This window comes from Trachypithecus francoisi, unplaced genomic scaffold (assembly GCF_009764315.1).
Source record: "Trachypithecus francoisi isolate TF-2019V2 unplaced genomic scaffold, Tfra_2.0 Lachesis_group5, whole genome shotgun sequence".
In the NCBI taxonomy this organism is placed as follows: Eukaryota; Metazoa; Chordata; class Mammalia; order Primates; family Cercopithecidae; genus Trachypithecus; species Trachypithecus francoisi.
This window is the reverse complement of record NW_022681470.1, coordinates 89,118,421-89,243,373: the sequence shown is the minus strand read 5'-3', so window position 1 is coordinate 89,243,373 and position 124,953 is coordinate 89,118,421. Positions and strand designations below refer to the sequence as shown.

The following is a 124,953-nucleotide window of genomic DNA, read 5'->3' as shown; positions in this document are numbered from 1 at the left end:
ACTTTGGGAGGTCGAGGTGGGCAGATCACAAGGTCAGGAGATCGGGACCATCCTGCCTAACACAGTGAAACCCCATCTCTACTAAAAATACAAAAACTTAGCCGGGCGTGGTGGCATGCACCTGTAGTCCCAGCTACTCAGGAGGCTGAGGCAGGAGAATGGCATAAACCCAGGAGACAGAGCTTGCAGTGATCGAGATCGCACCACTGCACTCCAGCCTGGGAGACAGAGCAAGACTCCGTCTTAAAAAAAAAAAAAAGAAAGAAAGAATCCCTATCCCTAGGGAGCCTACAGTCTAGACGGCACAGCCATACACATGGGAAATTACAGTACAATGTGATCTGCACTATACAATAGAGGTACTGTATCACAGAATGTTTCACAAAGGTCATCCTTAACTGAACTTAGCTGGTAAGGAAAGACAAGAGGAGAAGGATATATTAGCCAAAGGAACAGCAGGCGCAAAGGCATGAAGAGGGGGTATAATTTGGTATGATTGGAGGGTGGGGCGAGGTACAAGATGAAGCTGGAGATGTAGGCAAGAGTTAGATCATAAAAGGTCTTATGAGCTAAAATAAGGATTATCAAAGGTATGATTAATCACTGACTGATTTTAAGCAGGGAAGTTTCAAAGAAAGCCCCCAGTAGTTACCAATGTTAAAGAAAAACAGGTAGGCTAGGCGCGGTGGCTCACACCTGTAATTCCAGCACTTTGAGAGGCTGAGGCGGGCGGATCACGAGGTCAGGAGACTGACATCATCCTGGCTAACGTGGTGAAACCTCATCTCTACCAAAAATACAAAAAATTAGCTGGGCGTGGTGGCGGGCGCCTGTAGTCCCAGCTACTCAGGAGGCTGAGGCAGGAGAATGGCCTGAATCCGGCAGGCGGAGCTTGCAGTGAGCCAGGATCGCACCACTGCACTCCAGCCTGGGCGACAGAGCAAGACTCCATCTCAAAAAAGAAAGAAAGAAAAAAAAAAAAAAAAAACAGGTAACATAACAAACATCTCAGTACCTAGTATATATCAGGTTCTGCACTAGTTTTGTCCAATTAATGTATTAGTAAACTACTTTAGGTGTATTTTACTCTCTAGCCTATAACTGAGTTATAATCCTCTTTCCACATGTCTCCTCCATCAGGCACTATGAGTTCCTTAAAGGCAGGACTCTAGTCTTAACCATCCTTATACCCCCAGGCTAGCTGAGTGCCTGGCACAAAGTAGGCTCCTAAGTATTTACTAGATGAATGAATCATTGGTTGGACAACGTTTTTCCTGAACTCCCTGCTTTCTAGAATCCAGTGAGTCATCTTCTGTTCACCATAGCTAAATGATAAGGGTAGTACAGAGAAATGAGTAGTATATTTAGCTCCAGAAGATCTAGGGTCTAGTCCTGCCTCACTTACTAACTCTGACCTTGGGCAAAGTGCATATACTCTGAGCTTTACGGGTCTCATCTGTGAAAATGGAATTTAAAAAAATTCCCATGTCACAAAATGTGTGAAAGTATTTTGTATCATTACTAAAATATAAGTTGTTTACATATATGTTTCATCTTCTTTACATATTAACGTGCTCAGAAGTCAGGGGAAAAAAATAGGTTGGGCTTAAAGTTATTGCATTATAAGCCAGTAAAAATGCTAATGTTAATTGTATTTTTCAACTAGCATTCATGTCGTTCTGCTGAATAATGTGAATTAGATTACGGTTGCTCCTTGCTCACTCCAGTCAGTAATACTTGCCTTACTGTTCTTTAAACCTGCCAAGCTCATTGCTACCTCAGGACCTCCGCACTGCTTTCACTCAGCAAGGAGGGATGCTGAGTGAAATGCTCTTCCCTTACCTCCCCGCACCATGGTTGCATGAAGGTCATGCCTTCACTTTCCAGGTCTCTGTTCAAGTGCCCTCTCACCACAATACCTTCCTAACCAGTTCATCTAAAGTAGCACCTACTCCACTCTCCGCACTGCCATCACCCTCTACTTCCTTAATTTGCCTTATTTTTATGATATATCATCATCACAATCCTGTACTTGCTTATTCTTTGCCTCCCCATGAAAATGTAAGGTCCATAAAGATAGGGTCTTTGCCTCCCTCTCTCACTCACTGCATCTATGATGCCTAGAACAATGCCTGGCACAGAGAAGATACTCAAGGCATTTTGCTAAGTAGTTTGCTAAGTGAATGACATGTGCTAAATAAGTGAAGTTTTCCACTGTAATCACCTGTCATCGGATAGCATTAAAAAGGAATTGCCAAAAAAGAAAAAAAGGTAAGAATCGGAACACCTGGGGTCCAGCCCCGATCCTGCCATTAACTAGCTATTTGGCCTTAGAAAGTTACTTGTTTCTGAGTTGTTTTCTTATCTGTAAAATACAAATAAAAATATCCTCTTCCTTGCCCTATTGCCCCTCCATTTCACAAATCACATCATTGTGGAACTGAATGGGGTGTTATATAACACTTTATCAGCGGGGTATATTTCTGTTTTTACTGTTAACTCTTCAAGAGCATAGACTGTCTATTCATCTATTACAGAACTTGACACAGGGCCTGGATCTATAAATAATTGCCAAAAAAAATGAAGAGCAAAGGTTATACATTTCCTTTGTAAAATAAACTGAGCTTCAAATATTCATGCTCCAAATTATTTTTAAATAGTCACTATAAGTGTCATTTCATTTTATCTAGCAGACATAGCAATTAGCAGAGTGCCTGAGCAGCTAGAAATGTTCTCATTTAGTCTGGTTTTGTTCAGGATAATGAATATAAATGCTTGTTTTGACTAAATGAATGGTTCTCCTAGGCCAGTGCTGAATAAATGCTTGTGCTATTGTGATGCTTCTGACCCAGGCAGGAGGCATGTGCTTCCATCTCCAGAACAGCAACCCCTGAATGACCCCTCAATACAATGGAGAAAAGAAGTGCTGCGTAATTTAGGGGCATAAACCAAACCTCCACTGCTTAGAGTCAGCTTAATGTCTGACAGAAATACACAAAACTGTTAAGCCTCAACCAGACATCTGAATAATCTGTCCATACATTTTTCACATATCAGTATTTATTATCTTTTCAAAGGACCATATCAAGATGAGAATAAAGTTTATGATAAAAGGTAGTCAAATATTTATTTTATATAAATACAAGTTCCTTGCCTATATTCATTAGATTTGGGGAAAAAAAGGTTCAAGTTTACAGTGCCAGAACAGCTCCTTCTTTATAAAGACTTGTAATCAGTGGCTTGTTCTATGCCAGCATGCACACTTTGAGCATATCAACTCACTTAATCCTTACCAACAATTCTATGCAGATTATACTATCATTCCCATTTCACAGATAAAAACTAATATATCTAGATATGATAATCTTGCTCAGGATCATGCACTGGGATTTGAACCTAAGTGATCTGAGTCTATTCTCTGATGCCATACTATCAGTGCAGGACAATTTTTAACTGCATGAATGCACACTGCAGAACAAGAGAAATTTAACAATGATCATGTGCCTTTTGGAAATTATGGCCACATATTTTGTGTAGCTTGATTTACAAATAGCTTGGCTAAAAAGTGGTTCAGCAAATCAACTTCTTAAAACAGGCTATGAAGGAAAAGTGCATGATGAAGCCAGCAGTAAACAAAGAAATTACACAATTTGGTGAGAGAGGGTTTCGATGTGGAAGGGAGTTGTTAAAGGTCTGGAATCATTGAAGTTTGGGGATGACAGTGACTTGGTACAGCTGAGAGAACTGCCCCTCAAACACCTAAAATATTAGAAGGACAAACTGATTGGCAAGACACTTGTCAGAGCCAGTGTTGAGTTCCATTTGTTTTGCAGCGGTATGCATCTGCTGGGTTTGGGTACTCTGGAAAAATCCAAAACATAATATAATGGAAAAAGCATGGGTAAAAATCCCTTATTAGCAAGTTATTTAATCTTTGAGCCTCTTTGTTCATCTATAAATTTAGAATATGAATATCAACTTTGAAGTATTGTTGTGAAAATTAAATAAAAACATATATGGTGGAATAGGTGCCCAAAATTGGTTAATCATGAAAAACTTACCATTATCAAGATGTAAAATAATTAGCTGTTGTTGTTGGGGCAGGGCTTGGAGTTGGGGGTTGGATATTAATATTCCAAACATATATAAGCTTAAGCTTTTATCTGAAAAACCTACCAGATAAAACAAAGAGATTACCACCCCCATGTTTTTAGGGAGACAGGCAGAAAGTATGACACATAAAAGAATTAATTTGTTCAACTTTGATAGAAGGTAAACCCCTTTAGTTCTCACTTTGTTTTTAAGACTAGGAAAAGATCCAAACTTCTTAATTATGGATTATCCATCATGTTCTTTCCTTCCTCGGAAACTTTGAGATTCAAGAATGTCTGTTCTTTAAGATATAACAAAAAACACCTGAAGAAATTTGAAAACGACAGAATGTTAAATTATAATAATAGATAACAGAATTATGGTTTTGTAAGAAAATACCTTATTTTTAGGAGATGCATGCTGATATATTTAGTGGTGAAGTTCAATGATGTTTGCAACTTCACATGGTTCAAAATATTACATATATATAATTATACCTATACATAAAGCAAATATGGCAAACTGTTGTTGAATTTAGATGATGGCGATATAAGTAATGTTTAAAATAGTTAAGTCAGGCTGGGTGCAGTGGCTCACGCCTGTAATCCCAACTTTGGGAAGCCAATGAGGGAAGATCACTTAAGCGATCTCCCTCTTGCAACATAGCAAGACCTCATCTCTACAAAAAATAAAAGGATTAGCCAGGCATGGTGGCACATACCTGTGGTCCCAGCTACTTGGGAGGCTGAGGAGGAAGGATCACTTGAGCCTGGGAGTTCAAGGCTGCAGTGAGCCATGATTATACTACTGCACTCCAGCCTGGGAGACAAAGCGAAATTTTGTCTCAGAAAAGTAAAAAAAAAAACAAAACAGCTGGAGTTTTTCATTTTAGAGGCAGGGTGTTGCTCTGTCACCCAGGCTGGAGTGCAGTGGCACAATCATAGCTCACTATAACCTCCTCGAATCCTGGGCTCAAGTGGTCCTCCCACCTCAGCTTCCTGAGTAGCACTTTTTTTTTTTTTTTTTTTGTACAGATGGGGGTCTCACTGTGTTGCCCAGGCTGGTCTCAAACTCCTGTCCTCAAGTGATCCTCCTGCCTCAGCCTCCCAAAGCATTGGGATTATAGGCATGAACCACCACACCCAGTCCTTAAAATAGTTTATAATAAAACATGAAGGGTGGGGGGAACCAAGAGGTTGCATTTAGGGACAATCCTAGGTATAATTTTCCATCTTTTTCCTTTCCTGTTCATAGTACAGATGGTTAGGGGAGAGGGTGGTAATGCAGAAAACAACTGATATTAGAGAAGTAACAATAAATTCAGTCACAAGTCAACTAACTGAAAGACAAGTTCTACATAACTTCTGAAACATCTTGTGAGAGTCCAGACGGTGAGAAGTCAGTAACTAAAATCAGTGGTTTTAAGAATTCTTGGCCGGGCGCGGTGGCTCAAGCCTGTAATCCCAGCACTTTGGGAGGCCGAGACGGGCGGATCATGAGGTCAGGAGATCGAGACCATCCTGGCTAACACGGTGAAACCCCGTCTCTACTAAAAAAAATACAAAAAATTAGCCGGGCGAGATGGCGGGCGCCTGTAGTCCCAGCTACTCGGGAGGCTGAGGCGAGAGAATGGCGTAAACCCAGGAGGCGGAGCTTGCAGTGAGCTGAGATCTGGCCACTGCACTCCAGCCTGGGCGACAGAGCGAGACTCCGTCTAAAAAAAAAAAAAAAAAAAAAAAGAATTCTTTTGCCAGGGAGGAACAAAGCAGTCTGGTGGGAGTATTAGCCTTTCCAATGGGCCTATCAGGAGAATTTATCTAGGAATATTTAGGAACCACATTCTAAAGACGTTACAAAGGCAATTACAGAAGAAAATGTTATGTAGTTCCCTCTGTTCAGAACACACACAATCTTGAGAACCATCCTTCTTTATCTAATAATTAATGCTTATCTGTAAATGAATATATCAATCTTAAGGGGTGGTATAAGAAAAAAAAGAATTATGTAGGAAATAAGTAAAAGTCTTATAAAATTTGAAGGTGTTATTAAAGGACTAAAAAGGAAACAAAAGGATTGTGATAAGAAGCAAAAAAAAAAAGATTTTAGATAACCAGAAAACAAATTAAAAAATTAAAATCCCCCAAGAAACCAAATTAACCCAATTTTTTAGTTAACTTACTAACTAAACGTTTTGCTGCATACAAACTGCAAAATATCCTTTGCATTCCTTTAAGAAACACCTGCCTTTCTTTGGTATTTCTTGCAGGAAAGTATCTAAAGTTTGAAGTTCCCTCCAAAGATCCCAGCAGAAATGTTTCTAACTTCTAAGAATGTCCTAAGAGAATGAGTTAAAACCAGAAAATGTTGAAAGTCTTATTTAGAATATTAAAAACTGGAAGCAATCTGCAGGTCTAACAGTGGAAGAATGATGTATTTATAATGTGAATATACATGTGATGTCCAACAATTTCAATTATAAGTATGAAGAGTAAGCCACAATAAAGAATGTTAAAAAATAATAATTAGTAAGTAAATATAATTACAAAACAAAGTCACAAATACAAAAAAGGGACAATTATATTAGAATGATGAAATTCGATTTCTGTTTCCTGCCTCCTCCCCTGCTGGCTCTATAATTTTTTTTTTAATTCTTGCAGTAGAATAGGAAAAAAAGGTAAGAATGCTATGGCTGGAAGGCCACTAGTAAACAAGCACATATAAACGGTCCTCAAGACAAGACCCCATATGGGTATGAGACTAAATGTTATCAGGAAGGTCACTGTCCTCAGCAACTGACTCTGCTACTTTTACCCCAAACAGGAGCCCATACAAAACCACCCCATTCTTACCCTCTTTCTAATGAAAGGTCCCAAAAGGTATCCATCCAAGAAGTGCTGCCAATAATAACATTGCTAATTGTGACCAGCCTATAGACATCTTATTTGCAAAGGCTTTTAGGCCTGAACTGACATGAAATATAATACTGTGGAACTCTTTTTGTCTTATTTGTGAGTGTTTTTGACTGCAAAAGAACAGTTTATCAAATTACTTATCTTTTAAAAAACACAATCACAAAATCACATTCATATACTGCTACCATAGTGTTAGGGATTCCCAAGCCTAGACAGGCTGTTAATTAAAAAAAAAAAAAAAAAAAAAAAAGTAAGGATGCTTGTTTAAACAACTCAGAAAGCATTTTCCCCCCAGAAATATTATAATGATAAGGGAAACGATCTGCCCACCTAAGCCTCATTTCCACAATCTCCCTCTAAATTTCCTGGTCTAGAAAACCCATGGCTCTTTGGGATGCTTCATATGCTTTTCAGGAGTTTCCCTCACAGGTCTGCATTTCTATCATGGAATTTTTGATTTTTTTTTTTTTAAGCTAGGAAATGTCTTACTAACAAGTTGTTTTATCGCCTAAAATCTACCATTATCCATTTTTACAGCAAAGATAACACTTGATTGACTTAAATTCTAGAAGAAAAAAAATCTTGCTTTAGTAATCAAAAACTTAAAAACAAAGGGGTAAGAGGATACTGAAATGTACTAATAGTTTGTGTGTTTAAGGACCTCAAACATTAAAGGCAAGATGATAGTTTTAAAAATGTAATACCTCCAGTCTAAACATGAATGGATTTAAATTTAATCCTTTTTGTATGAAACCAAATGCCAGTCTAATACCACTGGGACTAAGTGCTAAAAAACTAAGTAATAAAACAAATATATGAAGCATGATTACAATTTAAATTATTTGGATTATCTTCCCCCCTCCCCCCGCCAGATGGAGTCTCGCTCTGTCACCCAGGCTGGAGTGCAGTGGCACCATCTCAGCTCACTGCAAGCTCTGCCTCCGGGTTCACACCATTCTCCTGCCTCACCCTCCTGAGGAGCAGCTGGGACTACAGGCACCTGCCACCAGGCCTGGCTAATTTTCTGTATTTTTAGTAGAGACGGGGTTTCGCCGTGTTAGCCAGGATGGTCTCAATCTCCTGACCTTGTGATCTGCCCACCTCAGCCTCCCAAAGTCTTTGGATTATCTTCTAAGCCCCCACATTTAATATAGAAGTTAAAACTCTTTGAAACAATACTAAGCACCCTAGTATTATTTAATACTTTTATATCTAAAAAGTTGTCCTTTCCTTTTTTTTTTTTTTTTTTTTTTTGAGACAGGGTCTTGCTCTGGGCTCAAGCATTCTCCCACCTCAGCCTCCCATGCAGCTGTGACTACAGGGGTGCATCACCACACCTGGCTAAGTTTTTTTATTTTTTGTGGAGACTAGGTCTCACCATCTTGCCCCAGGTGGGTCTAGAACTCCTGGACTCAAGCGACCCTCCCACCTCAGCTTCCCCAAGTGCTGGGATTACAGGCAAGGGCCACCATACCCAGCCTAAGAATATTTTTGGATTTTCACAGCTGTCAGGAAAGTTTTAGAAAGAAAAGATAGGGGTTAAAAGTTGAGACACAGCTTAAGACAGAAGCATTGTAAAACAGGAACAAATACTGGCTTAAACCTGATGTCTCTAACTATATTCCTCTATTTTAAGAATCTTTTAGTATCTGATAGTTTCATAAGCCTTTCCACTTTCCAATATGTAACCTTTAAAGGGAAAAGACCACCCCTCATATTGTCTTATGCCCAATTTCTGCCTCCAAAGAAAGGAAAAGTAAAAACTAAAAGGCAGAAATGAAATCCACAAGCAGACAGCCCGGCACCACACCCTGGGCCTGGTAGTTAAAGATGGACCCCTGACCTAATCGGTTCTGTTATCTACAGATTACAGACATTGTATAGAAAAGCACTGTGAAAATCCCTATCCTGTTTTATTCCTATCTAATTACCGGTGCATGCAGCCCCCAGTCACGTACCCCCTGCTTGCTCAATCGATCACGACCCTCTCACGTGGACCTCCTTAGAGTTGTGAGCCCTTAAAAGGGACAGGAATTGCTCACTCTGGGAGCTCGGCTCTCGAGACAGGAGTCTTGCCCATGCCCCCGGCCGAATAAACCCCTTCCTTCTTTAACTTGGTGTCTCAGGAGTTTTGTCTGCGGCTTGTCCTCCTACGCTTTATTCCCACCATGTCCCAAATAAATGAGTCCTAGGATTTCCTAGAAGGTGGACCTCAAATTATTTTGTCCCTTTTATATACAAGACAAACAGTCTGTTGGAACACGGAAACTTTCACTAGAATCCTTACAATGTTCAGAAAAAATGTCCCAAAGCTCTCTTCTGGTCCATACAAGACAATCAGAATGTAACACAGTAGCAGAAGGTGTGGAACATACACTAGTCATATTTGATTCTCTCTGTCAGGGGTTCTTCTTTGTAATGGGAAATAATTTGAATCAGGATGGAGGAGTTGATAAGAAGGAAGAACAAACCAGCTAACCAGATAAACAGAAAGGTGTTCTTTCCTTGAAACTCAAGAACATAGGCAGGAGCCAGCCATAGGGCCTGCCCTATAAACCATAACATTAGGAGAACTACAGCTCTTTTCCAAGTCATTCTTACTAGTGGCATCACAAGAGGCAGTAAGCAGAGGTACCAAAGAAAGTACTGGGAGGTGCAGACTTTGTTAAAAGTCACAAAAATGGATGTATGAAGAAAACAACAAAAGACGAGGTCTCTGTAATAGGCGAAAGACACAACTGAAAGCAAGATGAACTGTGGCAGGAATGCAGCAATTCCCAGGGAAAAACTCCACTTGCTCTCTGCAGTCAAATACAGCATGTAGAAGTATGGAGAAAAGTTGTGACGGATATCCCGCCTAGTCAGGTGATAAAAATAGGTGTGCTCCAAAAATTCCCAGCCGTACTCATAGTAAAAACCAAAGCTCAGGGCAAAAAACGTGAGTCCAGCAACTGCTACGAACAGCAGCACAGCCCAATCACACAGCCTCTTCAGGAGCTCGTACAAACGAGCCTGGAAAGTATACCGGGATTGACGGAGGCTTTTGTCATTGTCGCCATCTGGAAGCAGGTGGAGAATTATGGGAAGGATATAAGTCACCGGATATATCTTCATATGCACCGCGAAACCATAGAACACAGCTGCACACGCGACGACTCTTTTCCTTATCAAGTACAGGACCATCAGGACCAGGGAGGCGACAATCGAGTCCGCATTACCTCGACTGGATACTGCCATAGGCAGGGGGTTAAGAAGCCAAAAGACACAGTAGCCACAAGCCTGGCGGCGCCCCAGCCCCTTCAGCAGCAGCAGGCGGTATAAGAGGAAAGCGGTGAGGAGGTCGCAGCTGATGAAGAGAAACTTTCCAAAGAGCTCGCTGAGGTAGATGTTGGGAGTGAGGAGCCAACCCAGCAGCGGGGTGTAACGGTACGTGGCTCTCAGGTAAGGCGAGCGCCCCTCCGTGACAAAGCGCGCGGCATCGGTGAAGACCTGGTAGTCAATGTCCGTATACCTCACGTGCAGGGTCCGGTCCTGGAAGACCCCATAGAAAACCAAGGCGACTCTGGCTAGAAAGGCCACACCAAACATGCCGGCGGGGTCCAGCTTCAAGTTAAGGAGCCATTCACCCCAGTGCTTGGTCGAGCTCATGATCTGACTGTGCGACAGCTGCTCAGCCCCAGCTCCAAACTGCCTTCGTACCTCTAACCTTCCCTTTGGTTCCTCGCAGCAGGTGGCCGCCGCATCTCCCACCCGCTAAGAGGCCAACCGAAACAACTGCGGACTACCACTTCCGGCATGAAGCCCCGCCCCCGTACTGCTACCCGTCTCCAGCCCCGCGCGGGATTCTCAGCCGCCGGAGCCAAACACTTGCCTTCCTCTGGATAGGCGGTCTCGCTTCCGCTTCTTCTTCCGGCGGAGGCGGGATTTCCGGTCCCTGGGCGGAGAGACGTCCGCTTGCCGGGAAATCCGGCACTGGATTCGGGATTTTATGGAGCGGAGTGAGATTTCTTCGTAAGTGACAACCCCCAGCTCCACCGCCCTTTTCCCGCACCCCGTTTCCAGTCCTCAGAGGAAAAGCCTCCGACGCGTAGCGAGCTGCGGGCTGCGCGCTACATCCCTCAGTCCTGGGCTGGAGACCCGAGAGTGAAAAATGTAGGAGTGAAAGGAAGATAAGCCTTCTCATGCTTTACTCCACGTGCTCGCCGGTATTCACCGGGGATTTGTGGGGCCCCGGACAGGACAGGATTAGTTGAAGGGGGCTGAGTGTGTGTGTCCCATGCAATATTGGAGGCATACTTATATTTTAAAATTGTTAGTTGGTAATCAGAGATTCAGATTTAAGTGTGCAGTTTGTATTTTATCCGGCAACCCTAAGTGAAGGTGATGGGAAAGAAGACAGGAAAGCGTCACAAAATTCCTAAACTTGTCAACTCCTTATGCCTCAGTACCTTTGTGTTTGGTATTTCTTCTGTCAAAGTTGCCATCCCCTCCCCAATCACTCTGGCAAACACCTACTCAACCCTTCAGGCCTCAGTGCAAGTGTTAGCTCCCAGCTCCCACTCACTTCCTCATCACTCAGAATGAATGACTTAGATGCCAGTCCCCTCCCCTGTCCGAGGATTGGTGGACTGGGGCGGACAGGATCTAAGCTCCAGAAAATCACTCACATGGAAGACCCTTCCATGCTACTGAAAGTTCTCCCATTGCTCCAGAACTCCCTGGTCATTCCTTTGTTACAGCATTTGTCACACAGCTTTGTAATAACTGTTTTTGTTTGTTTTGCTCTCCTAGTTTTCCATCAGGACACTTTGAATTCCTCGATATCAGAGATTATCTTGTTCTTTTCTCTACCTCAACATTTAACACAGTACTAGTAGCCATTCAGTAAAGTTGAATTGATTTTAGAGGTTCCTCCTACCAGAATATTTCTAGAGGGGAATCTTTGGATTGCTCCCAACTCCCAGTTATTTTCCCTTTTAAATATCCTTTATGTATGTCAAGGTCCCCTGCTCCTGCCACCCCACTCCAACCCAGCTTCCATGAATTTCTCACCAAGGACTGTAACCCATTAGCTCTTCCCTTTTTGTGGTCACTTAGTGTACTTACATAGTCCACATTGTAGAATTTGATACTTTATTTTAGATTGTATTCATAGCCCTCACAAGAGATTGTAGGGTTCTTGGGGGCCGAAATTATATCTTATCCTTAATTTTTTCAATTATTTGTAATTTATTGTAGTCTTAGGCACATGGTAAATGTTTGGTAAATACTGACTAGTTAGATTTTACAGAATGAGCCTGTTTCCTAGGGGAAGTCTTCTAGACTAGAATAAGAAAAGGAGGTGACTTCATCCAGTCTGAACATGCAGCTACCAGGACTACCTGCTGCTCATCCATCCTACATTTCACATTTATCCTTTGGAGATGAACTGTGTTAATCTTATATATTCCATATTCATCTTGTGATATCTCTATGTCCTTTTATATGCCTTGGCATAATTACATGCCTTAGATTGATAATTCTAACCATTTTTTTGCAGTATATTAGCCATGTATAAAATGACAGCACATCACTACTCATAAAATGATGATGATGATTATTATTATTATTTGTAAATAGCTGGATTTGTTGAGGACTCATTTGCAATGTACCAGGCATTATGCTAAATACTTTTTCTGTAAGGTAGATAGTCCCACTTTTACAAATGAAGAAAACCAAGGCTTATGGAGATTAAGTAATTTTCCTAAGTCACATAGCTAACTAGTGGCAGAGCTAGAACTCAAAACCCAGTCTGTCTGACCTAGAATATCTTAATCATTATGTGGCTGACTTGCCAATAAAATGTTGATCACAAATTCTAATTTTCCTGTGTTTTCTTTTACTGATCTCTTATCTGGATATTCTGGATATTCTTTCTCACTGTGACTCTTTCTACCTCTGATTTATTCTTTTCTTCTACAAATAATGGATAAGTGAGGCTTAGTTCCCTAAGATAGAAAATATAGGAGGTAGGTGTCTGAGGATTAACTAAGTAAGGGTTCTTGTGGCTGGATTGGTTTCAGTAGTATGGCAAAAAAGGTCTCAGTCAATCTGTCCCTACATGGCTGTCCTAGTAGAGAGATGGGAGGTGCCAAATTTAGACAGATAAGAAAACAACTAATAAAAAATAAAAAAATAAAAAATAAAAAAAACTAAGCATGTCACTGAAGCCAAAGGATTGAGATGTAGATAGTAGTTGTGGGAACAAAGAAGAGACTGGAGTCTGTAAAACAAATTGGACAGAGAGGTCCAACTTTAGTTACTATTTGTGGGTGGAAGAGATACATCACAGGGTCTGAGGACTCCGTATTGAACTTTTTGCATTGGGTTTAGGGATATATCTTCTCACCTCTTTCTGAAAGAGTTACATTTTTTCAAATGCTCAACTGTTCATTACCTCTTGGACTGTTACTTACAGTCCTTCTTAATTCCCCCTTTCACTATCTGCTCCTAGATTTCTATCCTTTTAGAGCCAGTGACTAAGGAAAGCACAAACATGGATCGCTCAACTTTAGTTTCCCTAGCAGGAACCTTGCCCTTGTTCACTATGCTGTATAGACTCTCATTACCCTTCCATATCCTCTATTCATCTTTTTTGCCCTGTTCTGTGTTCCAAGAGGTTAGGCTGTATGGGTAGCATTACTCAATCTCCCTTATTCTCTGGCTTCCCGTTAGAATAGACCAGTGGAACGCACTAGCAGATCTTTGACAGTGTCTGGAGTTCCTCACCTAAAGCCATGGCTCCCGTTGAAGCTATAGCTCTTTCCTTTGGGTAAAGTCTCATGGTTCCAGTAACTGTCCCTTTAGGTTTAAGGCTGGTAAAGTCTTCCTGCTTTGCGAGTGCCTGGGTACATCACCATATCTTGTTGATTTATTAAACTTGCCCATACCTTTGCAAATAATTTCTTCATTAAAACATGTCCACTAGCCCTTTGAGTGTACCATCTGTTTCCTGCTAGAACCTTGACTACTTTAATCACTTTCTTTTTCACTAGATTTTGTTCATATGTCTTGCTTTGTCATTTCTTTGGAATATATTTCTAATTCTTTCCATGCCCAGCATCCTGCACCTTAGTTCAGACCTTCAACAACTCAAATAATATGTAGCGAACACCTATACTATACTATACTATACCAGGATCTGTGGCAATCGTCTTTCCCTCAAGCTTTAAAAATCTCTTAACTGATTTAATGTCTTATGTCTCAGTTCTACTGCCAGATTGATATTAATTAATAGTACTTCACTTAGATTCTTTCCTCCATCAACCATCTTCAGTGGTTCCTGACTGCCTAAAGAAAAAAAAATAATGAACCTTTAGCCTGACATTCAGTCCCCCCACTTTTTGACTTTACCTTACCTTTCCATCCTATTCGCCTGTAAAACCTCTGTTTTAGGTTTACTGTTCCCAAAATATGCCTCATGCTTTCTTCTCATGATACTTAGTTCATGCTGTACTTCCTACAAAGAGACCTGTTTCTCTTTACTTACTTAAACGCTATTTGGTTTTTAAATGTTGAACCCAAGCCTCAACTCCTCTGTAAGCTCTTCCCAGACCTTAACAGGTGAAATAGTCTCTCCCTTCTCAAAACAGTGATGTTTATTTTCTGTTCTATTTTTAACAGTAATTATGTCATGCTTATTATCTAACTCTTTTATAGTAATTAACAAGATATACAAGCTCCACTGCATACTTTAGACTAGTTCTTTCCCTCTTCTCTTTCTTTCCCTCCTGCTCATTTATCAAACATCATACATGTCAGGCACTATATGAGGTGCTGGGCTGTACTCGTGACCAAACACTTGACATGAATCCCATTCACATGACACTTGAAGTTAAGTAAGCTACACAGACATTAGTCAAATAAATTGACAAGTAATATACAAATGCAGCTGTGGTAAGTGCTCTAGCTTTTAAGGGGATTTATTTGATCTCAGATGGGCATAGTGTAAGAGTTAAGAAAGTTGGCCAGGCACAGTGGCTCATGCCTGCAATTCCAGCACTTTGGGAGGCCGAGGTAGGTGAATCACCTGAGGTCAGGAGCTGGAGACCAGCCTTACCAATATGGTGAAACCCTGTCTCTACTAAAATTACAAAAATTAGCCATGCGTGTTGGCATGTGCCTGGAATCGCAGCTACTCAGGAGGCTGAGGCAGGAGAGTCACTTGAACCCGAGGGTGGAGGTTGCAGTAAGCTGAGATCGCGCCACTGCACTCACTCCAGCCTGGGCGACAGAGCAAGACTCCGTCTCAAAAAAAAAAAAAAAGAAAGAAAGTTGGAAGTTGGCAGGCAGTGGGGAGAGTTCCACAGAAGGAATAGCAGGTGGAAAGCACCATGATTGTATATCCCTTGATTCATGCATCATGTCTTGTATTTCTTTGTTAGCTGAATGATACCTTCCACATAACAGGGACTCAGCATTTGCTGATTTTTCTTGAATCTTAATGTACTCTAACCAAACCTGTTCGATTGATACCTTCCCTTGCCTAGTTCCTGTTCCTGTGAAATATTTCCCACAGAGATCTCACTCTTTTTGGAACATTCTGCTAATGTCATATCTGACATTAGTACATGGTACCTGCTATATTGCCTTTTGTTATATTTGTATGCTACTTGTTTTATTTCTGTTTCCTTACAAGTCTGTAGGTTTCTTCAACCTTTTAGGCCTTTTAGGAACTATACATGTCCTATATCTTAAATATCTCATATGTCTTAGGATTCATTCCTAGTATTTCCTAAATGTTGTACTTAAGTATTTATTGATCATGATAAGAGACCCAATTTTCTCCTTCCTCCTCTCTCTCTCCTTCCACTTCTGGGGAACAAGAGTCGGTGACTGTAGGGTCTTTTGCCTCTCATCAGAGAAAATTCAGGGCTGGATGTTAACAACCAGATCTTTCTCAGGCTACTGACAGACAAGGATAGAAGAGAAATCCATTTCTTTGAGATTTGGGGGAAGAAATGCCTAGTGATTGAAGGAATAAGCTTACAAAGAACCTTGAGGATATATAAGGAAAACTGGCAACAAGACTACATGGTAGCATGGAAGGGAAATTGGGCTTGTGATCACTGGCCAAAAGGGACAATGCCCAGGATCCAAAGCAACTTGACTTTTATGGATTAAGCTGAGCCAATTTTCATACTCTTGGGTCTTAATGCGTTTTCAGTATTGTCCCATGAAAACCGAATGTGAAAGGAACTCGCTAAAGCATGAGAGAAAAATTAAACAGAAGGGGCTTGGCCATGAAGTCAGAAGTTCTTCCAGCACAGCCTAATTCAACCCTCCATGCTCATGGGTAGGCCTATGAGTTCAGACCTTGACAGTATTGGTTTAGATTTCTAAAAGAAGCTAGAGTGACAACCAAAGAGTCATCCATTTTATTTAGTAGCTTATTCTTAACAGACAAAAACAAAACAAATCTTACACACCTTTTTTTCCTAGGTAAATTTGACCTGGTTTAGTCTTTAGTGCAATGAATAGAAGAACCATGCCTAAATACTTCTGCGTCAGTAGAGTTGGCCATTACTGAGCCTGGAGGCCCATGCTAACTTTCCAGCAAAGGTAGTGTGTTACTGTACAAGTGAACTAGGTTAGCTAGCAAGAGTAAAGGACCAGGAGAGCAGCCGTGGGGAGGGCACAGTGTCCCGGACTTGTAGCAATAGTATAACTGGCTTCCTTTATCTGCTCAGACCTTATAGGGAAACTCCTGGATGATTTTATTAGGCTGACAGGGGTTGGGGGAATAATGGGGTGAAGCACATTGCAGAGGTTTTGGAAGCTTCTCATGGGAACTTCACCATCCCTTAGAGCCGCTGGTAACCCTACTTGTTTTCATTCAGAAGCATCAAAACCAAAGCATCACCCTCCACACCCAAATTCCAAGATTGGAACTCTTCTGGAATCCATAGCTTTCTCTTTGGGCTGCTTGCAGCCACACAAAAGGCTGGGCCTCGACCTTGGGAGATCTTGGGCCCAACAGCTATTAGTCCTGACATTTGGATTCGAGGGTTGAGGCTTCCCGTTAGTGCCTCCCATACACCAAGGTGTTCAGCTCCTGAGTTGAATTTCAGGGGCTAGAACAATAAATAGCAGCCCCCCACCCCCCGTGGAAGACAGGGAAATACAGTGTACTTCATCAAAGGGAAACAAAAGGGTGCTTCATTTTATTTTATTTATTTTAAAAAGGCTCTACAGTGGCAGGACGCTGCTGCGGATGGGGGCACAACAGTGTTTAAGTGGTAGATTTTCCAAGATTTTCCCTCCCTATTGTCCTCCGAGTTCCTCTCTTCCTGGTCCTGTCAGTAGCAGAGGATTCAACAAAAGCCTTCATGAATGCCTCTTTATTTCTGAAAAGGAACTTCTACACCTCCCTTTCCCATTTCCAGACTTGAAATCCTTCATCAGCTATCTCACTTCCATGTTGAAACCTGGACCACTGATTGTAAGTCTAAAAATCTGGGTGTCCTACCCCATAACCAGGCCAAGATATCTGCCCCCAATGCTAAAGTCTCTGAATATTTCCCTTCTGTACATTCAATATATTTGGGCATATATACATCTATATACATCTTTCTATATATATATTATCTCTGTTTCTTTCTTCTTAGATAAACCTTTCGTATGTGTCATACCCTAATTTCCCAAGCCTCCCCACTTCTTATTTGTGAGCCTAAGCAAGACTCAAGAGTTTCATTGATTTCACTAGGTCCCTCAGCATCATTTTTTTCTCATCTTCACACCCCAGATATCTTCCCCCATCAGTTGTTTTGCCCGTCTTCTGAAATCTCCCCTTTTTACAGCTGTGCCTACTACTGTCCTGATATTCCAAGTCCACGGTTGGTATGGGGGCCCATTTCTCACCAGACCTGGCTGCTTCTGAAACTCAGCCTATTGCCTAAAAGAGGATTTCAGGTCAGAGGAGACAGACTATAGTCTAAAGAATGATTTAGAGTTAAGGTTGGGGGTAGTTGTTCCCTGTGGGGGGCTTATGGGAGAAGATGCCAGATTGCATTAATAGGATGGTGTGATTTAAAGTGCAACTTAAAGCAAAGCCTGGGATAATAACGGAGGAGATTCCAAAAGGGTAAGTCAGAAAATGTTTTCTTCTCAGTTTGTCATCCAAGAGTCTAGAGGCTTGAGTCTGGGGGCTTAGGATAGCAGGGGAATGGGAAGAATGTAATACCTTCAGGAAGGAAGCATAGCATGGCAAAATAAACCAGATGGAGGTTAACTTGCCAATGGATAAGAAGGTACAGATACACACACACACACACACACACACACTCACACTCACACTCACACAGCAGTACATCTTGTCCCTACACACAGAAGAAATCAGGTAAGTCTAATGTTGAATAAAGTTGAGAATGCAGGCCGGGCGCGGTGGCTCAAGCCTGTAATCCCAGCACTTTGGGAGGCCGAGACGGGCGGATCACGAGGTCAGGAGATCGAGACCATCCTGGCTAACATGGTGAAACCCTGTCTCTACTAAAAATACAAAAAACTAGCCGGGCGACGTGGCGGGCACCTGTAGTCCCAGCTACTCGGGAGGCTGAGGCAGGAGAATGGCGTGAACCCGGGAGGCGGAGCTTGCAGTGAGCTGAGATCCGGCCACTGCACTCCAGCCTGGGTGACAGAGCGAAACTCTGTCTCAAAAAAAAAAAAAAAAAAAGAGAATGCAGAAGCTGACTCTTGGCCTTCTGTTCTCTGTTTCAGATTTTTCAAGTTTTTGTGGTTCTTGTTTTTATGCCAACTAGAAGGTAATGGTGGGGTTTACAGTAGATGGACACTGAAGGGTCTTCATTTTCAAGATATAGTTAGTTGAGTTCAAGGAGAGATTAATATAACAAGACCTTGTGCAATTATAGTAGGTGGCGATCATGGGTCTAGCCTCAAAATTTTGTGTTTCTCTGCAAGGCTCTGTACATAGATGCATGTATATATTCTGTAGCTTGTAATAATTGGCTGAGACCACCTTAAATAAACTGCCACTTGATTCATAGTGGGACTATGCAGTACAACTATGTGGGGCTTCCTTGGTACCAAAGTGAGACCAGAAAGCACTCCAGGGATTTGGGGCTTTGGATAAAGCTCTGGTGCTTATATGCCCTTCCCTGACCCTTACCACAGACCCCACCAGGGAACAAGGAATAGGCTGTGTCTGATCTCTTAAAGTCTGCTTTTTAACTTGCCTGAAAATGGCCTCATGGTAGAGGAGAGCAGAGATGACACTGATTTTCTTCATTTTATACCAAGTCTCAGGAATGGCTGAGGGAAGCCATGGATATTTGATCAGTGGGTATAATTTCCTCTCCTTCCAACACTGCCTAATGAAATAGCTGGCACTTTTCAGAAGGGCACTGGGAGGTGTAACTGAGAATAGTGGCTGCCAGCCACAGAGTTCTGCTTCTGCCCAAACCTTAACAAAGCATCACCAATTCTCAGAGGCACTGTACAGCAGTTTGGAAACCTGAGAATTTACCCATCCCTCATGGTGAGATTGGGTTAACTTTCTGGGGAATCTGTGTCCTGTGAATCTAGTTTTACTTGAGCATCTGTGTTAAGAGAGGAAGGCCCTTGCATTTTCCCTCCCTTCTCCCAAAGAGTTGGGGTTAAGGAAGAAGGATCTAGGCTGGGCAGGAAAGGAAGAAGAGAAGCCAGGTACAATGTAATCTGGAATATTATTTTCAGGCCTTTCCATGGGGCCTTGGTACTGGACTCTTTTCAAAGGAACATATTGGCTTGTGTCCTTCCATTCACAGGACACAGGGAAACAGATCTTCTCTGGGCTGCCTGGAAGATAGGTTTAAAGGTTTAGACAACAACTTGTGTTAGTCACTCCAAATTAAAGAGTTCAGAATCCAGGACAGATATGGGTGGTTATATGTTTATGTTTCTTGGGCCAACTCCAATTCTCTGAGAACAGGCTATGAAGGAACTGGGTATCCTGAGAGTGTTCACTTGACAAACTATAGAGTAAAAATAGTGGTGACCATGATTCTAGGTTATGGTCAGAAGTCACCAGCAGAAATCAGCTTCATGGTGGCAAACCCTGGCTTCTTTCAACAGAGGTTGGTAGAAACCCTAGGATACATTGATATCAGATACCTGTATTTCTGAAAGCACAGACCACAAAATGACCATCAGAGAGAGTCTTGCCTTTGGGAACTTGCTAGATGGAAAGGTAACAGAGGGAGCTCCAGCCTCAAGTCACCAAACTTCATGGTGTTGGCAGGAGGTGGGGGGAGTCTGTCCATCCAACCACATGATCCTCCTAATGTGAGTATCCAAGCATGGCTGAGGCCTTCTAAGCCACTTCAGCCTAATCCCTCTCTTTCCCCCATCCTGGCTTAAGGGAGGTATATGTATTGGGGCAGAAGCAGGAGGAGTGGAAAGGGGACAGTGGGAGGGGAACCTGGACTCCAGTTGGCCTAAGCTACCAACAGGCCACTGGGTTAAAGAAGAGGGGGTGGAGGATGGGTGCTTCGGAGGATCTCCAGTAAACCCGGATAGTATTCCTTACCAGGGCATTGAAAGAGAGGAAAAGAGACCAGAGGAATGGGGGAGTGGGAACAGGTCATCAGACGTTGCTGATGCGCACACTAAGGGCACTGCCCTCCTTCTCAGCTTGCTCCCTTAATGACTCCTCCAGCTTGAGCTTTTCAGGATCTCCGTAGCGTACAGTGCTGTCACGGAGGCCACTAGGAGGGGCCACTTTCACAACTTGGTCAAAAAGACTGAAGTCAGCTATGTATTTACCACTGGCTGACAGTGAGATGGCAGGTGTGAACTCGTAGCCCCAAAGGATCTCCTCTGGCAGGTAGGAAGTGCGCACCTGACAGGTGGCACTGGTGGACTCCACTGTCCCACTTAGGATCAGCACCAGCTCGAAGTCACCCTCACCACTGCGAAGAGGGAGATCTTTCAAGGGACTGGTCTCATCTACCACATGATAGAAGGTAAGGGGTAGAATAAGGAAGGGGCTGTCAGAGGCCGTGTCTACTTGGAAAGTCACATTGACCTGGTTGAGCCGGATGTTCTCCCCCTCCTTGGTTTGGTGGGTCTGAAGCAGTTTTCCTGTCACCTGGCAACCAATGAGGAGGCTCTTGCGCATGTTGGCAACTCGGATCATGAGGCAGGGCTTCCCATTGTGGGAGGCCACAACTGCATGCTGGCTGAAACGAATGGTCTCAGCCCGCTTCTTGGGCCGGGCAATCTTCGCCAGGAAGGTACCTGTGATGAAGATTTCCAGGATGGTGGTGAGCACCAGCTGGGCAATAAGAAGCACAATGGCCAGTGGACATTCCTCACTGATGTAGCGGAAGCCATAGCCAATGGTGGTTTGGGATTCAAGGGAAAAGAGGAAGGCTCCAGTGAGTGTGTGCACCTGTACCACACAGGGGGTGTGGTTGGCCGGGGGGTCCAGCTCCAGCAGGTCCCCATGTGCCACAGCTACCAAATACCACACCACGCCAAAGAGGAACCATGTGCCTGCAAAGGTCGCAGAGAAGAGCAGAAGCTTGTAGCGCCACTGCATGTCAATGAAGGTTGTCCACAGGTCCTTGAGGTAGAGGAAGCGCTTGTCGGCAATGTGCTCCATTCTCACATTGCTGCGACCATCTTTTGTCAGGACTCTCCGCCGTCGTATCCCTGGGCCCATTAGGGGCCGGCTTTCTGTCTGAGTGGTCTGACTGTAATACACCTTGGCAACTGACGTCATCTGGAGGGAGCAAGAGAGCATAATGGAGGTTATCGTAGAAATCCAGCTGACTCCTAACCCCCACCCCATGAGAGGGAGGAATTAACATTCATTTGGGTGTCACTTATGTGTTCTTGTATTACCAAATATTTTTTGAGCACTTGCTATGTGCCAGGCACTGTGCAGGGGCCGAGGCGGGCAGATCACTGGAGGTCACGAGTTCAAGACCAGCCTGGCCAACATGGTAAAACCCTGTCTCTACTAAAAATACAAAAATTAGCTGGGCATGGTGGCATGAGCCTGTAGTCCCAGCTACTTGGGAGGCCGAGGCAGGAGAATCGCTTGAACCCAGGAGACAAAGGTTACAGTGAGCTGACATCGTGCCACTGCACTCCAGCCTGGGTGACAGAGCGAGACTCCGTCTCAAAAAAATAAAAAAATAAAATAAAATAAAATGATATCATTCTGCTCTCCAAGAACTCACAGCCTAGTGAGAAAGATGCCTATTTAGTAAGCAAATAAGTGCAATACAGTCTGATATTTGTAATTCTTAGAGGAAGAGAGGCAGAAAGGAAAGAGTAGTAGCTTCACAGTTCCTTGAAGGTGAGGCTGAGACTAACGAGAGCCTTCACCACAAAACCAGTCCTCCGAAGATCTCTAATTTTGAAATAGGATCCCTCCCCACCCTCATGAATGGCTATGAAGCAAGACAAGCTATCCTGTTGAAATCCTTTTGGACCAATCCCCCTTAACACACACACACGCGCACACACACACACACACACACACACACCCTTAATTTCTTCATTCTCTGCTCTACCCCCAAGCCAATACCCACTGGTGATACTAAGATATTCATCTGGTTCAGAGAATAGCAGAAACTACCCATTCTTTTACCCTTCAAGATGCTCTCTAAGCACCTAGACCATTATATTTTTTATCGTCATCATCATCTGTTTGCATTATCTGGGGAAATTTGGTCTGAGTTAGAGTCTAGGGCAGTGTTAGGAAGAGTACAGATGGGATTTGAACAAAAAGAAATAAGCAGTGGTGGAGGAGAAACAACATGTTGAAACTTCCTGGCAGCACTGGGACATTTTCTCAAGGACTGGCAGAAATGCCAGATTGTGGGTGGCAAAATTGTTTTGACGGAGTGAAGTAGAAGAGCTAGGGGTGTACATTAACTAGCAGCTATGTCTGCACAGGCTCAAATTCAGGATTGCTATTTGTTCTGATAGCAGAAAGTGGGGCAAGCCACTGAAATAGGAGACCATTCACTTAATACAAGGTGCCTGGCACCCTTGTTCAAACAGTAACTTGTACTTTTCCAGCACAGAAAGAATTTTAATCACTTGAGCCCTTGGACCCTGGATCTGATAGCCAGATATTCTGTGGAGCAGGGTGATCTCTGGGGAGTTTGGCCCTTCTTGGAGAGGCTCATTACATTCTCCATTCAAAAACGTCCGAACCATTGCATTTTATGATTCTTCACACTGCCTACCCTACCTCCCACCTCTGTTTTCCCCATGACCTTACCCATGGAAAACTTCAAATTATTTGGCCTGACCATATGCCCAACCAGGTAGGCACTGAATTGGAGATCACCAATGGATGAGAACCCCAAGAATGATCAGAGGCAACAAGGATGCCCAATTTACCAGCCCACAGGTCATTTGGAACTTCTGTTCATATGAGACTATTCAACCGGATCTGGATGTCGTTCACTCCCTATATCCTTGGCTGCTTTGGAACAAAAAGGAAGCTCTGCAATTCTGAAGTTTGAAGAATTTGTATTTCAAGCCTAAACAAAGCCGTATTTAGTACTCAGTAGTAGTAATAATAACATAACAACCATACTGCCTGTATCTATGTACCATTTTAGAATTCACACATTAGAATACCTTCTCATTTGATCCTCAAACCCTTGAAAAAAAGATGTAAACTCTTATAAGAGATTTTGAGGAATATTAGGGAACAGAGAACATGCTGTAAAATTGGAGATGAATGAACATAGTTTTAATTTTCAAAAAGAAAAATGAAGTACCTTTCACAAACTACAAACAAACAGGTAAGATATTGCTCCTAGGCAAGATTCTAGAATGGAATATTAAGATTATGAGTACTTGGGCAGGATGGGGGAAAGGAAGTTATCAATAGGACCCAGTGTGGATTTACTAAGAACAAGTCACATCAAAATAGCCTAATTTTGGCTGAGTGTGGTGGCTCATGCCTGTAATCCCAGCACTCTGAGAGGCTGAGGCAGGAGAATCGCTTGAGGTCAGAAGTTCAAAACCATCCTGGGAAACAGCAAGACCCCATATCAGCAAAAATTTTTAAAAATTAGCTGGGTATGGTAGCACACACCTATACTCCCAGCTACTTAGAGGCTGAGGCAGGAGGATCACTTGAGCCCTGGAGTTGGAGGCTGCAGTGAGTTATCACCATGCCACTACACTGTAGCCTGGGCAACAGAGTGAGACTCTGTCTCAAGAATAATAATAACCTAATTTTCTTTCATGATAAGGCTACTAAATTGACAAATCAAAGAAGCGCAACAGAGAACGTGTACCTAAACTTCAGATTTTTGACAAGATTTCTCATTATGACCTAGGGATAAGATAAAGAAAAATGAAGAGAATGCTAATCTAATTCGGTGACTTTAAAAATCAGTGGTACTGGTGAGTGGACCATGATAGCCTGGAATTCATTTTCTATTGATACACCAGAGAGCTTCATCTTTGGCCTTGCCCTATTCAATATTCTTAACATGAACTTCATTCAAAACTATAGAATGCTATGGCCATCAATTATATGCCTGACAGAAAGCTGGGACAGATAGCAAATGCAAGAGCTCGGGCAGAATTAGGATCCAAAAGGAGTCAAATAAGTAGGCCAAGTCTAACAAAAATGTTAAGTGCTGGATAATGTACTTGGGTCCAAAAATTACCTGAGCAAGTTCCGGGTTGAGAAGATGTGATTTAGCAAAGCAGTACAATATAAAAAAGTTAAACATATTAGCAGAAAATAATCCAATATGAGTTATTCATGTGTTTTGATTGCCAAAAAAGCAAACTAATCTTAAGCTACTTTAGTTGAACTGAAGTCTCTAGAATAAAAAAGTAGTTGATTCTACTCTACTCTGTTCATCCCACACCGGCAGTATCCCGCATCAAGGAACACTCAGGATATGAGAGGATTCAGAACCAGATCACATACGAAATAGTTGAAGGAAATAGGGAAGTTCATTCAGAAGAAGAGACCATCAGAAGGATATAATGGATGTGTGCAAATATTTGGTTTGAAGGGCTGTCATGTGATCAAAGGTTTGGACTTGTCCTTTGAGCTCCAAGAGGAACAGTCAGTGAGTTCATACTGCAGGGAGAAAGATTGCAAACTGACATTATAAAGAGCATTGTAACAATCAGGAAGGCACTTTGGACAAGCACTTTGCATAGATCCTATGGTGGAGATAAAAGCTTTGGAGGGGAGATTGAAAGACTGTCTTCAAGCTTCTGTCTGTACTCATGGTGGGTCAGGATGCCTGCCTTCTCTGCCCCACTTCTACCCCTGCACTTTCTGTGGTGACATTCAGGGATCCTTAACTGGAGTCCTGGCTTTGTTTATGTTGAGGAGAGATTGTACATATCTTGGAGAATGGAAGCTCTTAGGGCCCAAGAAAAGCCTTGCTTATCATTCCCAAAATATTAGTCTATAATTCCTTCTCACTTTAAAGTTTGTAAAATGTACAGTTTGATCCTTACACCATGAGGTAGGTAGGAAAGGCACCATAGAAACTAAGGCTCAGAGAGCTTTGCCCCAAGTAGGTTAGTGGTAAAGTTGGAAAAAGAATCCAGGTCTCCCAGCTCCTGGTCCAGAACTTTTTAATTGTAGCAACTGCTTTTGTGTGCCCCAGGTTCATTCTCATGGACCTCATGCTCTCAGCAGATGCCACTACGGTACCCTGTATGTAAGACCACACAACCCAGGGTTAAGGCTCTAGACTCATGGGCACTGTAGATTTCGGCCACTGCTAGCCTCTTTGTTGCCTCTGGCTGTTGTGATTGCCACCTCCAGCTGTTGTGCCTGTGGTTGCCAGCCTTTATATCTGCCACCTCCAGCTGTTATCTGCTGCTCCCAGCTGTTGTGCCACCTCCCACAGCCAGGCAGCTTTGTTCTCTGCGGTGGCCAGAGTCAGAAGCGGATAAACAATCAGCTACACTCCACCCTCAAGCTGCCCGGGCCCCTGGGGAAGGAAGCAAGCCAAAGCTCTGGAAATCATTTGTTGTGCAGCCCACCACCCCCGGCACCCCCGGCACCCCCGCAAAATAAAACATACTGTTTCCTCTAGAGGGTGCTATTTCCCAAAACAATCCCAGCCAGCCAAATACCAGAGACAGAATTCTGAAGACCAGCCTCTGAGTGGCGAAAGAGACAGATACAGAGACATTCACCTTCTTTCTCCTCTAAGAACTGGCGATCCTTTCCCTAAAACAAAGGCCAGTCATAGCTACAGTGATGATCAGCAGGTTCCCTCAACAAGTACCACTCCCACTTACTGCTACCCCTGGAAGTTCTTCCTGGAGCTGTCTTTTTTTGCCTGAGCACTCATTTATTTTACTTGAGAGTCATTTATTCTCCGGGATAATACATGGATTTATCAGGGCCTTTCTTGAGTAAGGACACTGTTGTTCTTGTGACTCTCAAGAACTTGATCTGTGGCTCCCCTTTGCTTTTTGCTACTTTGCTCCTGGGTTTCTCTTCCTCAAATACACCTCTGACTAGAAAGGATGCTTCAACCCCTCCCGGGGGCAGCAGGTGCAGGGGAAAGAGAAAAGCTGCGCCCACAGGGAAAGTGCTTTATCTTTTTTCTCTGTAGCCTCTCAGCACAGCATTCATGATTTGGTCTCTGCCTGCTTCTGACTTTACCCCTGACAATCTTTCACAGGCCCCCTGAAGTGAAGAGCCTCACTACCTAATCCTTTCTACCTTTCGACCTGCTTCTGCACTGCCCTGCTCCGTGCCTACCTGATGATCGATGTCCTTTTCTTTCAAAACTCGACTCAAGTGTTAATTACCCCCTTTGATGCCTTCCCTGACTCTCAAAAAAAAAAAATTCATCTTCTCTGTACCTCCCATCCCTGCCCCAGAATGGGTTTACTTTACTATGCTTGCTCTTGTACATATTCTTTTTTTTTTTTTTTTCTTTTTTCCGGATGGGATCTCACTCTGTCACCCAGCCTGAAGTGCAGGAGTGCAGTGGTACAATCTCGCCTCGCTGCAACCTCTGCCTCCTGGACTCAAGCAGTCCTCCCACCTCATCCTCCTGAGTAGCTGGGACTATAGGCATGTGCCACCATGCCCAGCTAATTTTTGTACTTTTAGTAGAGACGGGGTTTTGCCATGTTGCCCAGGCTGGTCTCGAACTCCTGGACTTAAGTGATCTGCCCACCTTGGCCTCCCAAAGTGCTGGGATTACAGGTGTGAGCCACCGCGCCTGGCCCTCTTGCACATATTCCTATTTTGAAACATTATAGTGCTTTGAGATGGTTTATTTATCATTGTTTACCATCTGTGTGCTTCTAATTTAATACCACTGACTCTGCCTTTCATCTCTTTCCCCAGTGCCTAGTATAGTTTGTTAAGAAATAGTAAGAGAATGACTGAAAGCCTGATCTGGACAGGCCAAGGCCCCCCTGAGGGCTGCAGTTTTATCTGCCTCACAGGAGACACCTCGTTCACACAGACCTTCAGGAGGAGCCACTTTAGAGTGCGAGGGGACCCAAGTTTACACAGGCTTTGCTAATGCTGCAGATGCTTACAATCCTGTTTTCAGAAGGTAAGAAAATAAAAGCCCAAGATATCAGTCCCTCCTCTCTTCTGGGTCAACTGCTCCATTTGCAGGGGGTTGGGGAGAGAATGAGCTTTGTAAATTGCTACAGAGCTTTGGAGTTGATTATGCTAAATTAGGTGACTAGAAAAGATGCTTCAACCCCCTCCCAGGGGCAGCAGGTGCAGGAGGAGGGGAAAAGCTGCACCCGCAGGGAAAGTGCTTTGTCTGGTTTCTCTGTTGCAAGAGCAAGTTGAGTGGAAGGAGCTTTGGGATATGAATACTAAATGCATTCACTTCCAAATGTAAACAAATCCTTTCTTCTCCTACTTGCTGCTCTATTTTGGTTCCTAAAATAGTTAAAGGGACCATCATCCTACCCATTACCCACACTCAAAGCCAGGATCATCTCAAACTGTCTTCTTGCCTCAACTCAACATTTATCTAATGCCATGTGCTGTGGATTTATTATTTGTGCCTCCTCCCCTTCATTCCATTGTCTTCAAGTCCTAATGCCTTGTGGCTGAATCACTGCATCAGCATCCTCCTCATCTTGTGTCTCCGTTCTTTCTTTCCTCAAATCCATCCTACATTGCTCCTGGGTTTCTCTTCCTCAAATACACTTCTGATCAGGAATCAATGAACATTTATCCAGTACTTTCGAAAGCACTTTCACATTTTATTCTCGTGGCATTCCTATAAGATATTAAGATTATAATTCTTGTTTTATGAATGAGGAAACTGAGGCTCAGAGAGATGGTGTGACTCAGTAAACTGTGGAATTAGATTCATACTCAGGTCCCATCTCCCAAATCCATCCACTTTTCATTTTACTGTAATTGTCTTAGTTCTTTCTCTGGCTCAAAACATTTTGATGTCTTCCTATTATCTATCAAAGACAGGCCAAACCCAGGCTGGCATGTAAGGCCTTCCACAGTCTGCTTCTGAACCTGCTTTCCAGCCTTATGTCTGACCACTTCTCTGCTATGGCACACTTCTTGCTGCAAGCAAACCAACCACTCCCTGCTCCCTGCTGTGCACACTCATGCTTTCCTGCCTTCCATGATCCTGCACTTTCTTCCTGAGCTCCCCTTCCTCCTTGTCTTTACCTATCCAAGTCTTATCTTTCAGAGTCCAGTTCAAATAACACCTCTTCCATGAAGCCTTCTCTGATTCCTATAACCTTAAGTAATGCCTCCCTTTTCTGAGTTTCCATATATGTATATCTATATCCATCTATACCTGTAATGGCACCTCTCTTAGTACATGATGTATCATTTGCATTCTACTACAAATAAGGTCATTGAAAGAAGGATCCAGCATTTTATGTATATATATACACACACACACATATATACATATATACACACACATATATATATATCCTAAAGATTGTGTTATCCTAAAGATTAGTACAATGTATGACACATAGTAAGTGCTCAAGAAGTATTTTATGATTGAATTAAGAGTAGGGGGGACCCCAACCCACTCCAGCCATAGTGGCCAATCTAACTAACTCCATCATCACAGGGCCAAGGAGATGTGGAAGTTCTTGTCTTAGGTAGAATGGATGGAACTTCACTCTGGTCCAGAACCTCTCACTCTGAGGACTTCTCATTCCCCCTTCTCATTTGTATCTTCTCTTGATTTTTTAATAATGTTTTTCTTTTTTCCTTGTGCACATGGAAACCCCAGATAACTAATTATCAACACTAATAAGTACGCAAAGAAACCAAATGTTTTTATCTGTATTATTGTTGCCCACCACATTCAGTTTGAGTTGTGTTTTTGTTCATTTATACAATAAACACTTTGTTGTTGTTGTTGTTGTTGTTAAAACTTGGTCTCACTCTGTCACCCAGGCTGGAATGCAGTGGCATGATCATGGCTCACTGCAGCCTCCACCTCCTGGGCTCAAGTGATTCTACTACCTCATCCTCCTGAGTAGCTGGGACTACAGGTGCACACCACCATGCCCCAGCTAATTTTTTTTTTTTTTGGTAGAGATGGGATCCCACTATGTTGCCCAGGCTTGTCTCAAACTCCTGGGCTCAAGCCATCCTCCCATCTTGGCCTCCCTAAATGCTGAGATTACAAGCATGAGTCATCATGCCCAACCTCAGTAAACATTTTTTTTTCCAGCAATTACTGGGTGCCAAATTCTAAACAAGGCAATGGAATTATGGAGATGGATCAGATGTAGATTCTTTCTGTGAAGACCTTGCAATCTAATAAAGGAGACAACTGTAAAACAGGCAGGAAGTGATAAGTGCCATAAAAAAGGTGTCAGTGAAGTGCAAGAAGAGCTTGTGAAGGGAAAACTGACATCTAGTGCAAAGGAACAGGGTTGGGGAAAATGAGGAAATCCAGGGCTACCCAGGAAATAAGGATCCATTCATTTTGGTTGAAGCGTTGGGAGCACATGAAAGATCTTAATAGGACACACTGGGAAAACAGTGATGTGCTCTGACCCCTCAACACCCTCCTGCTTTGTGGCCAGCCCCTGTGGGTTCCTTCATGGCCAGCTGCAGGGCCAGGGTCAGGTGCAGAACCTTGGCTTCCTCCATGGTACTCTAGCCTGCTGGTCTTGTCTTTTCTCTTTTCTTTTTTTTTTTTTTCTTCTTTTTTTATGGAGTCTCACTCTGTCTCCAGGCTGGAGTGCAGTGACGCAATCTCAGCTCACTGCAACCTCCACCTCCCGGGTTCAAGCGATTCTTCTGCCTCAGCCTCCCGAATAGCTGGAATTACAGGCATGAGCCACCATGCCCAGCCGGCCAGCTGGCCACCATGTTGGCCAGGATGGTCTCGATTTCTTGACATCGTGATCCACCTGCCTCGGCCTCCCAAAGTGCTGGGATTACAGGCGTGAGCTACAGCGCCCGGCCTAGCCTGCTGGTCATTCTTCCTTAGAGTCACTAGATGATTTCTGTTTTTTGACTGTGGAGTATTTCTTCTTGCAAATGTTCGGTTCAGGGAAATGGAAGGAGAGATGGAGGGGAACTATCATGTATTGAATGCCTTCTCTAGAGCAGCACTTCATATTTCATCTTTGCAACTCTGTAAAACAAATCTTATTATCTTTGTAGTTACTGCTGAGGAAATTAAGGTTCAGAGAGCTCAGGTGACAGAAATTATCAGCAGCAGAGCTGAACTTTGTGCCTCTTTCTGGCTGGATTCCAAAGTCCTTTCCAGCATAACTTAATATTAATACTATAGTTTATTTGCCTTCAATGCGCAAACTCAACACTCAACAAGCAGACATGACACCTTAAGCATAGTAAAGGTTAGCAGGAGCCAGACAGGTATGAAAAATTCACCAGCAGTGATGCCCAGGATGTATCCAAGGGTTGGAGGTGACACCCTTCCTTCATGGCTGCTTGATCCCATTGATTCTCTCCTAGTTTTGCATGACTTGTCTTTATTCTCCCCACTTCCTTCATGTGGACTCGCCTCCCAGCAATCTTCTCATCTCTATCAATTGTGCTTCTTTGCTTGTCCTGTCTTGTACTTCATCCTTCCTGTCACTAAAATGTCTCCCCAATCCCTGTCCTCCTTTTCACCTCCCTCTTTGCCTTTGTATTGCCTACACATCTCTCTGGCTTTCCCTTCTTTTCCTTATGGTTTCTCCAGCTTCCTGTATCTCATTCTGGGAATAGTATGCTATCCATCTAATCATAACTCTTGCCTTCAAATTCTTTACCACACTTTATCCTTCTATTCTCCTTCTGTATCCCACAGCCTATTTGTCCATATTAATAGAGGCATTCTAAGCCCCAAAGCCTCCTATTCTTCTCCCTATTTCTTCCCTGTAGAAAAGAGTCTTTTGATTGAAGGATCTGGAAATGAGATCAGAAAGGGAGGCAGATTCCAGGAAGATAGGAACAGTGCCTACTATAGCTATTAACTAATCCATTTATCTTAGGTTTGAAGGTCTTACCAATCACTGTTTGGTAAAGACAAATGAATAGGTGGACAGGGACTCAGCTTGCTCTCTGTCCTACTATCTGTCCATCATGCTTAAGAACCCCAGATCCAGCTCTGTTCTTATTCCAACTTTGAGGGCTTACATAATCCTTGCAGTACTTTTCTTCCTTCCCTTCCTCTCCTATCCTTCTCCTTCCTCTTCCACGTTGGGAGAGCCCTGTATGCAGTGGAGGGGTTTTGAGCACTATGTCTCAGCACCTGAGATTAGGCTGGTCTCCACACACATACTTATCTTAGACACTTGAGCTAGGTATCTGTCCATGCCCAGCATTCTGAAGACAGAGTGAGAGATTTAGGCTCAAGGATGTGTAAAAGCTGCTCAGAACTAAGAGACAGCACTGCCTGGTGGAACATGCGCTGGACTGGGAAGCAAGAAACTTGGGTGCCCATCTCAACTCTGCCACTGACTAGCTGTTACCTCAGTCAAACCGCTCAGCCTCTCGGGTCTGTATTTCCTTCATTGTGGAATGGGAGTTGGTATTAGTTCCACACGTCTCAAACTAGGGCATGCACTAGTGTGCCAGGAGGCACTCAAAGCCACAGGACTAAATTTAGTATATTTCCTGAAGTTATCAATTTTGCTCAGATTTTGAGGGAAAATGCTATTTTAATATTATGCCAACAATATACAATGAAGTAGAATAAAAATTTTGAACGGCTTAAGACAAAAAGAGATTTCAAGGATGTCCAGTGTGTGGCCGCTTATGGCTCATCCCTGTAGCTTCTAGGGCACAAATTCCCTCTCCTCTGCTTTTCAGGACACGTTGGCGAGGTCAGTCTGGGAGGTGCTATGTTAGAGGATGATTAGGTCACTTCCTGCTGTAAATCTCTATGTCCAGCCCGAGTTGCTCCCACAGCAGTCTGGTCCCACTCCTCCCCCCGGCCTCGGTGGAAAGAGCAAACAGCTACTCAGCCTCCTCTCACCAACCATATTATCTCTTTTTTGGATACCAGTTCCAACTTGAAGAGCTACCTTAGAGTCCTCCAGAAAGAGATCAGTTACTTTGGGATGAAAAAGAAGCACTTCGGGCCTTCCAAGTGTTCTTAATGAGGGTGGGGGAAGAGAAAAGGAAGGAGAAGGGTAAGAGAGGAAGGGCAGGAAGAAAAGCACTACAGGGTTATGTAAGCCCTCAAGGTTGGAAGAAGAATGGAGCTGGATTTGGGGTTCTTTTCAAACTTGATGTCTTTATTCATTAATCCCCCTCCTTGCCCCAAGGAAAATAAACAAATAGAAATGGAGCCAGATGCACACAAATCTTGAGGTGGGGAAAAAGAGGATAGTGTGTGTGTGTGTGTCCCAGGGCCTGACTCTCCAGCTGAATCACTGTTGCCTCTGTCTCCCACTCCCTGGTCTCCTTCCCCCTTTCCCTCCCATCCTCTAGCCCCAGCCTGACACTGAGGCCCTGGCCCATGGAAGAATAGGCCTTTCTTCTCTTGTGTCAACGTTTGGAAAGTTCTCATAGTCTGATCAAAAGAAAGGATAAAAGCCTTCAAAGCACTTCCTGGGAGTCTGTGACCTCTGCAGGGCCCTTCTGACCTGCCTGTGTGTTTTCCAGTCAAGAGAGGGAGGGACAAAAGATGGGGCCACATCAGATGTTCTCTGTTTAGACACCACCCCTGCCTGTCAGTGTGAGCTGACCAGGACCACTGCCCCTTCCTCCACCTCAGTCCCCAAGCAGTGCCTTCTGTCCCCTGCAAGAAAGGCACAGTGTTCTGCAAAGAACTGCCCACAGGGTGGCATCTTGGGGACCCCCTGTTTCCCCGGCTGGAGAAGGAGGACTTCCTGGTTCTTGTGGCAAGTGGGTGCTGCCTCTTTGATGCACCTGCCCTCTCAACCTTTCACACTACCCCTATTGCACGCCCTCCTGAGTCATCACCCCTTCCCAGTATCTGCTGCTAATCATTGTCTGGGCCAGCAAGGCTCAACAGGAGCTGGTCCTTTGTGAGGAGCTTGGCACTAGGCAGGGTTCAACTGAGGACAGAGGCTGTACCACTGTCTCCTCAGCCCCAGCTCCAGCAATCCCGGTAGCCTCCCAGCCTGGCCCCATCTGGGTCCTCACCTCAGAAGAACATCTACTAGGAGACATTAACCCATCCCTCCTCATCTCGACTGAACAGCCAGAAGAATTAGCATCAGTGCTAAGAGTCAACTGGAAGCAATGGCATCTATAGAAATAACTCTTGTTGCTATTGTTATTCCTATTGTTACCACTAAGACATGAAATGCTGAAAAGTTTCCCAAGGACACTAGGGAAAATCTCAAGAGGGTCCAAGCTAGGTTAGGGAGAGTCAGGGTGATAAACAAGAAGTCTGTTCAGGACCCTCCTTCCTGTGTCAAGTCTGCCTGGATCTCCAATCAGTCATCACTTGGCCTAGGCCCTGAGATTCCCTATAGGGAGAATCCATACCCAACTTATCTCCAAAGATACTGGTTGAGGGGATCAACCTAGTTGAGGTATCAGAAGTATTTTTTCAGGCAGAGCACCTCAAGAGAGTATACCCCCACCCCTAGTCTCTGCAAAGGGGGCTGGTCAGGTTGCAGATGGGGAGTGTGGAAGTGGTGGAGGTGAAAGGGAACTCCTGCTAATTTCGAGCTTCACCAGCAATTTGCCACCCCATGCGGAAGACTAACCTCCCCACCATCAGGGGATGGGGCTCCCCAGTACCTTGGGGCCACCCTTGCCTTTGCAGTTGCCTGTCTCATAACCTCACAGCCCCTACCCCCACTCCAGCTCACTCCTTTTACTATTAGGTTGAATTCTATGAAATCGTCCATTTAATACATGGGTTCCCTATTGGCAATATCAAAGGGTTCAATTTAATAACACCTAATAACAATAAAAATAACAGTAACAATCACCTCTGTAATATGGGGTTTTGAAATCTACAAAACACTTGCACAAATTCAGAATTACTCCATTTGCTCCCACAGCCACTCTGGGGGGCAATTAAAGCAACAGGAAGCAAGAAGCTCTTGCCAGTGTCACAGCTGAACTTCCCATTATTAAATCCAAGGGCGTCTTCTCAGCCCTTGACCCCAGCAGTCTCTGCCGCACTTGAGACTGATGACTGACTGGTCTGTTCTTAACACTCTCTTTTGGCTTTTATTGAGGTGTGGTGGGAATCCACTGATTTTATCCACCTTGATTAGCCGTTAAGTAGCTCTGCTATTTCTAGGCTTTGTGATTTGGGGCAAATCACTTAAACGTATGGGTTTCTATTTCCCTTATCTGCAAAAAGGCCTAATAATACAGAGGTGACGGGAGAGTTCCATGTGATCATATGTGTCAGAATGCTGCATGGGTTGTGAACACTACACGTGTGCACAGTCTCACCATTACTCTCGGACACTATGTTCTCGGGGTTCTCTCTCTACTGCTCTGTTTATTTTGGATCATCTCTCTTGCTGTAATCTCTCCTCTGCACCTTAAGTGTTGGTGTTTCTCAGGAATCCATCCACCCTTGGCTCTCATCCCTGACCACTGTCCTCCATCTTCCTCAACTGTTTCCCTGCTCCGTGGATTCCACATCGCCTCTGCCCTGTGTATCCAAGTACTTACAGGCTCCCCCTATCTGGAGCATTCCAATTTTAACATGTTCAGACTCAGCGTCCTGTCTCCTCAAAAGAGTCTCTTTTGTGTTTTACTTCTTGTTCACAGAATTACTCTCCACTAGGTGCACAAGCCTTAGAATTACCCCTGCTTTCTCTCTTCCCCCTCATCTGATTGGTAACTAGGTCCATCAATTCTGTCTTCATGACTTCTCTTCAGGTCCATTGAGGCTGCCCTAGTTCATTCACCTGAGGTGTTGCAATGGTCTCCTGGTCCTCCTGCAGCCAAACTCACTGTGCTCACCTCAGTCCTTGGCTGCCTCAGTACACACATTCTGACCCCATCGCTTGGCTTTAAATTCTTCAATGAGTTCCAACAGCTTTCGTGATGAAATTCAAACTTTTTGGCAAAATCCTTCAATGTCTGACTCCTTACTCTTCACAGCCTCCCTGGAATATTTTCCCTATGCAGCCCATATTCTAGCCACGTGGAACATAGCCTGTGCTCCACTTGTCTGTCTCCATGTCTTTGCTCAGGCAGCTCACTCTACCTAGAACACCCTCTCCCTGCTCCCAGACTCCCCTCAAGACTGCTCTCTTCCCTTTCAAATCCTCTTCCTCCTTCAAGGCCCTGCCCCAATGCCCTCTCCACTGTGCAGCCTTTCCCACCTCCCAGATAGAAAGAGTTACTCTTCCTCTATGTTCCCGGGACATTTGCCACATCATCCTTTGTTCTTCTCTAGAGATTGTGAGCTCTTTAAAGGCACAGACTGTATCTTAGTCACCTTTGTAAGCTGTTACCTTTAAATTTAACCTAATTGGTTGGTATAGAGGAAGGAATTAGAATCTCTGGGTGATTCTGGGCTAGGAATGTCAACTATACAACATGTAAGCCATCACTCATCACCCCACCACCCCTTAGCAGATAACACTAATTCATCGCAGTGCTTTTCTTCTAACAACCTCAGAATCATCCTCAATATGGTGATATAGAGAGCCATTTTCAATCAAATGGAGTTAGCCCAACAAATGAAACCTATTTCTTATCCTGGCATGTCTGAGTCACAAAGTTCCCTATGTATTCTTCTTTCTTGCTACTTGCCATCCTGTCTGTGTCACTTACTAGCTATGGGAACTTCAGTCAATCTCTTAATCTCTCTAAGGCTCAGCTTCCTCATCTAAGGAGGCAATAAAACCTTCCATTATGTGGTCAGGATTACATGATTTAAAGTATATGAAATCTGTAAGGCCCTTATGCAAATAAAGATATTACTATTATCCTACTTTGCAGATGAATGAAAAATATTACTGAATTAGGAAAACTAAGGTTCAGAGACATAAAGTCACTTGCTGACATTTGTTTAATGGCAAAACCAGACCCCGTGTCTCCATATCCTGTGGGCTTTTCCCTCACATTACCCCTCCACACCCCAGTGGCCTTGATGATGCTCAAGTTACACCATCCCTTCTATCTCCTTTCTCCAGGTGAGTTGTGGAGTAAGATTTACTCTAGCCCCAGAATTGAAGGGGACTTCCAACCCACTATTCTTTATCCCACCTCTCTATAATTCCTCCAAAACCCTCTCAGCCTGCCAAGAGGTGGGCAGGTGTGTGCTGAGGATGCTGAGTAGAGCCAAGTTCCTTAATTACTATCCTTCAGCCTCTCACCCTCTTGTCTGCCCCCAGCCTCAGGAGTATCAGGCAGCTGGCAGCCTTCTCAAGGCCCAGGATGACCAGGGCCCTGGAGATAAGGTTCTTGGGGTGAAGACTACTGAGTTGTCACCTGATCTACCAGAAGAGTTTGAGAAACTAGGGAGGGAATGATAAGACCTATTCCTTGGAGTCCCAGGGCCACGACAGGGTTCTCCACCTGAGAGAAGAGGGGGAGACTGACCAGATCCCAGCTGAATTGCCCTTCTCTGTACACTTTCCTGTCTTTGAACTTGAAGTGGTGTTGGCTGGAAATGAGGGGTGGCTTGGACCTAGTTGGTGGAGGGCCCAAGAGGTAGTGGCAGGTAGGGGAGGCAGAAGAGCTACTCCCCATTGTGAGAGCACCCCCAGAGCCGGCTCCTGTAGAGGTTTTTTCATCAGCTCCATGCCTTCCAGGAAGGACCATCCCCATCTTCCCAAACAGAGAACCTTTTCTGGACTGCTTCTTAATCTGTATTTTGTTCATCTTTTATCCTTCTCAGTGCCTGCTATTTCTTAACTTAAAAGAGCCTGTAGGATTGATGTTCTACATAACTTTTCCTCCTTCAGGCCCCCTTTTCCATGTGCCACCCACTTCATCCTTTGGAAGTCCTTCCTCTGAGCTTCCCATTGAAGTTTCAACGTTTGGACACTTGGGGGCACTGAGTCAGCCTCCTTGGCAGTCTTCTCTCTAGTTTCCCTAGCTCTTCTCTGCCGGCTGCACCCTGTCAACACTCTCCCTACTCTCTACAATGAGAGGGGCAGATGGGGAAACTGAGGCCCACAGTGGGAGTGCTTAGTAGGAGTGCCTCAGTGATAGAAATCTAGAGTCTTTTGTGGAAGGTACATCTCTCTCTAGTGGTGGGAAAGGACAGAGGCAGAAAACTTCAGGCCTAAGCCAAAACTTGTCCAGAGGCAGACAACTCTGAACTTAAAGCTTCTCCCTGCACTGGCCAGGTCGTCCTAGGGAAGCCCAATGCTTCCTTGTGCTTGTGTGACCAAGGACAAGAGAAATTAGTCTTGGGAGAAAGGATGAACGAAAAGTAGTAAAAAGAGGAGAGGAAGTGGAGGGACCCTATCTCTGAAGCCCTTAGAATTACAGGGGGAACAGAGTCCTATATGACCTCCCTAGCATCAGTGTTATCTATCTATACGCCCCCACTTCACGCATGCACCATGTCCCCAGCCATACGAAACCTCTCAGTTCTTGAACAGACCAAGCTTTATTTTTAGCAAATAATGGGGCCTCTTTCATGGAACACTGTTCCTCTCCCACTTTGCTTAATTTCTCCTCCCCTTTAGGCCTCAGCTTAGATGTCACTTTCTCTGGAAAGCCTTTCTGGATGCCCCCACCCGCAACGTGGGCTGCCATCCCCTGTGTTCCCACAGTACCATGAACTTCCTACCTCAAGCTTTACAGTGCACCAGGCATCGTGCTGGGTGCTCCATGCCGTGCTTCATCCTAGCCTCCCTAGGAGGGCAATAGCATTGCCCTCAGATGAACGGGTGGAAACTAGACTTACACGGGTTAACTAACTTGCCCAGGAGGACTGCTCATAAGGAGTGCACTGCAAGTCGAACCCAGGCCTGCTTAAACCTGCTTAAAGTCTGGGCTTCTCAACTTGCCACTGGACTGTGTCACAGAGTGTTCATGCTGGGAAGCCCTCTGTGGTCATCACATATAATCCCCACATTTTACTAAAGAGGAAGGCAAGGCCTAGAAAAGCTGGGTAACTTTCCCAAGATCACACTGCTAGCTGGTAGCTCATGTTATTTTACATCAGAATCACAGCAACAACCCTGGCCTTCTTCTTCATCTCAACTTCTGTTTTCCTACAAGATCCTTTTCCTCACCCTGGGGTCCCAAAGTGCCAGCTTCTGTGGAGCCAGCCTTGGATCACTATCCACAGAAGCTCTTCCCCAGCCAAACCAGCCACACCCCATTATCTTCAATCTGGCCCTCCCACCTAGTAGGTCTCAGGGTCTCCCTCATCCCTGCAGTAGCTGGCCCAACAAGAAGAGTTGGAATAAGCCGCAAATAGTGAGGTCCACAAGGAGGAGGCATTCAGTGATGCTCTTACTGGGCTCTGTGGAAATGATCAAGGGATTCCTTTGAGGCCCCTGGAAACCCCATGGGGGCTCTGAGAGTCATTGGAACTATCTTCCAGGCCACGCAAGCTTTGTTCAGTAGGTGACTAAAGGGGGACTTTTCCTTCTCATCAGGGCAATGAGTTATCCACCTCTTTCTATCCCTCCCCTTATGCCCAGGGAATTCTTCCAATTAAGTCAAAATTTACCTGTTGGTATCTGAGCAATTTCTTCTTATTTGTACCCTTGATGGAGCTGGAGACCCAGAGGTACTCTGTATCTGTCATTCATATTCAGAGAATTGAGCCTCTTTCCCTGACAGGTGTCCTCTCAGCTCCCTTTCCTTCTTGGGGCTCCTGTTTCCTGCATGAAGAGCAGCCTCTGACCCTCACTCAGAGAAGTCTAGGGAGCTCACCACCACTCTGGGAGGCAATCTTTCAACTTTTTACTTATTCCTTATTCACATTCCTCCCTTAAGAAGGAGGATGGGGTAGGGATGGCATGAGGACGCTGACTAGATACAGAACTAGATTCAGAGATGAGTGTCTCACTGTTCTCTGTCTCGTGTAGTAACTAACTGCCCAAGCACAGCAGGGAAAGCTGAAGTTATACATTGGGAAGTTCTCTTTCTCCAGCAGGAAATATTTGGAGGCAAAAGAATCATGCCAGAGTATAAGGGCTGGGAGAGGTGTGTTCCTGCGCAAAGGAAGGCAGATGGATGAGGCAGCTTAAGGAGAATCCAGTAGCCAGAGGGGAAGCATTCTAGATGAGGGGAAGGGAGAAGGATAGAAGGGCCCTGAGGTTCTCCCATACAATTGTGATGTGAGGAAACATCATAGAGATTAGCACTCAATAATATTTGCTGATGACCAAACCAATATCAGTTTACTTCTCTATCTAACAGAGTTTCTGCAACCATGACCCCATCCACCCTCCCAGGCCCCAGCACACCACTGTGCAGTCAGCCCTCAAGTCTCTGGGATCCCAATGGGCCTTCCTGTCTTCCCTTTTTAGGGCATCTGCCCCCGACTGCTAGAAGATGCTCTGGACCAGAATAGCAGGCGAGCCATAGATACAGCCTACAGATTCTCGTGCAGACATAGGATAACAACTGGGAAGGCCAGTGCTAGGCAGCATGAAGGACTTATAATTGATAGAAATTACCAACTCCAAACCCTAGCTAAGAAGGCTGTGGGGTTACTTTCCAGTGATCCAGAGTTCGTAGCAGAAGTGGGGCCGGTAGGAGGATGGGAAGTGAAAGGAGGTAGGCTCACTCTGCCTAGGGGTAGTGCAAGGGTCAAGGTGACTTTCGGAGGTTCTTTCTAGACCCAGAAGCCCACTTAAGGCTCCTAGACCCGTTCTCACCACCCCTTCCCCTCACCATGCCCCCACTCCTTCCCAAAAAAAGGTGGCTAAAAGAAAGCTCTGTTGGAATTGTAGATAGGGTTGGGGGTGGGGTCATCTGAGCAAAACCAAGAGACAAATACTTGGGGGAAAAAAACACAAAAAAGCTAGAGGCGAGAGACCTCCATTCTACTCCCAGCCTTGCCACCAGCTGCCTGGACACCATCATCTCACCTCTCAGAGCCTTTCTGGGAAAATGATAACTGTTCCATCTACCTCCCAGGGCCAGGAAGGGCTAGGAAATACCTATGTGCCCTGGGCAAAGGCAAAGACAGACACACTGGACCTGTGCCAGCGAGGCCAGGTGGGGCTTTCGTTATTCACACAGAGCTCAGTCCAGGATACTTGACTCTGCTCTGGGGTAGGGGGCCTGCCCACCTGACTGTCTCCATGGTTGGAGCAGGAATGGGAGCCATGCTTAGAGTGCAGCAGAGGCTGTGTCCATGGTTAACGTATAAGCAGGTGCGGTCTGGGGCAGCAGGACATTTTCAGCCCCAGGGCCACATTCTTAAGGTCACAACAAGTGCAAACTTGTTATAACCTGTGTCAGAGCAGCAGAGGGCAGCAAGGGCATGGGGGGAAGGGACAGGGTGCTGAGATGCCTGCGGCCGTGGAGGGGTGCAAAAGGGAAGAGGGTGGGTGTGCAGGTGCCTATGCCAGGGGGTGGTGGTGTGGACGTGCGGTCTGTGTGCTGGGCTCAGTGTGTTTTGTCTGGGCACATCCGTTTGGGTGTGTGTTGGGAGCCATGTGTGGGGCCGCATACACTCATCTGAGTGTATGCCTGTGTGTCTCTGCATATATGAGCCTCGGGGAGTCCTGTGGTGGGAGGAGGAGAAGTGGCAGCCACAGGCCCAGGCTGGGCATATGGAACCGAGGAGTGGGCAGGCTCTGAGCGCCCCTTCCCCTTCTCAGGCCTCACAGAACCTGCATTCCAACTCCCCCACAGACTGCCCCTGCCCCTGTGAGCCTAGGGCCTCTCCCCTCTGTGTGCCCTCTGCAGCCTGCCCTGTCAAATGCCCATCTCCCCAGCCTGCCCAGAGAGTGGGGGGGTTGCCTCCTGCCCATCCCCCCTGGCCCAGGGCCCACTCCCCCGTGCTCTCTGGGCCCTCCGGACACTGAAGCAAAGAGGGGGGTGGTGGGGAAGGCTCTGAAAGCAGGTGACTGTTTGGGGGAACTAGGGGACAGAGCCCCCATTGTGCCCGCCCCGGAGCCGCCTCAATGGAGCTCCCTGGCACAAAGGGGCTTTGACAATGGGCAGGACATTAGTATGCAGAGCCAGCCCCTCAGCCCTCTCCCTGTCCCACAGCCCAGGGGCGGGAGCTGGGGGACTGCTGGTAGAGGGTGAGGGGGGCCCAGGACTGAGACTGAGGAGATCTTGGCCCACAGGGGCTCCCCTGGGGGCACTGCCCAGGAGACAGGGGAGGAGACTAGACTAGGGCCTCCAAACCTGCCACTCGCCCGAAAGGACTTTCCAAATGGAAAAAGCCACAGGGACTGGTAGGAGTGGAGGGGGAGGGGCTGCGGGACGCCAGGCCCCTTGGTCCCAGGCTGGGCTCTAGAAAGAAGTGGGTGGGCAGTCTGAGTCCTCCCACGTTTTACCTCAGTTTTACCATCTATGCAAAGGAATTGTGTGGGCAGGAGAAGAAAAACGGAGTAATACATAGCAAGTTCTCCAACCCCAGCAGAAAGGGCATGTGCTCAGGGTTTGGGATCTTTGGGGTTCTACTTACTTGGGGTGCCACCTTCTTTGAGATCTCCATCTGCTGTGGTTCTGGAGGCTGAAGAAGCTACTACAGGGGAAGCAGGGGTTAGGGACAAGAGTCGCCTCCCACCTGTGCTCTTCCAGGGAATTCAGCCTGAACTAATGAAGGTGGAGCTGGAAGCCCAGCTCGGGGGAATTTGGCTGAAGGACCAATGAGCCAAGACTAGCTCTTCCCAGTATGTATCTATCTCCCCATCTGCCTCCTCCTGTTCCATAGTCTGTGGGGAGAGGCTTCCCTTCTCCTGCCCAGGGAACCCCAGCAGGCACCCCTATCCTCATTAATGCCCTTAGCACCACCAACTGCCTTTTTCTTTTTTTTTTTTTTTGAGACAGAGTCTCGCTGTGTCGCCCAGGCTGGAGTGCAGTGGCCGGATCTCAGCTCACTGCAAGCTCCGCCTCCCGGGTTCCCGCCATTCTCCTGCCTCAGCCTCCCGAGTAGCTGGGACCACAGGCGCCCGCCACCTCGCCCAGCTAGTTTTTTGTATTTTTTAGTAGAGACGGGGTTTCACCGGGTTAGCCAGGATGGTCTCGATCTCCTGACCTCGTGATCCGCCCGTCTCGGCCTCCCAAAGTGCTGGGATTATAGGCTTGAGCCACCGCGCCTGGCCCCAACTGCCTTTTTCAAGGCACCATGTTGTGCCTTGTGGGGCTTCAGCACAAAGGGCAGGGCCAGAAGGCGCCATCTGGGGAGAGACTCCTGGGCCTTGGGTGGTGGGACAGCTGAGAGGAGGGCAGTGAGCGGAACTGAGCACCTCATGAAAAGCAGGGTCGCCCAATCACAGACTTCCTATGAGCCCCAGGAAGAGTAGGCCGGGGGCACTTTGCAGAACTGCTCCCCACAAGGAAAGACAAAACAATCTCTGGGCTTGAGAATGTCTTCCTGGCTTTCTTTCTCCTCTTTTCAGTTGCTGTCAGTGTCGGAAGTTCTCCCTGCTATCTGCCCTCAAGGCTTCCCACTGTACTGCCCTGGTCCTGGGCTCACCTGAGATTGCTGGGAAAAGAAAGGTAAGGTCTGCTTCCTTCCCCGTCTCAGGACCCTACTCCTCCACTCTCCACAAAAAAATTCTGGCGGGGAGAGCAGAGATAGAGCTAGGCCTTAGAACTCCTGGGTTCAGGGCCCAGCAACCCTGTCGACCCCCTCTGGGAACTTGCACAAGTCGCTCTCTGGGCTGAGCTCATATGTGTAGCATTGGATGGATCTCCTCTGCAGCTCCCTGTCTTCAGGACAATGCGCAGTGGATTCAGGGGCAAGACTCTGGAATGTAATGACATCTCACATCATTGAGCACTACACTGAGCCCTTTCCTATTAGGTCATTTAATTCTCAACAACTCTAAAAGTGGGTGCTTTTTAAAGCCCCATTTTACAGATGAGAAAACTGAAGCATAGAGATATTAATAATTTGCCCAAGGCCACGTAACTGGTGAGTAGTAGAACAGAGGTAGAACTTACATGATGAACCACTACCCCATACTATCTCCCTAGTGAGAACATTCAAAAGACCATGGCAGCTGAAGGAAATTAGCCAGGACATTCCAACTGGCCCAGGTTTTTGAAACTGTCTTCTGAGGTTCCTCTAGACTAGCAGTTCTCAAAGTATGCTCCCTGGACCCTTTCGGAGGGTTCCTGAGGGTTCCTGAGACCCTCCTGGAGGCTCTACAAAGTCAAACCTGTCTTCATAATAATGCTAACAATACAGTATTTGCCCTTTTCACTTTCATTATTTCATAGTGTTCAGCAGAGTTTTCCAGAAGCTACATGACATATGATATTGCAACATACTAAATGCAGAAGCAGATGAGAAACCAACTGTCTTTGATTAAGCCAAACATTTAAAAAGATTCGTGAAAATATAAGACAATGTCACTCTTCTTATTAATTTTTTGTGTGTTTACTTTGGAAAATACAGCTGTTTTTCATTAAAAATACATCATTTTGTTAACATGCAATAGTTAATAATTATTTCATGTGTCCCAGTGTTCATTTCTAACAGTACATATTCATAAATAGAACCCACACAAACCAAAGCTCTTTGGAGTCTTCAGTAATTTTTTAGAATGTAAAGTGGTCCTGAAGTCAAAAAGTTTAAGAACCAGTGCTCTAGACTCTAACACACTCACCCTCCCCTCTTACCAGTTGCCCATATCTTTTTTATCACAGCGTCAACCGGGAAGTTTAGACATGTGAAGAAGGAGTGTGCCTGGCTCTACCAGTTGGAACTGGGATCAGAGGTGGAGCTGAGGAGGCTGGTCCAGGGAGAATGCCACACTAAGAGGTCAGACCTATACCCCACTTGGGAGGTGACCCCACATGTCTCCCACCTTGCAAGCCCCTGCTCAGAGGCATGCTCAGGACAATGGGGTTGCCTCAGACTAGACTCTGAACCTTTATCCCCCTTTTTCACTCCAGACGCTGCTGCTGACAAGCCCAGCATCGGGCTGGAGTCAGAGCGCCCTGGCAAGGGGAGAAAGGCTCTCTGGGGCCTACATACCTGCATTTGTGTGGGGGGGTGGGTGGAACAACAATGCTTAGAAGACTATAAATTGGGTGTTCTAAGGCTTGTAATCTTAGGGTGAAGCCTTGTCTACAGGATGGGGTTGTTGGTAGGAGAGGGGTTTCTCTTGAGGTCTCCTATAGAATTAGACAGTAGGATCCTATACACAACCTGCTGCAGGATGCTCACATAACCCTCCAAAGTCAGGCTCCTCCCCCAAGAATAAGCAATCAGAAATGTGTCCTACCTAGAGTCAAACTGGACAGTAGCTACTTTGTGTCTTAGGAGCCAGGCCCTTTGGTGGGTGCCAGAGGGTCCAGAGAGAGAAGAGATGCTTTTGCCAATCTGACAGAGACACAGACCCTACCCTAGAGGAAACCCCGGCTAATGAGGGAGACAAGATGTCTCCTCCAACATCGCCATGCATGGGGAACCCTGGGCCGAGTCGCAGATGCAAGTGACAAGCAAGATGGCAGAGCAGAGAGGGAAACAGGAGAATAGAGGTCTGCAGGAGGGGTGAGACTTGGAATGGCCTTTGTGAGGGCCCAGAGTGCGGGGAGGAGCATGGCTCAGAGACTGCCTGGGATATGCTCCCCAGGAACAGGGTCTGAAGAGTGCAGTTCACAAGATGTGGGGCTGGAGGGGATGGGAGAAAGGCATAAAGTCTCTTGAAGACTGTGATTGGGAAATTTTTATCCAATGCCAATGGATGTGTCTGGGTAGGGAAAAGACAAGATAAAACTGATGCTTCATGATGACAATTCCAATGATAATTTCATTATAGGGTACAGGGAAGGAATCGAGGAGAGAGAGGACTGGAGTCAGAGAGGTCATTAAGGAGGCTGCTGTGGGCATCCAGGCTGATGAGATGAACAGGCCAATCAGGAGATACAAGAAGAGGAGGGCACATAAATCTGAGATAAGTTGTGGGGGCAAACCTGGGCTGGGAGAGGGAGAGGCAGGAAGAAGAAGAAAAGAGTGATAGGCAGGGCCATGGGAGTAAGAATGAGATGTGGGGGTTGTCTTTGACCAATGGAAGTCTTTGACTGAAAGAGAAGTTGCTGAGAATGGGAAAAGAGACTATTTGGTGAAAACGCAACAGCTCAGTTCTCATTTATTAAATCTGAAGACAGGACATCTGCTTGGCAAAAACTTGTGGAAAACAGGGGCTGTCGGTGTGGAGACCCCACCTCAAGCAAGGCCCAGCCTATTGGAATCAAGGGAGGAACTTCATCTTAAACTACTTGATACTTCTTCTACCTTCCCAAACTTCAGAAGGGTGGGACGAAAAAACCTAGTACAGAATCTCAAAACAAAACCAAACCCACAATGAAGGGCTGGGACAAAGCCTAGGAACCAGGAAAGATGACCGAGTAGAAAACGTTAGAGTGGTGGGAGAAACGTAATGGCCCACAACTCCACTTTTTACAGACTAAGGACCATTCCAAGCCCTTTATAATAGTCACTGTGCGTCCTCACAGCAGTTATGAGCCCTGTTGTGAGGATGAGACTTCTTTAGCTACTAAGTGGTAAACTAGGACTGAATCCCACAAAGTCAGACTCCAAGGCCGTGCTCTTAACCATAGTGCCTGCTGTCTCTCAGAGCGGAAAGTAACCCTGGAACAGCAAGAGAGAGGTGCAACAGTCACCCAGGAGAGGCCTCTGACAGTTGTCACAATAATCCCTGTGCTCTGAGCTCCATCACTCCTCTCGAAAGCTTTAAGGATGGCTTCTTTGTTTGGGGATTTAGTTGGTGGTTTTTGTTTTGTTTTGGTTTAATTTTTTGGTCCAGAAAGTGGTCTCTCTTTCTTTCCCAGTCTCCATTTCAAATGTCTTTCCTTTTCTGGGATGTGCTTCCTGAGATCTAACCTAAGTCCTTCCAGCTACAGCCACAATCCTTTCCCCAAGTCTTCTGCATTCGGAAAAGTTGCACAATGGCCACGTATACTCTTTCTGTGCTGCACCTTGTTGGAGGCTGGAGGTCTGATTCAGTCCTCTCTAGCTCCTGCTTCTCCAACCTCCTTCTCCATGCCACAAAGTTCTGTTCCTACTTCTCTCTCACATTCCAGAGCCAGTCCCTCCCTTCCCCCACTACCTCAAATCCAGGCTTCAAGCTGGCAGACACCCACGGGAGGGCATTTCCCACAATCCCTTTCTCTTTGCCCTTTCAAGGTTCTGATGGGGGAGGGGAGGAAGAGGGGCCACCAGATGCACTCTCTCCATAAAGAATGGTGGCAAACATGTAGGCTAAACTCAGATGAGGGAAGAAAAGCATTGAACTCAGCCTGCCAGAGAGTCTGAGGTGACATGGCAAACTCTCATTCCCAGGAGCTGCCCAGCCAACCACCCATCACTGGGTGCTAGAACACTTAGATTTTAAATCTCCCTTTCCTCTCCAATCTTTCTGTAGTTTCTTCTCAATGATGTGCCTTGGCTGATTCCTTCTCTGCCCCCTTCCAGGGCCCCACTGCTATCCTGGACAGTTTGGCCTCAGCCTGGACAGTAGCACTGACCAGTCAGGCAAGAGAAGAATCTAGGCCGAGGAAGGGAGGGAGAGTGGAGGTTTTTTTCTTCCACCCTAAATAACCTGTGGCAGGAAAGTTTAGGGACTCCATTGCCCAGTGTCTCTTTTCCTCCTGACCAATGGCAGGAGGCTCAGCCTATCTTTCCATCTTGTGTGCAGAAACCAAGCATTTTACTAGGAGGCTCAGGAGTATCCTTTGAGGAAACAGATCTTTCTGCATGACCCACCCGCTAGAGCTTTAAACGCCCATCCCACCAATCACAGAATGATTCCAGAGGACTTCATCTGAGCCCACTGTGATCCAAGTGTCCCAGCCTCTCTGGTCCCTAGGAAGGTCAAGGGAAGGAAGGTCCCTGGGTCCTCTGCCAGTCACTTCCTTGTAGCTCACGACAACCAAGCTGGAGCTGTAAATGAGCTTACGCACAGTGATGCAGGTGGGAGGGAGCTAGAATGTGGTTCAATGGGGCACATGGAGGAGGTGGGGGATACCAACGTGCAGATCACTAATCCCCTAACACAAACATATGCACCCATAGACTGGATGTGGGTCAGATTTTTTTTTCCTCAGGGTAAGGGATAGCAGAGGGTTCTGCATTAGAGCCACAGAGGGACTGGAACCATAACCCTGCTACCCCTGCCACTCCCACTCCCCACCCACCCTCCATCAGTGGAGTCATTGCCATTTGATATCCGCTGAGACAACTTGGCTGCTCAGGCTCTGGGTGGGGGGTGGGGGGATGGCTCAGAAAACAGCAGCTCCTTTCAGGACCCAGGTTGGCAAGGGCTTTGGAAGGCTGGACTGGCCCAGATCACCCCCCAACGCACTCTCCCTCCCTTCCTTCCTTGCCACCACCACCAAAGGACTTGGGGGAGGCAGTGGGGAAAGGAGTTGGCACTGCCTGGGCCGTGCCTATTGCCTCCGCAATCCAGCCCTGGACCCTCTCCCTGGCATGATGCCTTCCATCCCCCTCCTCCCTCATTTCTTCCTCCCTGAAGAACCAGTTATGAGTCAGGATGCCTGGTTCCTTACAAACTTGGTCCCCAATACCCAGTCTACCCCCAGAGAAATGTACAAGCCCTACCACTTGGCACAGGATGGTACCCACCATCATGCCAGGAATATGTTCAAAAATCCTTGGAGATTAGGGAGAGAGTTTCAGGATGAAACTAAATTGAACTCAGTGGTGGCTGCTCACCCCTCCTGGGGCTGATTTCATGACAACCACTCCAGGCCCTCCTCAGCACCCTTAAACAAGGCCATCTCTCACACGGGGGCCCTAAATCTCCTGTCATTATCTCCCTCCCACCCAGACAGCCTAAAGCAATCCCAGTGGGGAGAAAAAAAATTCAAACACCACAGCAAGAGCAGACTGGCCAAACATCTTTAGTCAGAATTTGTATTGGTAAGCAACAGAAGCAGGCTTTAAGCACTGACCTATTTGGGGTCCAAATCTACACCAGCTTCTTCACCATCTCCACTTCCCCATCTGCCTCACCCTGCCTGGGGCACTCACTGGAATTAAACCTCAAGACACCAGAACCCACCCCCACTTTTTCCCAGTGTTGTCCTTCTACCCATTCCTGGGTTCAGCTCTCCTCCCCCAAATCAGGAAGTTCCATCCTTCATGTCTTCCGTAACACAGGTGCCCTGGGTTAGTTCTGGTGAGAGGAGGAATGGAATGGGAAGGGGCATCTCCGTCTGGAGGGTGAGTTTATAGAACCCAATCTGCCCTTCTCACTCTAGCAGAAGTGGCCTTGCTCCTTTCCTTCTGGAAATCTCAGTCTGAAACAGCTGGGGTGAGGGTGAGGGGCAATGAGGAGGGATGTCTTAAAATGGGAGCCACTCAGAATGGAAGGAAGAGATTGGGTGGGCAGGGGTCTGGGGCACACCAGGCTTTGGTGTCTCCCCGGTCTAAGCTGCCAGTATCTGTTTCTCTCCCCATGTGGGAACTAGAGATCGTGGGTGTCACTATGTGATTGTCACTGTATGGGGAGTGGGGGAGGGGCTGGGGATAGGAGTAACCTGTCCATATGGGGAGGAGGGCGCACTGTCTGCTGTGCCTGTGTATGGGGTGCCAGGTGATGTGTGGTTGTCACTGTATTAACTAGCGGAGCGGGGATGCAACTGGTGGTCTGCCCAGTGGGAAGGGGCATCGGGAAAGCCCCTTCCTTAGATGAAAGGGCTGAGGTGACCAGCCTGGCTAGTTTCCTCGTGGGGAGCCCTTCCCAGGAGGCTCAGTTTGGGACTGCCCAAGGCGGGAGGCAGGGGAACAAGACGGTACCGCTGAGGCCAGGCAGAGTAGGGACTGAGGAGCTGGGACCCCGATGTCTCTGGAGAGTTAGGGGGACAGGACCCGGCCGGGGCGGCAGAACTCCTTCATCAGGGCCAGGGTCTTACCTTGGGTCCAAGGTGGAGTGGCCCCTTGGATGGGCCCGCGGGGCAGCGGGACAGATGGACTGACGGGGCGGACAGGAGTAAGGAGCAGAGCTGTGCGACGGTCCGGGCCAGGACTCTTAAACCCGGAGCTGGGATCAGATAAGGGCTTGTCCGGGGGCCGGGGCCGGGGTCGGGCCGGCCGGGGGCAGAGCTGGGCCGGGCCGGGCCGCCCCCTGCCTCCGCAGCGCCGGAGCCAAACTTTGTGTGAATGGAGGGGCCCGGAGGGGGGCCGGGCAGGCGGGGGCGGGGGGCTCCGGATGGACCAATGGGAGAGTGGAGCGCCAGGCTCGAGCCGCCGGGATTGGAGGGGCTTGGGCAGGGGGCGGGGCGTGCGGGGCAAGGAAGCGGAGACCCAGACAGCTGCAGGCGCAGAGAGAAATACCCAAAGACAGAGACCCAGACAGACCCGGGGAGAAAGAGAGATGAAGAGACGATACGCGAAGCGATAGGAGCTGAGCTGGCAGGGTGACAGGGGAAGGGAGAAGGAAGAAAAGGGAGGCGGTCGTGTCAGAGATGGGTTACGAGAGCTGTAGCCGGGGGGCGGGACTGGGGCCGAGTTAATGAAGTGGAAATGAATTCAGTACCGGCCCAGTGGCCCTGCAGGCAGCGCCGAAGGCGGCGCCTGGAAGTGAGATTGGGGCGGAGTAGGCCTGGGCTCCCTGGGCCACAGGACGTATCTTTGGGCACAATTCCCGTGTTGTTCACCGTTTCCTAAGTCCCAGGTGCGGTGCTGGGTGCGAGATGCACAGCACACCGTGCCCACCTGCAGCGGCTTTCTCTGCAAGGAAAGATAAGGCCGGAACCCGCAGCGAAGTGCGGGAGGTACTGAAGACTGCGAAAGGGAGAGGTCATTCTACTCAGAGGGCTCCTAGCAGATGTGGGAGGAAAGAGGTAACATCTGATTAAGGTCCCAAAGGAAGCAGAAGATTCAGGTGCTGAGAGATGGTCCCCAGGACTCTGTTCCATTTAAGGCGGAGGGAACGTCCTGGAGAGACGTGAAAATACAAGTTCACTTGGGAAACAGCATCAAACTGTGCCATTTACTAGATTAGAGTGCAGGGTGATGGTTCTCAACCCTTTCATCACCAAAGACTTCTTTAATTTCCTGAATTTAGGTTTTGAGAGGTTTTAATTCACCCCTACCCCCAGCATTTATTAAAGAAGTATATAATTATTTCCTCATTCCTGATCATCATAAACATTTAACTGCTAATCAATAACCAGTGTTACCATACTGAGTTGCTATAAATTCAGGTAAAAAAGGAAAGAAACTAGGAATGTAGCTTAGTTTAACCGCTAAAAGCCATAAGATAAGTAAATATCCATTCAAGTAGCCTCATTGGAGAAGCTGGAAGGACTGGACTAAAGGTAAGGCACCATAAGCAGTGTTTGTGTTAGGGGAGCACCCGGAAAAAACACAGAGTTGTGCTAATTTGTGGTCAGGCCAGAGTTTCTGTAGGCAATGGAGAGCCATTGAAGGTTCTTGGGAAGGATGGGGTAGGAGAAAGCTATGGAATTTTAGGAAAATTAATCTGGAGGTGACAAAATAGTTTGAACCAAGGGGTTATAGTAGGCAAGTAGACTAGATAGAAAACAATTGCAATAATATAAGCATGAAGAGATGAGAGCCCAAGTCGGCATGGCAGTGGTGAAAAGTGGAACACAGAAAATGAATTGGAGTACAGAAAAACCAGAAAAAAAGAAAATGAAAAAACTTTGAAGCCAACTTGACATGATGAGCAAAAGAAGGAAGCTGCAGAGATCATACTAGAGTCTCAAGTCAAGTGATCAGAACTGCGAGGTCATTCACGGGCATAGGGGAACCTGCGGGGTGGATCACACCTGGTGAGGAGACTGATGTGGGGAAGGAGGAAGTGACGAGTTCAGAGCTGGAAGCTGTGGAGCGGGGTCAGAACCAGAGAGAGAAAGGAGGTCACTGCTGCCAGGGCAGGGTGATTCGAAGCCATGAGAACAGGGTAGCTCCCAACAAATACTACACAGAGAAATGAGAGCCTGGCACAGAGAGTGAGGAATACCTATGTTTAGGGGATGGGAAGACGAAGGACCCCCAAAGAGTGAAAGAGAATCCACTAGACAGGCAGGAAGGAGACAAAGAAAGTGAGATGTCATGGATCCAAGGAAGGAGAAACTGTTAAGGAGGAGGTTCTAACAGTGCCAACAGGTACAGAGAGGAGAGGCACTGGGCTTGGCAGTGACAAAGTCTCTAGTGACATTTGAGAGCAATTTCAGAAGAGTGAGCAAGGTGGGAACCAGATTACAAGTTACCACTAGAAAGTGAGAAACTGTCAGCAAGTATAGGTTACACTTTTGAGAACTCTACTCACAGAGAGGAGAAAAATAGAAACCAGACAATGTACTAGAAACAGGTCAGGCACAGTGGCTCATGCCTGTAATCCCAGCACTTTGGGAGGCCGAGACGGGTGGATCACCTGAGGTCAGGAGTTTGAGACCCGCCTGGCCAACATGGCAAAACCCCATCTCTAGTAAAAATACAAAAATTAGCCAGGCATGGTGGTGCGCGCCTATAATCCCAGCTACTTGGGAGACTGAGGCATGTGAATCGCTTGAACCTGGGAGGCAGAGGTTGCAGCGAGCCAAGAACATACCACTGCACTCCAGCCTGGGGGACAGAGCAAGACTCTATCTCCAAAAACAAAACAAAAAAGAAAAAGAAAAAAGAAACAGTCTTCCAGTTTTTCTTTTTCACACTCCCAATGCCCTCTCTTCCTAAGTCAATATGGATGAGGGGCTGTGGTGAGATGGTCTGAGGGCCAGCTTGCAAGGCTGATATAAGAACTTTAAGTTACCAAAAATAGGACATCCAAAAGATCCTTAAGGGGGCCACAGTCTTGACTTTCACAGACAGAGAGGACTTAGGCAGGGGTGTCCAATCTTTTGGCTTCTCTGGGCCACCCTGGAAGAAGAATTGTCTTGGGCCACACATAAAATACACTAATACTAACAGTAGCTGATGAGCTTTAAAAAAAAAAATCACCAAAAAAACCCTCACAATGTTTTAAGAAAGTTTACAAATTTGTGTTGGGCCTCATTCAAAGCCATCCTGGGCTGCATGCACCCCACAGGCCGAGGGTCGGACAAGCTTGGCTTGGAGGCTCTGGTGGAACTCCAAAATAAACATGAAGAACACCAGAGAAGAGAAAGTAAAGGGACCGTAATGATTTATGGAATCATTAACAGACATTTATTGTGCACTTATTATTTTTCCAAAAATGTTATCCATGCATTTAGCTTCAACTACCACCCACGTGTCAATATGTCCAGCCCACCAGGATATCCATTTCAAACTCCACATATTTAAAGTAGAACATGTCACCTTGCTCACAAGAGTGATCCTCTTCATTTATTCTCTACCGTGGTAGATGCACTATCATCACCCAACCAGAAACATGGCAGCCATCCTAGATTCTTCAGTCTTCCTCACCTCATCTCCCTTATTGAATCAATGCATCTGTGTTCTAAATAGCCTCAATATTGTCCCCTTCCTCTCTATTGCACTACCATTGCTGTAGTCTAAGACACCATTACCTCTCACCAGGTAATAAGTTTGCATCTTTGATCCTGCTCAAATTTCATGCTGGATTGTAATCCCCAATGCTGGACATGGGCCTGGTGGGAGCTATTTTGATCTTGGGGGCAGGTCCCTCAACAGCTTGGTGCTATCTTTATGATAGTGAGTTCTCGTGAGATCTGGTCGTTTAAAAGTATGTGGCAGGCCGGGTGCGGTGGCTCAAGCCTGTAATCCCAGCACTTTGGGAGGCCGAGACGGGCGGATCACGAGGTCAGGAGATCGAGACCATCCTGGCTAACACGGTGAAACCCCATCTCTACTAAAAAATACAAACAACTAGCCGGGCGAGGTGGCGGGCACCTGTAGTCCCAGCTACTCGGGAGGCTGAGGCAGGAGAATGGCATAAACCCGGGAGGCAGAGCTTGCAGTGAGCTGAGATCCGGCCACTGCACTCCAGCCTGGGTGACAGAGCGAGACTCCGTCTCAAAAAAAAAAATGTATGTGGCAACACCCCTCATCATCAACTCTCTCTTGCTCCTGCTCTTGCCATGTGATGTGCCTGCTCCTGCTTTGCCTTCCACCATAAGTAAAAGCTTCCTGAGGTCTCCCGAGAAGCTGAGCAGATGTCAGCACCATGCTTCCCGTAAAGCCTGCAGAACTGTGAGCCAATTAAACCTATTTTCTTTATAAGTTACCCAGTGTCTGTTTTTGTTGTTGTTGTTGTTGTTGTTGTTGTTTTAATTTTTAATCTTTTTTTTTTTTTTTTGAGACAGGGTTTCACTCTGTGCCCCAGGCTGGAGTGCAGTGGTGTGATCACAGCTCACTGCAACCCTGAACTCCTGTGCTCAAGCAGCCTTCCTGCCTCAACCTCAAACATAGCTGGAACTACAGGTGTTCACCATTACACACAGCTATTTTTTATTTTTTTTTAGTTTTTAGTAGAGATGAAAAATCGCTATGTTGACGAGGATGGTCTTGAACTTGTGAGCTCAAGCAATCCTCCCACCTCAGCCTCCCAAAATGCTGGGATTACAGGCTTGAGCCACCATGTGCTGTCTCGGGTATTTCTTTATAGCAACTCAAGAACGGCCTTAATACACCAGGGCTACTGCAGCGGCCTTCTAACTAGTTTTCCTATCTCCAGTCTTCCTCCATCCTAATAATTCTTTGGATTATGAATTTCTTTATTTAAAAGTAATTAAGCACCAGTAAAGTACATCTCTCTGAAACACACATCTGACCATATCACTTCCAAGTTTTAAAACCTTCAGCAACTGCCAACTATCTATAAGTAAAGTCCAAGTTCCTTACCCTGGAAGAGAAGGCCTATTATAACCTGGACCTGGTGCCATTCCAGCCTCATCTTCTTCCACTGCCCCTACACACCCAAAGCTACAGCGACTTCTTTCAATACTCAAGGTTCAGCCTTATGTTCTCTTTCTGTGTCTTGCCCCTTGATCCTTTGTCATTTACATAGCTCCAACTATTGTCCCTGAGTGAAGCCCAAATCTCTATCTTCAATCCTACACTCTCTTTGGAGCTTCATATTTCTAGTTGCTTGCAGGGAATTTCCATCCTGACTTGACAGGCCCCAAACTGAACTCAGTAACTTCCTCCCCAAAGGTGGAAGTGCTCGGTGACTTCCTTAGTTCTGTGTTACTCCTGGTCGATTAGAATAAGTGACCTTTACTCTTCACCCTTGCCTTGGGCCCATTCCTGGACATGTCAATTAAGCCAGCAAATGCTGTCAAGTCTCCCTTTCTTTCATCTGTTTGCAATGTCCTTTTTCATTCATATGACCACTACCAGGATCAGAAAGATCAGTACAGCCCAGGACCTGACCCATCCTTCACCTTTCTCTCCAGTCTCAAAGGAAGAGGCAACATGTTTTCATCACGTCCGTCCCTGTGCCCTTGTTTTAAAACCCCAAACAGGTGCCTCTTGCTTACAGGTCACAGTGAAGGAGGTCTTCACCACAGAAGACCTAGAAAAAAAAAAAAAAAAGATAAAAAACGTGGCAGGTCCCCAAACTGAACTCGGCATCTTCCTCTCCAAGGCTGGAAGTGCTCATGACTTCCTTAATTCTGTGTTACTTCTGGTCAATCAGACTAAAAACTGCAAGTGATCTGCAGAAGTGTCATCTACTAACAATCACAGTGAGGATAGAGTGGGGTGGGACTGGGCAGTTAGAAAGACTTTATAAGTCCTTGAACAGCAGGGGTGGGAGCTTGTGGCAAAGGACACAGGTAGCTTCAACAGCACTGTAATGTTCTGACTTTAAAAGAGTGATTTAAATTGAGTTTTTGTTCTTAAATTATGCTTTATAACATATAGACATATATCCACCATCTATATTCTTTTGTACATATCAAATGTCAGGTTTTCATTTTTAAATTTGTTTGCAAAAGAGAAGTCCTAGAACAGTCTCTAGGAGCCCAGTAGGGAATCGGTAATAAGGGGCATAGGACATTAATATTTGTGAGTGTTCACTATGTCAGATAGATCAGGAGATGAGGAAACAAATTCTGAGGAGTTAAGTGGTTTGCCTCTGGTAACATAGCTGGAAAGTGTTCGTTTTGGCATTTGAATCCACATATATTTGATCCCAAAGCTTGTTTCAGAATAATGCCAGAGGGAATTTGCATGGTTTAAACACAATCTTGCCAACCAGAGGCTATGACCCCTGAGTACATGTTGGTATGAAAAATTCCCCAGAGTTACAATGTCCAGTGTCCACCGTGAAACATGACAGAGGAACCTTCTCTCTTTGAGGAACCCTCTCTCTTCTTTCCGTTTCCCAGCTTGCATCTTCCTTATTCTCCTCCACTTCTCCTTTCAGACTCACTGCTTCCAGCTTTGGCCTCATCTCTACTTTTACTTCATTTACAACGGGGCAGAGGCTACCTCAGAGCAGAGGAGGAGGAGAGTTGGAGTGTGTCACCTGTTTTGGAAAGAGAATCCACAAGTGGGCAGCAGTCTGAGGGGCTTGTGCTTGGCCAAGCAGATGTGGACAGAGGGAATCAGGAAAGCTTTGGGTTGGGAGGCATGATAGAGACTCAGAATAGTCAGTATTTAACAAGTCTGGAAAGAACAGAGACTGACATGGCTCACCACAGGATTCAGGATTCCAAGTGGCATTTTGGCGCTCACATCCCACAGTGCTGAACAAATTCCATTAGTAGTGGAGCAACTCGTAGCTGAATGACTCAGGCTGCAGAGGAGAAATCCAAGAGAAGGACTGAGCTATATTCCCCTAGTCACTAATGAATCATTGCGTCAGTAGATCACCCCCTTTAAATAAATGCAATATATACAAACCCACATTTATAAGACATAAGTTGGGGAATATTTAGTTACCTACTAAAGAATTCTTTCTTTTAAAAAAGAAAAAAATGGCCAGGCACCGTGGCTCATACCTGTAATCCCAGCACTTTGGGAGGCCAAGGCGGGTGGATCACCTAAGGTCAGGAGTTCAAGATCAGCCTGGCTAACATGGTGAAACCCCATCTCTACTGAAAATACAAAAAACAAAAAAATTAGCCAGGCATGGGGGTGTGTGCCTGTAATCTCAGCTACTCAGGAGGGTGAGGCAAGAGAATCACTTGAATCCAGGCAGTGGAGGTTACAGTGAGCTGAGATTGCGCCACTGCACTCCAGCCTGGTGACAGAGTGGAACTCTGTCTCAAAAAGAAAAAAAAAAAAGGAAAAAAGAAAAAAAGCAATTTATTTAACTAGGGACTTCTAGTACCTTTTCAGTTGGGTCCAATTGATAGAAATTCCATTAACATCCAATGTACTGTGATAGGAGGGAGGCAACTGGGAATAAAGAAATACGAGGAACCTCGAGTCGGGTGGCCTGAGTCTTAGTCCTGACTGTTTTCTTGGGACCTATTCCTACCTGTAAAGTAAGGGCGAATCCTGTACCACCTCTAACTGTCATATAACTTTTAAATCTTAGCCTGTCTCTACCCAGTCCTATAAAGCAAGATAGAACTCTATGTGAGAAGGCTTCTGATCCTCCTGCTCTGCTGAAAGTAGCCAGAAAGGCAGCAGGCGGCCGGGCGCGGTGGCTCAAGCCTGTAATCCCAGCACTTTGGGAGGCCGAGACGGGCGGATCACGAGGTCAGGAGATCGAGACCATCCTGGCTAACACAGTGAAACCCCATCTCTACTAAAAAATACAAAAAACTAGCCGGGCGTGGTGGCGGGCGCCTGCAGTCCCAGCTACTCGGGAGGCTGAGGCAGGAGAATGGCGTGAACCCGGGAGGCGGAGCTTGCAGTGAGCTGAGATCTGGCCACTGCACTCCAGCCTGGGCGACAGAGCGAGACTCCGTCTCAAAAAAAAAAAAAAAAAAAAAAAGGCAGCAGGCTCCTCAGCCTCAAGAACCCAGCCGGGGTTCCGTCTGACCTGCAGCTGTGCTCTGCTTCTCCCCATTTCACTCTAATCTCCAGCTTCAGTCATTTGCCACATCTCCTCCTTCAACCATATCTTTGCTCTGAGTTTTCTAGAACCTCATTCCCCTTGAATTTATACAAATTTTTATAATCAACAAGATTGGCCTCCCTGATCCACTATACTCATATCCTCAATTGTCTCCTGTCTTCCCCATCATGCTTCCTCTTCCACTTGCCTCATTTTGCACAAGATGTGTCATGATCTTGCCCAGGGAAGCCTCCCCAGATTGGCTGATCTCAGGGCTGCCATAAAGGCACCTGCTGATGGGGCAAGTTGAGAACTGAACTGCATTCAGCTTGCCAATTCCTGCACCCGGCTCAGAGCTGTGTCTGCTGGAGGAAGTGAACCTTTTATTTTCTCCCAAAAGTATCACCTGTTCCCTGTTCTCCAAGCGACATGCCACAGTAAGCTCTTTCTAAGCTCTTTTTCTATTTTGCACCACAGTTCCTTTTTTTTTTTGAGAAACGGTCTCACTCTGTTGTCCAGGCTGGAGTGCAGTGGCACAATCATGGCTCACTGCAGCCTTGAGCTCCCAGGCTCAGGTGATCCTCCTGCCTTAACCTCCAGGGTGGCTAGGACCACATGCACATACCACTACACCCATCTAATTTTGTATTTTTTGTAGAGACAGCGTTTCGCCATGTTGCCCAGACTGATCTCCATCTCCTGGGTTCAAGCGATCCGCATGTCTCAGCCTCCCAGAATGCTGGGATTACAGGTGTGAGCCACCGTGCCAGGCCAAAAGCTAGAATCTTACCTATGGTTTTGTGTCCTGGTGCCTAGGAAAACTTTTTTTCTCCTGCCTCAGTTCGAGCTCAGTGATAAATAAGGAACTGAGGTTAGATAACAGGCAAAGTCTAGGACATGCAGGATGAGTGAATCAGGTGAGGGAGTGGTGGTCTTCTTCCTTGTCAGCAAGGCTAGGTTCAGGGGCACCTGGACTGACATGAGAGGCTGGCTGAAATTGCCTCGTGGAGGGCCCTGCCAGTGATGCCCCCTCCAGCAAATGGGGCCAGCTCTATGCAAATGTGTTCTTGCCCAGGAGTTTGGTTTCTTCTTTCTGAGCTCCTGGCACAGTGGAACCAACGTGAGCAGCTGCTTGGCAGGACAGAGAAGGGCAGGCTAGCAGTCCCAAAGCTAGGGTGACAGGACCAGGCCCAGGAGACAGGGATGTTGACTGGGGCTTTAACAGCACTCTTGATGCCAATCGCAGGCTGAAAACTCGATATTTCCACTTGGAACAACAAGAATCACCAGCAAGAGAGCTGAGGAGAGGGCAGTATACCAGGGGTGCCCCCTGCAGGCCTCACAGGGTGGTGCCAGAACAGAGGAAGGTGGCACAGGCAGGGTGAGGCTTTCAGGACATCCCTGAGATGATGGTGATGATGGTGACCATGATCATGACCATGAAGAAGACAAGAGAAGGAGGAGGAAGAGGAAGATAGTAGCTAGCATTTACTGAGTACTAACAATGTGTCAGGCATTGCCTTATGTAGTCTTCATGACAACCCCCTAAGAGATGAATAATATGGTTGTTCTTTTTCTAGATGAAAAATCTGAGTTTTAATGAGGTTAAGTAATTGGTTCACCCAGCTAGTAGTGGACAAAGGTGGATTTGAACCCAAGTCATTGCCTCTCGAGCTTATATTATTTAGTACAGAATTTCCCACCTTACCAGGTCATTCCAGGAGCTTCTAGCCCTCCGTGTCCATCTCTATGTCTTCCTGCTCCTCTAGCTCATATTTTCTTGATCCCAATTTATAGGATCTGGATAAGAATAGATCCACATCTGGGATATAATAACACTGATAACAATAACAACAACACTTTGCATTTGTAAACCACTTTCTTCTCTTCATTATTTCCCTGGGGAAAAATAAACAATAAGATATTTCTATTTCTCCAAATTTTGTTCTGAGTTTTATCAGTGTTGCTGAGGCTATTTCAATATAGTTGTGATCAATTTATAAGAATAATTTTAGGTTCTGCTTTTTTATGTAACTGTGTTATATACACATTCACATATTTAAACACAGCAATTATTATGGCTTTACAGTAACCCATGATGTTAATATGCCACAGATATTACATTACTGAGGCAGTGTAACTTTGTGAAGAGAACACTAGGCTGAAGCTGACAACACCAAATGCCAGCAGGAATATGGAGCATCAGGAACAGGAATTTGTGGCTGATGGGAATGCAAAATGGTACAGCCACTTTGGAAGGAAGTGTGGCAGTTTCTTAAAAACCTAACATACTCTTACCATATGATCCAGGAATCATGCTCCTTGGTATCTACCCAAAGGAGATGAACTTACGTCCACATGAAAATCCGCTGATGGATGTTTATAGCAGCTTTATTCATCATGGCCAAATCTTGAAAGCAACCAATTTGTCCTTCAGTAGGTAAATGGAAAAATAAACCATGGCCATCCTGAAATGAAATATTATTCAGTGCCAAAAAGAACTACAAAGCCCTGAAAAGACATGGAGGAACCTTAAATTTACATTACTAAGTGAAAGAAGCCAATTTGAAATGGCTACGTATTGTACAATTCCAACTATATGGCATTCCAGAGAAGGAAAATTATGGAAACAGGAAAAAAAGCAGTGGTTGCCAGGGGTTAGGGAAGGGGGATTGACTAGGCAGAGTGTAGAGAATTTTTACAGCAATGAGACTATAATGGTGGATACACATCATTGTACATTTGTCCAAACCCACAGAATGTACAACACCAAGAGTGAACCCTAATGTTGACTATGGACTTTGGGTGATTATGATGTCAATGTAGTTTCATCACATGTAAGCAATATGCCACTCTGGTGGAGGATGTTGATGGTGGGAGAGGCTGTGCATGTGTGGCGACAGGGGCATACGGAGAATCTCTATAACTTTCCTGTCAGTTTTGCTCTGAATCTTGCCTTGTCGCCCAGGCTGGAGTGCAGTGGCGCGATCTCGGCTCACTGCAAGCTCCACCTCCTGGGTTCCTGCCATTCTCCTGCCTCAGCCTCCCGAGTAGCTGGGACTACAGGCACACGCCACCACATCCGGCTAATTTTTGTATTTTTAGTAGAGACGGGTTTCACCATGTTAGCCAGGATGGTCTTGATCTCCTGACCTCATGATCTGCCCGCCTCGGCCTCCCAAAGTGCTGGGATTACAGGCGTGAGCCACCGTGCCCAGCCTAAGAAGTCTTCTAAAAAAAAAAAAAAAAATTTTAAAAGCATGAGGTGATACAGATGTAGGAGTTTGACTCCTATCTCTGTCCAACTCTGTGACATTCGATAAATCACTTAACATGTCTCAGTTTTAGTTTCGTCATCTATAACTGGGAACAATAATACCTATCTGATAGAGTTGTCATGGGTATGAAATGAGGCATGTGTCTTGTTCATATCCGATGTTCAATGAATTAGTGGCATTGTGTGTCTTTCTCCCTCATGGGTTAATGAGCTCCTTGTGGGCAGGGACTTACTCATTCTGTAACCACCCATCTAATACACTGCCTGGCATTTGGGCTCCATAGGAGTTTGCTGAGTGAATACTTAGTAAGCTCTAACCTAGGCTTTTCTCTCTGGTGGACATTTGGGTTGTTTCCAGGGTTTTTGCTATGAACAAAATACATTTCAAAGCCTTCGTGTTTTTTTTGTTGTTGTTGTTGTTTTGGGTGTTTTTTGTTTGTTTGTTTGTTTTTCATTTGATCTGCACACCCTGTGAAGCAGGCAGAAAGGGGATATTTGCACTTGTCCACACCCTGGTATAGACGGAATAACTGTGGCTCAGGGAAGTGAAGTGACTCCTATGGTCACAGTGCAAATCAGTGACAATAATTAGAACCCCTGACCCTGCCTTCCTTCCTTTAGTAGATCTATTTTCCTTCTAGCTACCGCCTTCTGGATCCATGGCCTCTCCAGAACTAGAGACTGTGATGGTCAGCCTGAGCTGAGAGCAGCACCTGCACATAGAGACCCATGTTGAAGGTGGTGAGCTGCCAGTTCCCAGATGGCCCTCTGAAACCCCAGGGAACCTAACACCTTATTCTCAAATACATGAAGGCTTGTATTTTCCCTGAGCAAGGAGCTTCTTAGGAAAGAGCCAGTGTGCCAGCTTTGTTTTTCTTTCTTCTTCTTCTTCTTTTTTTTTTTTTTTTTCTATGAGGGGGTGAGGAGCCAAGCTCTGAGTTGTCCAGAAGGAGGGACTTAGGCTAAAAATAGCTATGGCGTGTGGTTTGGATCAACCCCTAGTGGTACCCAGGACTGGGGAGGGGAGGGGGATGCTCTGGAGCTGTCGCCAGACCGGTTGCCGTGGAAACGAGAGGAGCAGGGGAGCCTGGGAAGTAGGGATGACACAGATAGCAAGTCCTAGTCAGAGCCGCCGCTACATTTAGGAGAAACAGCGGTGTCTGCGGCTCCCACCCTTCAGGGGGCCCGTTAGGGGGGCGGTGTCAGGGGCATGGACGCCACCCCCCAGGGGTCTCTGCTGCCGGCTACTCTCCTCTCCACGTGCTGTGAGTTGAGTTGTGGGGGACTTGGGGTTTGGGCCCCTATTTCCAAGGCAAGTGGGGGTTTGGGAGGAGCTGGTTCTTGGGGGAGTTTACACCAGGTCTCTCCTTCCAAAAAATGAGCCCCCTTACTCCCCAGATCTCTAGAGGGAGGAAGAGGGGCCCAGGAAAAGTGGTACTGCGATCATCTGCAAAGGGGTCATAGCATGCACAAGAAATGAGGAGTAGGTTGGAGGAACTGAAATTCTTGGAGGGAAGATGGAGAAATCAAGTCCTTGATCTTGGGATAGAGGTAACAATTTCACACTTTCCCTTCCCCTGAGAAAAATGCAGTGCCCCACTCAGGAAGACAGGATTTGGGACACATTCAAAATAAGGTTTGCCTAGATCCCTGGAGCAATGGAGAGTGAGAGAGTTCTGGGGGTGATCAGACATTGGGGTTCCTTCCCCATCCCTGGGCAAACAGATCTGTCTAAGCAGGCCGACTGGGGGTCAGATTACTTATGACCCTGAGAGAACATCCGGAAGCCTACCTGGAACTAAAGCTAGGATAATGAGAGCAGGGTTGTTTTCTGCATGACCTGGGGTCTCTGAGTCAGTCAATGCTTACTCTTCCTGAGGACATCTGAGCTTCAGGGAAAGAAAAGGAAGCTCATTGTCGGGGGCAGGGGAGACCCTAATCTTCCATTGCCATGGGGCTCTTGGACTCTGTGTCCCCTGACTCCATGGACAATAAATGCAGGGGGGGCCCCTAAGCTCAAAGCCATTTCATTTTGATTTCTCTTCCTGCCCTCTCTACCCCAACACACACACACACACACACACACACACACACACACCCTCTCCAGAGTGCTGACTGCACAGCACCTCACCCCAGAACATAAAATGCTGGAGTGCTAGGTTTAGAGTCACATACCCAGGCAGTTTCTCCCCAGGACCTGGTCAACCATCCAGGCCATCTGTGGTTCCCATGGCACACTCTTCCATCCCCCACCCACTAGCCAGCCCACATTTCCGTGGAGTGGGAGGAGAGGATCATTCCCAGGAAAGAGAAGGGAAGGTGGAAGAGTCCCAAATCCTTATTCTAAACCTTTTCCTGTATGTTCTGTATCTCCCAGAGGACCCTGGGTGCTTTGGGGAAGGGCTTTGGACCTCTCTCAGAGCAGACTGCAGCTCAGAGAACTCCTCAGAGGGAAGCATGTGAAGCAAAAGCAAGTGCGCTTCACTTGGAATGTGGGCTTTGGGGCATATGGCAGGTGGGGGCGGGGCTGGTGTTAGGATAGTCCATGGGAAGTAAGAGGCTGGGGGAAAATATAACTAGAGGGAGTGGGAAAATAAATGTGGGTGCTTGGTGCTTCACTTGATCTGATTCCATGTCTCTCATGAAGAATAGGATCCCAGAGGGATATGAGCCTAACTCTTGATAACTCTGGGCTTCCTTTCCCGGCCTCTGTGTTGGGATCTTCCAGTTCCCCTCCTCATTTGCAAGCTGTCTCCACTAGGAGAAAAAACCCAAGGGAAATGGGGCTGGCCCAAGAGCAGCAGTGATGGGGGTAGGTCTCAGGGAGGATTGCTAGTGGGAATTTCCTAATGTTCCACCCTTGTGCACTGGAGGGTTTCCACTGACTTTCCGCGGCTTTCATTTTTTTCTCCTTTGTAAGCGTGTTGAGGGGAGGGAGTGGAGTGGAGTGAGTGAGGTCCAAGGAGGGAAGAATGAGAAAGACTGTGTGTCAGTCTTGGGGTGAACTTCAAAACAGCCTGCGAGGGGAGCCATTGGTGGTTGCACTGGCTACAGCTGGGGAAGAGATGGTGGAAGTCCTTAGGGCAGGGAGGGCTCCATTACCCGCCTGCCCCCCTCCCCAAAAAGCCCCCACTCTAGTGATTTCAGGAAATCACTAGGGGGATCTGGGCCTGGGTCTTTGGCCCCGGGGCTGCCCCAGAGGTGCTGCACACCCCAGCTGGAGGTGATGGCACCAAGATCCCTGGTACCTCCTTCCCCTGAAAATCATCGTGGAACTTCTACAGTTCTATCCAGTTCAGGTACATTATTCCATTTGACCCTCACCACTTTCTGAGCCTGGGGGGTAGTTAGGGCTGAATGTGTTATTCCCAGAAACAGAGGCTGGGAAACACGAAGGGACTCGCCCAGGGCACTCAGGGCTCGGTGCTGGCCCTGATGTCCCGTGTCTCCCCATTTCCCGAGGGGCCACTCATTCGGCAAACCTTTATTAAGCCCCTCCAGGACCCCCGACGCCGCCGAGGCGCCCAGCGACGCGCGGCGGGTGGCGGCAGCTCGGGCTCCCGCCGCACTCTGGGCCCCCGCCGCACTCCAGGCGCCCGCAGCGCTCGCCCTGACGCGGCCGCCATGGCGCAGGAGAACGCTGCCTTCTCGCCCGGGCCGGAGGAGCCGCCGCGGCGCCGCGGCCGCCAGCGCTACGTGGAGAAGGATGGCAGGTGCAACGTGCAGCAGGGCAACGTGCGCGAGACATACCGCTACCTGACCGACCTGTTCACCACGCTGGTGGACCTGCAGTGGCGCCTCAGCCTGTTGTTCTTCGTGCTGGCCTACGCGCTCACCTGGCTCTTCTTCGGCGCCATCTGGTGGCTGATCGCCTACGGCCGCGGCGACCTGGAGCACCTGGAGGACACCGCGTGGACGCCGTGCGTCAACAACCTCAACGGCTTTGTGGCTGCCTTCCTCTTCTCCATTGAGACCGAGACCACCATCGGCTACGGGCACCGCGTCATCACCGACCAGTGCCCCGAGGGCATCGTGCTGCTGCTGCTGCAGGCCATCCTGGGCTCCATGGTGAACGCCTTCATGGTGGGCTGCATGTTTGTCAAGATCTCTCAGCCCAACAAGCGCGCCGCCACGCTCGTCTTCTCCTCGCACGCCGTGGTGTCGCTACGCGACGGGCGCCTCTGCCTCATGTTCCGCGTGGGCGACTTGCGCTCCTCACACATAGTGGAGGCCTCCATCCGCGCCAAGCTCATCCGCTCGCGCCAGACGCTGGAGGGCGAGTTTATCCCGCTGCACCAGACCGACCTCAGCGTGGGCTTCGACACGGGAGACGACCGCCTCTTCCTCGTCTCGCCGCTGGTTATCAGCCACGAGATCGACGCTGCCAGCCCCTTCTGGGAGGCGTCGCGCCGTGCCCTCGAGAGGGACGACTTCGAGATCGTTGTCATCCTCGAGGGCATGGTGGAAGCCACGGGTGCGAGCGGGCCTGGGGAGGGGAGTGGGGCTGGCAGAGGGTGGGCAGGGCCGAGGAAGGCAGGGGCAAGACGAGGGGCCAGGGGAGGTGGGGAGGATGGGTGGGGGGGGGCTGGTGGAGGATGGCAGAGTGAGGTGAGACAGAGGTCGGGGCGGAGGTGGAACCGAGCAGAAGGCCAAGAGAAAGCTTGGAGGAATTCTTCGAAATGGCACTGGCGTGGGGCCCTGGGCCCAGAGGAATGTGTCACTTGGAATAGGGAGAGTAATAATAGCTAGTGCTCACCCAGTACTCACCCTGTGTCATGCACAGTTCCAAAGCACTTTCCACCTGTGAGTCGATTTAATCCTAACAAGATTAAAGGTAACTTCTTGTTGAAGTTACTTCTGAAGGTAACTTCTTGTTATTGTGCTCAATTTTCAGAGACGAGATTGCTCCAATGAGAAGTTAAGGAAATTGTCCACTTTCCTAAGCCAATAAGTAGCCATGCCTGGACTGGACACAGGCAATGTGGCTTCAGTGTTTAGTGGTCCCGAGTTGGAAGGAGGGGTTAGGTTCAGGGGTTTTCTCACTGCAGCCAGGTTCAGGCCCCTGGAATTTGACGGTGAAGGTTTTCTATTGCCTGAGTTATTTCTAGGCTGGATCTTGAGGGGAGCTTAATACCTAGTCTCACTTCTGCCTCGGTTTCCCAATTCATCCATTTCCACTGACAAGGGATATAGATGATGTTACCATTTCTAGCCCTTTTCCAAAAGGAACTGGCAACTCATCTGTGATGTCAATAAGTCCAACCCAGACATACACAGTGAAGGCTTTGGAAGCAGGTGGGAAAAGACCAGTGTTACAGGAGTCGCAAAGGAGGTTACTTGGGACTTGAGATCTAGAGGATGGATGAGGATGAGGAAACTGCGGGTGGAGGACCAAAGGCCACTAGGGGGCGCCGCAGTCCCTGCCTCTGACGCCAGAGTTGCTGATGCTCCCTGCCGGCTTCGCTGACAAGCTGGTGCCTTCAGATCCTTTCCCTGGCCCCCTTACGCTGAGCCTCCGCTTCACACCCCAACCCCACCTCCCCATCACTGTTCCCATTCCTGCTTAACCCCACTCTTTCCCCTTCCCCCACTCACCCCGTTTCCTTTCTTCTCTCTCTCTCTCTCCAGCTGTCACTCCTGTTTTGCCAGTATCTCAGGCAGGCCCCTCACCCTCCAGTGAAGTTCCTGCCCGGCCCTCTTTTCTCTTTGTACCCTCAGCCCTGCCCTCTCCTCCTCGAAGCCCTTCTCTGCCCAGTGTCCCTTATGCCTCTTTCTTCTCTCTCCCACTGGATATTTTCTATCCCAGCTTCACTGAGAAATACCAATGTCTCAGGGCCAGGCTTTCCGAGTTGACAGCCACTCTCCAGTTAGCTAATGTTCACTCTTTGTTTCCCCTTGTTCCAAGATGGATACGGGTTGGGGGCAAGACCCTGTGACAGAAAGGAGAATGACCTGCCCTGAGGGGTGCACCAGTCCAACAGGAAGATAAGACACAGGCTCCGGGCAGGGAGGACCAGGACAGAGGAGATAAAGATAGGAATCTGTCTGTTTTTCTAGAGAGATAAAGCTGGAAAGGATGGTAATATTTTGGGTGAGACAGTCAGGATTCAAAACGCTTTTGAAAAGCAAGAATAATGAGCCAAAACCCAGCAAGATGACATTTAAAAGGAATAAATATAAAATTCTACATTTAGGCTTTAAAAAAATCACTTATGTAAGCACAGCATGGAAGAGCACTGGTGAAAAAAGAACTGGGAGTTTTAGTTGGCTACAGGCTTGATGTCGTAGCAATGTGATGCAGCCTCCAAAATGATTATGTAATGTTATCCTGGGCCCTATTAGTGAAAGCGTCATGGCCAGAAGAGAGAGATGGTGCACCTTCTCTTATGCGCGGAGCAGGCCACAGTTGGAAAATTTACTATACTCAAAATGCTTAAAGGGCCCTCCTTGGCCATTCTGGCTTGTAATCAAACAAGTAGAATTTTGGAAAACCAGGTCAAATGAGGAATCGTGGAGGAAGCCAGGGATGTTAAGTCAAGAAGAGAAAACATGAGGGAATCTGAGACTCCTGTTTTCAGATACTCAAAGAACTGTGAAGTGGGAGAGGAATGACGTCAAGGGTTGGAAATCCCAGGGGACAGGTTTTAGCTCTGTATAAAGAACAACCCACCTATTAGAGCTATCATACAAAGGAGTGGGTCCTTTATGAAGTGGTGAGCTATCAATCCTGGGAGGTAATCAAGCACAAGCCAGATGCCCATTGTTAGAAATGCTCCTTTGGGGAGCCCTATATGGAGTGAGAAGTTGGACTAGATGATCCCCAAGGTTAGTTTCAAGGTTAAGCTTTTTTTGGCTGGCATCACCAAATGACAGGAGGGGAAAAAAGAGCTGGAGATGAAGAGGAGTTGGGGCAAATGGAGAAGAGGTGAGGGGGCTGGGTAAGAACAGGAGCTAGGGCAGGGGAGAAAATGGACTGGACCAAAGGGAGGTGGGAGCCCTTAGGAAGGAATAGAAGGGAGCATGCTGGGAGTAGGGTTGTGGAATGAGAAGAGGAGAGGGAAGCCTGGAGCTGAGATACCCCCTGACCCATGCCCCTCCTCTCAGGAATGACATGCCAAGCTCGGAGCTCCTACCTGGTAGACGAGGTGCTGTGGGGCCACCGCTTCACGTCAGTGCTGACTCTGGAGGACGGCTTCTACGAGGTGGACTATGCCAGCTTTCACGAGACTTTTGAGGTGCCCACACCTTCGTGCAGTGCTCGAGAGCTGGCAGAGGCTGCGGCCCGCCTTGATGCTCATCTCTACTGGTCCATCCCCAGCCGGCTGGATGAGAAGGTGGAGGAGGAGGGGGCAGGGGAGGGGGCGGGTGGGGAAGCTGGGGCCGACAAGGAGCAGAATGGCTGCCTGCCACCCCCAGAGAGTGAGTCCAAGGTGTGACCAGCTTCCTCCGGACCCCTATGGCAGACCGGGGGCCAGACACAGGTACATGGGGAACTGCATATCAGAGGTGGAGGAGGAGGAGGAGGAGAAGGTAGGCAAAGTCCCTGGAAATGTGCTAATGTTGGAAAGTCCCCATCCCCCAGAATCTCAAGTCTAGAATCCAGTATGGAAGGGAGGGGTCCTGATTTCAGGGAAGTGGAGGGTGGGGCCAGGTGAACATGCCAGTCTGTGTTTGACCTTCACATTTGGTAATGAGTGGATGCATGGACAAAAGGATGGACTTTTGGGGGTTGGATGGGAAGATGGTGGCAGATAAAGACAGCTGACAGATACATAAATGGACCAATAGACAATTGGTTTACTCAGGGCTGCCACTAACCTGTAGAATACCTCTGTGCAAATTCTAAAAAGGAACCCTTTTCCTCCAGACAGATACAGCCCCAAACCAGGGTGCATGGCTTGGGGAGCAGAGTGTAGGATGGATTGCAGTCCCCACTGACCTCTTCTACCAGCCTCCCCACATATGGCACAACTGTCTAATGACACCGTAGGCCAAGCTGAAGCAAAGGAGAAAGGAACCGCACCAAGATGGACATATGAGGAGGGTGCCCTCCTAGCTCCACCCTCACCAGGATGAAGGGGTGCAAGCGGGTTCAGCAAGGTGTAAATGACCTTAGTCTGCAAGTTCAGGGAAGCAGGCAGAGCAGGGAGGTGCCTGAGCTGGGGCCTGGAGAAGGGCCTGGGAAAGGAAAACCAGCAATGGCTATTTTCTTACAGTGCAGTGAAATCTTACAGGTATCAGGCACAGGCAGGAAGAGGGAGAGAGCTTCTGAGGAGGAAGGGACAGAGAGAGATCTAGAAAGTGGGTTCACTAGAGCTGGGACACAGGGAGCCCCTAGGAAAGCAGTGTGTCCTTGGGGCACAGTCATTCACATCACTGATTGGGTGCCATGTGGAGTGGACATTCAAAAACTTGGTTCCTGTCCTCAAAATAAGGGCCACCTGGGAAAACAGAGGAGTCTACCTGTGGCGACCGAACAAGGGGTGATTCAAACTGACAGCCTGTGCAGTCCCGCAGAGGGTGGGGGAGTGAGGGTGATCAGAAGGCTGGGGCCGGTGTAAGCCATAAGGAATATGTAAGTCAGGAGTTAGAAATCTTCAGTGTGCATTGGAATCACGTGGAGGGCTTGTTAAAACACAAATTTTTGGGCTCCACTCCAAGGGTTTCTGACCCAAGAGGTGGGTCAGAAAAAAATGTGCATTCCTAAGAAGTCCCCAGGTCATGCTGTTGCTGCTGGACTGGGTACCACACTTTGAGAACCTGTGCTCTAAGCAAAGACTTGGAAGTCATTATCAGGACATGGGGTATAGAAACTGAGGAGTAGCTGAGAGGAAGATGAGAGAAGCTAAGAAGAAGCTGAGGATCCTCACAGGAGCAGACAGAGAAATGTGAAGGGCAGGGTTTTGTGTGTGGGAAAGTGACCCGGAGCCCAGGCTGAAGAGTTTAACTTTGGGCCCAGGAACTCAACCATCAGTAGAAACAGGGCAGTGACAAGTGGAGGGGGTGTCTGGAAGCTGAGCAGGCCCGACAGAGAGATGAAGCCATCAGAAGGACTTGAGGGGGTTCCTGAGGAGGCCAGGGGGAGGTGGAACAGGAAGGGTTTTAGGGGCAAAGGACAGAACCCCTTGTAGGACTGGAGGCAGGATTGAATGTAGGAGAAAATCTGAGAGCAGTGATAGGAGTCAGAACATCTGGGTGTGTCTGCAGCCTGCTGTCAGCCCAACTGGGCCAGGGGGTCCCAAAGACACATATTCTCACCCCACCTCCACCTGCTTCCTGATCACATCCCAGTCACCAGCGGCAGCTTCCTGGATGGTGGGGAAGAACAATGGCAAGTTGAGAGGGGCAGAGGGGTGCAAGGGACCTGAAGCTGGCCTGGAGAAAAGCGTAGGCCCAGGAGAGCCTGACTTGGGACAATGTCTGTCTCCCACACAGCAGCACTGGCCCAGCAAGGACCTTCTCCCTTGGCCCTGGCCACATCCCACTCCTACCCTTTCATAAGCCCCCTGGGGAAAGCACTCCAGTCTTCTCTGTTCCAGGCTGGACAGCTAGGGTCCTATGGGCACAGCCAGGGCCCTATGGGCACAGTCAGGGTCCTATGGGCACAGCCAGGGTCCTATGGGCACAGCCAGGGCCCTATGGGTCCTCTGGAAGCAAGAAAGGGAGCCATGGAAAGAGCCCAGACAGTTTGGGTTCACTCAGAGAGGACCCAAGTCCCAGTCCCTTCCTTTCAGTCAAAGCACGGATATCTTTGCCTCAAGTCACAGGGCCACCAGGGGGTCCTGTCATCAAAGATGAGATTCCTGAATGCTGGTATTGGCTGGTCCCCTAAGAATAGATGTTGGGGTGGGGAATGGGGATTCATTTGGGTTTCAGTAAAACAGGGGAGTCTGGACAAGAGGGGATGGGCTACTTGGTATCCACACACACGCACTCACATAGGAGCCAACCCTTTGCAACTGAACAAGCAGAGAAACTGAGGCTGGAAAGGCCCCTCCTGCCTGCTAAAGTCACTGGGACCCTGCCACACCTCTCCTCGCCACTGTCACCACTCAGGGCACCACTGTACAGTGCAACAAGTCAGGAGACCTAGGTCCTACTCCTGACACTTGCTCATTAGCTCTATGACTCTGGGCAAATCGCATATCTGGGCCTCAGTTTCCTCATCTGTAAAAATGCCACTTAGCAAACTCGTAATGCTCAATAAATGTTTAAATAACAACTGAAGGAGGCCTACTGAATGCCTCTTAAGGTGCCGTGCAGGTAAGAATTTCGTGCTGTGCAGGTAAGAATTTTGTGTCATGCAGGTAAGAATTTTAGGATCAGAGAATCCTTAGGCAAGAAAATTCATGAAACTCCTGGGGCACTGGAGGAGGGGTGAAGCTGAAGGATGGGAAGGAGGAGATCCCAGGGTGGGTATAGGCAGGTGAAGCAGGTATATGCAGGTGTAGTGGGTATATGCGGGTAGTGGGTATATGCAGGTACAGCAAGTACATGCAGGTGCAATGGCTCTGTGGACACAGGCCCTCCCCTGACTGCCTGTTGTCCCAGCCTGAGTATCAGTTGTGTTCTGAGGCTTCTATTCTGCTGCTATCAGTCAGAAGGAACAAGAATTGCAGCCCCAGGGCCCAGTGGGAGGAGTCAGGTCCAAGACTAGCCTGACCAGGAGAATGAGAAGAGTGGGGCAAAGTCTAGGGAGCTCAGAAAAGGCACTGCCCCTGGAGGCCCATGCCCTTTAACATGGGAGAAGCTGGGGAGGGGGGACCACATGCAGCTGGAACCTACCCTCCTTTTCTATGCTTCCCTCCCCAAGTAGGAGTCCAATCAGGAGTTGTCTCAGCCCTGACAGTTCAGGCAGCAGATGGAACCCAGGTGTCCCCTCCTGGGGTAGGTGGCATGGCCCGCGGAGGCCAGATGGTGTTTGTGGTGGGAAGAGAGGCCTGGGTCGTCCAGAATAGGTTGTCAACCCCCAACCACCTCCCTACTATGCACCCTGAGCCTTTTACAGTCTCATGGTAGGGAAGACACAGCCAAGCCTGCTTTTTATAAAACCAGTTTATTCACATTTTAGAAAAACTAATTCCAGGACAGGGAATGGCCTCCCTACAGGATCCCTATGAGACCAAGAACAGAAGGCCAGAGGGAGGGGCTTGAGAGGGAAGGAATGGGGAAGGGGAGGCATGTCTCCCATTCTGGGTAGTGGGAAGTCAAATAAATTAAAGGAAGAGTGGACAGAGGGAGAGGGTGTCCAGGCAACCAGAGGAGGGCTTGGAGCTGGGCCGGAAGACCGTCGACACCTGCAAGACCTGAAAAGGGCGCCCAGCGTGGGCTAAGGACAGAGGGCCCTGCGTGGGGCTCCCTCGTGGCCTCCACCCCTTAACGGGGCCCTGTGGATCTGAGCTGCCTACTCCTCCTCCAGGTGGAGCCTGGGAGGGAGCAGCTTGGTTCAGGACTTGGTGGTGGGAAGCCCAGTGAAAACAAGGTTGGGGGATTCTTTTCCCTCACCTGGGGAGTAAGAGATCACCGTTTTCGAAGCCTCTTCATGAAGCAGCAAGTGATGGTACCAAGGACAGTGGCACCAGTGACTAGGGCCACCCCTGTACCCACCAGCAGAGGCACAAACAGGGTGTCCAGGGCTGGGGGAGAGAGTATGACTGTTCAGAGAGGATGCCATCATCCTCCACCATCACACTTGCCTCTACACTTTCCCCATCAAGTTCTCTGAACCCACCTTCACCATTCACAGGCACCCCTATCCCTGCCCACAGCCTGCCCCCTCAGCATGCAAGTCAGCATCAACCACAGAGGACCCCATGCAGGTGGGCACTGCAGGGCTGGAAGTTGGATTTTTTGAGACTTCATGTGACAGGAGGTGGAGAGAAATAGTAGCAGGAGGGTGAGAAGATGGGAAGGGAAGGCCAGCAGCAGGGGCCGGGAGGAAGGCAGAGTGAAGAGGGTGGAGGGGGTGTCACTTACCATGCATGTAGGGGTAGACTGTAACAGGCCCTGAGCGGGCACTGCCCGCCTGGTACCAGCTGTAGTCGGCATGCTGCACCCAGGCGCTGGGGGCACAGTGGTACACGCCTTCATCCTCGGGCCCCAAGCTGTGCAGTCTCAGCCGATGGCTTCGGGGCGCCACCAGCTCTACGCTGACAGGGCCTCCTCCGGGCCGGACTCCCAGCTCTGCCACACCATCCTGGCCCACGCCACCCACCAGCTGGGCAGGGAGAGAGCTGAGCTCTCCGTCCTCTGGTCGCTCCACCCACCAGCTGGCGGCCAGCCGCAGTCCTGGGGGGCCACCCCGCACAGAGATGTTGCACAGCAGGGAGGCAGTCTCCCCCCGGTACACTGTGCCTCCTGCTAGCCACGCCACAGCCTCCAGCACCACGCCTGCAGAACAAAGGACGTGGGGTCAGAGGGTGCAGGGCCAGGGAGCACGGGGTTAGAGCTGCTGCCAAGCACTGCTGCAGGAAACTCAGGGTATTCCCGCAATATTGGTAGAAGAGGAGCGTGAGGCTGTGGCATGCAAGCAGCTGATGGAGAGGGAGGGGGACGTGGAAACAGAAGGAAAAGGGGTGGACAATTAATTCTCAAACCCTGTCCAGGGCCCAGCCCCCTCTCACCTTCCTCCCGCACGTGCACAGGGAGAGGCCGGGAACGGGCACTGGCTGCTTCACGAAGCCGGGTCCCAGACCCCCGAACATAGGCTTTGGCGAGGCAGCGGTAGGTGCCCGCATCACCAGGCCTGGCAGCCTCTAGCCGTAGCCGGTATGTTCTGGATGCCACCTTCTCCATGGCAATGTGTCGGCCCTCATAGCCAGGGCCCAGGCTGCCCACACCCTCTGTGTCCAGCTGGGCTACCAGGCGGCCAGGCCCAGGTGCCCCCGCAGGTGCCATCTCCCAACCTACAGAATATGCAGCATGACGGCCTGCTGGGGGAAGTGCCCCTGACACATTGCACAGCAGTTCCAAGGGCTCCCCTGGGCCGATCCGACGTTCACCAGGCCCCACTGTTACTGCCAGCTGGCTGGCTGAAACACAGGAAGGGGGGAGAGGTGTCATGGAGGCAGGAGGGGACACAGAGGCACCTGATTCCCAACTTTCTGTTTCCTCCTTGACAGCAGCAACTTCAAAACCTCCTGTCTGCCCCTCACTGGGTATGATCATCTTTCTACTTGGGGGCTTGAATCTCACCCCTCAGCCATGGGCCTCCTATCTCTATACCCAATTTCTGAGCAGAGAAAACCCATCAAGGGCAGAGGGGGAAGAAATGCTAACAAGGCTGCTCACTCTGTGGAAGATGAGTTCCTTGGCATCAGATGATAGCTATCTGGTACCCCCTGTGGCCACAGTGCCCACCAGGATACTGTCCCTCCCAGCTCCCACAGTGGGATGTATAAGTGGTACTTACACAGTGTCTGCACGTCCACGTGGGCCAGGACAGCCCTTTTCTCTGCGATCTGGGCCCAGCTGCCATCAGGATCCTGAATCCACTCAGCGGCAGTGCAGTGGTAGGTGCCTGCGTCCGCTGCCTGGGCACCCCCTACTACCATGCGGTACCGATCGGTCCCTTCCTTGCCCAGACGAAGCTCTCCTGCAGCCAGTCGCTCAGCATAGGGAGCTCCAGCCTCCACGGCCAAGTCTGACCGGATTCCCACGACTTCCTGCAGAGTTGCTCGCCCAACTGGTGCCTCAGGCACAGATCGCCCAAAGGACACAGCCAGGTGTGTGTGCTTCTGTGTGCTTGTCCTCGCCAGGCAGCCCAGTGCCAGCTCCTGCCCCTCATGCACCATCAGGCGTGGGGGTGAGGTTGGGGCCTGGCGGCCTCGGGGCCCTGGGGGGGCAGCAGACACCTGGAGGGCATCTGGAAGAACTGGAGAGAACAGCTGGAGTGAGGGAGGGCTGGGAGCTGGCAGCCTTTGTTACTGTTTCCTGTGTACAGCCTATCTCCCTAAATAGACTGTGAGCTCTCAGAGGGCAAAGATCCCATGTTGTATTATTTCTTCTGTAACTCAGTGGTGCCAAGTGCAGTACTGGGCACAGCACAGGCGCTCAATAAATACTTGTTGAATTTCATAGAACCAGCCCATCACCTACTCACCTTTATGTTTGAGACTGAATACTGAGAAAAGTGGTTCTGTCTTCCTTCTCAGAACACAAAGAAACTTAGTGAGAATGTCACATAGTCTCATTCCTTCCCTAACTCTCCTCTCTTTGCCAGATCTGGGTCCTGTACTGTCCAGGAGTAGAATCTATTCAACCCAGCAGTCTTCCTTGTTCTTGGGAATGGAAAGGGGAATGGACAACTTAAGGACCCTTCTTCTCCCAGGAGGGGTCTAGATATGATCAGAGGAGCACTGGCTTGGGTGAGGAAATCTGGGTTTGAGTCCCACATCAGTCACTGAGTCACTGGGTGACTTTGTGCAAGTCACTTAACCTCTTTGGGCCTCAAGTTCCTTGGCTACAAAACCTAAGGGGCAGTTAGATAGGTCACTTGTGGCCTTGACTTTCTGCCTTGAGAGGGTGTGTGGCCCCATCCCATCCCAGGGTCCAGTACCTCTCAGCTCCACCTTGCCGCTGTAGCTGCCCAGGTAGCGGGTATCAGTGGAGGGGGTGTGGCACTCATAAATGCCAGCATCCTGGGCCTGCAGGCGGGCAATCTTGAGCACCACGGCATCACCTTGTAGGCGCTGCACCTGCACCTCACCCGCCACCACTCGGGACTTGAAGATAGCATAGGAGAACTGGGTATCCTTGGTACTGACAATGCCCAGTGCAGTATCTGGGGCCTCAGGCCTATACAGGAACCACTCGAAGTTCTGCTGGGCAGGGCCCTCGTAGCCAGTCACATTGCAGGAGATGGAGACAGCTGTTCCAGTCACGCGGTACAAGGGCCCCTCGGGGACCAGCACCTCCCGGGCCCAGCATCCCATTCCTGTAGGGAAAGGCAGAAGGAGTTGGAGATGCCTGGTTCCCCTTTCCATGCCCTCTGCCACCACAAGCACCATTCTTGATCTCTGCCTACAAAAGGAAAGGACGCCTGGGGAAGATGGTCCACAGCTTGGACCCTGTTCTGAGAATAGGAAAGGGATGCTGTGATATAAGACATCTGGATCTCAAGAAGGTGGCACGGGCCCAGGATTGCCTTGGCACCTAGATGCATCCCATTTCTGGTGGACTAGAAGCAGAGCACCTGAAGGCAGAAAGGAGTACATCTGATTCCTGACCTAACCAGGCTTTGGTTCCAGCTAAACCTTGATCTGTCCCTGCCACTCACCCACCTCCATGTCTGCCATTCCTTCCTCAGTGCCTGGCCAGGGGAGCCTTCTGGCTGGGGAATTCTGAGACTACATGTCCCTCTCCTTTGCTTGAGGGGAGCTGGGAATCTTGCTCAGAAGTGCTAGTTGGCTCAGCTGTGTCACCTGGACCAGACAATGGAGCCAGTGACCCTAGCTGGAAAGGGCACAGGCCCAGTCAGTTCTCACCACACAATGCCCTCCCCCCTCCAGCTGCGCCATGAGCTCACTGCTTCTCTCACCCCACAGGGCTGCCCAGGCAGCTGGGGCTTCTGGGGCAAGATCCAGGCTCTGCCCTCGCCATTGGGGGTAGAAGGTCCCCTCCTCCAGTGCCTGCCAACCTTCCTGGCTAGCCCAGCAGACACACAAGGCGCCTGCCCCAGTTCCTTAACAAAGCCTTCATTTGCATATGGTATGCATTCATTTACATATATGGCTCTCTTTCTGTAGGGAGGCATTAAATCCCCAGCTGCCCCTTCTCATCTCTCTCCCTTCAGAAAGGCCAAACCTCTCTTCTTCACCCTACTCCACCCCTATGCCCAACTCTACCCCAGCAGGTACTCCTGGCAGACTTAGAGGGCTTAGCTCCTCCCTTCTCTCCTTCCATAGCTCCCACTAGATAAAATCACAGAACCTCAGAATGTAAAGAGGGCTAGGCTACCCCTCCCCCCCTCCCCATTTTACAGATGAGAAAGGTAAGGCAGGAAAAGTATAATATCTTAGCCAAGATCATGCTGTCCCTAGATGGCTTCCATATACTCCTCCAGAGGGGCAAAACCAGGGAGGAAAATGGGGAAACTCCAAGGCCAGGCCTGAAGGGACTGACCTCACCAACCAGAGTGTCACTTTTAGGCCTCCCAGGGGGATACCATGGACTTTCCGCAGAAGCTAGAGGAAAATGCCCAGGAGTCTGTGGTCAAACTCTAGCCTCCAGCTTCTCTAGAACGGCTCCTCTGAACTTCCCCACCCCTGCTGCTGGGCTCCTAGCCCCTTCCTTTATCCTCTGGCTGAGTCACAGGGAGAACTCATGGTCTGTTGTTAAGGGCACAGGCTGTCAGTCAGGAAGTGGGATTCCAGCACCATCCCCATGCCCAGCTGTGTGGCCTGGGATCCAGTCTCTTTCTGTCCTAGGCCTCGGTTTCCACACTGGAGGAGAACTAAGAGCTCCAGCTCTGACCGTGCATGAGTGCGTATGTGACTCAGGAGAGCCCTGCCCCAGGCCAGGCAAGTTTCATAATCAGGGTGATGGTGGAGACGGCCAGGCTGACACCTTCCCTGACTGCCTCGGGGCAGACTGCTCAGAAGGCCCCCTCCCATCTTCCTGGCTCCACAACTGCTGATGCTTGGAGATCCCTATGGGAAAGTCACCTCCACAGCCTTAGGAAATCAGTTGCCACACAGCTCTCTCTCCCCTCCTCTGTATTAGTTGCAGCGAGGAAAGGGAGAGCAAAGAGGCCTGCTTTGGGATCAGATCTGTGTTCAAATCCTAGCCCCAATACTCACTAAATGTGCTCTCTGGGGCAAGTTACTTCAATTTCCTCATTTGTGAAATGAATGTAAGTGCCCACAGGCAGTGGGTGCTCAGATGTCTAAGTGCTCCTTTTTCAACCACAGGCCAGCACTTCCCCACCTCCCTGGGCTCCTCCCTGCTCCATGCTGCCCACCGGGGAAAACACACCAAGTGCTAGGCAACCCAGGTCCCACAGAGCCTTCCTCTCTGTACATCCTCCTGCCACGTGCCCAGGGACCAAGGAGAGGACTCATCCTAGCCCTGCAGGGCCCAGGGACCCGCAGCAGGGGAAGGCTTTGCTTGGTGCCACTGTGGAGCCCTGGTCTAGAAACAGGCAGCTGGGGCTACCTTCAGCCTCTGCCTTGACGACGACAGCAGCTCTGAAGTCACCATCCCCACCTCCACGCTTCACTCTCATTTCAAGGGCTTCAGCCTCATCAACATCTGTACTGGCAGTTTCACTTCTCCACGCCATACTCTTCCCCAGACCACCTCCTACAGGCAGCCTTCCAGTTCAGGCCAAAAACAGTTCCACTGTCATTACCCCCATGTATCCATGCAAGATTAGCCCAGAACAACCCACCACGAACACCCACCACAGCAGGTACAAGGTGCTTTGAGATCCCAGGATCAGTCTCCATGCAACCTGGTTTCTCCTGAGGCAAGGAAGCTGGAACTAAGCGGGTGTGAAAACTGATGGGTGGCTGCAGAGCCAAGTGCCATTTGGGAGAGAGGAAGAAAGGCAAAGAGGGACCCAACCTGGGGTGGAGATGGGGGTGAGAGAGAGAACTGCCTCCAGTTGATGAAGTGTGTGGAGCGCAATTGGGAGAGACTTACTTCAAAGATCGTGGGCAGAACTGGCCTCTGGGCCTCCAGCCAACTCTAGGGCAATTATGAAGCTGGGCAGGCACTGCCCACGCAGGGCGGGCACCCAAGGCCAGGCCTGGAGCTGAGTGTGGGGCAGAAAGGAGTCGCAGCATTTGGTGCAGCGACTCCAGGACGTGGGTATGCTAGCTGAGAAGTGGGGCCTGCCCCAGGAGGCCAAGCAGTGCCTGGGGCAGCACTTTAGTGGGTCCTCCCTGTGCCCCACTCCCTAGCTTAGAGCTGGGGTGCCTGCACTCTTCCAAAGACTGGCTCGGCGGGCAGCCACAAAGCGCAGCTGGCCGCCGACCCCGGGGAGGCTGGAGATACGCCTGACAGAGAAGGATGTGAGGAGCCCCGAAATGCTCGGGAGGTGCTGGGTGGCAGGCACCTGCCCGGCGGGGCCGGGAACCGGAACGGGGGCCTGGCTTACCTAGCATTAGCAGTAGCAGCAGCAGCAGCGGCGACGGCGGCAGCAGCGTGGGCCTGAGGGCGCCCATCCTGCACGGCCAGCTGTGGGGAGGCTCCGGGGGATGGCGCGGGTTCTGGGGGGCCGATGGGGTAGGGGGCGCATGCCCAGGTTGGGGACAGGAAGCTGGGCAGCGAGGCGTGGGTGCGCTGAGCGAGCTGAGCTGGAGCTGCCGAATCCCCTCCCTCCGCCCCTCCCGTTGCTTTCCCTCCAGCCCTCGGCAGTTCTGAGACCATTCTAGCCCCGGCCCGCCGGCACCGCCCCTTCCCCCCCCCCGTCTAAGCCCGCCCCGCCCCGGACCCAGCCCTGGCCGGGCCCGCCCCACCCGCCAGACTCAGTCCTTTGCTCCCTACTTGGCCCCGGCCCCGCCCTGCCCCTCGAAACTCACCTTTGCTTCGCACCGAGTCCCAGCCCCGCCCCGGTCCCGCCCCTCCCCTCCCCGCCCCGCCCCGCCCCGCCCCGTCCGCAAGACTCCAGCCGTGGCTCCGCCCCGGGTCTCGGCCCAGCCCCAGTTCCGGCCCCTCCTTCGCCCCGCCCCACCAGGACTACAGTAGGACTACAATCTTGGCTCCGCCCCGGGACCCGGCCCCGCCCCAGTCCCAAGCCCCACCCCTTCCCCGTCCCCCCAGGCTAACGTCAGCCTCCAAAGTTGACTCCGCCGTGGACCCCGGCCTCGCCCCGCCCCTGGCCCTGGCTCCGCCCGAGGCCCCGGCATGAGAGCTAATTGCACCTCGGCGCATCGAAATTCCCACCCACCCTCGCACAGAGCGCACCCCACCCCGCACCTGCCAGCCTTTCCTGGAGAATTAGGTGCAGGGGCCCTGGGATTGGCTGTGGCCACGCATTTAGAATTCAGTTATTTTCTCTGAGCCATAGTCCTCGCTGCAAACCCTGTTGAAGTAGGGGTTGGCGGAACCCAGGAGTTCCTGAATGCGAAGGGTTTGAGCTGAAGGGCGCTTCCAGGATCCAGAAGGTCACTGGAGACCTGTTTTTCACCCCCTCAGAGGGCAAAACCAAAAGAAAAATGGATTAGGAGAGGCGGCCGTCCATGTGACGTCATTTCTGGGTTGGGTGATCCTAGCCCAGTTGTTTAACCTCCTTCAACTTCGGTTTTCTCCTCTGCAAATTGAATTGAGGTTTATCGCACCACCCAAAGGGTTATTGTGATGATAGATAATGTACATAAAGTGTTTGGCACAGGAAACTAACACGAAGTGGGAGATAACGAAGGATTATTTTGTTTTAGTTTTTGAATTATCATTTGAACTGCTCCCTAAGAGGCTTAATTTAGACCTAGTTTAGACCTGGCGTTTAGGTGAAGGAGTCTCTGTTCAGTGACAGTGGGAAGAGATGAACATTGTTCTGGGAAGAGTGGGGCTTGCCCTGGAGGTGGGAGAATGGAGGAGGCACCCTTCCCAGGTGTTCTGTCTCTTCCTGAACTGTAAAGATGGGGAGTGGGGACGGGCAGGAAGGATGAGACCAAAATGGGGAGAAGAGATGGCCAGGTTTGCAAAGCCAAGGCTGTCAGAGTGGCTGTCAGTGGGAGGTGATCCCAGAGCCCATTTACCACCCTCTACCCTCCAACACCCTCCCTCTCCCCTCTTCCCTCCCACTCACTCACCCCCCCTTTACAGAAGAGGAAACTGAGGCCCAGAGAGGGTAAGTGGCACAGGCCAGACCAGACCTTCCTTGACATTGTATTCCTCAAGCGTGGCAGAGTGCCTGCCTCTGAGAAGATGCTCATGGGGTTGCCAGTAGAAGCCACATTGGGGAACCCTGGAGAAGCCAGAGAAACTGAGGCCAAATGTTTGGGGCCTTGAAGGGAGATCAGAGGTTCAGCTCTCACCTCCCAGGACTGCCAGCACTGGCCCATGAACAGGGCAGTAGGGTGCCTGTTTATTCCCGCTTTGAAATATCCACAGCCTGGTTGCTCCAGAGCCTCATCATTTAAATCCATCCACAGCCATATTGAGCTATGTGAAAACTGAAACTCATAGGGAAGCTTTTGGAAGAACACGTCTCTCCCTTTATAGTGGATTTAATTATCGAGTGGATTTAATGCCTTCATGATGCTTGAGGGATGAAAGACATTACCAATTGTAATAATAACAGATGTCATTTATGAAATGCTTACACAAGAAGGCCCTTTTGGATATTAGTCCTAGTCCTTATAGCATATTTTGCAAGGCAGTGTCATTTAACAGAAGAGAAACTTGAGGTTAGACAGGTTAAGTATCTTGCCCAAGGCCACACAGTTTTTAAGTGGCTAAGGGGTGACTTGAGCCCAGGTTTGTCTATCCCCAAAGCCCCAAATCTTCCTACACCTCACTGTCCCTACTCCCAAGCCTCTCTACCCTGTAAACTCAGTCATTCAACAAATATTGATTGGGCCAGGCCTTGTACTGGGTACTGGAGGTGCCATGGTAAATAAGGCAGGCCTGCTCCCCTGCCCTCAGGGAACATAGTTCTATATGTTAGGGATACATTTCATAAACAAGTCATAACCAACCCCCGGTATAAGCATGATGAGAGAAGTCTTCAGGGAGGTGAGATATCCTCTCTTACCCCGCGGCCTGGGATGTCGAAGGAGCTGGGGGCAGGCTGGCGTTGAGAGCTGGGTTGGTGTCTCCCTCCAAAGGGGATAAGGCCCAAGGAGAGAGCAGTGTCTTTAGCAGGTCCCTCCCCAGACTGCGGGTTCCAGCGGCGGCCAGCAGGGGGAGCCCACAGCCCAGGCCTGATGGACCCCTCAGCTGCTTATGTAACTGGGAAAGCTGGGGGAGGAGAACAAACCCCAGGCACGAGGCACGTCACACACACGGACACATGTCCCCACTGTAATGGAGCGGGGATCACACAGAAAGACGGCTCCCAGAAACACACCCCCACAGAGCCATGCGCAAATGCAAGCTGCAAAAACAAGGATGCATGGTGTAGATTGGAGAGCACTCATCTCATCCATTAAAAACACACACAGGCCTCCCAGCACCTAGGCTGGTGCCCTAGGGTGGGGTGAGCAGAGAAAGGAGGAAGCAAGCCCTTCAGTGAGTTTCCAGGCCAGACTGAGACACGAAGGAGGAGGGAGCCTGGGTTTGCAGAGAGACCTGGGCAGGCATGCAGCAGTGACCGTGAGGGACTCTGATGCCCGGCTGGGCTGTGTTGTCAATACCATCACCAGCTTCCCACCTGCCCCCCATATACCACCCCAGGCATGGGCCTGCATCCGACACTGGTCCTGTTTCACGTGAAACAGGTCTCATTTCACCTCGAGATGACAAGGCACCAAGGTGGCACTGAGGTGTCATGAGTATTGTTAAAGATAATTGAGACCCACACTCTGCCCAAAAGCAGTTTATAATCCAGCTGATATGGGACACACTGCAGTCACAACCAAGGAGACAGCTCTCAGAGAGGAGCACGTTCAAAGACAGGACCATTCACATATGCTGACCTGTGTCAGGCACTAAATGTGATCTCATTTATACTCATGTGCTATTATTATGCCTGTGAGAAAACTGAGGCATAGAAAAGTTAAGAAACTTGTCCAAGGTTAATGGATTAGTTGCTGTCCACACAGGGATTCGAAACTTGGATCGCCTCACTGTGGAGCCTGTGCTTCTAACTCCTGTTATGTTGCTGCTTGAAGACAAATGTCACTAGGGACACAGTTAAATATGAGCTCAGCACACATGAGTATATACCAAGCTGTAGACACAGATACTGCCATGGGGACAAAGTGACAACTATATCAAATCCATAAGCACATATGCTCATCAGACAGTCAGACATATAGAAATGGCACACGCATACACATAGAACTCAGCTCTCTCTCTTTTAAATGTGTATCAACCAACCCTAGCTTTGTGGGGAGCTAAGGATCACACACAGGAATGTCCTGTGATTTGTGTGTGTTTATAAAGCGTTGGCCCATACTGCCCTGATGAGCTATATTTTCCCACCCTCCCAGAAGGGAAAATTCTCTTTGCTGAGTTGCTGAGAGGCTCCAGCAGAGTGAGAGACAGAGGTAGTGCAAAAACTTACCCTCGCCCTGATAACAAACTCATTCAGAGACACACTGAAACAGAAGTGCACATACAAAGATAAACACAGAGACATTATGCACACCCAAACACCAAATACTCACAGAACTACAAAGCCATCTCCCCCCCGACACACACACACACACACACACACACACACACTTGCATTCCACCCTCTCCCTCCCCTCTTTTCTCCCTGAGCCAAGCGTCTGCCTCTTCATGGTGGAGTGTGTGTGTGTGTGTGTGTGTGTGTGTGTGCATGTCTACTCTCTGAACCCTCCTCTTGCCCTGGCTAAGCCCACACTCCTGCCCCCATTCTTGAACCCTGTGCCAAGGGGAGCAGCACAGCTGTTCAAGAATAGCAGAGCCACGATGCCACTGGGGCTTTGGCATGACCTGGCCCTGACTCCTGCGGCGGCCTTGCCGTTTCTGAACCAAGGATTCTTGCCAGCTGCCACCCACGCTCGAATGCCATGCATGGATTCCTCGGAGCTGGAATCCCCTCGGTCTCCCTCCTGACCTCCTGACAAGTTATTTGTTCCCCAGTCCCATCGGGTGGGCACCTGGGAGCCTGGGCTCCTCCCCAGATGCTCACCCATCCCACTTCTCCATTCCCAGTCTGCTAAGAGGGAACTGACAACTCAGATATGTCTGGAGGGTAGCGTGGGACTGAAGCAACCCCCACTGTGTGATATTACTTCTTCTCTAACTGAGCAGCCTAGGGTGGGGTGGGGGTCAGCCAAGGGCAGGAGATGGCGGTGGTTTGGTTAGACAGAAGTTTGTGGGCTGAGTGTTGTAGATGAGGCTCAGGGGGCAGGAGGTGGGTAGCACCAGGTGGCTGCCAGTCATTTACGAGTTTGTCTCCACCCAGCTCTGAGTGGGGTGAGAAGGGAACAACAATTGCTAATACCTACAGAGCATCTACTTCATGCTGGGCACCGTTGCACACACTCTGTGCACGTTCATTCATTCAGCTTTCACAACAACCCCGTGAGGTGAATACTACGAGTATCTCTATTTTACAGCTGGGAGACAGAGGCACAGAAAGCTCATATAATTTACCTGAGGTCACACAGCTAGCAAATGGTAGCATCCAGATGCAAACGCAAGCTATCTGACTCCCAAACTTCAGTTTCCCAAACATTCTTCTTCCCTTCCCCCTCCTGTTTCCCTAGCCTGCCCACATTTGCTGAGTGACTGAGGAAGTGAGGACACACCAAGTGACACATTGATACATACATACATGTACATATATTCAGGCACACACATGCATATCTGGTGCCTATGCAACCTTCTGAAATAACTTTTTCCACTACACAGCTCCAGCTTCCAGCACATAGTGAGTGTTCAATAAATATGTGTTGAATGGATGAATGCAGACCTGAAGACCCAGGGAACAATGAGCGTTGTGTGTGTGGTGGTATGGGGAAAGAGGGAGGGAAAGGAGGGATTTCACACACACACACACAGCCCTCTGCTGTGAATAATGTCAAAGACTCACTTCTAACTCTGGCGTCCCAGTCCTTCACAGCTACCTGGGTGGGGAAAGAGCAATGTAACCAGGCTTTACAGGATTCTCTGAAGTGGAAGAAGTCTCAACTCTCTCTTCCAATCAGAACGGAGGCCAGGCGATGCAGAGAGAGCTCTGAAAGAGGACTTGAGGCACACAGCCACCTGGGCCTTCCAGCCAGGCACAGCTCCTCCTGTGTTTTCACCTCTCCCTGCCCCATGCCTGCCGCGCTGAGCTGCAGGCTCTCCCCTGGCTCCCTCGCGACAGTCCCTGCTTCCTCCGCTTGACCACCTGGACTCTCCAGGAACCCGGCACCCCTTGGCTATTTTGGCTGAAGAGTAGACAATTCTCCTTTTCCCTGTTCCAACTGAAACAAGGGTGGAATTTTTCCAAAGGCTCTCTATTAGGAAAGTGAAGGGAAAACAAAGCCAGAAATAAAGACTCTGCAAAAACAAAGAAACAGATGGAACAGTGGGGGTGACCGAGCTGGCCATGGGAAAGAGTGGGGGCCTAGAGTTTTGATGCTAGCGCGACCCACCCCCTTGCTCCCACTGCACCCTGTTCTCAGCTCCTTGGTAGAGTTTCCCACTCTGCATTGTAATTACAGGGCTTGTTTATATCTGCCTCTCCATCCTGGCTGTGAGCTTCTCAAGGCTACTGTTAACTCTTTTTTGCCCTTCCCCAAAGCTTACAGAGTTTCCTGGCAATGAGTATAAGCTCAATAGACATTCGCTGAGTGACTGAGGGAGTGAGAACACACCGAGTGACAAGAGAGGGAATCTGGGCCCTTCCTCTCTGGTGGTCATGTCGCCTCCACAGTGCACACTGTTATTTCCTCTGGAGTCCATCGTACACTAGTCACTTCCATCTACAACTGATAGAAAGTTCCTCCTCTTATTTCAGAACCTGAACCTTCCATCCCTTGACAAACAACCCAAGCTGGCTTCCCAAGCAGCCTAGGAAAGGCTGAGTTCTGTCCTGTAGGAAGGGAAGGGTGCTGGAGATCAGATCAAGCTGAAAAAGAAATTACAGTCTGAAGGCCAGGACATTGGAAATCAAGAGCACAAAATAATTGCTAACCTTCACTGGGCATTGTAATTCTCAAAATGACTCTGTAAGTTAGAGCTGTTAAAAAAAATTGAAGCTTAGAGAAGCTAAAAAATTTGTCCAAGCCAGGCACAGTGGCTCACACCTGTAATCCCAGTACTTTGGGAGGCCAAGGCCGGAGGATTGCTTGAGCCAGGTGTTCAAGACCAGTCTGGGCAACAAAGCAAGACCCTGTCACTATTAAAAATTTAAAAAAGAAAAAAAACTAGCCAGGCATGGTGGGCATCAACTGTAGTCCCAGCTACTCAAGAGGCTGAGGCAGGAGGATTACTTGAGCCTAGGAAGGTGAGGCTGCAGTAAGCCACAGTTGCACCACTACACTCCAGCCTGGGCAACACAGCAAGACCCTGTCTCAAAAAAAAAAAAAATGTCCAATTAGTGGTAGACCTAGGATTTCTTCTCCAGGCATTCTGACTCCACAGCACAAGTCCTCAGCCATGTTACAGGCTGCATCTGTACCATACAAATTATTGTCCTCAGAAGGAGCTGGGAGATGACAAAGGTGTAGAGGTCTAACCAGCCAGCAGGGCAGGGTGACAGGGAATCCACTTGGTACTGAGGTCCTGAGCACTGGCATGAAGGATCCCAGCTCCTGAACTAGATAGCCCTGGGGGCAGGGGACCGGCCAGAACGAACCTGGAAATCAGGGGATGAGCCAGGTTACCAATCAGCAGCTCAGGCGTAAGAAACAAAGCTTCTGTGTTTTCAATTAAGTGAAAAGCTTGGGGGCTGGGATTTCAGAAGCAGACAGCACAGACCTGGATTTGCCAGCTGTGTAGCCTGAATCCTGTTACTCACTTTCTCTAGCTTCAATGTCATCGTCTGTAAAGTGAGAATTACTAGAGTGCTGATCTCTTCGAGGATTGTTGTGAAGATGGAATGAAAACATGTGTATCATGATGCCCCATTATGATCAAAGCTAGGGCCCACAGGCAGAGTGGGACCAGTGACAAAGGAGAGGAGACTTCTAAATGGGTCTCTACTGTTCACTGGCTTCCCCCATCCACTGTCTCAGTTTGCCCAGTCTTCTTTCCCCTTCCAGCTCCCACAATCCCCTTGGGAGAGGGTAACCTACAGCCTGCCTCAGCTTCCTCACCACACTCCTCAACCCTCCACAGGTTATATCCAAACTTGACCTGACATGGAAATGGTTTTCCCAAAGGACACAACAGTGACCTCTGAGTTGACAAAAAAAAAAAAAAAGTGACCAGCTTTCTTTTCCCCTTGGCGTCTGAAATCTGAAACTGTTAGTTTTTTGCCCCTTAAAACTTGTTCCTCTCTCAGCTTCCTGGCCCCTCTTCTCAGCCTAATTTTCCATCTCTCTGTCTTCTCTACCTTGCCATCTCCCAGATCCTCTTCCTTTACCGTAGGTGTTATTATCCAGGATCCACAGACCTCTGTCCTCTAGCTGGATAGTCCCTGTCTGGGCCATCTCCTCTGCTCTCCTGGCTCAATGTTCACCTCCATGTGGGGATTCCTATGGCCCATGCCCTCTCCCAAGCTCCAGTCCCCATTTCTATCACCCACTGAGTGCCTTCATCTGAAGCCCTGCCTGGAGCACCTCAACCTTCATATGCCCCCAAGCAAACTTGCGGCTTATTTCCCAATCTCCTTTCTCCCCTACCCTTATTTTAGTTAACTTTGCACCAATGTCCTCACCACACCCACCGTCTCCAACTGCTGCCTTCCTTACCCTGATGTCCGATCAGCTGCCAAATACTGAAATTCTACCTCCCAAACATCTTTTTCATCCATCTCTGTCACCTCTCTGTCTTGCTCCAGACTGTCACCACCTATAGCCCCCATCAGTCTCTCCCTTCCAGCCCAACACCCTGTCCACGTACAGGCACACACCCTGCCATCAAATGAGCCTTCCTAGAACACAATTTCAATGAGATTACTCCCCCGCTCAAAAACTTTAAGTGGCTCCATATTGTTTATAGCAATATTTCTCAAACTTGCTTGGTGGTAGGAATACAGATTCCCACTCTCCACGCCCACCCTCATGAATCAGAATCTTGAAGAAATGTCCCTGTTCTTTTACAGTTTTAACAAGTACCCAGGTGATTCTTATCATCAGAGCCTTTTTAGGAAACACTAGCAATTAGAGTGGCAATTACTCCGGCATTCAAGGCCCTCCATGAAATGGCTCCAACATCTATTTCCAGTATTACCATCCATATTTCTTCCTTGTGCACTGAGTGCTTCCACTCTCTGCGCCTGTGCTCACATTGTTCCTTCTCCTTTATCTCTCTAAGTCAGATCCTACCTATCTGTCCAGGCCCAACTAGAATGCCACCTCCTCCATGAAGACCTTTCTGATTCTTCCAACTGAGAACCATCTCCCCCTTCTCTGGGCTCCCACCACCCTCTAAAATGCAATGGTGAGCAACCAGCAGCCAGCAATACCTGGCTCAACACAGATGCACAAGAGTTGGCACTTTTTCTTCCCCTTTATCTTCTGGAGCACTCCTCACTGTTGCCACTGCATCCAGACAGTTCTGGTCATTCATTCCTGGGGACAAGAACCCAAAGGAGAAGCTTCAGTGGGTCCTTATAGCATGGAAGTTAAATGTGCAGGCTTTGGAAACAAAGTAACTAGGTTTGAACCCCAGCCCCCCTACTTGGGTAAGCTTAGGATCTATGTGCCTCAGTTTTCCCATCTGTAAAATAGAGTTTTGAGGACTAAGATAAGTACTACATGTTGTCTTCATTAGTTCTGGAGTCTGGGAAGTCCAAGATCCAGGTGCTGGCAGATCCAGTATCTGATGAGGGGTCCCTTCCTGGTTTGCAGATAGCCACCTTCTTGCTGTGTCCCCACATGGTGGCGAGCAGAGAGAGGAAGCAAGCTCTCTCACGCCTCCTCTAAAAGAGCACTAATCCCACCCTCATGACCTAATTATCTCCCAAGCGCCCCACCTCCTAATACCATCACAGCAGAGGTTCAATCTGTAAATTCTGGGGAGACACAAACGTGCAATCTACAATAAGTGCTCGCTAACTTAGCTATGATGAGCTATAGATCTTAGGGACAATCTAGCTCAGTGGTTCTCAGATCTGCCTGTTGATTCATCTGGGGAGTAAAAAAATACTGATGAGTCTGGGCACAGTGGCTCATGCCTGTAATCCCAGCACTTTGGGAGGCCAAAGTGGGTGGATCATGGGATCAGGAGTTCAAGACCAGCCTGGCCAACATGGTCAAACCCTGTCTCTACTAAAAATACAAAAATTAGCCAGGTGTGGTGGTGCCTGCCTGTAATCCCAGCTACTCGGGAGGCTGAGGCAGCAGAATCGCTTGAACCTGGGAGGCACAGCTTGCAGTGAGCCAAGATCGTGCCATTGCACTCCAGCCTGGACGACAGAGTGAGACTCTGTCTCAAAAAACAAAACAAAACAAAACACTGATGCCTAAGCCCCACCTTAGATCAATTAAAAACATAGTACCTGAAGATGAGGCCTGGACATGGGATGTTAGCATGCAGCTAAGGGTGAGAATCCTTAGCTAGTCCAACCCTCCACCCCCTACTTTATTGACGAGGGGTAAAGGACTTACTCAAGTGCACACAGCTGGTTAATGGTAGAGCAAGTCCCACACTGAAAGTCTCTGGCCTCCCTCTAGTCTAATCCACAGTGATTTCCAATATGATTTCCAATACGCCATTGCCCAGCCTTTGCTCCCGTGTCATTGGGTTGGGAGAATCATCTAGGCAGGAGGCAGAGCCAAGCCCACTCAACCTCACTCAGCAAAAATAGAGGTAAAGAAGTGGGAAAAGTTTGAGGAAATGGAAGTGGGGAGTCCCTGAGGACTATGAGCTTGGGAGGACAAGATCGAGAATGGGTGGGGGGATCTAGTGACTAAATGGCATGAGATTCTGAGAGAAAGGACAATGAGGGTAGGGACCTTGTTTGCCTTGATTGTAAGTGTCTTTCTAGTGCCTTGCATAGAAGATAGCATATAGTACGTGCTCAACAAATGCTTGTTGAATGTCTAAATGATGCAATAGCATCAAAAAGCACATGTTCTGTTTATTAAGTCACCCAGAGGGCACTCACATTCCTCAAGGGGGCAGTGGTGAGAACATCCAGACAGCAGCACAAAAGTAAAAGAATCTTGGACTTTCAGAGACACTGAGGTGCAGAGGAGGCCAAGCTCCCTGAAATTCCAAGGAGAGGCTGCTATGGGAGGCAGTGGCCCTGTGTGCCAGATGTTTGCAGGGCATCCTGAATTCTCTGAGCATACAAAATGCCACAGGGGACAGGCAGATAAACAGAGCTGTATCCTGGGCCAAGTGGAGGGGGCCTGGTAAGGGAAGAAGGAGGTAGGAAGAAGGAGGCTGGGGGCCAAGCCAGCTGCCTCTTGATAGGGGAAGCGGGGAGGCGGGGTGCTCTGGGCCAGTGGCTGGGTCAGATCTCTGGCCAAAGCAAACCTGCCTCAGGGGGCTGGGGGGGCCCCTCCCTCCCTGCCCAGATGGAATCAAAGGCTAACAGGACCCCTTGAGGGTCCAGCTGTGACCCTTGCTCCTCACACACAGCAAGGCCCATTAACCCCATCCTCCCCATATCCTCAATACACTTTTCCCAGCCCAAAGAATCTTTGCAAACAGACTCCCCTGGTGTTTGCTGATCAGATACCAGCCAAGAGATGTCAGGTTTTCCCAGTCTCACCACCAGCCCTGCCTTTCTCCCCCAAAGATACCCAGACCCTGTCCCACCTCTCACAGTGGTGCTATGTAAGAAACCAAGGTAGTCTTTGCTCAAACCTGAGCCCTTCCTTTTTCCCATGCCAAGAGTTAAAGAGATCCGATTCATTTCTGTGAGTCATCATAATAAACAAAATAGGAGCACCTGCCTCCATGCTAGCAAACAAGATAGGAGAACCTACCCCCTTGGATCTCGTTGTGAACACAGGTCTCCAACTGATGGTTCTTACTGGAGCTGAGCTGTGCACTGAGGAGGAAGTAGCTTGGAATTTGGGGATCATCAGAACTGGAGAGGGACCTCAGAGATTTTCTTTTCTTTTTTTTTTTCTTTGAAACAGAGTCTTGGTCTGTCACCTAGGCCGGAGTGCAATGGCGCAACCTCGGCTCACTGCAACCTCCACCTCCCAGGTTCAAGCAATTCTCCTGCCTCAGCCTCCCGAGTAGCTGGGACTACAGGGGACTGCCACCACGCCCAGCTAATTTTGTGTGTGTGTGTGTGTGTATTTTTAGTAGAGACGGGGTTTCACGTGTTAGCCAGGATGGTCTCAATCTCCTGACCTCATGCCTCTCAAAGTGCTGGGATTACTCACAGATTTTCTAATCTCTTGTCATTCAGATGAAGATGCCAAGGTCAGAGTAGAGAAGCCTCTTGTCCAACATCACACAGGTGGTTAGTGGCTTCAGCAGGACTAGTCACAGCTGACTTGACTTTCAGGCAAGCGCCCATTGCACTGGACCAAGGTGGGGACCGTGAGAGGGCAGGAGGGAAAGCAGACACAGAATAGCCCAGGGCCTTCACGCTCCTGGGAGGGTTGACACCGGCCCCCTAGGCCACACCATGGGTTCTTTCCTTTTTCTCCCTTGGGACTTCCGCCTGAGGAAGGCACAGGCAGAACACAACATGGAGCTATCTGAATCCAGAGAGAAGTAAGGAAAAAAGGAGGTGGGAATTCAGCACAGGCAGAGACTGGGGAAAATGCTTCTGGGTGCTTTTTCATCCTATTTTCTAAATTCTATACAGTGTGGTTTTGTATTTTTTCTTTTTTTTTTTTTTTGAGACGGAGTCTTGCTCTGTCACCCAGGCTGGAGTGCAGTGGCCGGATCTCAGCTCACGGCAAGCTCCGCCTCCCGGGTTCCCGCCATTCTCCTGCCTCAGCCTCCCGAGTAGCTGGGACTACAAGCGCCCACCACCTCGCCCGGCTAGTTTTTTTTGTATTTTTTAGTAGAGACGGGGTTTCACCATGTTAGCCAGGATGGTCTCGATCTCCTGACCTCGTGATCCGCCCATCTCGGCCTCCCAAAGTGCTGGGATTACAGGCTTGAGCCACCGCGCCCGGCCTACAGTGTGGTTTTAACAATAAAGAGGATAATAAAAATACAGTAGGGGAGAGATTAAAATGACAGAACCAGCTGGGTGTGGTGGCATGTGCCAATAGATGCAGCAACTCTGGAGGCTGAGGGGGGATGACGGCTTGAGCCCAGGAGGTTGAGGCTGCAGTGAGTTGATTGTGCTGCTGCACTCCAGCCTGGGTGACAGTGAGAATCTGTCTTTTTTTTTTTTTTAAGGGAGAGAGAAGAGTTGCTGTTTTTGTTTTTTGTTTTTGTTTTTTTTTTTTATTGTTGTTGTTTTTGAGACAGGATCTCACTTAGATTGCCCAGGCTGGAGTACAGTGGTGCAATCTTGGCTCACTGCAGCCTCTCTACCTCCCTGGGCTCAGGTGATTCTCCCACTTCAGCCTCCTGAGTAGCTAGGACTACAGGCACATGCCACCACACTCAGCTAATTTTTTTAGTATTTTTATTACAGACAGGTTTCACCATGTTGCCCAGACTGGTCTTGAACTCATGGACTCAGGTGATCCACCCACCTCAGCCTCCCAAAGTGCTGGGAAAACAGGCATGAGCCACCGCGCCCAGCCAGAGGAGATTTTTAGAATCTACTTTGAGTAGCCTGAAAAGAAAGACCATGTTGAAGGAATGGTTTAACAGATAAAAATAATAATAATAAAAGAAAGTAAAAAGAAAAGAAAGACCAAAAAGAAAACAGAGGAGCAGATGTTAAAGGAGAGATGGGGAGAAAATTCGACACCATGCTTGTAGTCCAGTGAGGAAACTGAGGCAGCAGCAGGACTTGGACAGCCACTCGGGCTCAGAGCCCAACCTTTTTTTTTTTTTTTTTTTTTTTTTTTGAGACAGAGTCTTGCTCTGTCACCAGGCTATAGTGTACTGGCACGACCTTGGCTCACTACAAGCTCCGACTCCCTGGTTCAAGCGATTCTTCTGCCTCAGTGCCCCAAGTAGCTGGGATTACAGGCATGTGCCACCACTCCCAGCTAATTTTTATATTTTCAGTAGAGACGAGGTTTCACCATGTTGGCCAGGATGGTCTCAAACTCCTGACCTCCTGATCCACCCACCTCGGCCTCCTAAAGTGCTGGGATTACAGGCATGAGCCACCACCCCTGGCCGATCCCAACCTTTTAATAGGTCACTATAACCTGAGGGAGTGGGAGGACAGAGGGCTGGAAAGGCAGAAAGAGTGAGAAGTCATCTTTCTTGGACACTTGTCATGGCCACCCCAGGCCTTCCCGGCTCTCATCTCATCCCCCAAGATGGACTCCCTTTGGAAGCAGAAAAACTCCACCCACACTCCCAGAAGACCTCAGAAGCCTGACAGCAGTGACAAGACCACAGGCCCTAAAGAAAAAAGGAAAAGGAGAGTTAGAGAGAATGGAAGAAGGAAAAGAAGGAGAGATGCCCAGAGGGGGTTGGCAGCCGAGAGGAAGACCGGAGGAGCAGGGCTGGAGAGCTGGGCCCAAATCAGGACTGAGGCAGAGAAGTGAGGTGAGGGGGTGGGAGGAGGGATGATGGGGGTGATAGAGCCTCCCAGCTCTTCCTTCCCTCCCACTCTCCCTCCTCCTCTCTCTCTTTCATGATCTTGAAACAACCTTCAAGTCTGGGCTGGAGGCCCCAGGAGGCCAGTCACTTAGGAAACAAAACTGTTTCTTGGAGACCTTGAAAGCCCATCTGCAGCTGAGCAGCGTCCCCACCCCCTCCCTGTGCACACACATTCTCCCATGGACTCTCACGCACACCCACAGCCGGCTTCACATGAGCTCCCCACTGGCCCACACGCAGGCACACACGGACTCCACACTTGATCTTAGCCAAAAGGCCGAGAAGCGATGTGCACACACAGACTCACACGCACCTCTGTACTCATGCTTGCATACAGACAACCGATTCATAGCAGATTGGCCACACATCCGAATGAGTGTTGTCTTCTCCCTTGAGGAGCTCCTCCTTTGGAATGTGGTTTGGTACCACATGCTGTCTCATACCACACACAGGACCCAACGCTCAGGTCCTCCCAGTCATTAACTAGCACACATCCGTACACAGGCACATGTACACTCCTGTCTCCAACTCTCTTAGTCTCTCTCTCTCTCTCTCTCACACACACACACACACACGCACGCACACACTTCTTACCAACCAAACATTTGATTCAGGACCACTCCATCCCCACTCTGCCCTTGGTGGATCCGCCTCCTGATTTTCTCTCAGCCCACTCCCCAGCCCAGGCATCTTGGCCTTCCATCCTCCTGCTTTCAAGTCTTTCTTTCTCTCTCCTTTGCTCCTTTTACTCCAAGGGCCTTGATCCAAACTGGTACCGCTGACTGCATTTGAAGAAACAGTAGCCCAACCCAGGCACTCCAGATGAAAGGATCAGGTGTCTACACCTGTTAATGTCCTAGAGCCTGAGGTTCATGGTGGACAAGAAGGAGGTAGACCCCTCCCAGAGCCTCAGCTCTCACTGGGCAGGGAGGGTGGTCAGTGATGCATGGTGGAAGTATAGGCCCTGGGTGTCCTGCGCACTCTTTGATTTCTCTGAGTCCTAAATATGTGAGCAGCAGTGGCCCTCAGGCTGTGCTCTCGCCCAAATGCAGGGCATGGCAGGGAGCCCCAGCAGGCTGTAGGGGCAGTGGAAGGGCACATCCTTTCCGGTATTGAGCTTAGCCACAGGGATCAGAGCCAGGGCCTTTGGAAGGACTGGGCAGTACTGGGAGGTGCCAGCGGGGGTGAGGGGTGGGATGAGAACTGTTCGAGTGCTTGAAGTTTGCACACCTTCAGATTTGGGAACTGATACTTTCTCTTCTATCTCAGTTTGTGTCCTGGAGAGGGCTGGGCAGAAGATTATCCAGGAATTCCAACCCAGGAACCTAAGGAACAGATGCTTCCTAAACCCCAACTTACCATTTTGTCCCTGCAGCCCCCAGGCAAGGCTGCACCAGTGTTGATGCCCTAGCTGCCTCGGGGCCACTCTGGAGTGACTTTGCTTCATACAGTCTCTCCTGATGTCTAACCACAGGCTTTCCCGCTACTCCCCTCTCACTCTCTCCTTAACACACAGGAGTTGAACTGGTATCTGTTCCCTTCATTGTTTCCTCCCTCTGCCCATTCTCTCCCAAGACCAAATCCAAGCTCAGTGAAGGGGGCCATGAGAAGGCCCTGTTGGCCCCATGCTACCCACCCTTTCTGACTGTAACCCACAGCGGGAAGGAGGGTGGAAGTGAGATGTGACCTACCAGGTCCCTGTAATGGAAAATCTCAACTGCAGGCCCAGAGGGGGCCAGTTATTTAGGGAATTCAGATGTGAGCCTTGTGCCCTGAGAGTGGATTTGCTAGAGGAGGGGCTGATAATCCCTCTGCAGGGAGTTCCCTCTGGGACCAGAGATGGACCCAGCCCAGCCAGCCAGGCACCTTAGGCCTCTGGCCAAAGCCCCCCTTCCTTCCCTCCCTTCCTCTCTCCTTTCTTTGCACTCAGGACACTTAGACCTGCCCCACTCCACTGGCTTCCATCACTCCATCTCTGTGCCCAGAGAAACAGGGGCACTCCAGGGGAATCTTGTCCTCTGACTGTTCCCAGTAGAAGGCGGGAGCAGAATTTTTTCTTTTCTCTCTGCCCCTTCTGGGTTCCCCTTCCTCTCTGTGCCCCTCATCCTTTGGCTTTTTCATCAAATGAGCAGCAACAACACCCCTAGACCAGCTGGTCCTTTCCTGGGTCATCTCATTGTCCCCAGTTTCTAGCTGGTATAAAGTTTAAGATACCCTTTCCAGCCCCAGGCAAAGCCTTAGGCATTTCTGGGATTGCTCATGACTCTGATGGGCATCCTCACTCCTCAGACATTTTCAGTCTCCCCCACTTCACTGCAGAGAGGCCTCTTCTCCAGCCTCAGTCCTGCATGCTGCAGATTTGCCTCCCCTTCCCCACTGGAAGAAGAAAACAGTCGCTCTCCTTTCTCGTTCACATGTCTGATATTTGATATGATATTGACCTTCACACACATCTTAGAGGATCTGTATTTTCCTCTCTTTTGTCTTCTCCCTAACGCTACTCACCAACCCCAGGCATAGATTCAGTCTAGGGCTCTTCCACAGCGATGAAACGGTAAATGAGGGGTAAACAAAGCCCAGAGATGTTTCAGATGCCTGCTAGGAGTCCCACCGTTCCCCTCTAGCCCTGGTCTGCCCCTCCCTACCAGATTCTTGATTCTCCTCCAAAACTTTGGAGAGGTTACACCTGGCAGGGTTTGGGGACACCCTCTCGCCTCCATCTCCAAACTTCCCGCTGCCTCCGGAGCCACCTTTGACTCCTCCTGGGCTCCCCTTCCAGGTGCCTCAAGTGCAGAGGTCAGCCTTTGGTTCAAGTTCTAACTATTTCTGGGCTTCAGTGTCCCTGCAACTCCTGTCACAGAAGGAACAGAGTAGTCTATGTTTCTTTCTTTCCCTGGGAGGTTGGATGTAGACTCGGGAGACCTGAGTTCTGGCTCTGTCTTATCAATTCAAATTGTTTAATCTCTCTGAGCCTCAGTTTCCCCACGTGGAAAAGGAGAGTTAGGCCACATGGTCTCTGGCATCCTGGGATTCTGAGTCAACTGCTCCCCCTCAGCCAGATCCTAGGGGGCATATTCCCCCCACCTGGGGCCCAGGCCCACTTCCCTTGCAGCCTCTCCCAGTTATGAGTGCCACAGACCAGAGGGGTTGAGAGGAGCCAAGGGGGGGCATGCCGCGGGACAAATGGGCTGTCTAGGGCCAGTGGCTAAAGGGGCGGGAGGGGAGGAGTCCTTAGGGATCCTGTTTCAACAAACGTTTCTTTCGGAGGAGGGGAAGGCGGGGGAGAGGGGGAGAAGGACCTATTTAAAGCTACCCTGTTGCTTTGGCTGTCTCTGTCTGCCAGGGTCTCCGGCTGTCCCAGACAGGCTGGTGTGGGCTTGGGATCCTCCTGGTGACCTCTCCTGCTAAGGTCCCTCAGCCACTCTGCCCCAAGATGGGCCGTGGGGTGAGTATCCCTAAAGAGCAGGGGTCGCACTCTGGAGGGTGAGGGAGGCTGCCGAGGAAGGATAAAGTGAGAATGGGATGTGGAAGCAGAGGGAGAGAGAAGCTGAGTGGGATACTTGGAACTTGAAACTAACAGTCTCCAAACTACCAACGCGTGTACAGATCCCACGGCGGTCACATACCCTAGTGCTCTCCTCTCCTCTGCCCGCCCCTGGCCCCCTGCCCACAGTTAGACCCACAGCCCACCACACACACCCCCTCCATCTCTCCCTCCACCCCACTCCCACATCTCTAGCCCTTCCCTGTGGCAGTCCCTCCTCTCACTGCATCTCCCGGCCTCCCAGCTGAAAGGATGTTTGGCACCACGAGTCCTCCTGTCTTTGCCACTCCCTGAAAATACCCATTCCTCTGGGAGTCGTAGCCTGAGAGGCTGGGGGTCCATTTTGAGGTTAGAGAGGGGCAGTGGAGCATCCGGCTCCCAGAGTCACCAAGCAGTTCTAGACACCAGTTCCAAGGGCCCTGAGTGCCAAGGACAACTGGGCGGGGTGTGGGGAGGAAGAGCGATGCGCCCCAGCCCCTACCCCAGCACCCCTCCGGATGTCCCGAGCAGCATTGTCCGTGGGCTCCAAGCCACGGGCTTTGAGGACTTTCCCAAAGGCTGATGACAGTGACTCCCCCTAGTCCACCCGTCCATGGCATTCTGCAGCAATGGCTACACCAAAGGGAAGATTAACAACCACAATGGGGCGGGCAGGGAGAGGGCTTTGAATTCTTGGAAATGAAATTCCCATATGGAGAAGAGTGGCCCAGTCCCTTTACATGCTGTGCCTGGCTGCTTTCCTTTTGTGGAATACTGGCAAAAGAGGACACAGAGGGAAAGGGCATGCTGAGGAACGGGAGGGTGTGAGGAAGACTGTGCCTAGGGGGAGCCATGGGTGTTTCTGGCCCCAGGAGGAGTCAGGCAAGGACACGTTATTGCACCGAGTTGAACAGCTGGGAAATCCTGAGCCTGGACACCAGGGTTCCTGAGCTAGAGTGGGAGCCATAAATAGAATCAGAGTGCATGCATGTATCTGCATGTCTGTGTCTGTGTGTGTGTGAGTGTGTGTGTCCTGACCACGTGTTCTCCATAGGCGGGGAGTCCTGCAGTTACTCATGGATGAGTACCTGTGTTTGTGTCTCAGCAGGCAAATTTGTAAATGTCCAAGCCTTCAAGCCTGCACAAGCATAAATGTCACTGTGTGGGATGCTTGAGAGTCTGTGAGCCTGCCCTTAGGAGCTGTGAGGTATGGGTTTCATGGAGGAAGAGGTCATAGCTGCGGGAAGATACACTGTCTTGGGACCTTCAGCTGCATTTTGACATCTCTGGCTCCCCATGGAAAGGGCATCCCCAGCTGAGATGCAGGACCTCTGAGAAGAGGCAGGGGTTAAAGGATCAGATAAGCCCTTCACTTCCCCCATCCAAGTGAAGAGAGAAGGAGGGAAGGTAGCCCCCTACCCTGCTCCATCTTAGAGCAAGGTAGACCCAGCTCAGGAGGTCCTGCTTAGGAGGTGATGAGACCTCAACTTTTCCAGTCTATCTTTTTCCTCTAGAACCCCCCAACTCCCCTTAATCACCATCCTCAGTTGCTGTGGGTGATGCAATAACAAGATGAGGAGCAGATCTAGGCTGTTTAAACTAACAGTCTGGGTGAGGTGGGGGTTCAACTTAGAGTTCAACCTATCAGAGACCCCTGAAGAGTTAAAGCATCTGCTACCCACAACCTGTTCTAGGGATGATTTTGCCTCCAATCCCTTCTCCCCTGCATCTCCACTGCAGAGGCAGGCTTAACTGTCCCCCCATTACCCAGTGGCTGTGAAGGGCAGCGTGGGAGCTGGGGGAAGGGACGACACTGGTGGGAGGGAGCGCAGCCTGCTCCAGCTGCCACGGAGAGGCTGAGATGGGGGGAGCGTTGGCGGATTCCCAGCTGCCCCCACTCTGTCCCAGCCTCTGGCTTTCTCAAAAAGGACTCTCTGTTCTCCTTCAGCATTCAAGACCCAGAGAGGAGGACTTGTGGTTGGGGGAGGGAGGAGCAGAGGGAGGTTGGGGGGGTCCTTGCTTCCTCTCTTTCTTTCTTGCCTGGGCAGCCGCTGGCCCCAAATCTCTGCAGGCTCCTGGCTGCAGAACCTGAGATCCTTGCCAGGACAGAAGGAGGGGGAAGGGGCAGTGTGTCCCAAGTTTTCAGCCTGCCGGAAAACCGGGCGGGAGCTTGGGGAAAGCAGGCACTGCATGGAGCTGCTTAGCTCAGCCACAATCCAGCATGCCAAAGTGCATGGACCAGCAAGTTTTTAAAAAGCATGCATTTGATTCCAATTTTATGAAATTTATTTTGCATCTGAATATACAGAAATTCCTCTGTACCCTGCTCCTCTACCCACAGACCCAGCACTGCTCCTCTGTGTATGCCCAGGCCCTCTTCTGTCCCTGAAGTTCCTGAGGGTCAAACCAGCCTGATCTCTTGCCTCTGGTCCTTTGATTGCATTTCATCCTTTTCTCAGCTCTGTCCCACCACAGACAGTTAGTGAATCTAAAGCACTTCAATCCACTCAATTAAATGAATCCTCTTAGGTCACCCAGGAAAGGGAGAGGTAGAACCATTCAAAAGCCTTTCCCCACCCCTTCCATTGGGCTGCTTGGTCTCCCCAAGAAGATCAGGCTTTAGGAAGTCAAAATTATACCAGATTCACAGATGCTTCAGGTGGAGACAAATGCACAATTTTACTGGTCACCTTTTCTGAGAAGAGCACTTCTGAGCAACACAGCCTCTGAAAGCTCATATCCTTTTAAATCACTGGTATCTTGGGACAAACAGTGTTGACTTCTCCCTGCATCCCCCACCCCTACCCTTGCTTCTGATTGTACTGGTCAGACTTCTACCTCTCTAGATGCTGAATTGGTGACCTCTTATGAACAAGAAAACTGCCACACTTCTGGTATTGCTCCTGACTCTGATAAGTAAAAAATGCATTACCCTGGAGCACAAAAGACTTAGGGCAGTGAAGCTCTTCCATACGATACCACAATGGTGGATACATGTAACTATACATTTGTCCAGACCCATAGAATGTACACTAAGAGTGAACTCAAACTTAAACTATGGGCTTTGGACCATAAAGATGTGTCAATGCAGGTTCATGATTGCAACAAATGTACCACTCTGATGCAGGGTGTTGCTAGTGGGTGAGGCTGTGCATGTGTGGGGGCAGGAGATATATAAGAACTTTCTCTACTTCCCACTCAATTTTGCTGTGAACCAAAAACTTGCTCCAAAAAAGTATAATTTTTAAAAAGCAAACAAAACCCCCAAAACTCCATTATCCTGCAAAAAAAAAAAAAGAAGAAGAAAAAGAAGAAGAAGGAAAAAAAAGGGCAAACACCTTGGCTGTGGATCCTACCCAGGTATCCACTCTTTATGGGAAACAAAAATTACATCATAGTGTGGGAAAGCTAATTCCTGAAAGCCTAGTGCAGACTTTGCACAATCCAGTGGAGAAACAGGCACCAGGTGGAAACTGAGAAGCCCCTCTATGACAAGGACTCTATTTCCTGAGGGAAGTGGGAGGAGAGAAGGCTGGGGCAGAAGAGGAAGAAGGTACCTTTTTGGGAACTTTTCATAGCTGCCCAGGCCTTCCTCAGCCTCTATCCTATTCTATCACCCCAAGAGGGCCTCCTCTTAGAAGGAAAGACTTCCCCTCTCTCCCCCAGAAGTTCCCTGTGAGACCCTGGAAGGCTGGTGGTGGTGAGCCCACAGGCCCTGTGGAGTGGAAGGGAAATCAGGAGCCTCATAAGGCTACAATTAAAATGTCCATCTGGTCAGGCGCAGTGGCTCACACCTATAATCCCAGCATTCTGGGAGGCTGAGGTGGGAGGATCACTTGAGCCGAGGCAATATGCTTGTGCTTGTGGCCCCAGCTACTTGAGAGGCTGAGGTGGGAGGATTGCTTTAGCCCTAGACGCGGAGAGTGCGGTAAGCTGAAAATGCACACTGTGTTCCACCCTGGGTGACAGAGTGAGACCCTGTCTCAAGGAAAAAAAAAGTTCCTCTGATTCACCAGATAACCCAGGAATGTCTAGACTTAAAAGCTATATAAATTGTAGGTTTAGATTTATTCTCAGATACAATTTGTTTTGTTTTGGGACAAATGGGGCTCAGTTCCCATGTTACCCAATTGTGCCTTGGGGGTCCAGTCCTTTGAGTTGCCTCCTGTCTAGTAACGGGCAGGCCTGCCCAGCACGATGGAGAGGGCTCCCAGCACACCCCATGTCTCCACTTCCTGGACATTACCTGACCCTCCAGCTACTGCCTCCTCTCAGTCCATCAGGCCTGCTCTTTCCATCCCTACCATTCCACCACCAGACCTGGCTCTCTTCTGGACACGTTCCTGCCTAACCCCCTGGCTCCCCAAAGACTCTTGCTCCCCCAAGTTCCTGAGTATTTCTAGCCCTCTCTAAGTAAAATTGCCATGGTGTTGGGCTAAGACATTCCTACAGAGTGATTCTACTCCCTCAAAACCCTGTCCACTCCCTTCCAAAATTTTCCCAAATAGTGTAGGATACAGGTTTTCAAAATTTTTGTTTTGTTTTGTATTTAGCAGCAGGGTCCTTTCAACAAACAAAATCTTAGCAGACACCCAAGCATTAAACAGGTCAAGTAGTGCTTTTCAGTCCTGAGCCCCTCACCCTTCTCTGAAACTCACATGGGAGCCCCTGGTTCTGCCAATAGTCTACAAACTGAGGGCCTGGGGTCCCTCACCCTCCACCCCCCCTGTCTCCCCAAAGGCAGCCACTGTTTTTGAACCCACCACCCCCACTGCCTGGGCTCCCTGGCTAAGTGGTGGGAATGGAGGCTCCACCCCCTCTCCTCCCTGACCCTCTGGCTCTCCCTTCCTCCTGCAGGCCGGCCGTGAGTACTCACCTGCCGCCACCACGGCAGAGAATGGGGGCGGCAAGAAGAAACAGAAGGAGAAGGAACTGGATGAGCTGAAGAAGGAGGTGGCAATGGTGAGGGAACTGCTGGGCCGTGGAGGAGGGGCCCCATGCTGGGAGAGCTGTCCCTGCAGCCCTCAGAGGCTCAGAGAAACTCCATGTCCCCCCATGCTGCTCACTTCACCCCTGTGCCCTGCAGTGCCCTCATATGCATCTTAGATACCTCCTCCCCAAAATAACTCACCCTCCCTTCCCCAGGATGACCACAAGCTGTCCTTGGATGAGCTGGGCCGCAAATACCAAGTGGACCTGTCCAAGGTGAGTAGAAGGGCTTCTAGGGAAGGAACAAAAGAGGCAAGGAAACCATGCAATATCAAGGTGGCAGGAGCCTTAAAACTGTAATCCAGCCTTCTTTACAGATGAGGAAACTGAGGCCCAGAAACAAGGGACTGGCCCAAGGTCATGTGGCTAGTTGGTGGCACAGCCAGAACTAGAATCTGGATCCCCTTCATCCTAGCCCAAAGCTCTCTCCCTGTATATCCTAGAAGCCAGGACTCCCTATGACCGAGGCCCCAGAGGGCCTCCAGGCAGGGCCCTTCCCTATACCCCAAGCAACTTCAGTTGCACACAGCCTTCCACAGAGCTGACAGCTGACGCACATGGGCTGACAGCCCATTCCTGTGGTTACAGTGATTTGCTGGGCCCCTGCTACATGTGTGACATTGTGATAGATGCATTACATACGTTTCTCTAATCTTTACAACAACCCTTTGAGATAGATATTGCAGACCTGTTTATTAAACAAAGGAGATGCAGAGAGGGAGAGTAACTTCCCAAGGTCACATGAACAGTAACTGGTACAGTTAACTGCTAAGCCCTTCAATTAAAAATTTGTTTAAAAATCATTAATCAAAAAGTGCTGGGTGTGGTGGCTCATGCCTATAATTCTAGCACTTTGAGGGGCCAAGGCAGGCAGATCACTAGAGGTCAGCAGTTTGAGACCAGTCTGGGCAACATGGCGAAACCCCATCTCCACTAAAAATACAAAAATTAGCTGGGCACAGTGATGGGCACCTGTAATCTCAGCTACTCGGGAGGCTGAAGCAGGAGAATCGCTTGAACCCAGGAGGCAGAGGTTTCAGTGAGCCGAGATCGTACTCCAGACTGGGCGACAGAGTGAGACTCCATCTCAAAACAAACAAACAAACAAAAATTTAGTGGATGTATATCTCCTTTATTGGCCTTCCTTGACTGCTCTAAAATTCTATGCCCCTATTCCTTTACCTTACTTTATTTTCCTTAGTAACACTTTTCACTATCTGGCACTAATGTATTTGTTTATTGTGTGTCACCTCTCCAGATCATAGCTCCTCAAGGGCAGGGACTTTGTTGGTCTTGTCCATCTCTGCATCCCAAGGGTGACAATTGTGCCCGGCAGTGGATACACATTTATTAAATGAATGAATGAATGGAAAAAAAAAAAAAGAAATGGTCCCTGCTTTAAAGGAGCTCAAAGTCTAGTAGCAGAAAAAATGCAGTCATAGGATTCCAACGCAATATGGTGAGTGCAGCTCTAGAATCAAGTATAGAACACCATGGGGAACCAGAAAGAAGCATCTGAACCAGCCTGGGGCTGAGGGAATAGGGCCAGGCGAGGCTGTCTGTGGAAAGTGACAGGTGATTGCCAAAGTTGTGTGACACTGATGGTCAATCATGTAGGACTTGAGCAGAGTGTGGAAGTGCCCACCTGTAGTCCCAGCTACTTGAGAGGCTGAGGTGGAAGGATTGCTTGAGCCCAGGGTTTGAGGCTGCAGTGAGCTATAATTGCACCACTGCACTCCAGCCTGGGCAACACAGCAAGAACCCATCTCTTGAAAAAAATCTAGGACTCTCCTAGAATCCTTGATTAAAAAAAATCTGAAGGAAGAGAGATGGGGGAAAAAACAATTGACGTGTCTTTCCAGGGAACTTATCCAGACTGCCTCCAGGGGAGATGTTATGGTCCTAACCATAGGTGTTGTCTCAATCCAATAAAATTACGGGTGGAGCCCAGTCAAACCCTTCTCAGCCCTCAAGCCCTCCAAGTTGCATCACAAATGCCACCTCCTCCATGTGGTCTCTCCTGATGGTCCCCCACCCCTTCCAACCAGGTGGGACTTTCCACCTGGGCATTCTTCCCATGCCCGGGAGCTGAAGGGATGGGCATGGTGAGGGCTGGATTGCTCCAGATACGTGCTCCTATGCCTCTCCTTGCTCCCTCAGGGCCTCACCAACCAGCGGGCTCAGGACATTCTGGCTCGAGATGGGCCCAATGCCCTAACGCCACCTCCCACAACCCCTGAGTGGGTCAAGTTCTGCCGTCAGCTTTTCGGAGGGTTCTCCATCCTGCTGTGGATTGGGGCCATCCTCTGCTTCCTGGCCTACGGCATCCAGGCTGCCATGGAAGATGAACCATCCAACGACAATGTGAGCCCACACGCCTGAGCCCTGGAACAGCCCGTGATTGTCCTCTAATCCTGAATCCCCAACACAATTGGGGGGTGGGCAGGGAACTAGGCCCTCACATCACAGTCCTACAGATGCCCCTGCACCTTAGGCTGGAAAAGGGTGAGGCTTCTATACGTATTTGTAAAGCACTCCCCCCACACAGCACACGCACATTCACATACTCATGAATTGATGAAACAATCTCTCCCTGTTGCCCCTCACTTACGTGAGCCTGTCTGTATGCCTGGGTCTTCACCCGCTAGCAAAATCCCAACCCTGGGAACATCCTAAGACTTTCCCTCCTGTTTCTAGTCTTAGCAGGCTTGAGGTTGGCAGATCAAGAGGGAGGTTAGTGAGAAGGGCTTTCCTCTACCATCATCACTCTCAGTCACAGACAAAGGTATGGGCTCTCATCTTGGATGGCACTGCCTGCTCATCCCAAGTGGCAGCTGCCCCTTTAGGGTTGGGGGGAAGCTCAGGTCCCTGAAACTCTTTCTCCTTACCAGCTATATCTGGGTGTGGTGCTGGCAGCTGTGGTCATTGTCACTGGCTGCTTCTCCTACTACCAGGAGGCCAAAAGCTCCAAGATCATGGATTCCTTCAAGAACATGGTACCTCAGGTAAGATGGCAGGGCTGGGCTCTGGGCTAGGGTGTAAAGTTTTGGCAAGAGTCCAGCTCATCTTCTGTCAACTCCTGTGCTCTAAGATGGAGATTGGCAGAAAAGATCCTCCAACTTTCCATGCCAGCCCCTAATTTTTCATGGGGCTTCTCCTTCTGCTTGGCTGGGTGGGAGGCCAGGAGGAAAATAAGGCAGGGGCAGATTCAAGCATTTCATGCGCTGCCTGTGGCTCCCCACAGCAAGCCCTTGTGATCCGGGAGGGAGAGAAGATGCAGATCAATGCAGAGGAAGTGGTGGTGGGAGACCTGGTGGAGGTGAAGGGCGGAGACCGCGTCCCTGCTGACCTCCGGATCATCTCTTCTCATGGCTGTAAGGTGAGGAGGTCATACCGGAGCAAGCACTTGAGTCTAAGGAGCAGGCTGTGTGCACAGCTGAGAGGGGTCCAGTGAGGTTTAAAGGTGGAGAGACCCAGGTCCAAATGTCAACACCTTGCCTATGCCCCTGTTAAACCTTCTCTCAGTGTGGGGGGCATGTGCAGTGCTTCCTTGCATCTGTGTGTTACAAATGCTTTATGCCCCAGGTATTTCTTTGTTGTCTACTTTTTAGCAATCATGTAATGAGTACCAATTATGTGTCAGCTGCTTTATATATGTTCACATGTGCTATCTGATGTAATTCTGAAAGAGTGTTGTAATCATGCAGGGCTGCTGCATGTGGCCATACACGTTGCATCCTGAATGACCCCAGGAGGTGCATTTTCATAAACTTCAGTTAGTGGTTCCCTCTGTGGTTGTGCAAGGCAGCGATTCTGTTTACATTCCCCATTTTACAATTGAGTATGTGGAGGTTCTGTTGGTTAAGCAAGTAACCTAAGGTCACGTAAGAAGTCAGGAAGAGTCAGAATTCCAAACCAGAGCAGGGGCAATAGATGAGTAATGCCATAAATATGTGATGAGGGCAAGTGTAACTTTGTTCCTCGTGTCATGAAGATTGAATGTGGTTGGAGGTGGTTCAGGAGACAGCTGTGTGCATACAAGTGGCTCTGCCAGTCTGATGACTATGCAACCCTTCCTCCTCAGGTGGATAACTCATCCCTAACAGGAGAGTCGGAGCCCCAGACCCGCTCCCCTGAGTTCACCCATGAAAACCCCCTGGAAACCCGGAATATCTGTTTCTTCTCCACCAACTGTGTTGAAGGTGAGAAGCCAGGCTGCACCCTGTAGGAAAGAGTCTGAATCCTAAATCCACGGTCAGGAGGAAGGGCTCTGGTAGTCCTTATCTGGTCAAAGCTCTGCCGTTGGTGGCGCAATTGAGGAGTCAGGGGGCCCTAAATCTTATGGAAACACCCTCCAGAAAGCAGGGTATTGGCTGGGGGCAACCTGACTCCATGGGAAATATGTCTCCCTTCCCCAGTGAGATCTCTGTTTTGTCCACCCCAAGGACTGAGTGGATTCCAAAGCTTTCAGGTATCAGGTTAAGAACCCCTTACACATGCACACACACAGATGCACATATGCTCAGAACCAACCTGGATTCTTAGGAGTCTTTGGATTTGATTGATGCTTCGATTCCTTGTGGTTCTGGGCCTAGCTTCCTCCTTCTCTAACCTTTGCTTTGACTAGGGCCCCAGGGTGTGGGAGGGCCAGGAAAGCATTCCGGCCTGGTGACCACTTGGGCCCTACTTCAGGCTGCTTCTAAACCTTTGTTACACCAAAAGACATGTTTTACCATGCACAGACTATCCAGTTTGCCCCATTCCTGTTCTGGGTTCTAGAGATAAACAAAGGTCAATAAGAACTCCCAGAGCTGCCATCACTTAACAGCAGGGGTCCAAGCACAACTGAAACCTGTGTCCTCTGTGGTCAAGCCAGTGAGCAGAGTCAGGGCTGACTCAGAGAAGGATTAGGAGGAAAAAGACAGAAAGAGGCCTCAGTAGACCAATGGCCTCTGAAAATAGGGCAAAGGAGGCCTCATATCCCAGTCCACACTTCCCCTATCCATTACTCATTTCTCCTCAGTGTATTATGTTTGTCTGGATTTTTTTCCCTCCTTCCACAAGTTGGAACTACAGTCACTTCCTGGAATCCACGAGGGATTGGTTCCAGGACCCCCTTGGTTACCAAAATCCAAGGATGCTCAAGCCCCTGATATGAAATGGCATAATATTTGCATATGACCTGCGCACATCCTCGCACATACTTTAAATCACCTCTAGATTACTTATAATACTGAGTGCAATGAAATTTTTATATTGTTTTCATTTTAAATTTGTATTATTTATTGTTGCATTGTTATTTTTATTTAGCTCCAAATATTTTCCATCTGAGGTTGGTTGAATCTGTGAACGTGGAATCTGTGAATACGGAGAGCCAACTGTACAAATCAAAATCACCACACATTACATTTCCTAAGTTTGTTTTTTGTTTTGCTTTTGAGACAGGATCTTGCTTTGTCACCCAGACTGGAGTGCAGTGGTGCGATCGCAGCTCACTACAGCCTTGACCTCCCAGGCTCAAGCGATCTCCCACCTCAGCCTCCAGAGTAGTTGGGACTACAGGCATGTGATACCACACCCAGCTTTTATATATATATATATGTATGTTAGATATGGGGTCTCACTATGTTACCCAGGCTGGCCTCAAACTCCTGGGCTCAAGTGGTCCTCCTACCTCAGTCTCCCAAAGTGCTGCGATTACAGGCATGAGCCACTGAGCCTGGCCAAATTTTGTACTGAGATTTTGAAATTTACATTTCCCACAATTGATTTATTCAGAAATGCCTAATAATATATTCCTATTGCTTACTCTGCAATTGGCTTTGAAAAGCGGAAAGGAAATAAATGAGATATTTGTTGGGCATCCACTATGTTCCAGGCACTGATCTAAGTACATTAGAGCATGATCTCATCTAAATATTAAAACAACACCAAGATGGGAATTCAAGCAAGGATTCAAACCCAAATTTGGCTGGCTCCAATGTGCCTGCTTTTTTCAATACACCACCCTTTCTTCCTGGAAGACCCCTGTAATGTCACACAAGGGTTAGCAATTGCCTGACTTCTTCTATAGAGATTCATGCCTAATGTTGAGAAAGAAAAATCTTAAGACTGATTGGAAAATCCATAATGAGTGCTTTACTTTGTGTTCATAATATACTTTTGGATGGTATCAAGTATGGAATTGATTTTACCAAAATGCCACAGGCAATTTTTATTTATTGAATTTCCTCTATTTGACCTTTGAGATTATTTGCAAGCTTCTCCCCAGGCTCAAGTACAAGAGAAAATAATTTGCTATTGTATTGATTCTGGGATTGGCGATCTATCCAGGGAAAGGAAGGTCAAGTGGGGACAATCTACTGAATGTGGCCTCCAGATCTGCGGCTTGGGCTCATCTACCCTGTGATGGTTTTCCTTGCTCAGGAAATAGGATGGGACTGCAGTCCCTGGGAGCCACAAGGCACCCAACCTGATGTCCTACCATGTTGCAGGCACTGCCAGGGGCATTGTGATTGCCACAGGCGACCGGACCGTGATGGGCCGCATAGCCACTCTTGCCTCAGGCCTGGAGGTTGGGCGGACGCCCATAGCCATGGAGATTGAACACTTCATCCAGCTGATCACAGGGGTCGCTGTATTCCTGGGGGTCTCCTTCTTCGTGCTCTCCCTCATCCTGGGCTACAGCTGGCTGGAGGCAGTCATCTTCCTCATCGGCATCATCGTGGCCAATGTGCCCGAGGGGCTTCTGGCCACTGTCACTGTGAGTGGGTCAGGCTGAGGTGGAGGGTCAGGGGAGGGTCCCACTACTCTTTCCTCAAAGTGATAGAGGCACAGTTGCTTGTAGCTTCTCAGTACTTTTATTCCCCTAGAGTCACATATTGGATGCGATACTCAGAGATCACTTAATACATGGCTCAGAGTTTGAGTTGAGAAATCTCAGGTGGGGCTATACTTGGACACTCAATTTCTGTTTTGGAGCTTGTCACGGTTACCTTTTCTCACAATCTGCCAGCAGTATGGGTCTCATTCCGGCCAAGTCTCCTGTAGATGCTGTCTCAAAGGTCACTGGTCACTAACCAGGAAATCCAGTGACCTTTTCTCAGCTCTCCTCCCTAACTCTGCTGCTGAAACAGATACTGCTGTCCTCCCTCCTAGCATTCTCTCTTTTGTCGATTGCTGTGATGTGTCACTATCCTGGTTCGCTTCTCCTCTGTCCCTTCCTGCTCCCCTTATAGTGATTCTCAGGCCTCAGCTCTCTGTTCTTCCTACACCCTGAGTGAGAGCCAATCTCCTCCCAGTTTCCAGTGTCCCTTCTGTGTGGATGACTCGGACATCCCTATGCCCAGCTCTGCTCTGGCCCTCTCTGGAGCTCTAGCCAAATGTCTCAAACCCCCTAATGGGCATTTCATCTTAATAGATACTCATGATCTCAACACATCTAAAATTGAACATTCATTATTTATAGCTAAGTCCCACCCATTCAAGTTAGTGGAGTAGAATCAAGGGAGGAGGAATGGAGCCACAGTCTAGGGTAAGGTTATTGCCATCTCTGGCTCCAACCTTAACCTTTTTTATTCCCCTCTTTCTTTGCCAGGTGTGCCTCACCCTGACAGCCAAGCGTATGGCACGGAAGAACTGCCTGGTGAAGAACCTGGAGGCAGTGGAGACACTGGGCTCCACGTCCACCATCTGCTCGGACAAGACGGGCACCCTCACCCAGAACCGCATGACCGTCGCCCACATGTGGTTCGACAACCAAATCCATGAGGCCGACACCACCGAAGATCAGTCTGGTGATTGGGTGCTCCAGAGGGAGTGGAGAGGATTAGAGGACGCTGAGAGCAGTGGCGTGGCGGGGTGGGTGGGTGAGATAAAGGCTCTAAAGGGAGCCATGCTCCTGGTTCTCCCTCATTTTCTCCCAGGGGCCACTTTTGACAAACGATCCCCAACCTGGACAGCCCTGTCTCGAATTGCTGGTCTCTGCAACCGTGCTGTCTTCAAGGCAGGACAGGAGAACATCTCTGTGTCTAAGGTAGGAGATCGGGACACACAATAGGTGTGTTTTGGGGATGTCTCCAAAGACCTCTTGCTGGCTCCAGCTTTCCTTCTCACACGCTGTGACTGCGTTAGGGGTTTCAGTGCCCCCTTCACCTGATCCTCCACTCCCTTCCCTCCCACGCTGCCACTGAATTCCGGTCTCTTCTGGCAGCGGGATACAGCTGGTGACGCCTCCGAGTCAGCTCTGCTCAAGTGCATCGAGCTGTCCTGTGGCTCAGTGAGGAAGATGAGAGACAGAAACCCCAAGGTGGCAGAGATTCCTTTCAACTCGACCAACAAGTACCAGGTCTGCTTGGGTTGCCAGGACAGAGGAAGAGAGAGGGATAGAAATCGGTGAGGGTGGACAAAGCCAAGGGGAATCATCACTAGGAGGAGTGGGGGGTGTCTGAAGGTCACATTCCCTCCCCCTGCCAATCTCCCCAGGACAGCTCATATGACTGCTTGTCTGGTTGCAAGTAGACCCAGCTCCCAAACTTTACTCCATCCCTTACTACAATCTGTCACTCTCTCAACTCTTCTTCCCATAGCTCCCCATCCTCTGGCCTAGCCTTCCAACTCTTCTACCCCAGTCAGTGAAACCATAATTCTGTAATTCCTTTATGGTGCCCCTTAGCCTTTAGGCCAAGAATGTAATCTCAGCATTCCACATGATCCGTAGAGGTAAAGCTCCCTGAGGCCAGGTGGTGTTGGGGATGCTGAGGAGGGAGCCGTCCAGCCCCTACCACAGTGCCTGTCTTAAACTGACCTCAATAAATATTTGTTGAATGAATGACTGTCTTACGGAAGTGGCTCTCAGGTTACAAGTGTTGGAACTAAGAGGTCAAAACACCTCCCTGCACAAGGAGATTCTCTTTGTTGACAATCCTGGATGCATCCGGGTTACTTTACTAAGGTGGTTTCCTTACCAGCTGCTGCTTTATGCCACGCTACCAAGACAAGCATGGCCATCTCTGTAACTGCCTGTCGTCTCTCCAGCTGTCCATCCACGAGCGAGAGGACAGCCCCCAGAGCCACGTGTTAGTGATGAAGGGGGCCCCAGAGCGCATCCTGGACCGGTGCTCCACCATCCTGGTGCAGGGCAAGGAGATCCCACTCGACAAGGAGATGCAAGACGCCTTTCAAAATGCCTACATGGAGCTGGGGGGACTGGGGGAGCGTGTGCTGGGTGAGAGGCCAGAAACACGAGGTCCAAAAGGGGATTCCCAAGCCTCTGCAGCATCCCTGGGATGAGGGACTGTGGGGGTGTCCAGGAAGCCATCCTGCGGCTCTCACTGCTCCCTTCTGCCCCCTTTTAGGGTTCTGTCAACTGAATCTGCCATCTGGAAAGTTTCCTCGGGGTTTCAAATTCGACACGGATGAGCTGAACTTTCCCACGGAGAAGCTTTGCTTTGTGGGGCTCATGTCTATGATTGACCCTCCCCGGGCTGCTGTGCCAGATGCTGTGGGCAAGTGCCGAAGTGCAGGCATCAAGGTACTGGCCTCCCTTCCTCCCCTCCATCCTAGCCTCCCTCACACCAGAGGTCAAGGAGCTGCAGTGGCTGCTGCCCTGGGGAGGCCCAGGCCACAGTGACCTCCTTTCCACTGACTCACAGAAGAAGCTGTCTATCTGCAAGGAAAGTCCCACCCCTGCCTTGGAGAACTCACCCTCATCCCTTTTGCTCATAGAGGCCGCTCAGAGAGGCCATTGTCCCATGCCCCTCCTCTCCCTCCCTGGAACAGCTCATTGTCCCATCTGCATGTGCATTCTTCCATTCTGATTTGAAGCACAATCTGTCACTCCTATTTTGGAGACCTAGTTGTCCTACTCTTCCCAACTACTGCCCACCCTCTCTGTCAACTTAGGATGGGATTAGCAGGCTCTTGTATGCTCCCAGTGGCTCAGCCCATAACCCCACAGAATGCCTCCAACTCAAGGTTCTCTTGTTCAACTGCAATTGCTTCTCATTGACAACTCCCTCCTCTGTGCTATATTTGTTGTTCGTTCAACAAATATTTATTGTTTACTGTGTATCAGACACTGTGCAAGGTGCAAACTCTAGCACCTTGCACAGTGTCTGATACACAGTAAACAATTTGTGTCACATGACACATCCAGATGGGTCCAAGTTCTGTGGGTACTGTGCCAGGGAGGGCGCATATAAATCATGCAGTATTCTAAGCACTAAACCTGTATGATTTCATTTAATCTATACAACAACCCTGGGAATAAGCACTAGTATTTTTCCTTTTTACAGAGAAGGAAACTGAGGGGCAAAGTAAAATGCCAAGGCCACACAGCTGGTGTAAGTCATAGAGCCAGTACCTGAACCAAGGCAATCTGCTATTTCTTAACTATTACACGAGGAGACTTGGTGCTGTGTGTATATGTGGTTTCTGAACCCCATAACCACTCTGTCTCCAAGGCAGGCATCATTATCCCTGTTAAGAGTAAAACAAGGCAGGCCGGGCGCGGTGGCTCAAGCCTGTAATCCCAGCACTTTGGGAGGCCGAGACGGGCGGATCACGAGGTCAGGATATCGAGACCATCCTGGCTAACCCGGTGAAACCCCATCTCTACTAAAAAACACAAAAAAAACTAGCCAGGTGAGGTGGTGGGCGCCTGTAGTCCCAGCTACTCGGGAGGCTGAGGCAGGAGAATGGCGTAAACCTGGCAGGCAGAGCTTGCAGTGAGCTGAGATCCGGCCACTGCACTCCAGCCTGGAGGACAGAGCGAGACTCCATCTCAAAAAAATAAAAGAGTAAAACAAGGCTGGGTACACTGGTTCATGCCTGTAATCCCAGCACTTTGCGGGGCCAAAGCCGGTGGATCACCTGAGGTAAGGAGCCTGAGACCAGCCTGGCCAACATGGTAAAACCCCATCTCTACTAAAAAAAAAAAAAAAAATACAAAAATTAGCCATGTGTGGTGGCAGGCGCCTGTAATCCCAGCTACTTGGGAGGCTGAGGCAGGAGAATCACTTGAACTCGGGAGGCAGAGGTTACAGTGAGCCGAGATTAGGCCACTGCACTCCAGCCTAGGGGACAAGAGCAAGACTCCATCTCAAAAAAAAAAAAAAAAAGTAAAACAAATGGAAACTGCAAGTGGGTAAGTTGTTTTCCCAAAATAAAACTACCAGTAAGCGATGGACTGGGACTTGACCGGAAAGCCTGAGCTCCTGCTGCTTGGCCAGTGCCTCTTTCTGTGATCAAAACCATCACGGAGGCCCGGGCAGAGGACCTCTATGGGAAATCAGCTCAGGGAGGTATTAATTCTGCCTCAGAGAACTGGATGATGTTTGACAAAGGGAGTGATATTTGAGCTGAGCTTTGGAGGTCAGAGTATTCTGCAAGGCAGCGAGGGAGAGGAAGGCATGTCAAGATCAGGGAACAGTGCGTACCCTGGCGTGACTAGACTGTATGGGGCGTGTGTAGGGCTTGGCAGGGGAGAGGTGGCAAGGAGCACTGGGGGTTGAGACTGGAACGTTGGGTCAGAGCCAGTTGGAAGGACTTGGCTTAAATGCCAGACTTGGGCTTTATCCTGCAGGCCACAGAGAGCCACCAGTGTCATGGGGGAGGTTGAGCTTTTAGGAAACTACCTGGGTTGAGGAGGGACTGAATTTGGGGAAGAACTGGAGTCAGGGAGAGACAGGTTAACAGGCCATTGCCGTAGTTCAGGCAAGGAATGATGACCTGAACTAGGGCAGCAACAAAGGGAGTGGAGAGGAATAACCATGTTTGAGAAATGTTTTAAGAACTTGGTGACAAACTGGATATGGAAGGTGAGGAAGATACAGGAGAGAAGGGGACAGGATGATTAGAGAGGGCAACATCTAAGGTAGGGAGCAGTTACAGGCTTGGTGGGGTGGTGGGAGTAGAGAAAAGGAGTTCAATGTTGACTTTAAGCTTGAAGAGTCTATAAGATAGCCCAGGAGAGACAGATGTTCCAGTGAACATTGGAGTATGGTTTAGAGCTCATGAAAGATGGTCAGGACTGGAGATTTGAATCTCATTAGCGCAAGGGTGCAAACTAAAGGCTTATAGTATATTTTATTATATTGCCCAGGAAGAGCAGACAGGTCAAGTGAAGGGAGGAGAATGAAATCCTGTGCCAAACCAATATTTAGGGGCAAGAGGAACCAGTGAGGAGGGGAGAGGGCGGTAGGACCCAATGCCATTTAATCTTCGTGACCACCTGGAAAGGCAGGAATCATCTCTGTATTGTGCTGAGACCTCAGTGCTTGACTTGCCTGAGGTACTGTAGCTGGAGAAGGTCAGTGTTTAAACTTGAGCCCCTCATTCAACTCCAAAGCCACTGCTTCTTCCATCCTACTAGGCGGCTGCCCTGAGAAGCTGGGAAAGAGCATGCAGAGGAGTGGAGGGAAACCAGAAATGGAGGAGTGTGTGGAAGGCGGGGAGGGCAGGGTTTCAAGGAGAGGAGGTCAACGGTGCCAAATGCCTCAGAGGGGTCAAGTAGGATGAGGACAGCAAAGACACTTTCATTTTTCAATTGAGAGGCCCATTTGGCCTTTGGGTGGCAGTTTCAGTGAAGTGGTGGGAGCGGAAGAGAAGGCAGTGGGGACTATAGAGGCTTTCTTTTCAGTATTCGTGGGACTTGCCCCACAAGCCCACACATGCAAATGCTATCCTAACCCAACTCTGCTCACCTCATGTTTAGAATAGCCGCTTAACCCATCAGATGCCAGCCACCCTCCCTGTCCCAACTCCATTCACTCTGCAACAATAGCAATGAACATTATGGTGAAGGGAGGGACCATTGTTCCTTACACCAGGGAAGATGTCAGAGGAGGTGGAGGCAGGGGTGCTGTCTCCATCTTATTCCTGTTCTGTACATTACGTTGCTGCAGTGATCAGTATTTCACACTAAGAACCTCATGTCCTATTTCCAAGCCCCTGTGCATTTGAGCAAATTGTAGGCCCTCTCTAAGTCTTGGTTTCCTCATGTGTAAAACAAACAAGTTGTTAAAGGGTCCTTCCGGCTCCGATTGCCTTGAATCCCATGAAATCCAAACTCTAAAATAATCTCCTAAATAATCCTAAAGATTTGAGGCTTCTCTTCCAGGGGATCCTCATGAACTTGTTACTCTGTTATAGATACTTTCCTGCACTTAAGTAAACTATCTCTCTCTAACTCTCTGAACATAACACAACTTGCCATTATCTTTCCTCCTCACCCACCCACCCAAATTTGCAGACACACACACACAAATCCCCACGCTATATACACGCACACACACCCTTCCCCCCACACACACAAACAATCCCCACCCCCCACCCACAAACACACGTCCCCCCCACACACATACACACACACACACAGCCCCGCCCCCCCACCACACACACACGCCATTATTTCGGGGCTGGGATCTGCCAGCCCCAGACATCTCACTATCTAGCTTTCTCTTACTTTGGGAGAGGAATAGGAGGGGGATAAACCCTTAATACTGCTTTCCTTTTGTCTCCTCTCCTTCCCACTAGGTGATCATGGTAACCGGGGATCACCCTATCACAGCTAAGGCCATTGCCAAAGGTGTGGGCATCATATCAGAGGGTAACGAGACTGTGGAGGACATTGCAGCCCGGCTCAACATTCCCGTGAGTCAAGTCAATCCCAGGTGAGGCCTCTGCAGGAAGCCCCTGTTCCCCCTATCAACACGTCCTCTTGCACAGAAGGCTTGGGTGTCCCCTGGGGGTATTTGGACAGCATTTCTGGGACCTTTATAGGTCTTACCTCTGACACTACTGTGACTGGTTCCTCAGCCCTGAGCTTGTGTTCAGGCTGTGCCACTGAATTCCCTTGTAACCTTGGAGATGTCAGTTCCCATCCTGAGCCTCCATTTTCTCACCACAAAATTAGGATGCCATCTCCACTGCTGTAGGAGTGGGATGTGAATAAAGAAACTAGCCCAGGGCCTAGCAAACTGCACTTACGACTGCGATGATTCCATGGTGAGGATTTAGAGTCCCATCCTCAAAGAGAAATGGGGGAAGTGAGTACCGAGGAGAGGAGAACTGAAGCAACAGGGGAAGCAGGCTCAGCAGGGAGCTTGCAGGCCGTGGTGGTGAGGAGAGGCAGGGGGCAGGAGGGGCTGGTACAGGTGCCAGGGGTCAGCTGTCTCTGCCCCCACCCACCCTTCAGAGAAGCGAAGGCGTGTGTGGTGCACGGCTCTGACCTGAAGGACATGACATCGGAGCAGCTCGATGAGATCCTCAAGAACCACACGGAGATTGTCTTTGCTCGGACGTCTCCCCAGCAGAAGCTCATCATTGTGGAGGGATGTCAGAGGCAGGTGAGCACAGCCATGGGAGGCAGATGACAGGCAGGAATCGGGGAGGCAGGGACAAGGCCAAGATAAACATGTAGTGAAGGGTGAGGGGCCAGGCTTGGGCAGGGGTTTCGTCCTCATGTGCTGGCTGTCTTCCCTCCAGGGAGCCATTGTGGCCGTGACGGGTGACGGGGTAAATGACTCCCCTGCGCTGAAGAAGGCTGACATTGGCATTGCCATGGGCATCTCTGGCTCTGACGTCTCTAAGCAAGCAGCCGACATGATCCTGCTGGACGACAACTTTGCCTCCATCGTTACGGGGGTGGAGGAGGGTGAGGAGGCTGCATAGGCTGGGATGGTTCGCAGGATACTGAAGCCAGCACCTCAGTTCCCCGTCCCTTTACTCCAGTTGAAGAATCATTCCATGACTCTAGGCAGCCCAGCCTTCTTTAGCTTCCCTCGAACACAAAATCTTCCTCTCTTGGGAAGACCGGCAGCCATGCTTCAGGGGCTGGGGGTGGGGAAGAGTCCCTCTGACCTCCCTGATGCCCTCAGAATCTCCCCACAGGCCGCCTGATCTTTGACAACTTGAAGAAATCCATCGCCTACACCCTGACCAGCAACATCCCGGAGATCACCCCCTTCCTGCTGTTCATCATTGCCAACATCCCCCTGCCTCTGGGCACTGTGACCATCCTCTGCATTGACCTGGGCACGGATATGGTGAGTACAGGTGGTGGAGGAGGGGACAGGCAAGGCAATCATGATGGCACAGTGGCAGGGGGAAGGGGTGCACTGGGGCAGCGGTCCCAGCTGTGGGAGTTACAGGAGACACGCACAGGCCTGGAAGACAATGGGGTCTGAATACATGCTTTTTAAACTGTGTCAAAGATCTTCACTGTCGGAGATCAATTGCTCCTGTCATCTCCTACACCCCTTCAAATGCCCTCCCTGCCCCGCTTCCTACCCCACACAGGTTCCTGCCATCTCCTTGGCCTATGAGGCAGCTGAGAGTGACATCATGAAGCGGCAGCCGCGAAACTCCCAGACAGACAAGCTGGTGAATGAGAGGCTCATCAGCATGGCCTATGGACAGATCGGTGCGCCAAGCCCTGGGGCTCGGGAGGGAACCCAAGAGGATTCTTTTCCCAGCTTTCAGAGGAATGAGCCCCAAGCAAAATTCCAGGACAGGGGCCAGCTACCCAAGGGTCAGGGACCTCCATCTCTGGCCCTGAGGGGCTGTGCCCCTTCTGTTTCCTGCTCTGACCCTACCCCTGCCTTTGCCCCTCTACCCACAGGGATGATCCAGGCACTGGGTGGCTTCTTCACCTACTTTGTGATCCTGGCAGAGAACGGTTTCCTGCCATCACGGCTACTGGGAATCCGCCTTGACTGGGATGACCGGACTATGAACGATCTGGAGGACAGCTATGGACAGGAGTGGGTGAGTGGCACTGTGTAAGTGCAGTGTGCATGTGTGAAGGTGTGGGGAGCTGAATGCCTGGCAGGAGTGGCCAGTAGTGGCCAATAGGGATTGGGGCTAGGGGTGGATCAGGAGAAACCTTGCTACCTTCTGGTCTTACCCTTTCCTCCTACATTTTCATCTCTCTCTGCCCACCGTCCCTCCAGACCTATGAGCAGCGGAAGGTGGTGGAGTTCACGTGCCACACGGCATTCTTTGCCAGCATCGTGGTGGTGCAGTGGGCTGACCTCATCATCTGCAAGACCCGCCGCAACTCAGTCTTCCAGCAGGGCATGAAGTGAGTGCCCACCCCACAGCACCTGCCCACCCCGGCTCTGGGCACACTCACCAACCCACACAGGCCAGGCTTCCCACTCAGCCCTGGCCCAGAGTTGTAAGGAGGGCATCAGATTTTAATCTTCCATCTGTATATCCATAGATAGGTTTCATATAGAAGAGAGAAGCCATGCTTCAAGCTCCTAATTTTGCATTTTGTTATCGTCTCTCTCCACATTCCTTCTCTCCCTCCCTCCCTCCCTCCTTTCCCCCATCTCCTACTTGAGTGCCACCTGCTCCTATCCTTTGCCCATCCCCAAATTCAGTGTCTTTTTTGCCCACCCCTGGCTTTCCACAGGCAGCCTAGTTTACAGCCCTTGCACTGTGGTTCTGGAGGCCACATGCTACCGAGGATCCAGTTCAGTGCCTTCTTGCAGTGTGAGTTACAATGTGCCAGGCACTGTGCTAAGTGCCTAACACATTGTTTAGCCTCATGATAGCTCTATGAGGTGGGTATTACTGTTTACATTTCATGGATAAGAGGCCCCAGACAGGTTAAATGATGTGCCCAAGGTCACCAAGATGGTAAGGGTTCACCAGACCTGTCTCTAAAGCCCAGCCCTGGTTATTACCCAACATTTCTGTTCTCACACCGTCTGGCACTGTTTGGAACTCAATAATGACTGTGATTCTAGTATGGGTGGTGGTTGAGCGCTGAGGGTTTCATGCTGGTTTCTTTTATTTTCTCCTATCATAAACAATGGCCACAATTCTTCACATGAGCTTGTTATAGTTTCTTAGTTTGGGGCTGGGGAGGGTGGGGAGAAGATGCCAAAGTGAAGTTAATAACACTTAAGGTCCAAGGGAGAACAAAGTGAAAAGCCTATTAGATAAATAAAGGTAATATGAAGGAAGGAGATTCCAGTAAGCTAAAAATACTAATGGGAAAAAATGCAGTTTGAAGAGAACAAGGAGCAGAGAGTCTTAAGAAATTGGGTATAGTTCTGGAACCTGGGACTTGCTATGCACTGCGTGGATGACACAGGAAGATGGGAACATGGCCACACTGGCTACATCCAGCCCATCTTAGAGGCAGATGGGAAAAATAGCCAATGAAAGTCAGGCTGGGTACAGAGGAAAAGTATTAATACCACCGCAGGCCTCACCTTAGGTCCCTGGGCCACTGGGGATCCTCAGAGATGCTATTTGTCTTATTTTGAAAAGCTTTATGAAAATAAAGCACCCACCTATGAGAAGGCAACCAGGCTTACTAATGTGTCATTCTTAGGCAAAAGCCAAGAGCACATATCATGAAGTAGTGATCGAATGCTGATCCACAGTTCTGTTTGGAAGCCATGGATAGTTCTAATTAATTTTAAATGGGAAAATGTATTCAATACTTATTCACAAATGTAGCTTGAGAGACAAACAATTAAATGTGGCCTTTGGCCGGGCGCGGTGGCTCAAGCCTGTAATCCCAGCACTTTGGGAGGCCGAGACGGGCGGATCACGAGGTCAGGAGATGGAGACCATCCTGGCTAACACGGTGAAACCCCGTCTCTACTAAAAAATACACAAAAATTAGCCGGGCGAGGTGGCGGGCGCCTGTAGTCCCAGCTACTCGGGAGGCTGAGGCAGGAGAATGGCGTGAACCCGGGAGGCGGAGCTTGCAGTGAGCTGAGATCTGGCCACTGCACTCCAGCCTGGGCGGCAGAGCGAGACTCCGTCTCAAAAAAAAAAAAAAATGTGGCCTTTACAGAAGAAAATAAGGAGGTCTTTAGTGAGTGAAAATTTGGAAATCACTGGCCTGAACCGAAAAGAGGTACCCTGTGTAAGGATACAAAAGATGAAGTAGCAGGGCACAGTGGTTCACACCTGTAATCCCAGCACTTTGGGAGGCTGAGACAGGAGAATCACTTGAGCCCAAGAGTTTGGTACTAACCTGGGCGCATGGTGAAACTCTATCTCTACAAAAAATACAAAAATTAGCAGGGCATGGTGGTGCACACCTGTAATTCCAGCTACTGGAGAGGCTGAGGCAAGAGGATCACTTGAGCCCAGGAGGTGGGGATTACAGTGAGCTGTGATTGTGCGGCCTGGGCAACAGAGTAAGACTCTGTCTCAAAAAAAAAAAAAGAAAAAAAAAGTGGAATAACAATATGACTAACATTTTCCATGTTTCAGAGCTTTTCACGTGTTATCTCCCTTAATTTTCCCAGCAACCCTATGATAAAAATGTAAAATCTCCATTTTATAGAGAAGGAACATGAGGCTCAGAGAAATTCAACATTGCCTGCAACCCAAAACTAGCCAATGGCAGAATTGGGAATAGATACCACCTGTCTGACTGCAGAAACTGCCCTCAGAACCTCCTTATTCTATCCTGCTTTTCAATTCTGATACAGTGAACATATATTAACCACTTATTATGCAGTGAGCATCCCCTTTACATTATCTGAATTCAATATCTATGATGAAACCACCACCAGGAACTGTGGGAGATGCTGAGACGGTAGAAGACACACATGGGCCCTGCACTGAAGGAGCTTTCAAGCATCTTGCTCGGGAGACGACACTTTCACGGGCCCTATGCCTGGAGCAATAACAAGATCATGAGACAGGCCCTGTGTTGACCACCGTGTCTCCAGTACAGAACACGTCACCCAACACCTAGAAACAATTATTTAATGAATGAATATACGTGCAATAAACAACATTCGGAGGTAAACTCAGTAAGCAGAAAAACAAATAACATCTTCCTTTGGTTACATAAAGCGTGAGAAGAGGATGTTGGAAGAAGACATGGGACGATGTCATTTAGAATTCTCTCTCATCTTTCCCTTGCACCCCAGGGGTATCCCAGGATCTCTGTCTCCTTGATCCCCCTTCACCTACCACCCTCCTTTCTTTGCCTTTCAGGAACAAGATCCTGATTTTTGGGCTCCTGGAGGAGACGGCGTTGGCTGCCTTTCTCTCTTACTGCCCAGGCATGGGTGTAGCCCTCCGCATGTACCCGCTCAAGTGAGTGTCTCTTTCGGGCAGCCTGAGTAGTCATATAGGTGGCCTTCAGCCTCCTCCAGGATCCAAGTTCTGATCGGTTTGAATGCTCCTTTATGTGATAGCCGCCAAGCTGACCTCTGATGCTCCTGACACTCTCCTCCATTGCTTTCAGAGTCACCTGGTGGTTCTGCGCCTTCCCCTATAGCCTCCTCATCTTCATCTATGACGAGGTCCGAAAGCTTATCCTGCGGCGGTATCCTGGTGGTAAGCCTCTCCACATCCCCCCCAGCAAAGTGCAAGCCCCTCCACCAGCTCCTCCCTCCAGGACCATACACAGACTCCACTCCCACTACTGGTTCCTGCTCCTGTTCCTCAACACCCTCAGATCCTGGGGTCCCAGGTCCCAGGAGCCCTGACTCTTTCGAACGTGTTGTCTCTGCCCTCTTCCTGTCAGATTCTAAGTCCCGCCTAACTCACAGTTGGTCTCCGAGGCCCTCCACTTTCCACCTGAAACCACAGAACATCAGAATTAGAAGGGCCTTTCCAGGTCACCTAGTCCCACCTCCATATTTTACAGATAGAGGAGGCTCAGAGGTGAATCTGTTCAGGATCGCAAAGCAAAGAATAGCAGGACTGGTACTAGAACCCAGGCCTCCTGATCCCCATGCATCAACCGACAAGTTATTGGTTTTCCTATAAGCGTTTTTTTGTCACTTAGTAGAGGTTAAAATATGGTGGCTTACAAACCAAATACTGTCCAGGAATACTGTTTGGTTTGACCTGTCCCATATTTTTTGTGTGTGGGGAGGAGGGGGGATTAATTGGTCCAGTATAGAAAATTTGGGGTCTTTCACATAAAATCTGAATTCAACTTCTCCTGAAGCATCAGAAGAGCTGTTAACCCCATGCCCACATCTCTGCACAGCAATAATGGACAGCTGCTCCCTTAGACTCTCATTCGTTACCTGAAGAGGCCCTGTGGCATTTGCATTTTCACCCCCGACCTACTCTGCCCCAGCCTCCACTGTGCTAAATACAGGTCTCCCCTAAAGGTAGGCTCACCCTCCCTTCCTTTGAACTATGGCCTCAGCTTACTGGACCTGCCTCTCCTCCCTTGCACCTTCCTTTTTTTTTTTTTTTTTTTTTGAGACAGAGTGTCGCTCTGTCCCCTAGCCAGGAGTGTAGAGCAGTGGCGCGATCTTGGCTCACTGCAACCTCCGCCTCCTGGGTTCAAGCAATTATCTTGCCTCAGCCTCCAGAGTAGCTGGGATTGCAGGCACATGCCTCCACGCCCAACTAATTTTTTGTATTTTTAGTAGAGACAGGGTTTCACTGTGTTAGCCAGGAGTCTCCATCTCCACCTGCCTCGACCTCCCAATGTGCTGGGATTATAGGCGTGAGCCACTGCTCCTGGCCTCCTTTCACCTTCCTAAGCCACTTTCCTCAGTGCCCTTCACCAGGCTTCTCCTTCTACCTGGCCTCAGCGACCCAAGCCCCTAGGATATTGACATCTTGCCTTCTTTTAAGTTCACACTGCAATCTTCACTCCCAATCTCTCTAACAGGCTGGGTGGAGAAGGAGACATACTACTGACCCCATTGGAAGAAGAACCAGGCACAGAAAGATGGGGAGCTCTGGAGGTGTTGTGGTGATGGAGAGGGATGGAAATGACGGGTGGAGTTGGGTGGCAAGATTTGGGGAGAGATAATGAGGCAACTCAGCAGGCTAAGTTGCGGGGTAAATAAATTGGGGTGATGACCCCATAGACCTAACTGTGAACAATCAGATTAGACACTACGTTAGAGTCCCCCCACCAGATCCTTTTCTATCCCACTCCACTATGTTGTCTATTTTTTCTGAGGAATTAAGGGTTACCCCACCCTCCCCACTCCCATCCCTTCAATCCCACCTCCTACTGTAATAGATCAGCATCCAAAGGCAGGAACCTGTCTAAACCAGAAGGAAGCCCTCTCAGATCACCCCAGCTTCACTCCACTTCCCACTTCCACCCCCGTTGGCTTCCTGCAGGACTCTATCCCTGGCTTCCTCTTCAGACCTTGCAATCACAAAAGGTTCTTCGGGTGAGTGCAAGAGCCTGAGGCTGGAAAAGGCTGACTTGTCTCCCAGTCAAGGCTGGTAAGGGACCTGCAGGGAGAGCTGGGCAGACAGGTGGGAGGTGGGGGTAGTGCTGGCTGGAGGAAGGAAACAACAAAGGAAGCGAGGTAGTGCCAATGACAAGACATTTGACGTGTCTTGAGTCTCCAGATAGATGTCATGGACTCCAGCTCTATGTCCTGCCTTTTAGAATACCCCACCAGCAGAACAAACTCAGATCTCATCAGGGTAGCAGCAAAGGCAGGACCAGAAGGCAATCAAGAGCTTCCAGAAACGCCACACCTGTGTGCCACAGAATTCCCTGCTGACCCTTGGTTAGGGGTCCTCTTGGTCCACAAGGCCCAGATGTCACTCATGTAATTAATAACACCTCACCTTCTGTAATACTAAGTCCTCAGAGCTCCATGCTGTTCTGAGAGGGATGGCCACAAGATTTTCCCAACCCCTTCCATTCCCTTTCTCTTCATGCCCATCCCAATGAACCTGCATCATTCCCTGGCACTGCCAAGGCAACCCTAGAAAAGGAGTTCCCTGGCCATTGGCTAGAATCAGGGTGGAGAAATTCCCAGAACCTTCCTGTCTCCCAGGGCAGGGACATGTATGCTTCCAGGGACAAGCTTAGGTCATGAACATGATCAGAACCTTTGGACAAGAGGAAAAATATTACGAGATTTGCTTTTGCCAGGCGCGGTGGCTCACGTCTGTAATCCCAGCACTTTGGGAGGCTGAGGCAGGTGGATCATGAGGTCAGGAGTTCGAGGCCAGCCTGGCCAACATGATGAAACCCTGTCTCTACTAAAAATACAAAAAAATTAGCCAGGCATGGTGGTGCACGCCTGTAATCCCAGCTACTCAGGAGGCTGAGGCAGAATTGCTTGAACCTGGGAGGCGGAGATTGTAGTGAGCTGAGATCATGCCTTTGCACTCCAGCCTGGGCGAAAGGGCAAGACTCCATCTCAAAAAAAAAAAAAAATTGCTTTTGACGTCTTAGGTGGCAGGGCTATTCCCTCCAGGCAAATGCCCTTCACACCGACGATCATTGTGCCCACTTTCCCTGGGCTGGAGAGTTGGTTTCAGGTTCCCACAGGAGATACCTTTCTTTCCCTTACTCCCTATCTAACATTTTTGCTCTGCAGGCAGCTTTGCCCATTCTCTAAGCCTGGCTTAGAAGGCACTGGGAATGTCCTGTAGAGAGAGACCTAGATAAGTCATGCAAGTGAGAGAGACATCTGAGGAAAATGGGAGACCTAAGGCAGACAGGAAGGAAGCACAAAAAACAAGCATTGGGTCAGACCCATAAACCACCTCCCAAATGCTGTCATTTCATTGCACTGGAATTTAGCTTTATCAGAAGCACCTGGAAGTAAGGGAGTCATTGCCTTGGGCCTGGGAATCTAAGTGGGAGACCATATTAATTTGGGCCCGATTAATTGGATATTACTAACTGTGGACAAAAGTTTATCTTTGCACAATCAAAAATGGCATTTGTTTAGTAAATTAAGAGTATAAACAATATTGCTAGAGGTGGCATGTTTAGTCTACCGAAAACAATACTTTTCAGGCACTTTAGAAATATCCTTTTAGAAGCAGCAAGTGCATGGGCTAATTATCATCAATCTTTATGTATTTGTTAAAGAAACATCTACAGGATCTTTATTGGTGACCTTTTGTAAGACATTAGTTTGAGGTACTACCTATGTACTTGAAAATAATAAAGTTGCATTTCTTTATGAAAAAAAGAAATATCTTCCATAATTCAGATTTCTACACTTTATACTTGCCTCCCTCCTAAATCGTGATATTGCAATGTGTGCTGTGGCAGAACTTGGCTTGTAGGGGAAACAACAAAGAGATAGCAAGTGTCAGGGATGGGAGGGAAATGGTCTGGTAGCAGATGACGTCCGTAGAGAAAACGAGAGGGGAAGAAGTTAGGTTGTGAAATAACCTACAAGAAACTATAGTAGGAGCCTCCTTCCTCACACTGATCCCACCCTAAGAGCCACAAGGGTTTGTCCAGGACAGGGAAGGGCCTGTGAGTCTATGAACACCCAGATCCTCAGGGGCACTTCTGCTTTTTCTGTTCCAGACCAAAATCAGGCCACTCTCACTCTGATGGGATGGAGGAA

The 124,953-nt window shown here is 49.0% G+C and overlaps 5 protein-coding genes and 1 long non-coding RNA gene across 14 annotated transcripts; 2 read left to right on the top strand and 4 right to left on the bottom strand.

Moving 5' to 3' along the window:
- Nucleotides 1-3,042: 3,042 nt before the first annotated feature.
- On the bottom strand, nucleotides 3,043-10,924 carry PIGM (phosphatidylinositol glycan anchor biosynthesis class M). Of its 4 annotated transcripts, XM_033195291.1 has the most exons (4): nucleotides 9,380-10,924; nucleotides 4,294-4,416; nucleotides 3,797-3,861; nucleotides 3,043-3,750 (listed from the first exon to the last, which is right to left on the bottom strand). In XM_033195291.1, the coding sequence occupies exon 1, from the start codon at nucleotides 10,650-10,652 to the stop codon at nucleotides 9,381-9,383; it is 1,272 nt and encodes a 423-aa protein (XP_033051182.1). In that variant the 5' UTR covers nucleotides 10,653-10,924; the 3' UTR covers nucleotides 3,043-3,750; nucleotides 3,797-3,861; nucleotides 4,294-4,416; nucleotide 9,380. The 4 variants fall into 4 exon arrangements, with proteins under 4 accessions (XP_033051182.1, XP_033051180.1, XP_033051179.1 ...); XM_033195289.1 differs by lacking the exon at nucleotides 4,294-4,416 and having other exon boundaries at nucleotides 9,292-10,924; XM_033195288.1 differs by having other exon boundaries at nucleotides 3,797-4,416.
- A 7,796-nt stretch (nucleotides 10,925-18,720) lies between these two features.
- Nucleotides 18,721-49,705, bottom strand: KCNJ10 (potassium inwardly rectifying channel subfamily J member 10). Its single transcript, XM_033195287.1, has 2 exons — nucleotides 49,462-49,705; nucleotides 18,721-21,762 (listed from the first exon to the last, which is right to left on the bottom strand). Exon 2 carries the CDS (start codon nucleotides 21,760-21,762, stop codon nucleotides 20,623-20,625), a length of 1,140 nt encoding a protein of 379 aa, XP_033051178.1. The 5' UTR covers nucleotides 49,462-49,705; the 3' UTR covers nucleotides 18,721-20,622.
- A 6,359-nt stretch (nucleotides 49,706-56,064) lies between these two features.
- On the bottom strand, nucleotides 56,065-59,933 carry LOC117076574. Its single transcript, XR_004434413.1, has 3 exons — nucleotides 59,826-59,933; nucleotides 59,182-59,372; nucleotides 56,065-56,261 (listed from the first exon to the last, which is right to left on the bottom strand). It is a non-coding gene; the product is annotated as an uncharacterized LOC117076574 (long non-coding RNA).
- A 1,705-nt stretch (nucleotides 59,934-61,638) lies between these two features.
- On the top strand, nucleotides 61,639-70,347 carry KCNJ9 (potassium inwardly rectifying channel subfamily J member 9). 3 transcript variants are annotated; one of them, XM_033196522.1, is made up of 3 exons: nucleotides 61,639-62,015; nucleotides 64,243-65,224; nucleotides 67,855-70,347. In XM_033196522.1, the coding sequence occupies exons 2-3, from the start codon at nucleotides 64,375-64,377 to the stop codon at nucleotides 68,184-68,186; spliced, it is 1,182 nt and encodes a 393-aa protein (XP_033052413.1). In that variant the 5' UTR covers nucleotides 61,639-62,015; nucleotides 64,243-64,374; the 3' UTR covers nucleotides 68,187-70,347. The 3 variants fall into 3 exon arrangements, with proteins under 3 accessions (XP_033052413.1, XP_033052412.1, XP_033052411.1); XM_033196521.1 differs by lacking the exon at nucleotides 61,639-62,015 and adding an exon at nucleotides 62,028-62,301; XM_033196520.1 differs by lacking the exon at nucleotides 61,639-62,015 and having other exon boundaries at nucleotides 62,028-65,224.
- Nucleotides 70,348-71,787: 1,440 nt separating this feature from the next.
- On the bottom strand, nucleotides 71,788-79,129 carry IGSF8 (immunoglobulin superfamily member 8). 4 transcript variants are annotated; one of them, XM_033196517.1, is made up of 7 exons: nucleotides 78,851-79,129; nucleotides 75,308-75,685; nucleotides 74,162-74,623; nucleotides 73,374-73,781; nucleotides 72,727-73,140; nucleotides 72,256-72,386; nucleotides 71,788-72,056 (listed from the first exon to the last, which is right to left on the bottom strand). In XM_033196517.1, the coding sequence occupies exons 1-6, from the start codon at nucleotides 78,915-78,917 to the stop codon at nucleotides 72,271-72,273; spliced, it is 1,845 nt and encodes a 614-aa protein (XP_033052408.1). In that variant the 5' UTR covers nucleotides 78,918-79,129; the 3' UTR covers nucleotides 71,788-72,056; nucleotides 72,256-72,270. The 4 variants fall into 4 exon arrangements, with proteins under 4 accessions (XP_033052408.1, XP_033052410.1, XP_033052409.1 ...); XM_033196519.1 differs by lacking the exon at nucleotides 78,851-79,129 and adding an exon at nucleotides 78,153-78,777; XM_033196518.1 differs by lacking the exon at nucleotides 78,851-79,129 and adding an exon at nucleotides 78,140-78,212.
- A 17,315-nt stretch (nucleotides 79,130-96,444) lies between these two features.
- On the top strand, nucleotides 96,445-124,566 carry ATP1A2 (ATPase Na+/K+ transporting subunit alpha 2). Its single transcript, XM_033195435.1, has 23 exons — nucleotides 96,445-96,583; nucleotides 101,519-101,623; nucleotides 101,807-101,866; nucleotides 103,811-104,014; nucleotides 104,542-104,655; nucleotides 104,895-105,029; nucleotides 105,735-105,852; nucleotides 108,145-108,413; nucleotides 109,248-109,446; nucleotides 109,576-109,685; nucleotides 109,863-109,997; nucleotides 110,687-110,876; nucleotides 111,007-111,182; nucleotides 115,187-115,323; nucleotides 115,848-115,998; nucleotides 116,138-116,306; nucleotides 116,543-116,697; nucleotides 116,951-117,074; nucleotides 117,273-117,418; nucleotides 117,604-117,734; nucleotides 120,632-120,733; nucleotides 120,885-120,976; nucleotides 122,277-124,566. Exons 1-23 carry the CDS (start codon nucleotides 96,572-96,574, stop codon nucleotides 122,303-122,305), a joined length of 3,063 nt encoding a protein of 1,020 aa, XP_033051326.1. The 5' UTR covers nucleotides 96,445-96,571; the 3' UTR covers nucleotides 122,306-124,566.
- The last annotated feature ends 387 nt before the right edge of the window (nucleotides 124,567-124,953 follow it).

What these genes read in the sequence shown, in the direction of transcription:
- PIGM (XM_033195289.1), bottom strand. Translation starts at nt 10,652, where the DNA reads ATGAGCTCGACCAAGCACTGGGGTGAATGGCTCCTTAACTTGAAGCTG.
- KCNJ10 (XM_033195287.1), bottom strand. Translation starts at nt 21,762, where the DNA reads ATGACGTCAGTTGCCAAGGTGTATTACAGTCAGACCACTCAGACAGAA.
- KCNJ9 (XM_033196520.1), top strand. Translation starts at nt 64,108, where the DNA reads ATGTGTTATTCCCAGAAACAGAGGCTGGGAAACACGAAGGGACTCGCC. An exon ending in GGGCATGGTGGAAGCCACGG is followed by an intron (nt 65,225 to 67,854) that starts GTGCGAGCGGGC and finishes CCCTCCTCTCAG; the next exon opens with GAATGACATGCCAAGCTCGG.
- IGSF8 (XM_033196516.1), bottom strand. Translation starts at nt 78,031, where the DNA reads ATGGCGTGGAGAAGTGAAACTGCCAGTACAGATGTTGATGAGGCTGAA. An exon ending in CGTGGACGTGCAGACACTGT is followed by an intron (nt 73,782 to 74,161) that starts GTAAGTACCACT and finishes CCTGTGTTTCAG; the next exon opens with CCAGCCAGCTGGCAGTAACA. An exon ending in TGTGCACGTGCGGGAGGAAG is followed by an intron (nt 73,141 to 73,373) that starts GTGAGAGGGGGC and finishes TTTGTTCTGCAG; the next exon opens with GCGTGGTGCTGGAGGCTGTG.
- ATP1A2 (XM_033195435.1), top strand. An exon ending in ACCAAGTGGACCTGTCCAAG is followed by an intron (nt 101,867 to 103,810) that starts GTGAGTAGAAGG and finishes TTGCTCCCTCAG; the next exon opens with GGCCTCACCAACCAGCGGGC. An exon ending in CGTTACGGGGGTGGAGGAGG is followed by an intron (nt 116,307 to 116,542) that starts GTGAGGAGGCTG and finishes ATCTCCCCACAG; the next exon opens with GCCGCCTGATCTTTGACAAC.